At 42.0% G+C, this 144,179-nt stretch overlaps 1 long non-coding RNA gene across 1 annotated transcript; it reads left to right on the top strand.

Annotated features, from left to right (window-relative positions):
* Window positions 1-57,024: 57,024 nt before the first annotated feature.
* On the top strand, window positions 57,025-59,617 carry LOC123622665. Its single transcript, XR_006729574.1, has 3 exons — window positions 57,025-57,052; window positions 58,157-58,339; window positions 59,535-59,617. It is a non-coding gene; the product is annotated as an uncharacterized LOC123622665 (long non-coding RNA).
* The last annotated feature ends 84,562 nt before the right edge of the window (window positions 59,618-144,179 follow it).

The following is a 144,179-nucleotide window of genomic DNA, read 5'->3' as shown; positions in this document are numbered from 1 at the left end:
TATAGGTTCTTAAAATTGAGAAATTAGAAAGTCACTTAAGATGACCATATAATTTATTGTTCAAATATCGAGGAGTGAGAGTGAGAGAGGGAGTTCTTAATGATTATGTCGGGATGGCAGATATAAACAGGAAATCATCTGGGAACGCCAGGATGAATACTTACCTTGATCAGACCTCATGTTTGAGGGAAGTGAGTTTTTGGCTTGCAAAGATATCTGGAATTCCTTTCACAACCCATGGTCCTCAGATACACATGAGGGTCAGGTCAATGCCAGTCTTGCTCGTACCTTGGCGCCATGTAGGATTGACATGGCCAGCCAGTGGGGGTTTGTCTGGGGGCCATCAGTTTGGGGGGTCCCTTCTGATCTTTCCATTTCTAGAAATTTCAGCAACATGGCTGCTTGCCAACCAGCATACAGAACTTTAGTACATTCCAGAATGTTTGTTGCAAGTCCAAATATTAATATGTCAGAGGTCACTTCCTAGGTATCTGCAGGTATTTTGCCTGGACATACCCAAAAGCCTATTTCCCTCAAGCCCCTCAACTGCCTTTTTCTCTGGGTGGTTCTAACGCTGAGCTGGATCTGAAAATCAGACTCCCAACTCCATTTTCTCAGATACACTCCCTACGTGGAGTTCCTTGGACTAGAATTAGCTTTATTCAAGGTCCAAACATCATAAATTGGGCAAAGACATTCATTTAAGCCAATGGTTCTTGACTAGGAGTGATTTCTCTCCTGGCCACTTGGCAGTATCTGAAGACATTTTTGATCATGATGACTTGGGTGGGTGGGAGGATGCTACTGCCACCGCATGGATAGAGGCCAGGATTGCTGCTAAACTGCAAGGCACAGAATTGCCCTTCACCTGCCCCCTAACAGCTGTCCTGTGCAAAATGTCAGAAGTGTCCAGGTCGAGAGACTTTGCTTTAAGTCAATGAATAAACACTGGAAAGGGGAATAAAATGACCATGCGATGGTCCTCATATTCCTCACTGCTTCCCCCACATGAGTAAATTCCTTAACACACACTATCTCCTTTATAAAATGAATCAATGAGTGAGGGTATGTTTGTTATATAGTCTTACAACTTAAGAACTAGAGGCCTGATTTTTCCTATGTTGGTTTTAACCGAGTAATTCTGACTTCTGTGTATCGTACAACTTTGCAAGTTGTTGCTGTGACTTTGAGCAAAACTCAATATTACTCCTACTCCTAATTCTTCTAGTACTACTACTAAACAATAACAATTTATTGAATATTTATTACATCCCAGGTACTATGCTATGTAGTAAATACTCAATAAGCACTTATCACATCTTATTTCATTTAACCTCCCAACAATCTTATGGGCTGGGTATTATTTATTACTATTGAACTTTACTCATGAAGAAACTGAGGGTTATTAAGGTTAAGAGACTTCCCCAAGATCATCAATTTAATAATTGACCACACACACACAAAAAGACTTGAATCCAGGTCTGTTTGCCCCCAGAACATGTAGACTTAGGTGCTATAACTTACTGCCTCCCTTACAGCAATTCCATTAACAGTTTCTATGTCTTTGAAGTTACTAATAAGCAGAAAGGAGAGTGGAGGGAAGTTTCATGAAAAAGAATGATCAGATTTAGAAGTTGGCTCACTGTGATGCCAGGACTTCTTTTCCCAGTCCAGCTCGTCCTTGAAGGTGCTGATATTTATGCCACAGAATGAAGAGCCCTTGTGGTAGATTGTAGAAATGTCCACATTTATGTATCTGCTTCCATAAGGAGGTAGAATCTACTTCTCCACTCCATTAAACAGGACCAGGCTTGTGACTTTCTTTGGCCAACAGAATGCAACAAACATGACCTTGTATGAGTTCTGAGCCTAGGCCTCTGCTTTTGTGCTCCTGGAACCTACCAGCACCACGTGAACAAGCCTGGGCTGGCCTGGTAGATGGTGAGAAACATGTGGTCATTGTACTGACCACCAGTCATCCCACAGAAGCAGAGCCACCTAACTGACCAGCAGCTAATCACAATGTATGAGGAATCCCAACCAAGATTGGTGGAAGAACTTCCCAGCTGAGCCCAGCTCAAATTGTTCACCCACAGAATTATTGCTTTAAGCCAAGTTTCAGAGTAATTTGTTACATGGCAGAAGGTAACTGACATAGCCCTCTTTTAGTGTGTGTATGTAATCTTCAGGCTGTCAGACCTAGGAGCAAAGTATCTCAACCTTTTAGGATAAAATATCACAGAAATCTTTGCATATGTGTCCTAGGGGTTTGGGGAGAGCAGAAGGCCAATCCAGGATATGGTGGTTTTGAAAAATGGTTCCAAAATTCTTTGACACTCTTCCAATTGAAATGGGAAAGTATGCCTGCTACTTTTGAATCTGAGAGCTGCAATTGTTTGATTGATAGAATATGGTGGAAGTTACACTGTGTCAGTTTCTGGGCCCAGACCTGGTAGTCTCTTGGAACATTCATCCTTGGAACCTAGCCACCATATTATGAGGAAGCCTAAGTAGCCCATGGAGTGGCCCATGCGATAAGAGCTATGTGTAGAGCTATGTGACTCTCAGCCTTGACTGAGCTCCCAGCTGGCAGCCTTGCGAGTGACCCATCTCAGAAGTGTATTTTCTAGACCCAGTCATGGTGCCCAGCTGACGTCTCTAGGAGCAGGGATGGGCCTTCCCTGAGGAGCCCTGCTCAAATGTGTATTTATAAATTAAATACAGATACTCATTGACTTATGATGGGGTTAAGTTACGTCTTGACAAACCCACTGTAAGTGGGAAATATTGTAGGTTGAAAATGCATTTAATCTGCATCTTGCTTAGCCTAGCCTACCTTACATGTGCTCAGAACATTTACATTAGCCTACAGTTGGGCGAAATCATCTAACACAAAGCCCATTTTATACTAAAGTATTGACTCTCTCATGTACTTTACTAAGTACTGTACTGAAAGTGAATAACAGAATGACTGTATGAGTACCTGAAGGATGGTTTTTACTGAATGTAAATCACTTTAATATCACTGTAAAGTCAAACAATTATAAGTGGACCCATCATAAGTTTAGGACTTTCTATAAATAATTGCCATTATTGTAATCTACCAATTTTGGGGATGGTTTGTTATGCACAATTAGGTAACTGGAGGCATCCTGAGGACACAGGGTCCTCCACAAATGTGGTGGTGAGTGCTTTGCACTGGGGACATGGGGGCGGGGGATGGGTAACTTCAGTTTAGAGACATGCCCCACTTTTCTGATGGTTATGCAGGCAAAATTAGGAGCTTGTTGTACGTGTACAGAGTCCCAGTCTAGTTCCTAGTTCCCCTACCCACAGCTGAGGGGAATGTGTTTCCCCACAGTCTGAGGGACTCCCCTACCTTGTGACGTCAGAGCATCAGAAAGACCCTCGCTCTTCCCCAAAATGCCCAACATGTTCTCAACTCAGGGACTCTACCTCTGCTCCTTTCTCTACCATGAATTAGGTTCTTCAAGATTTCCTCCAGGCCTGCTTCCTCACCTCCTAGAGGTCTTTGCTTGGAAACCCTCAGAGATGCCTTCCCAGGTGCTGCTTATAAAACAGAAGCCTCACTCTGCCCCAGCGTCCCTGCTCCTGGCCTGCTCTTGCTTCTCATAGCACTTATTGTCCTCTGTCACCACGTATGGACTCATTTATGTTTGTGTTTACCTGCAGGAGTGAAGCAGTGCAAGGGTAGGGGACGTGTTCTCTTCGCTGCTGTAACCCCAGGGTCTAGAACAGCACCTGCCACACAGCAGGTGCCAAACAAGCAGCTGTGGAGTGAATGGGGAGAAGGAAGAGAGTTGAGACACTGCTTGATTCTGACCTTTTAAGGAGTTTTGCTTATGAGATTTCATGTCATCTTCTCAACCTTGAGAGACAGGCATTCTTCCCATTTTACAGATGAGGAAACTCTGGCACTACTAACAGGAGAGATGATTTGTACAATATCAGACAAGTATGTGGCAGAATCTGGGTCCTAACCCAGGTTTTCTGAGTCTACAGCTTAAACTCCTTCTACCATGCTGTGGTTCTTTCCTCTTTTTGGCCTCAATATTCCTACGAGGACCTGATAAGGATATTTTTCACACACACCCATACCCACACCCCCCCCACCTGCACAGATGCACACACACTCATACCTGCACACACTCATACACACAATGGTTGCATATCATTCCGGAACTCACAGACCCCCGATGCCTGATGTAAGAACCATTTTCCCACATCATAAAAAGGAAAGGCACCTGGTTCTTGTAGACTTTTGTGCCTTTTCTTCAACTCCATTGGGTTATTAACTAATTACTCCTTGTGAAGTCCTTGAGAAATACCAAGCACTTGTTCAATGCTAAAGCTGCTTATTAGTGAAGCTTTGATTTTAGAGAGCAGCCAGGGAGTCCTGAATAAGCAAATGACGGTTTTGGAGGAGGCTGGCAGCTGACAGCATGCTGTGGTGTGTGCAATCAAACCCCACACAGCTCTCAAAGGTGCTCCAGCTCGCTGCTTGCTACGTCTGTCCTTACGGGGAGTTCACACATTTCCAGAGACAAGGATTTATTACTAATTGATTGCTTTTCTGAAGCCCTCTGTTACATTTTTCAGTGTTTATTTACCTTTCTTCAGTCCCCTCCCCAAACCAACCCCTTCACTCACAGATGTCTACCTCTCCTTAGGAGAAATAGAGGCTCTACCTGAATTTCATTCCTGAACTCCCAAATGCTTCCCTTACATACTGTCTATTCCTCCTGACCTCACTTTTTGGGGGAAGTGTCCCCCTTCCAGAGCTGGATTCAAGGGCACATAACTTGTGCTTTCACACAGAGCCCCACACTCAGGAAGGCCCCTCATTTGGCTTGATGCTCTGGTGTCATTACCTCAAAAGTCTTAATAATTTTCAAATAAGGGGCCCTCCATTTTCATTTTGCACTGGACCCCACAAATTACGTAGCCAGTTCTTCCCACTTTCAACTGAATTTTTGATGAGAATTCTTCCGGTTGTATCTGCACATGCTGCCTCAAAGACCTCACTCCATCGATACCCTGTTTTTTCAGTTCTTCCCGCAATATCGACTGAATCTTTCAGTCGACACTATGCTCATCCCAAAGAAATGGACAAATTTCCTTTGATCAATGTGATGACTCTCAGTTGTACGTTTTGGGTTGCAGGGACAGAAACTGAATTCAAACTAGCTTAAGGGAAAGAAAATTTATTGTATTACATAAACAGATTGTGGAAGAGACAGGAGTGGAGCTGGCTACAGGGATGTGATGACTTCTTCATTTTCATCTCTACTTGTGTCCCCCTGCTAGTTTTATTCTTCCAGTTCAGTTTTTCTGTGTGATAGAAACTTGTCTGTAGGTCGTGCCAGATGAAATTCCTGCAGCTTATCATCAAAGAGAAAAGGGGTCACTGTCATCTGGTTTGAATAAATACAAAATCTTAGGAAACATTCCAATTGGCTCGGGTGGATCATGAGTTTATTCTTGGACCAATCACTGCTGCTCAGGGAATGGGGTATTGTGATTGGCTGTTGCTACCTGAATCTCATTATTGGAATTCTGGGAGAGTAGTTCCCTATGGAAAGTTATTATAATGGGAAGACAGAGCAATCAATGTCTACCCAGACCCTTTCTACCCAGCACCTCCTTTCTCTTTCTCTTAATGGTCAATGCCATTGCAAAGGCATCTATTTGAAAAGTAGTCTACATTTACTCACCTGATTTCTTCACCTGCCATCACCCTGTAAACATTTTCAAGGTTTCTCCTAAACTGACCTTGTCAAGATCACCATTGGTTTCCCTGTGGTCAAATCTATAGTTCAATTTTTAATGAACTGTTATTTCACTTCCTTGTATTTTTCACTTGGTTATTCTTTCTTAGGAAATCTCTGCTTCCTAGTAAAACATTTTTTTTCTGGGCTTTGTTCTCCTTGTCTTTCATACCAGCTCCTCCAAGTATCTTCTATTGGTCTCAGTTTCCCTATTTCTGAACTTGTCTCCTGATCTGGTTCTTTAACATGTCCCATGAATCTGCCTTTGACAGTTCCTCTTACCCCTGGCATATCATGCCTACTAGTACTGTCCACATGTTGCAGATGCAGTCATCCAGGAGAGAAATCATGATGAATTGGGTCTGGAACAAGATGTTGGCTATTAATAAGAGAATAGTGAGAAGGATTCCAAAGATTATTAAAGAGTTAGTCTCATCTGGACTTGGTGATAGGTTGTAAACAGAGAGAAAGAGAGAGGGAGATGCTGAAAATATCTTTCAAATTTCTGGCTTGGGACTAGGTGGTAGATGGTGCCATTCACAAAATGAGGGTAATGAGTGTGCAGGTGATCACATGTATACGCTTACAAGTCCCTGGCCTACCTGGGTGTACATACACATACATGTATAGTGCATGCTTATGTGAATGTGCTTGCCTTTGTGTGAGGACTTTTGAGCATTTAGAGGTATAGAGAGCATGTTGTGCGAGCCAAGGTATGTATGTGTTAGTGGATGGTGTAGGGGAATGAGGACATTCCATTGTGTCCACAGGCATAGAGGCCTCCAGTCCCATCAGCTGCATATTGTGGTGCCTATAATTCTGAGAAATAGCTCCTGGACAGTAAGGAACAATGGATTCTACTAATTTATCACCTGTCTGCTCCTCACATTGTGCCTGCTTTAAGAAGCCACACAGCGAGAAGTTTGCTTAATTAAATTCCACTACAACTTTTAAAAAGGGGCTAATTGTAGTTGTTAGAAACATCTACCACACACTGGCTGATAGAAGCAGACAGGATGAAAGGTTTAACCTTTTCTGTAATCCTCCTTACCTGCCCTGGATCTGAACTTTTTATCAGTCTGGGGAAATGGGCTTATGGTGTGCTCAGTATTGATTCCTGCCTTCTTGTTGATTTGCAGCTCTGGAGGAGGGCCGAGCCTGCCACTGGAGCCCAGGAATTCTGGTTTTCAGGCAACATCAGGGCAGATGAGGGCTTTCTGGCTCTGGACACAGGAAGAAGGTGAGGACAAAGTCAAGGAAGGTAGGGGCATATGGAAGCTGTTTTGTACCCATCACTCTCTCTTTTTTGGTACTTAATCTATTTTAGGGAAAGACAAAACAACTTCCTTTGTTATCTACATTTTCCTTCAATTTTTATCTTCAGTTTCCTCATATACAACATAATGCTAATAATGATACCTACTATACTGGGATAACGTGACAATTAGAAGTAACAGACACAAAGCACCTAAGCCCAGGGCATACCACCTGTTGCTCACCACCAGCGACTGGTCGTAGTGGTGTGGTAGCAGCAACTGCAGTAGCTGTGTGGTGACTGCCACTAACAGTAGTTACCCCTGAGTAGGGGTATAGCAGAGAGAAAGCAGGCTCCAGGGTCTGACTTCAAACTACCTCCCGCCTTGCTAACTGTTTGGCCTTGGGCAAATTATCTAACCTACCTGAGTTTGAGACTTTTCATTTCCAAGAAAGACGTAATAATAACACCTACCTACAGGTTTGCTGTGAAGGTTCAATGAGTGAATGTATGCAAAGCATTTAGCACAGTGACTGACACTCAGGGAGCTCTAAGCGTCCACAGTGGGAGTGGACGTCACAGCAGTGGTGGTGGCCGTGTGGGAGGCAGGTGTCACACAGTGGCTGTGAGTCGAGTCAGGGCTCAAATTCCAGATCCTTCTTAGTGGTGTGACCTTGGGCATGTCAATGAACCTTTCTGACCCTCATTTTCATTGTATGTCAAACAGGAAAAAAATAGAAGCCAACTTATAGGATATTAGAAGAATTAAATGAGGTAATAAGCGCACGGGCAACTTCAGCTATTATTATAATCATTGTCAATATCACAGATTACGCCACTCACGATGTCCATGTACGACCATGGCCCACTTCACAGTGGACCTCTGGGTCGATCCTCCTGTGCCCAGCCTGCCTGCCGTCTCTCTTTGGACTCAGGCACAGACTCCCAGTTTGCTTGGTGATGAAAAGCTATTGAGCGGTTGGCCCCTGTCAGAACTCCTCATTCTTTCCAGTAGGCAAACCCTGAACGAGGGTGACAGACCAAACTGCAAGTTGCTAAAGGAATTTCAGCCTAAGTGCAAATCTCCTAAACATGAGGCTCGGCGGTCAAGTGCCCAGGTATCACGCGACCATGTGATCATGTGTCTTTTGTTCAGAGGCTTGGTGGTAATGTGGCCTGTTAATCAGAAGATCTGACCTTGACGGGATGCTGGGGGTACCGCGGCCTGTCAATCGAGACTTGCAGTGGGCCCCAGGAATCTTGATAAGGGAGTAAGCTTTCCAAAAGGGGCGTGGTGGATGGCAAAGGAGTTCAGGGGAGCAGATTCAGAGCCGCATTGGATGGTAAGGACGCCAGTAGTCCCATGTGACTATTAAGCACTTGAAATTTGGCTAGTCCAAATGACATGTGCTGAAAGTATAAGACACACACTGGATTTTGAAGACTTACCATGAAAAAAGATAAAATAGCTCATTCATAATTTTTATATTGATTATATCTTGACATGATACTATTTTGGATATATTGGGTTAAATAAAGTATACTATTAAAATTAATTTCACCTGTTTCTTTTCACATTATAAAAATGTACTAGAAAATTTAAAGTTACGTATGTGGCCTACATTAGATTTCTGTTGGACAGGGCTGTTCTAGAGAATTCGAGCAGGTGGTAGTCACTGTCAGTCCCAGAAGTACTTACTGGGTTCTTCTAGGGTGCAGGGATGAGGCTGCAGACACCAGGGGTGGAGGCTACTGAGATCAAGGTTGATCTCGGATTGCTGGAGATACCAGGAGATACCTCCTGCTCAAACACAGGGCCCCAAGACAGAGGCCTTGCCCCCTTCCCACTTGACTCCATCCTAACTTGCCTCTGGACACCGTCATCTCTTGCCTGGGTGGCTCTCACTGCCTCCTCCTAACTGGTCTCCCAGCATCCCTCCAAGAATCTATTTTTCTGTTACTCCTACCAGCAGAGGGATTTTCTAAGTACCCAATTTCACTAAAAGGAACTCACTTGAATCCCTTTCATGGCTCCCAGTGATTTTGGAATTAAATCTGGCCCGGAAGGTCCTGCCAGTTCTGCTCTCCTGCCTCACCTTCTTTCATTCTCTGCTTCACTTGGGTTGTTCCAGCCTCATGAGACTTCATTCACTTCCTGAAAAGTGCCTGTTACTCTCCCGCCTCAGGGCCTTTGTACATGCCGTTTCATCTGCCTGCAGTCTTCTTGCCTCAACACCTCACCTGGGTGGCACCTTCTCATGCTCTAGGTCTCAGCTTGACATCACCTCCTCTGAGAAACCTTCTTCATCCTCACCTCTGATACAAAGCCCTTGTTTCCCTCTGAATACCATGTTCTTTGTGTCGTCCCATTATCTCCGTTTGATACGCATGTGATTACTGATTGAATCGTTCAGTCCATCACTAGGCTGTAAGCTGCATGTGACAGGTCCATGTTTGTGTTGTAACTCACAGCGCAGACGCTGTCATATGGGAGACACTCAGGAAACATTTGCAAAAAGGAGAATAAGTAAATGGAGGTCTGTTATCTTAACCAGGACCCTTCACGATGATGACTTGATGGAGAAGGACTGAGGCTGTGAGATGGGGTGAGAAGGACCAGCAACTCCAAGGCGGGGAAGAAGAAAGACACAGAGGCTGGGGGAGCAAGCGGGGCCCACCCTGAGCCCGGCAGGGGCAGCTTGGCTCTGGCTTATCTCAGGGAGAAACTTCAAAGCTCTTCAAAGGAAGCGAGTTAAGATGTGTCGGTCCCTGGAGGTGTCACTGGCCCTTGGAAGGCCTCCGCCAGGGTTTGATGAAGCACCTTCTGTGGCAGGTCTCGTAATTAACTGTGGCCATGCAGTGTGTTCATGCAGATGTAAATCATCTGGCAGATACTTTGGGGCTTATCTACTAATGAAAACTCCTTGGCATTTCTGTAAGCATATTATGGTCAATTACAATTAATTCAGTTTGCATCGACTGCCTTTTTCCTTATGCAAAGATTGTGCAAATCGAGTGTGTGAGCCAAGGGCTCCGAGGCCTGTAAAATCCATAACGGGTAGCTTTCAGGGATGGGGAGGAAAGAATAAAATCATGGGCTGTTTGAAATTTAAATCAGAGCAAGGCTGGTCAATAGAAGCAGGCTCGCTGTGCTTGCACTAGTTGGGCTGGGCATGCGAGGGGACTGGGGGCATTTTCCTGCTGCCCAAGGTTACAGGGTCCCAGACTGTACCTCTCCCCATGAGTTTCCTCTTTGGGCTCCACCTCCGTGTTCCTGGCTACAGCCTCTCCCAGGCCCCAGGGGTATGATTTCCTGTCTGAGGACTCATAGCTGCGTGACTCATGAGGACATACTACCACGGCTTGAAGAGAGATGAGGCTTTCTCTTTGTTTCTTTCCCACAGATTGGAGAACAAAGTTGGGAGAGTAGTGCTGTTAAATTAAGTTTTTAAAATTTCAATTTCTGGACCAGCTGGCATCTGTTGACTATTAACTATGTGCCAAGAATGGTGCCTAGTGCTTGATGCATGTTTTCTTAGCACGTCTCTGTGTGTCACCCAAGCCCAGGAGGCAGGTCTTTGCACGTCATAAATTTTATAGAGGGGGCTCAGAGAGGTAAAGCGGCCTGTCTGTGACATACACCTAATGAAAGTTTAGGCTGAGTCTAGGTTTTAAAGCCCCATCTTATATGGTCACTTGGATGGCTGAATTGGATAGAAAGTGACACTCGGTCTTTATTGGGTTTGTCATCAAACTCAGCTGCAGTCAGGGTCTGAAGAAGAGAATTGTTGAGTCTGTGCCATGTCACCTTTCCTGAAGGGAAGCAGAGAGCACGGGGCTTCCTGTGCAAGTCAGAGAGGCTGGCTGCGCTGTGCTAGGCAGGGAGATGACATCGTGTGGACCTCTGGACACAGGAGTGTTGGGGACTTCCTTCAGAGGTCCCTCTCCTCCTGAAAGGCTACGCCCAGCCCAGACACCCCGAGAGGACCTCAGGGGCTGCTGGGACAATATCGGGTTACAGTAGGATGTGGATGCAGCTCTGTACGTGGTTTCTTGTTCCAATCTCATTCTCACCACTGAAGTGCCCGACTTCCAATGGCCAGCCCCCTCATTTCTTTACTTAGAGGTTTTCTCTGGCCATTAGAGTCCACTTGGTCCAGCTCTGTGGAAGCCAGAAGCACCATGGAATCAGTTTCTTCAGGAGCAGCCCCCAACCAAGGAGCAGTGGAACATGATGTCTAAACACCCAGCTCTGCCACCCCCCCAGCCGGGTGACTGAGGTGCGTGTGCTGCGGTGGCCCCAGGGTGCCCTGGCAGGATTGTACCCCAGTTGCAGGTGGCAGTAACTATTTGATAAGACACAGTTTATTGGCCGTTTTCCCTTCCCTGTCTCATTTCTCCACTCCCTGATTGGGATTTCCTGAGATCACCCTCTAAATAAAACAATTGCCCTTGAATCTTATCTCAGAGTCTGCTTCTTGGGAGACCAAACTAGGACAACTCTTAACTTTAGGCCTGAGCTGTACTAAACCAAGGGCCACTGCCTAGGCATTAGGAGTATTATAAACCACCACACCCAGAGGGCTCAAGCCCATGGCCAGAGATAAGAGCTTGGAGGGATCTCTCTCTCCTAGCAGACTGGGCTCCCTGCTTTTCCCAAAGTGTCCTTTCAGGCGTTTGCCTGTAAATTTCAAAAGACCCACCCTCTATTAGGTGAATTTAGCATGAATAGAGCTGAGTGTATTTAACTACTCCCCTACTGGTGGATGTTCAGATTGTTCCCAGTCTACGATGGCTTCAGTTTTGGGTGCTTCCTCCTTTGAGCATGGGCTGTCCCCCTGAGAGTCAATTCTCCAAATTAAGGACTCTGTTTTGCAATAATGCTCTTGTGAATCCCAAACCAGCCACAAAGCTGGTTATAAAATGAGGACATTATGAAAACCAGATAGGATTGCTGGGGAATTCCAGACAATGCAACACGACTCCTCCAAAGTCCCTGGAGAACTAGAACCAGACTCTGAAGAGGTGGGTTGGGACAGGACACTGGAGAGAGAAGGGGAAAAGAGAGGGCAGGAGGCAGGAGGGCTGAGGAAGAGGAGTCTCTTTTGGTCCCAGGCTCTTGAGGGTTCTGACTGCTAATTTATCATAAGACCACAGAAAATTGATCCCTCCTGCTCCATCCAGATGTTGCTTTCTTGAGTTCTGGCCTTGCCCCCATAGCTCTCACCACATCAAGGAGAGGGATAGCAATAAAAAAAAATTCTTTTGCTTTAGTAGGATTGAAATCCCCTCTGTTGTCTTCTTCTGCACCGTCTCAGTCGGGGAGCTTGGTCTGGGAATCATATATTATTGGGTTGAGCCATATGAACATAACAATTTTGTAGGTCAAAAATAGTCACATACCTTCAGTTTCATGTGGTTTATCTGAGTAAATTTGGAGCAACTCAAATTTACCTTTTAGGTGATGGGGTTAAGCAGTTTAAGGATTTTGTCTGTGGCTCTTCAAAACTCCAGGGTAGGAATTTGGATGCTAATTGGGGTTAAGATTGGAGTTAAGTTGGTTAGAGGTGGGGTTGGGAATAGAGTTGACAAATGTGGATTCTTTCCCTCTCCAATCTTTTATCCATGGACGCCATCACTAATAAAGTACTGATGTTTACTAAGCCCAGGTGTGAATGCAGGACACTTCTCAGTACATGACTTAAAGCAGCCACCACCTGTCGATCTGAGCCAGTGCTAAGGATGGAGCCCGCAGACATCTGTTATGAGGAGGTGAGGCCCAGAGCTTGATCTGGTGAAAGGATAGATTTAAGGTGATGTTTAGGTTTGGTTAAGAATGATGGCTAGTTTTGAGTTTGTTTTAGTCTTGACTTTTGCTTAGAACAGAGTTTAATTTTAGATTTCAGGTAAGAATGGTTTAGTGCTAAATTTAGTTTGTTAATTTACAGGTAGAGTTAGGCTGGATTCAGAATTGAGGTTCAGATTTGTGTTTTGTTTCACCTGGAAGTTCAAAATTAGGTTGGATAGGTTAAGAGAATTTAGTATTCAGCCATTTTAGCTGCCACCATTTTAACTTCCTGTGTGGTGTCAAGAATAGCAGCAATAGTTCAAAAAACATGATATATAGATAACATCTATGCTTGTATGTAGACAGATAAGCAACTTTGCTCAGTTACTTAGCAATTCTGAGATTCATTTTTAGCGTTTGGAAAGAGCAATATTAATGGTACCACAGTGTTTGGTTTTTTAAAAAAATGAAACTTTACATAAAGTGTTTAGCCAGCATTTGTTAGACAATAGGCACTCAGTAAATAATAAGTCCCTTTACCTCATTTGTACTCTATTGTTCAATAAAACTGATGACAATGGTAGTTACAATTTATTATGCATTCACTGTTAAGAGAGGAATGATTTTAAGCCTTTGACACATCATACAGTCATGTGTTGCATAATGTCATTTTGGTCAATGACAGACTGTGTGTCAATTGATGGTCCTAGAAGATTATAATAGAGTTGAAAAATTCCTATCACCTAGTGACGTCATAGCTGTTGTAAGGTCATAGCGCAATGCATTATTCAGGTGTTTATGGTGATGCTGGTGTAAACAAACCTATTGCACTGTCAGTCGTATAAAATCATAGCACTTACAATTATGTACAGTACATAATACTTCATAATGATAATAAACAACAATGTTACTCATTTGCGTTTTTACTAACTTGTGCTTTTTATCATTATTTTAGAGTGTACTTCTGCTTATTAAAAAAAAATGTTAATTGTAAAATACCCTCTGGCAGGTCCTTCAGGAGGTATTCCAAAATAAGGCACTGTTATCATAGCAGATGACAGCTCCATGCATGTTATTGCCCCTGAAGACCTTCCAGTGGGACAAGATATGGAGGTGGAAAGCAATGACATTGATGACCCTGACCCTGTGTAGACCTAGGTTAATGTGTGTGTTTGTGTCTTAGCTTTTAACAAAAAGTTTAAAAATTGAAAAAAATAAAAAAGTTTTTTTCAGAAAATAAAAATTTCCTTTATTAAGACACTCTTTAATTTGTCAACAAAAGAAGAACAATAATTTAGTCATTTAATTACAAAATAGCTCAGGTGTTTTTTTTTTATTTATTTTTATTTCAGGATATTATGAGGGTACAAACATTTTTGTTTGGGTCTTTGCCTCACCCAAGCAAAGATAAAAGGCATGCCCTTCCCCTCTACAATGCTCACTGCGTCCATTAGTTGTGAGTTTACCACCCCCTGACCCCCTAATCCCTGGAGAATATTACTACTGTGTGAGCACCCTAGCATTGATCAGTTAGTGCCAATTTGATGGTGAGTACATGTGGAGCCTATTCTTCCGATCTTGTGATACCTCACTTCGGATAATGGGCTCAAGCTCAATCCAGGAAAATGTAAGAGGTGCTAGATCACTGTCATTTCTTATAATTGAGTAATATTCCATTGTGTACATATACCAAATTTTAATAATCCACTCATGAATTGACTGGCACTTGGGTTGTTTCCACATTCTTGCAATAGTGAACTGTGCTGCCGTAAACATTCGGGTGCAGATGTTCTTATTATAGAATGTCTTTTGTTCTTTTGGGTAGATGCCTAATAGCGCTGTTGCTGGATTGAATGGTATTTCTATTTTAAGCTCTTTGAGGTATCTCCAAATTCTTTTCCACAGACGTTGCACTAATTTGCAGTCCCACCAGCAGTGTAAGAGTGTTCCTGTCTCTCCACATCCTTGCCAGCATTTGTTGTTTTGGGATTTTTTGATAGAGGCCAGTCTCACTGGGGTTGGCTGATATCTCATTGTGGTTTTGATTTGTATTTCTCTAATGATTAGAGATGTTGAGCATTTTTTATATGTTTACTGGAAAAAACCTTACACAATAAAGATATAAAGCAAGAAAATATTTTTTGTACAGTTATATGATGTGTTTGTGTTTTAAGCTAAGCTAAGTGATTAACTCAAGAAGGTGAAACCAAAGTAAATCTCATCTGGTTAATTACAGTAAAACTGCTGAAAATCAAAACCAAAGAGAAAAATCTTTAGTTTTGATTTTCAGCAGTTTTACTGTAATAAACCAGATGTGAAGCTCTGACTTGGGGAAGGGGGGGCAAGGGCAATATACATAACCTAAACATTTGTACCCCCATAATATGTTGAAATAAAAAAAAAAAGAGAAAAATCTTAAAAGCAACCAGTGGAAGAAAAATACATTACCTTTGAAGATGCAAGAATAAGACTTAAAGCTGACTTCCTAACAGACATTATGCAAATCAGAATACAATGGAACAATAACTTTAACACATTCAAAAAGATAACTGCCAACCTAGAATTTTGTACCCAGAAAAAATTCTTCAGAAGTGAAGGTGAAATAAATACATTTCACACAAATGAAACCTGAAATCATTTGTCCCAGTAGACTTGTACCAGGGGAAATGACAAAGGTAAATGATCCCAGATTAAAATATGGAAATTATGAAATAATGAAGAGCCACAGAAGGAGTAAATATGTGGGCTTATCTAAGTGAATATGGACTGTAAAAAGCAATGGTAATAATATTTTGTCATTGTAACATTAGAGCAAAAGTAGACAAAGATATAAATGGAGTTGAAGGATCCTCGTAATATCTGGGAAGTAGTAAAATTATTATACTAACTTGTATAAGACTTTAGTAATTTAAGGATACTTTAATCTTTGGGTAACTTGTAAAATAAGAGTAAAGGAATATATAGATAACAATGTAATTAAGGGGAAAATGAAATAATAAAAAAAATTGATTAATTTCAAAGAAGGTAATAAAGGAGAGAAAAAGGAACATAGGAAAGAAAGATGGGGAAGTTGAAGACAAATAGTAAAATAGTAGATTTAAATGCAAATATATCAGTAGTTTTATTAAATGTATATGACCTAAATTCTGCAATTAAAAGAAATTTCAATTTTTTTTTATAAAAGCATATGCTGCTTATAAATGTTAGCTTTAAATATAAGGGAACATGCAATTTGAATGTAAAAGGATGCAATAACTAACCAAAAAATAACTGGAGTAATTATTTTTATATGAAACAAAGCCTATTTCAAGAAAAGTAGTATTACTAGAGATAAAGGTAGATATGACATAAAGATGAAAGGGTTAATCAACCACGAAGATGAAAACTATTCTAAATTCATATTACCTAATTAACATAGTTTCAAAACATATGAAATAGGTAAATTCACAACCATATTGGCTTACTTTAATATAATTTTCTCAGAGCTGAGAGAACAATCAGATAAAAAATCAATAAGGAAAGAGAAGATTTGGTTATATACAATTTACATAAATTAGCCTCATTTACTTAATTGAATAAACCCAGCTGACTTAATTGAATACTAATAAAATATTTTCTAATATCTTCCATGGACTATTAACTAAAATTGATTATATTTTGGGACAGACATCAAGATTCACCAAATTTGAAGCGTAAAAACTGTTCGGTATATGTCCTCTGACAAGCAAGGAAATTAGAAATACTTAAATATTTGGAAATTAAACAATTCATTTTTAAATAACCTGTGAATCAAAGAATAAATTATAGTGAAAATTAGGTAGTATTTTGGAATGTGTCATAATAAAATCAAGACATAAAAACATTTGTAATGTAGCTAATGGTGTGTTAGGAGGAAATGTATAGGCTCATATCCTTATATGAGTAAGGAAGTAAAGCTAGAAATTAATGATTCAAGTATTCATCTCAAGAAGTCAGAAAAACCAAATTAAACCCAACAATTATGTAATAAAGTAATAAAAGCAAAAATCAGTAAACTAGGGAACAAATATATAATATAGACAACTAAAAAACATGATGTTGATTCTCTGAAAGACTAAATATCTAGCAGGAGTAATCAGACAAGAATTAGAGAAGGCACAAATTATAACATAATGGGAAAAGAAGTATTAATAGATACTCTATAAATATAGAGGATATAATATAAAACTTTATGTGAATACATTAAAAAATGCAGATAAATTATGAAACTTCCAAGAAAACCTAATGATTTATCAAAATTAACCCGAGAAGAGACTATCTGAATAGTCATATATTCATAAGATTATTTAAACTGAAAGTTTTCTCCCTGAAATTGGTAATGACCCGAGTATGGCCACACTTGCCATTTCTAGTCAAAATTGTATTGTAGCTATTACTCAATGCAGTAAGTCAAGTAAAAGAAATAAAAAAAATGAAGATTGAATAAAAAGAAATAAAACTATCATTTTGGAGATGACTTGAATGTATATGTAGAAAATTTATAAATATATTATAAATAGGTGAATTTTTTATGGTTGCTGAATTAAAAAGTCAATATAAAAATCAATATACTCCAATTATTATGAACAAATAGAAACATTTAAAAAATTGATGTTATTTAAAATGTCATCAAACCCCTCAAATACCTAGGAATAAATCAAAAGTGGTGCAAGACTTATGCACAATAAACCATTAAACATTATTGAGAAAAATTAAAGAAGATATAAATAAACTGAGGGATATAACATGTTTATACATTGAAAGATTCAATATTGTAAAGGTACCAACTCTCTTCAAATCATCAAAGAGTTCAATGTGATCCCGTTCAAAATCTCAGCAGACTTTTGTGTACATCTACATGTACATGTGAATGCGTGTGTGTGTGCGTGTGTGTGTCATGGGTTTTATACCACAAAAATGATGATTATGGGAATTGATGGATATGTTAATTTGATTGTGGTAATCATTTCACAATATATAAAAACATGAAAATATCATGTTTTACCATAAATGTATATAATTTTTATTTGGCAATTATACCTCTATATGGCTGGAAAAAAGAGAAAGATATTACTTTCAAAGATCAGTAATTAATACAGTGTGGTATTGGCACAAGACAAAATATGTATGGAACAAATAGAGAACTAGAAATAGATCCAGAGATGTATGCTCACTTGATTTATGACAATGGTGACACTGCATTGCAGTGCAGAAAGTTTGTCCCTTCAATAAATCATATTGGGTCAATTGAATATTCACATGGGAAAAAAGGAATCTGGAGCTGTATCTCACATCATGGACAAAAACAAATTCCAGATTCATTATAGTTCTAAAAGTATGAGGTAAAAACAAGAAAACTTTGTAAAGATAAATTTGGGAATATTTTCATGACCTCAGGGTAGTTCAATATTTCTTAGGAAAAACATATTACCCATAAAAGAAATGTTATTAAATTGGTCTGAATTAAAATTAAGGATTTGCATTTATCAAAACACACCATCAAGAAAGAAAAAATGCAAGCAACAGAATGGGAGATATTTAAAATACATTTATTTGACAAGGGGATCTTATTCACAATATTTAGAAAGCATTTCTACAAATCAATGAATAAAAGATAGACAACCCAACTGGAAATGGGTGTAAAACTTTAATAGGCCCTTCATAAAAGAATGTCCAAATAGCCAATGAGCATATGAAAAGATGTTTAACCTCACTAGTAGTTACTAAAATGCAAATTGAAGTAACAATACTATATACTGTGTTGGCAAGGATGTATTTGGAACTCTCATATTTTTGTCTTATGCAATGAATCCCTCAATCATAATACTGAGTGAATTAAGACAGACACAAAAATTTCTTTCATATGAAATTTTAAAACAGGTAAAACTAATTGATGGTGGAATATATAAAAATGGCTATTCATTACATTGAGCTTGAGAGGGAACACAAACAAGCTTCTGGAGTGCTAACTATATTTTGTTTCTTGATCTGGATAGTAATTGCATGGATTTATGTACATTTTTTGCATGATCTATGCATATTTTTACATGCTTGTTAACCTATATTAAATGTTCATTTAAAATAAAATCACTACTAAATAAAGAACTTTAGACAGTTGTGGGGAGGGAACTCCCTCAGCTTTGCAAGGCTCAGGCCATGGCCTAGTATGTGTAACCCAGGGGACATTCAGCAGTGTACCTGGGGAGGGACAATCTTATCTGCATACTTGTCAACACTTTTCCATTATAGCAAAGCTCATATGACTTGTGTATAAAATTCTGAAGATAGCACTCTTGGAAATTTGACAAGGTCCAACTGCCTGTTTTTCCCAAGGGAGCAGCATTATTTGGGTGCATGAGAGAGGGATGAGGAGGTGGGAATGTGGGAATTCTGCTTGCCAATCTAGACCAGTGTTTCTCCAACTTTAGCAAGCAGCACGATCACCTGGGGGGAGTTTGGTAAGACACAGATGGTGTGGACCCCTCCCAAAGTTTCTGGTTCAGCGGGTCTGGGATGGGCCCCCAAATTTTGCATTTCTGCACATTCCCAGGTGATGCTGATAAGAACGCTGCCGGCACCATATGTTGAGATTCACCGATCTCACCGGTGAGCACTTTACCAGGGCAGCAAGGTGTTGTGGTTGGTGGTGGGGTGGTGGAAACTGTATTGTATGGGTCAGAGACATTCAGACATGAGGCCCAAATTTCATTGCTCACAGAAGGTTCTACAGAAAGACTTTCCTGTTCCAGAACTGGATTTCATGAGTTTATTACATGAGTTTTTAAAAGAGAGTTCAATTGTAATACATCAAGGTCTTGTTCTTACACACAGCAAGTCAATATGGGCAGAGGAGACTTTCTCAAGTGAACATCCTTCCCCACACATGATCTCATTAGGACATTGACATTTTAAATACTTCAGCTTGTAAACCCAGGTCCATGTGTGCAGGTGACCTAATCTATGTCTCTGGTGATCATTGGCACCCATAATAAAACAAATGTGACCTGATTTCTATTTATGTTTTTTTTAAAAAAACCCTGACTTTGTACTTGGCATCAGCACCCACATGAGAGGCAGGGAGTGCAGGGGAAATGGACAGGGAACAAAGAGGCAGCAGATACAGCTGCCTGCTTCCCTGTCATGAGGTTTACTTCACAGTGCACCATGTGTCTCAAGAAGACCAGCTGAATGTAACATTTTCCATTCCCAAATGGCTCTTGCTTTGCACATGTATTTCAAAGGCTTGGAGTTGTTTGCAGAACACTGCCCCAACCACGGGACTTCCCATCCTGCAGCTGGAGAGTCTTATATGCAGAAGGGCCTGGGACTTTCCAAGTGTGGAATGTCATGTCTTTAGCAGCTCTCCTCTCTCGGCTTGCCTTGCCATGAGCCATCCCGAGCTGAAGTCCAGCCATAGTAGCTTCACCTGCTTAGCCTGGACACTGCCACCATCTTTGGCACCCCAGAGCTCCCAGGTCTAGTCACTTACTTTGGCTGTATAGCCTGCTAAAGAATTACTTTCTCTTGTTCCTACTTTCATCTACAGTCGCCAAAAAGGTCCCCTTTCCCATAGACTTGCTCTCTGTTGGTCCTTATCAGTTATGATAATCCACGTTGGAGGATGGCAGCAGAGGCTGTTGGTGCCCTGACTACATCCTCACCTAAGTGTGCTCTAACTGACTTCCAGCTGCCAATACATCCATCCCTGTGCCTGAGTCCCCCACTCTGACCCAGAACCCCAAAATGTTGCTCTGCCCATTTGCATAGCAGGCCAGATGCTCTGGGAAGAGCCCTTAATCCATGACTCTCAAGCATTGATATATAAATGCCCCAGATCCTTTGCTCCTAAGGCGAGATAATTTGCTGCTAGGGTGCGATAATTCTGGTGTGCTTTGCACTATCTCCTAGAATTTCCCCATGGTACCTGGCTTAAAAACGTGTCACATATTGGCCTCCTTCCAGGAATTTTGTATATTCAACAGCTGTTTATTGAGTTCCTACTGTTTGCCAGGAACTGTGCTAGATTCAGGATATAAATGATAAGTAAAACAGACATGGCTTTTGCAGTGTAATGGGAGAAACAGACACTAAATAATCACACAAACATGTATAATTTCAAAATTGTGGGAAGTGCCATTGGGACCCAGACCAGGTGTATGATGGAGGAACTAAGGAACCTACGTACAAGACACAGTGGCTGGGAAGTCCTCACTGAGGAGGTGACTTTGAACCCTAAGCCTGAAGAATGAGAAAGAGGCAGCCCTGTGAGGAGCTGGGGAATAAAACATGCAAAGATGTTGTAACAGGAGAGAACTTCGGATGTTCTGGGAATGGAAGGGGGATTTTACAGAAGACGGGACGGTGGTTCTCAATTAAGTTGGAGGCAGGTAGTATCAGGTTATCCATGGCATCGTGGAGTGCCTGGGTGGGTCAGCATGTGTGGGCATGTGCATCTGTGTTTGTATGCATTTGAGTGCTGTAACATATGTGTGGCTCTTTCTCTCTGTGGCTGTGTTCACCTGAGGATATGGCAATGAATGGGATGTGTCTGCATCTTGACTGTGTGCATCCATGTGGCTTCGCCTCTGTGTGCATGGGTTGTGTGTGTCTCGGAGCCTTTGTATTGATATTTTCAAATACATTCTTTGCATTTGTCTATACGTATGGAAAACCAAGCATCACATGCATTCACCATTAAATTGGTATTAATTGATAACACTTATGTGCACATATGGTAGCAACACTCATCAGGTGTCAGGCAGGTGGGAGGGGGGAGGGGGGATGGGTATATTCACACCTAATGGGTGTGGTGTGCACTGTCTAGGGGTTGGACACGCTTGTAGCTCTGACTCAGGTGGAGCAAAGGCAATATATGCAACCTAAACATTTATACCCCCGTAATATTCTGAAATTAAAAATAAAGAAAAAATATTTTGACAGTGGTGATATCTGGGTCTGTGGGTCTGATTACTTATGAGCGTGTCTGTGAATATATATGGATGAATGTGTCATTGTGCATGAAAGCATGCGTGCTGATGTGTGTATTTGTGTGTGAATATGTTTGTATTGTGCTATTGTATATGTGAATTAGCAGGTGCCTCTGTGTGTGTTTTATGTGTATGTGATCGTGTGGGCATCTGTGTCTCTGTGTGAAGCTCAGGAAATTTTCTTGCCCTCAACCAGACCACAAAAACTTGGAATTTTTATAGCTCACATTTGCTAGCAAGATGCAAACTTTATTTGCTGTTACAGTTATTGCTGGTTTTACTTTATATTTTCAATATTCCCTGCCTTTTAAAATCTGAATTCTAAATACTTTATGTGAATGTGTGAATATGTGCGCATGTGTTTAATTCTCTTGGTTTCAGTAAGTCAGCTTCAGTTTGGCCAAAATCCTTACCCTTGTCTTTATGAGTTAATATCTTTATTTAGAAATAAGCTTCAGACCTGGAGCACAGAGGTTTCCTTAGGCAGCTTTTTTTTTTTTTCTCAGTTAATATCCCAGATGTAAGATGATCTAGCAGTCTGAGTATCGGTAAGTCAAACACAATGAGGCCATCCTGAGCCCCACGGATGTTCTCGTAGACTGATGTTGTCAGAGAAATGGAGACAGAAACTCTCAGGGAAAGACAATGAGCAGCTAGAACTTGGGCTGTTACTTCCTCAGGGAGCAAGTGGGCCAGTCCTTTGAGTGGACTTTCCTTCAACTGGCAGCACACCAGAAAAGATTCTTGCATAGTCACAGCCACAGGGTCTGGCATGACTGTTATTCCCCATGCAGTATCTCATATTTGGTGCCTATTTGTTCTTCCAACTAGAACTGCAGCATGTGATAAGGCCTTATACAGATCATCTGTTCTAGTCCACTCTACAAACTCTTCTCTCGTATGTGGCCATTCAGCTCCTTCAACACCTCTATGGTAGATTCATCTTGTTGATGGACTCAATCAATGGCCTCCCTGTATCCATGGACTTTGCACTCTAACTTTGTAGTTCCCTCCCACTTTGTCTGTGGGCTAGGCCATGCGACTTGCATCCTCTTTCTTGCTTTTCTGTGATTGCCTTAAGAACAAACCCACGTTAGCCTGCTGGAGGATGTGAGACCACGTGGAGAAGAGCCGAGTTGCCCCAGCCAATACCATCTTAGACTCGTCACCGTGCAGCAAACCTGCAGGCTGGGGATAGACACATGGTATAAGCACAGCCAGGATCAACCCAGCCAACCCACAAACTCAAAAGTAATGGTAAGTGGTTCTTGTTTTAAGCCACTCGGTTTAGAGATGGTTTGTGACACAGCTACAGCTAACTGATACAATCCCCAACGGTAGGGTGCCCGTTACTGCTGGAGGAAGTCCATTGCATTGTGTGTCTTTTCTGATTGCCACCAGGTGGAGCGGGGATCTGCCTTCTTACAACTTCTGACTATGCCCTGTGGGTGTCCGTGGGAAAAGCCCATTTCTTCTTCCACAATGACCTTCAAGTATTTGATGATAATGATTACACCAGATGACCACAGCAGCCTTCAAACTACATTCTCCACACAGTAGAAGTGATCCTTTTTAAACAAACTGGATTATGTTATAGCTTGCTAAAAACCTTTCCATAGTTTCTCATTACTCTTAGATTGAAATCCAAGCTCCTTTCTGTTGCTCTGCACCAGCCTGACCTCGTCCCAGAGCACTCCTGCCTTGGCTCCTGCTGCTGTCATCGCAGAGGCTGTCTTTATGTTTCCTGACAGTGCTAAGCTTTGTCTCCCTTGATGGCCTTTTCTCATTCTATTCCCCTTGCCTAGGAATAAATACACGCTGACTCCTACATCTTCTCTTCTCTGAGCCAAACATCATCAGCGTCTGCTGTTATTCTTCAGTTGATGTGGATTTGGGCCTCTCGCTATTCTGATCACCTGCTCTAGTGTCTTATTGCCCCATTTGGAGAATGACCCCCAGAAGTGATCACACTTCTTGGGCAGGATCACAGCAGGGAAGTTGCCTTGTTCTCTCTGGAAGCAGTCTACTCTTACCCAAGGGAGAGTGCCCACCAAGATAGAAAGGACTATGCACATTCCTTTCTCATGGGTTGGCTAGGTGGGAAGGATGAGAAATGCGTGGAACACAGATTACCTGGCTTCCCCCAGGTAAATGGCAAAGGTCTTGTAGCCTCCTGGTGTCTCAGAGGTTGATGTGTACACAGATTGACAGGGCAGGCAGGAAGGGTCACTAAGAATTTGTCAATGGTTGCCCTTGAGACTTGCCCTAGAGGTTAGCTGTGATCTAGAGAAGGTTGAAGGAGGCTATTGTGTGTCTGTCAGCACAGAGAGGCCAAAGCCCTTCTCAGCTCCCCGGCTCCATGTGAACCTCTTATCTTCCATCTCATCCTGAGATTAGTTTAGCTGCAGGACCCAGGTAAATACACAAAGTCTAGTAATAGACTAGCAAAAGGCAAGTAACAGTAATTATAATTATGGAGCATAGACTCTCAAACAGGTTCTTTCTAAGCACTTAGTTTGGTTTATCTAACTGAATCCTCAACACAACCCTTTTAGGTAGAACTAGACAGAACTAGTTGTGTCCTAACCAACTGCACAGCAGAATCACCAGAGGATTTTGTTGAAAAATTGAAAAACAAAAGCGAGGTAAGAAAAGATTATCTGGCTCTATTCAATATCTTCTAAGTCAGGATCTCTTGGTGTGGGGCCAGATAATTTGTTTAGAAATGGCTCTTTGTAAGCTCCCCGGCAATTAACCTGGCATCTATGGGCTGGCATTTAGGAACTAATAGGTTATGTCAGTGTTTCCCATAGTGTGCCTCTCAAGATGACTATAGGTAGCATACAGAGTATTTCTCTTAAAAATTAGATTTTAATAATTACATATTTGTTTTAAATACATGTGGGAGAAAAAGGTAGCATATTGAAGCTGTGTTTTTGTAGGTATTATTGAGTAAAGGCCAAAAGTGGATATTTAAGTTTTAAAAAAAGTAAGTTGATTTAGAGAAAATTAAGTAATGAAACAAGTATACTGATAAGGTTAACACGCAAAGGCAGCAAACGAATGGCCAAAGTGTAGGATACTGTGAACAAGAAAACCCGAGATCCCTGCGACTCAGCGATTCTTTGATTCTACACTGTGGCTCTGGGTAAAGATGCAACTTTGCACTTGAATTTGTTTGTATGAACACTTTACTAGTTGTTTTCAAACTTTTAGTAGCAAAACTCTTTTTTCAAGTGAAATCTCTCACCTCTCTACTCCCCAAGCTGTTTCACCCCAAGCTTTCCCCTGGTCCCAGCTCCTGAAACCTGATTTAGGATAATCCCAGCTCTTGCTTGTCTTGGGCAAGGGAAGAGGGGCAAGGGCCAGCATTTGTGCAACTTTGCCATTTCAAGTGCCCTCGATAGTCCTTCAGCTCGCTATGTCCACAAACCCAGGTTTGCATTCTGGAAATTGAAATCAAATGAAGACAACATTGTGGAGAGACAGGAATTCGAGTTAAGGTAGGGATAGAATGGTCCCAGAAGTGTTTATTCTCTTTCTGGTAGCAACTTGCCTTCCTTTCTTCCAACTTTAGTCATGCATTTCTATTAATACTTCCACGTTTATCAGCTATGAGATTTCCTCAACTTCCCTAATCTCAGTATGGTTTCATCTTTAAATGGAAATTATCATGGCAGCCAGCTCCTGTGAGCTGTGTGTATTAAATAAGATATGTTTACAATGTTCTTAGTTTAGGGTCTGGCATATAGTTAAGTGTTGGGTAAGTACTAGCTATTATCTCTAAAGTCATTTTGGCATCAAAGATAAATGCACATTAATTGTTCAACATCTAGTAAATATAATTTAAAGCATGTAAAACATAATTGATTGTCTACTTCATGCATTGCTTTGAGTGTTTCATTTTTGGAAACATGAAATACTACATGAGACCTTCAATAGATTTAACAGTGTTCTTACCTTTCTTAACCTTATTTGCCTCACAACGCACTTAGTTCTTCTATCATGAATTCTCTGACCACAGGACATTTTCAGGAAGCCAATCTTAGCACTTGGGGGGAAGCTTCCTATAAAATTCATCACATTTATTGAGCACTTTGCACTTCTCTCCTGAAGCTTTCTCACCACTTTATCTCATTGGAGCAGAATATTCCTGTGAAGTGGGTAGGGCAGAACTTATTCCCATTTTACAGATGATTAAACTGAGTAAACTTTGGGACTATGTTCTCTGGAAGCAAAGTGAACTCACAATGGGCCAAACACATTGAGAAGTGTCTTGTAGAAAATGGAGAAGAAAACTGAGACAAATTCATGCTTTGCCTCAGTTCCCCGTATCTTTCATGTTAAATTACCCTGTTTCACTTTACTGCTGCAGACTTGGCTTTGCTAGTGCAGACCTGACCTGGATCTGTCCAAGCTTTTGCATAGAGCAATGACCTTAATGTATTTGCAGACTCTACATGCTGTCCACTAAAGGCCACCCGGCAAATGCAAATGCAGCAAATGGAAAATGCATTTTAGGCACAGGTCAAAAACTGTCCCAGCAAGAAAAATAACAGCAATGATGGGGACGTTGGCTGTCCAGATACCTTCTGAAAGTCTTTTTGAATTAAAAGCAGAGTGTTTGACAATTTCATGATTTTCCATCTGAAAATGAAATCTTCCATGGGGTGGAGGGAGCAATCTAGGTCACTGACTTGCCCTGCCAGAATCTCACCGACAAAAAGGTATCAGTTGACTGAGTGGAAGTGACAGAGACCTTGGGAGAGGTGACAGAGTGAGAAGTTAAAAACTGGGCATCGTCAGATGACAGGAAGGTGGATTTCAAACAATGGAAAAAAAGAAAAGAAAAAAAGTTGGCTCAGATTTATAGGGTGGGGCTTCCAAGAGCAGGGTGACAGTGGCTGGAAATCTCCCCCAAGTGCAATTCTGCCTGTGTAAAGTTTTCCAGTGATGAATATCACGGAGAGGCAACTGGAGAAACGCATGCCGTGAGCCAGGGAGCTCTGTGATGAACACCAGCGCACAGGAGGCACCGGAGAGATGGAAAGAAGGGCTTGGGATCAAGAACAAAATAGAGAGGGTGGTAGGGAACAAGAAGACCGTGTCATGGAGCGCAGAGCTCACCAGGAGCCAAGGTTAAAATGTGTTGAGGAAAGAAAAACAAACAAGCTTCTAAAAGTCGTCTGTGGCAGTGGATCTATGAAGGGATAAAGTGGTTTTATGGGGGAACTAGAAAGAGAATTTAAACCTGAACTGTGTGGAAAGGACTTTAATGAGGGAAAAGAGGTGTAGATTTCACAACAGGAAGAAGAACTAGGGGAGAGACTCCCACCTCTCTAAGTGATCTCACCTCTCTCGGGCTCCACAGGTTCTGACAGAATTGATGGAGGAGAGGCAAGAGTGGCAGAAGATGGGAGACAAACATCACCCCAAATTTCAACAGAGGAGGAGCCTGGCTTCCCTGAACCACTAGGCGCTGATCCAAAAGGAGATTCTGGAATGTATCATTACAGGAGTTTTTTTGTGAACAGATGGAGAAGGAAAGAATGCTCATCGGTGCTCAGCACGTGTTTGCCCAGAAGTCCTATCAGGTCGATCTCATTCCTCCTTTTACCCCACTCCATGCTGACTCATTGCTAGGCTCTGGGAGGTCAGTAGACACCTGATAAATGTCACCTAAAACCTCTTGGGACAAGATGGGTAAATATGGATTAGAAGACAAATAGCAATAATAACAATAATTGTAGTTAACCCTTATTGAGTATTTACTATATGTCAGGCACTGCCAGGTCTTCGGTATTCTTGGAACTGTCAGTCACGACACAGGCTGATGTCACCTGGGAGAGAGGTCTCTGGTGGTGAGTTCTAGCATTGTGTCCTTGATCCCGTTCTGATCGACACACTGATTCCTTCATCGGAGGAGGGTACACAGAACACACGAATGGCATAAATCTGGGAGGAAGGGGAACAAACACACTGGGGGACAATCAGAAATGAACAAAGAATTTGACAGGCAGAAGCGGTGAACTGAATCTGCTACAGCAGACAGCATTCAGCTAACAAAGTCCTCCTGTTCCAGTGTAGAATAAGGGAGATATGACGAAGCAATTACTCGGATGAAGAGGGTTGTGATTTCAGAAGATGGCATAGTTTGAGTCAAAAATGGGAAATCCTCCTGGCAAAAATTGTTAATGAGATTTCAGGCCACGTTAATGGAAGTGTAGTATCTGCAGTGCGGCGGTGATAGTTCTCTGCTGGGCTCTAATCTCTCCTTAGCTAGAGTATTGTGTTTGGGTTTTAGTGACATTCCAAATAGGGGTGAGGTTATCTGTTCACATCACTTCTCTGGTCTCAGTTCTGTATCATGGTTTCCTCTCACACTTAAAAATCATATCAAAATTCCTTTCCTTGACCTGCAAGGCACTTCTTAATCTGTCCCCTCCCATTCCTCATCTGCTACCTCATTTCCTACTACTTCACCCATTTCCTTCTGTTGCTAATCTTCCAACAGCTAAGTGTGTTTTCCCCGAAAGGCTTTTTCACTTCCTATCTCCCCTACCTAAACACATCCCCCTCCCAGAAAGTTACTTGGCTTGGTCCTTCCCTTAGTGCAGGTCTCTGCTCAATGCTACCTTCTCAAAAACAGCCATTCCTGACCCTTTTGTCAAAAGAATAACTGTTACTCTCTCTCTTCATGTTTCACCAAAATGCATAGCACCGCCTGATGGTACTGTATGTGTTTATGTGTCTGTTATTATGTGGCCCCGTCATTAGAACATAGGCTATGGGAGGGGAGGGACTTAACTGCTTTGGTGACAGCCTAGCACAGTGCCCAGTGTAGTGAAGGCTCATAGTAGGTGCTCAATGAAAAATCACTGAATGATGAATGAATAATGAAATGAATGAGTGCATGAATGAATGAACATCCTGTACAACTCACATTTCATAGAACACATTTTGGCAAATGTGTGAAGTTTTGCTGTTGTCTACTCTGGAAATAAGGCAGAAGAAAAAGTGGAAAAATGGCAAAGATTTGGGGGATATTTCTGAATTTGTATTCCTTGTTCATGGCGATCGTTCCCAATCCCCTTTCTTAGATATTCCTAAAATTCCCCCCTCTTAGGAATTTTCTCTCACTCAGAACCTAGAACTAAGTCTTGCCCTTATCTGTGGGACACTTCTGGGATGAATCTCTCATGTTCCTGCAGCTCTTCTGTGCCCTGACCCCAGAAGGCCCCTTGTCCTCTAATCTGGTTCTCTCCATTCTTTGGGGGATTTTCAGGAGTGAATTCACTAGCTGGTTGTCCTTTGGGAGAAGTGACTGATTATTGTATATCCACCCTTACATAATAAGTCTCCCAGTTTTATGATCATAATAAGTTCCTTAAATACATATTTAAAAAATACAATCATTCATAGGAAATTAGGGGGTCTCTGTGTATGTGTATGTGTGTGTGTGTGTGTCCCCATCCCAAGTATTTAACACAAAGCCTGGACTATAGCAAGAATTAAGAATGTATTTGCAGATTTTAAGGCTAGTTGGAGAAGCCTTGTTGGTTAAAAAGGTGATTCAAGTACACAGAGGTTTCCCAGAGGCACTCACTCACAAACGGTCTTCCTTCCAGAGGCATCCATTTATTCACTTATCCATTCATTTAACAGATATTTTCTGAACCCCCACTACGTGCTTTCATGCCCTGGCCTTAGCATGTCCTTCCTTGTGCCCTGCCTTCCACCTTTTCTTCACACCAGCTTAGCAAGAAAGGGGCAATTCTTGAAGAATCACATTATATTTTACTCATTGTTCCATTGAACACTGCTCAGAGAAGGTGTAATTGAGAATGATACATGTGCTCACTATTAAATTGGAACTAACCAATGAGCACACATGTACATAGAGGGAAGCAAAACGCCGTGGAAATCAAGCAGGGAGGAGGGGGAGGAGGGGACAGGTGAAAACCTACCCCATGTGTGCAATGAACAATATCTGGGTGATGTGCACACTTACAACCACGAGTCAAGCATTATAAAAGGGATCCATATAACTGAAAATATTTGTACCCTCATAACTTTGAAATAAAATAAACGATATAAAAGGTATAACTGGACTTAGTAATTACCAAGAATCTTCTTTCTAGCTCCCTGTCCTTACCCCTGGTTTCAATCTGGTTGATGAGTATTTCTTGTCAATCACGAGATAAACCACTCCCATGGTGCTCTTGGCACTCAGGGTTGGAGTCGAGTGCTCGAGTTAGACTGATGGATTTAAATCCTGGTTTGGTGATTCACTTTCTTTCTTTCTCCATGCCTTCATGTGTAAGAAGTAGGACGATGTTAGGGAAATTGAAGGGTGATGACATAAAGGAAGTGCCTGAGAAGCTAAGTGTAGCAATTGGTGTGGCTCCTTCCTCTGCGGAACAAGATAATATCACCTGGGGGTTGATCAGCTGCAGGTGGGAGATGGTTTCTGATAGAAAAAATATTAATATCTTCAATATATATACTTTCTCGTGGTCCTAAATATAAAGGCAAATGAAAGGTATCCAGAACTCTTTCTCCACCATCAAAACCCATATGATCTGCTAATATTTTTAACCAGGTGTGTGTGTGTGTGTGTGTAGAGGAGGGGGAGGGTACTTTCCTCATTCTTCAAGGTCTTTATCCAATTAATCCAGAAGGTATGTTGGTTCTGTATAGCAGGAACTTGCTGGAAACCAAGCCTCAGGGTTGGCAAGTATTCCTACATACTCAGAAATTGTTTCCTTCCTTGCTCCCTCCCTGCCTCTCTCCCTGTCATCCTTCCTTCCCCCCTTCCTTCCTTCCTTCCTTCCTTCCTTCCTTCCTTCTGTCATTATTTAATCCACAGTAAATGGATGACAACTTGGCAGCAGGCACTGTGCTCTCCTCCTTGGGCTCCCATGTGTGTATGTGCAGCTCACGGATCCTCTAATGCGGTACACACAGGACTGCTGCCTTGTTCCATGTGAGCATGTCCCTTGCCATAACCCCCAGCTCAGCACCCTACCTTTCCAGATGTGCAACCCTACTTTGAATTCTATCCTCCGGGCACGAGGAACCATTGCGGATTTTAAGCAGAGGACTGATTTCAGTCTAATAGATGGGGAAGGAAATGGGACTGAAACAGGAGGCAGGGTGACAGAGGGGTCCAAATTTCTAATCCTAGTTCTTTCCTTTTACAGACTTGTAGCCTTGGAGAAGTCTCTTCACCTTACGACTCTCAGTTTCTTTACCTTTAAAATGGGGATAATAAACCAAATCTCACCAGATGACTACCTGAATTCAAAGAGCAAACACACAAGAAGGTGATTGTGGTGCTTGGCATAGATGAGGTATTCAATAATGGTTTCATAGCACCTTCCTTTTGTAACACTTTATATACTTTTTTTTTTAGGATGAAATGTGAGAATCGGGCCTCACTGTGGTTCAGATAAGAGCAAAGTGGCTTTATTGCAAGTAACTTTCTGAATAGACAGAACCAGTAATTTTCTCAGGGTCTATGATCCTTGATTATGAGTTTCAATTTAATTTACTTTTGGTTGGGGGAGTGTCTGATCAAGGCATAGAATCCTGTTGTTCATTTAGCATTAAAAATCCTCGAGGAGGGCGCTGCCAGCCTTGGGAGAGGAGGCATGGGAGCAGCTGAAGCGCAAGGAGAAGCTGGGTGCACTGAACCCAGCAATGTCACCGTCACAAATTCTAGCCGAAGCCCTGTTCTTGGCTTGGTCCCACCTGCCCATCTATAATTAAGGTCATGTCTACAGTTATACAGATTATAAGGAAAGAGAAGACGATGTCATCAAGTCATAATTTCCAGAATCAAAGCTCCTTTTTTTTTTTCCCATCTTTTTTTTTTTTTTTTCCTCCCTATTTTGGATTTGGCAGCAGGTTTCCTAAAAAGTAGGCCATGGTGTCCTCTTCTACAGTTCATTACAAGCTGCCAAGGCCTTGACTCTGGTTTTGCCAGGCAGAGGGAAGGGAGTGTTTCCTAGATGCACACCTCCAGCCAGGAGGCAAACATTTGCCATGGAAGAAGTTTTTTTTGTGTGTTTTTTTTTTTTTTATTATTTCTGTCTAAACAAGGGGTTGTAATAAATAAGGAATCATTTGCAAATGTTTGCATATCCAGCCCAATTTTATTTTTAATTCTCCAGTGCATGCATGTGTGCTGAGGCATTCTTGACGTAGGAAATTGCTACAGATGTCAAGTTGGAAAAGACCTTTTATTTTGGGGTCTTGGGATTTGAAGAATGCATTGGAACTGTCATTCTCAGCCCTTTTGTTACAGAGTTCATCAAAGGAGAACACTGGAGAGAGAAAGAGCAAATGCAAAGTCTTTCATCTAGGCTGTGACTCTGTTGTTTACATTATTTTCATAAAAATAACCACGGACCTGACCTGGCAGTCTGTGGACACAGAGTGTTTCCTTGACAGAGGCCACTGCGGTTAAGAGAGAGAACCACGGGATGGCCAAAGAGTGGGTCAAGGAAGTGGACAATCAGTCACACCAGGGGACGAAGTGCCGAGCAGACATCTCACCGATGGGTTGTGACTCTTCTGGTCTGGATGCTACGCTTGCTATGTATTCCTGACATCATTTGGGTAAAGACTCAGACTTACAGGTTATAAAGCAAGTTTTGAGAGATATTAACATATGGATGATAAATAGGTAATCCCTGAACTGTGGAGGTTTCCTGTACTAAATTACGAATCTAGCCCATGAATTGTATATGGACTTTCTCTCCCATGTCCCCTGTGGTTGGTTAGTTGTGGCTGCCTGAAGGAGATCTTTTCGGGATGGAGAGGACAGGAATGGCTTGTGTATTGTGTGCCTGACCTTCTAATCCAAAGTGCAGGTTGGCCTGCATCTTCTCTTGTGGGGTCCCCACTCCAGCCAGAGGATGGCGTTTCCACTGCTGCCTTCTCAACACCATCTGCTTCTTCTCCTCCTCTTCTTCTTCCTCTATGTCTTTCTCCTCCTTCCCCTCCTTTTCTTTCTTTCTTATCTTAGAAGGGAAACCTCACTACATGCCAAACACCTGTTAGGTCTTTTTATATATATTATCTTATTTAATTGTCAAGCAACTCTCATAATTAAAATCCCAGTTTTAGAGATCAGAGAACAGAAGCACAGAAAGACCTGTCAAGGTGACACAGTGTCAGAGCCAGGAGGAGGACCCAGGACTCTCTGGAGATGAAGCTCCTGCTGTCCTCCATGATGTCCACAGCCCTGTGGCTGTCCCCTCCTTACCCCTGAGGCTGTCAGCAGTGTCTTTTTGTTCTTGGGTGCCCTGGCTAATCATGAAAGATTGAGTTGACTAATGAGAACCGTGGGAGTGGAGGTTTCTTTCTTTCTTTTTTTTCTTAGAAAAAATTTCCCCTTTTGTGTCCTCTTTGCTTCTCTATAAACAGTCCTGTGAAAGGTACAGTTTTGACCAAATTAGCCCTCTGGTGGGAGCTTCCAAGAAGAATATTCTGGAGCAGCATCTGAGCAAATGACAATCCCCTGGTCAGCACAGCTGGATCATGACGTTAACCAGAACCACCAGGGCTCGAATTCCCAAAACCTAATCCTTGGGGATGGTTGGTGGGGGCGGGCGGGGTGTGTCTGGGACAGAGTCGACGTTTGTGCTGATCTCTTCCAGGCATTGCTGGTGGGGCAGAGGGCTGCCTTTACTGAAGCTCACTCAGCATCAGGGTATGTTTCGGGCCAGGGTGGGCAGCTGAGGACTCCGCTTGCTAGGAGGGACAAGGGCAGATTGGCTGAGCTGGGTTCTGTAAAGGCCTCACACAAGAGTGGTCTTATCAGCCCCGATCATGCCTTGGCACATGGCCCTGCCCCTCTTGCCTGGCAGCTTGGTTTCCAGCTGCCTCCGGTGGAACTAAGTTACCCAGTGAGTCTTCTCCGAGGGTGGAGAGAACACACTGTGAACTCCGTTCCAGCATTAAGATTTGTAAGGGGCACTAACCAGCACCTGCGGCATGAGCTGTGGGACAAATACAGACGCACGTGCCCGTGACCAGCTCTGCTTACTCAGCTGGCAGGACATCAAGGTTCCTTGCCAGAGGTTAGCGTTAAAGCACTGCAGTACAAGGGGGCAAAGAGGATGTTAAGTAACTTGTTGAGATGTGCTTGTTGGAAGCTTGTCGTTTATTTGCTTGTTTGTATGTTTGATGATTCTTTGTTTTGATTTTTAGCCACAAATCAATGATTCTTTTGCCAATACTCTAGCTCTAAGAAGGTAGACTAACAGAAAAGAAAATGTTTAGATGCCAGTTTCCTGAGATAAATACCTATTTCGACGATCCTTAATCTTAGATGTATACTGGAATTACCTAGAGAGCTTTAAATAATATTGGTGCCAGGGGTAAGGTAATATCTTACCATATCCATATCAGAATGGGTACTATTAAAAAGTCCAAAAACAATAGATGCTGGCATGGATACAGAGAGAAAGGAACACTTATACGCTGTTGATGGGACTGCAAATTGGTACAACCTCTATGAAAAACAGTATGGAGATTTCTCAAAGAACTAAAAGTAGACTTACCAATTGATCCAGCAATCCCACCACTGGGTATCACATCTACCCAAAGGAAAAGAAGTCATTTTATCAAAAAGATACCTACACTTCAATGTTTATTTCAGCACAATTTGCAATTGCAAGGATGTGGAATCAACCCCAGTGCCCATCAGTTCATGAGTAGATGAACATAATGTAGTATATAGATGCCATGGAGTACTATTCAGCCATAAAAAGGAATGAATTAATGTCTTTTGCAGCAATTTGGATGGAACTGGAGATCATTATTCTAAGTGAAGTATCTTAAGAATGGAAAAACAAACACCACATGTACTTTGTAATAATTTTGAGCTAATTAATGGGCACACATGGCACAGACAGAAGTAAAAATCATTGGAAATTAAGCAGGGGGCAGGGGGGGAGAAGGGGAGGTGTAAAAACTTACCTAACAGGTACAGTGGACACTATTTGGATGCTGGGCACACTTATAGTCCTGACTTAAGCATTATAAAAGCTATCCATGTAACGAAAACATTTGTACTCTCTTACTATTTTGAAATAATAAAAAAAAATTTTAAAAGATACAATGAAAGAAAATTTGAGGGGGTAAAGAAATATTAGAAAAGTTCTATTTGGCAAATACTAGCAAAAAAAGAAAGAAAACAACTAGACATATACTATTTTTTCAAAAAATTTCAAGGATGCTTTTTCTAATTATAAAATTTATTCTTACTTTTCTAATTATAAAATTTATATATATGTATTTTTGAAAATTAAGGAAACATACAATATAAAACAAATTACATGGTTCTGGTAATATTACTACCAAGAGGTACCACTATACTATTATTTGTTATGTTCTTCAGTGTTTCTCTATGCTATTTATCTATACAAAACAGGATTGTGTTGGGTGCATGTATATATGTTTACACATACATATATGTATACATATGGGTATTTGTATGTACATACCTGTGCATACTATGTATATATGTAATCATACATTAGTTCATTTTTTTTAACTGAAGTTTTAGATGTATATAGAAAGAAAGACCCATGGAACAGCATAGAAAACATAGGCATTTGAAGTCTTAGCATTTTTACTTATTTTTGTAAGTTTTATTATGCTATTTTTATTATGATTTTCAAAATATCCTGAATTTGCAATTTTGATTTCCTACTCAACCTAGTCATTACTTTGGAGAGGTTTTGTATATTTTATATTCTGTGTTTTCTCCTAAAAGATTTTACATTTTGCCTTTCATATTTAGGTCAGATTTTCAAGTGGCTATTTTCTTGGTTCACATTCTAGAAGTAAATCCCTGGTTTTCCTCTGCTGTGGTCAGAGAATAGGCTTTAAGAGACTTTTCCTCTTTGGAATGTTTTGAGGTTTTCATCAAGGCCTAATTATGTAATCATATTTTTGTAAATGTTCTAGGGCTCTGGAAAAGGAGATTTTTTTTTTTTTTTGGTTTGGTTTTAAAGTACAACATACTAACACTTGCTGTTGTCAGACTTTTCTAATTTGTGTAAATCTGATAGTTGTAAAACAATATTTCATTGTGGTTTGTTTCACATTTCTCTAATTGCTTAAGAAACTGATCATCTTTTCATATGTTTTTTAGCCATTCTTGCTTTCTCTTCCATGAATTTCTTTGCTTTTTTCCTTTTGATTTGTCCCTTACTGATTTATAAGAATTTATTGTATAATCTAGTTTTTTTCCTATTATACACATGAGACATAACTTCTGCATGTCTGTAGCTTCTCATTTCTTTTTGTTTATGTTGTCTTTTTTTATACAAAGCCTTTTATTTTTATTTAATAAGTTTGTCTATCTTTTCTTTCATGTTTTATGCACTTAATCTTTTGCTTAAGGAAATCTTCTCTTCTGTTAAATTATAAAGATATTTTCCTCTTGAAGGTTTTACAATTTTGCTTCTTACCGTTAGATTTGTAATCCCTATAGAATTTATGCTTGTATATGGTGTGAGGTCATTCTTAGTCATTCTTTTTTTTTTTTTTTTTTTTTCAATTTTGATGGCCGGTTGCAATATCATTAGACAATCCTTCTTTCTCTAATTTTTTTATTGCTAACATATATTGGTGTACCTGTCTTGGAGCTTTTTACTCAGTTCTGCAGGTCAGTTTATCTTTGCCTATACTGACAGATATAGGCCACACTCTTAGTCACTGTGACTTCATAATAATTTCAGATAAATGATAGAGCAAACCACCCATCCTTATTCAAAATTGTCTTGACTGATTTTGGCTCTTTACTCTTCTGTATGAATTTTAGCATCAGATTATCAGTGGCCATGGAAAGCCCTGTTATGATTTTTATTGGAAATGTGTATTTATATACAAATTTAGAAGTTATTACCTTCTTTATAATATTGAGTTTTTAAATTCAATGGCACGGTGTATTGATATCTATGTTTAGAATTATGTTCTTCCATATAATTTTATAATTTTCTTTATAAATTCTTGCCTTATTGCATTTTCTTTGTTGCATTTATTCTTAGATAGCTTATAATTTGTGTTGCTCTTAAGAATGAGATTTTAAATTTTATTATAGTTTCCAATGTTTATGGGAATGATATTAACTTTAATACACTGCTCTTGTATCTGCCAATAAGGCTAAATATTTTTTAGTAGTTCTAACAATTTTTAATATTGTCTTTTATTTTCAATGTTGTCTATATGACTAACAGCAATGTTTATTTCTTTCTAATCCTTTGTACCTTTTCTTGTCTGCCTGCATTGACTAGGACCTTCTATATAATGCTGAGTAGGTGCAATGATAACAGTATTCTTTTTTATTTGTCCCGACTTTAAATAGAATGCACCATTCCATATGACATGTGCTGAACCTTTTAGCTAGATGTGCTGTATATGTTGTATCAGGAAGTTTGCTAAGACAATTTTTTTCAAATCAAGAAAGGTTATTAAATTTTATCAAATGCTTTGTTGACATTTTTTGAGATGCTTATATGCTGATATGATTTCTACATTAATATGTTAATAAGGTGAATTTCATTAATAGATTTTTCTAACATTTAATCATACTGGCATTCCTGGTGTAAATCTAAATTGGTCATTTTACACACACACACACACACACACACACACACACACACATATACACACTCTGTTGCATTCAGTTTGCTAATGTTTTAATTAAGAGGGTACTGTATAATCCACTGCTTGTATTTTTAAAATCTAGAAGTGAACCTAGGGGGCATTGTGCTATGTGAAATAAGCCAGGCAGAGAAAGACAAATACTACATGATCTCACTTATATACGTAATCTAAAAAATTTGAATTCATGGGAGCAGATAGTAGAATGATGTTTGCCAGGGACAGAAGATAGAGAGTGGGGGATGGACAGACATTGGTCAAGGGTATGCAGGATGAATAAGTTCTGGAGATCTATTGTATGGCCTGGTGACTATAGTTAATAATAATGTATTATATACTTGAAAATTTCTAAGAGAGTAGATCTTACATGTTCTTACCAAAAAAATAATAAATATTTGAAGTGATGGATATGTTAGTTATCTTTATTTAACCATTTTATAATGTATGTGTATCATGTTAACACATCATGTTATACACTGTAAATCTATACAATTATTATTTGTCAATTATACCTTAATAAAGCTGGGTGAAAAAAAAAGAAAAAATTCTAGAAGTTACTTTTTTTTTCAACATTTCCTCCCCTTTTTTTCAATATCATTAATCATTTTTTATCTCTTTTAGATAATAAGCTATTGCTTCTTAATTTCCCTACTTGTGATGCCTGACGGCTATCCATAGTTGTGGTCCATTTTTCCATGTGGTTTGTGAACTTGTCTTCAGAAATGATTGATAGTTCTGTCAGAATCTACCAGGTCTGTCCAGTGGAAGCTTCTTTTCTGAATCTTCATGCCAATGCCTGAGTTTTTTTCTGGTACCCCTTTGGAGTCTAAATACTCTTTGAGGGTTTTAGCTTTATATACATTGCGAATTCCACCCCTGCCTCGTATGGACCTTGAATCGTATATTCCTTTCCTGTGGACAGAGAAACCCCATAGCTCCTGACATCTGTATCTGACTCTGAAAGCTCCCTGACCTGTTGCAGCATCAGCTCACATGTTTCCATCCTTTATCTCAGAATCTTGGGATATATTTTTCTTCGTTCAAGAGCTTCTACACATTTTTTTTTGGAAAAAAATTAATATCTTGTATTTTATCCAGGGTTTCCATCAGTTTTTTATAGGAGAGAGTACCTTTTCAGAACATTTATCATTTTTCCAGAAGCTTCAAATCTCTTCATTTTATTTTTAACTTTTATAATCCTGTTGTCTATCTCTGCAGTTTCTCCTGATCTTAAATTATCTTTGTGTCTGACTATAGTAGTATTATAAATGCAATGTCCTTTTGATTCTTCTGTTGAAAAGAACTGTTTTTTGAAATTCTTTTTTTTTTTTTTGGCTTGTCTTTTAGTTATTTAACCTGATTCTTCTGAATGGCCATCATTTTTTGAATTAAATTATCTTTTCTTAGATTCGGTGTCTTTTCGCTCTTTGAGAAATTTTTTGGAGCAGTGCTTCTCAACGTGTTGACTACAGGCTACCAGCATCAGAATCATCTTGACTCTTTCTTACAGTTGAAATTCCTTGCCCTTCCTCTCATTCAACTTAATCAAGACAGGATTCTAGAATCCGTATTTTAAAGAAAAATTCTATACAATTGGAGAATTGCTATTAAAGAAAAAAGATCAATCTTGTCCAGCATTAGCTCCTAATCAAGTAAGATTTGATACAATTTTCTCATATACATTCCCACATGTTTTTACACAATCTTTTAGCCTGAAAATCAGACATGAAAATGTCTGAGTTTGTTCTCAATTCCAGTTCCTGACTCTGACATCCAGAAGTGTCCGGTGAGTCAGGAAGTGGATCTGGTGGTGGCACAGAAGGGGACATCCAATGTCCCCCCCATGTTTGACATGGTGTGTGGAAGTTGGCTAGAGTAGGGCTGCTCTCTCTGGTGTCACACACCGGTGGGTACTCTACACCTGGTGGCAGATGGGGCTGGGAGGCGTGTGGGACCTTTAGATGCCATGGTGGAAACAAAATGCCGCTGACTTCTAGTGAGAAGGACCCCAAATGAGGTGCCCCCACTGTACTTTGGCTTCCTCGTCTGCAGCTCAACCCCACGAGTGGCTTTCTGTTGGGGTCCTCTCTCTCTCCCTAGACAGACTGCCGTCCTGTCTCCCCTCCCATCTAGATGGAGTATTCCTGGGCTGGTCCCGGCTTTGGTCCCTGCTTATGGTCTTTTGGGCATTTCAGTGGGACTCTGAGAAGGCAGAGGCTTTATCAGATGCCTTTAGGTATGTTAACGAGTTTCTAGATAGATTTTCTTTGTTGTTTCATAGCAAGGCATGAGGATAAGCTACAAAAATTTTCACTGTGAAGTTGAGTGACTTTATAGTTCAGTCTGACAACAATTATGAAGTTTGCTCTTACTTCCCCATATTTATGGCCTCTCAAGTATTAGCAAGTCCAAAGTGTGTGGTCCTATAAATGTCAGCGAAGTATAACTCGACATATAGAACAATTTAAATTTTTTTTAAAAAGAGATCCAGTTAGTAAATATGTACTTATTTTCTAGGTAAAATAGTAAATTATATTATTCTAGGATCCAATGAAAAATTTTCAAGTTGTTTCATTTACACTGAAATGGAGGATATTAGAGTTTCAAAAGACTGTGAAGAAAATGTTATCCATAGACGGGTCAAAAAATAAATATTGCAGCTATTTTAATTTCCCAAAGATTTCTGTATTTTTACTTCTTCTTTTCTCATGGCATCAACATTTCTGAACCTTTCGCTGCTAGCTGTTGAAAACCCATTTGGCCTTTCAGCTTGAATCACAAACCCCAGTCTCGAACTTCCTTGAGGCTGCAACTTGAGCACCTGCAAATGTGGCCAACTTCAAGCCAGAGTGAAAATGTTTTTTTCTTTCATCCCTTTTGACAGCATCCCAAGTAACACCACTGCAAGAGGGGAAATGTCAAATTGAGGTGAACGCCCGGCTTGGGCTTGGGTTTGATCTCTGAGCCACGGTCCCTGGTATGAATAGGGAAACTTGGAAAGGAGCAGGGACACCTCAGCCATTTCTAAAAAAGGAAAATGATAACAACCTTGGGAGGGCCAGCCATAGAAAACAGCCCCGCGGGTACATGTCAGAGCGGTCAATCTGCTTCTGCTTAGGGGGTGTTGCAGGCCTGGCTGGAGGGTCGGCCTGCTCCGTGCCTTGTGTGCCTGTGAAAGAGAAAGTGGGTGGAAACTGGAGAAGGCTCAGTCCTCAGTGTTTGCTTAAGGAGAGAATGGCCTCCCAGAGAAACAGCGACAGGGCCAGGGTTCTGCAGGCGAGGATCCCACGGAGCAGCGTTGGCTGAGATTCATCCACTGTGGTCGGGCAGCTCCTCTCTCTGTCCAGGGTCTTTGGTTCACTTGCCTGACTGTGGCGGTTCCTCGAGACCACCCAAGGCTCACCAGGCTTGCACCCTCCTCCTCGCGGTTCCATGTTGCTGCCTTTGTGCTTTCCGACTGGGATGTTTGTGAGCGCTTGAGACAGGGATTACCATGCCCTTTAGAGAAAGGAAGAAAATTAGGTTTCATTGAGTAAACCCTGAAGCACAAAGCTTGTACATCTGAGTATGGATTAAAATCTAGGTCTGATTGATGCTAAATAGCACGACTCTGGGCAAATCACTGACTCCAGTCCTTACTTTTCTCTCTGACGTGGGTTCTATTCTTAAGGCCAATGACATTCGTTCATTCATTTATTCATTCAACAAATATTTACTGTGCACTAACTCTGTCAGAAACTCTTCCAGGTGCTACAAAGATAGCAATGCATGTCCCTACCTTGGTGGCACTTATCATTTGGTGAGGGAAGACAGACAACAAACACAATGAATGTCATGTGCAGTATTTCAGAGGGTGAGAGGTGCTAAGTGGGAGGTGGGTTGGGATGGAGGGGTAGAGTGTGCTGGGGCGAGGTGTAAAATTTCTAGCTGGGTTTTGTGAGGGGAAGCCTCATGGATAAAGTGATACCTGAGCAAGGAGATGGGAGAGAGAGAGCCACATGGATAATTAGGGGAAAGCATTCCAGGCTGGGTAAGTGCGCATCAAGTCTCTGAAGTGTGAGTGTGTCTGCCACATGCAAGGAAAGCAGGAAGGCACTGTGGCTGAATGAGAGGGTGCCTTCGTCCATTTCGGCTACTATAACAAAATGCCACAAGGTGCCAGCAGATCAGGTGTCTGGTGAGGGCCCACTTTCTAATTCATAGCTGATGCCTTCTAGCTGTGTCCTCCCATGGTGGGAAGGGCAAGACAGCTCTCTGGGGTCCCTTTTGTCTAAGCGCACCAATCTCATTTGTGAGGTCTCTTCTCTCATGACCTAATTAGCAGAGGGAGAGGATAAGGACATGATGCTATAGAGGTAATGGTAGGGTGCCTGAGAGTGGGGAGGTTGTCAGGCAACAGAGATCTGGAGGCCTTTGTAAGAGGTGATATACATAAAGACGCTTTTTGGTGGGTAAAGGGTTGTCCAAACGCATGTGCAATAATGCCAGCAAAGCACAACACCTGTTCTGGCATTTTGGTTCTAAAATGAGTTTTCCCTGCAGATTTTAGTGTCTCATTCTTACTTCTGAAATCTTGGCTGACGTAGAGCCATAGTTCTCAAATGGGAAGCCATGATTTGTGGGGATAATCTGCCCCCTTGCAGGCATGCTATTAAATTCCTGATTAACACATAACATTCCTTTTCACGCAACTGAGTTTGTGGCTATTCCGGCTATGTGTGGATTTTTGAGTGGGGTTGTGAGGGGTGCGGTGTCTTATGATTATAAGAGCTAGGAATTGTAGCTTAATGCCAAGCCGGTGTCAAAGAAAGAACAAATTCTCCTGAGACGCATGAGAAGGGCCCCTAGTGAGGATGTAAGTGAGGAAGGTCAGAATGGTGAACCGAGGGCTCGAGCAGCATCGAGGTAATGAAGGAAGAGCAAATGTGTAATACAGTAACTGCGGGTGCTTTTACAGACACTGCAAGACATTGTTAGAATGTAGCAGTGATCGTGCTGTTGTTACCGCTGACTTGTTAAAATCTGCTATTCAGAGATTGTAATTCTGCTAAGCATGCTGCTAAAATTCCAAATATTCAAAAGTGTGATACAAAAACATATAAAAAAAAAGGAGGCTGGGAACCACTATTTTAGAACTTAGAGAATTATACAACTGTATCTGCTGTACTACTGGTGGGAGGACCACTTTTGGCCAACTACGAGGTTTAGGTGCATACGCTGAATTGTCGGTTTGAGTCTTGCATTAAGTGGGTTGTTTCCATGTGACATTAGTCAAAGTGCTCTTGGGCATTTGATTTATAAAACACTCTGTCTTTCATTATTCCATTTATCCTCACAAAACAAACTCCTGTGGGGTAAATAGTATGAGGCCGTCACTTTCATATTATGAATGAGAAAAATGAGAAAACAGGGAAATTAGCATGACTTACCCGAGGTCACGCTACTGTTTAGGGGCAGCAGAGATGGGATGTGAGTTCAAAGGATCAACAAATCCATCCTTACATTCTGCTCTAGACTGACTTGTAAATGATTACAACATCATAGGGAAAGACAATTGGGCCAAATCAATTATTTGTTGTTGTGTAGACAAATAGCATTCCAATGAGCAGACACTTTCCATTTTAACCAATTATTTTGGGTGGTGTGTAAAAAGAGCCCAACACCTATGTGGTGACCCAAAGCAGCTCTCAAAATATGTTCCCTTCATGTAGCTGAGCTACCAACTGAGTGTGCAGCCGGGTTTCGTGGCTGTCAGGACACTGGTAACCTGTGTTCCCTGATCCAGCAGCAGGCTGGATTCCACAGGCCTGGGCAGGTAGGAATGGGTAGGTTAAGAGTTGTGGTCAGTATAAATCCATTATCTGGAATTTTCTTAAGTAAGGGCCATTGTCAATTCAGCCTTACATTTTAATTTTCCTAACTATATTGACCTCTGACAGGGTCATGCGCTTTATTGTTTCAGAAATCTTCTACCACTGTCCATTCTCTAGAGCAGTTTTGTTCAATAGAACTTTCTAGAATGAGGAAAATGTTCTGTATCTGCACAGTCTAATGTGGTAGCCACTAGACATATGTGGCTACTGAGTGGCTGAAATGTGGCTGGTGAAACTAAGGAACTGATTGTTAAAGTTATTGAATTCTAATTAATTTAAATTTAAGTAGCCGTGTGTGGCTGGTGGCTACCATATTGGGCATTGCAACTCTAGCAATGCTGTGGTTCCTGTCTCTCATTCCCACAGCTGCTGGTGGCACTGGCAGCTGAGAGCCCTCAACAGGGGCCTTCTCTGGAATTTGCTCTCAGCCAAAGAAATTTTCCTGGCCCAGGATCACGCCATTTTCTGAGGCAGCCCATGTCCAGTGACTGGTCAGTGCGGGGTAGAAGGATCTGGCCCCTTAGTCCCATTTGAGACAGTGCTGAAGGGCTGTCCTACCTCCAGAACCCCTTATGGGACTGGCGAAGGCTTCTGTTGCAACTGTATCACAGTTCGATTTCTCCCCTGCCCCATTTTCTGCCTGTACCCCTCACAGATGTCAACCCAAGAGCACTCCCCAGTAAAGTACCTGCATGTGGATGTCTGTCTCAGAGTCGGCTTCTTGGGAGCCTGATCTATGACACATCCCCAGTTCTGCACATCTCAGAAATAAACTTTTAAAAAAACAAAGCAAACACATTGTGATTTTTTAATAGCTTGCATTTTACGTCAGCCTGGCCCCATGTCACACTGGGAAGATTAAGCAAAGTATCTGAATGAGGAATATGCTTCTGCAAGAAGTTCTCTGTCGGTGGAGTCAGTGGAGGGAAACACTTTATGAATGACACCACGGTCTGAATTTTGTCATCATCGCTGTCTTTTACCCGCCCCCCCCCCGCTAATTTCCTAATTTCTTTCCTTCATCCGACACACACTTGACTGTGCATCTTTTATGTTCTAGGTCTGAGTACAGTGAGATGACAAGTGCAACATTGTTCTTGTCCTCAGTGGCTTTCTTGCACGGTGGCAGAGTGAGCTGTCCGGGCATTAGACAATCCAGCACCCAAAGGGCCACAGGCACCACAGGACGTTGAGAAAACACAGCAGAAGGAGGGACCATTTCCTGCAGGGGTTAGGAAACTATGACTGTCAGGCTAGTTTTCCTACAGCTCCTGAGCAAAAAGTGTTTTCTAAATTTCATATTGTTGAAAAATACTCAAAAGTAAAATAATATTTCATAGCACATGACAATTTTATGAAATTGAAATTTCAGTGTCCATATATAAAGTCTTTTGGCCCACAGCCACACCCACTTGTCTACATACTGTCTGTCGTGGCTTTCACAGGACAGCAGCAGAGTTGAGTAGTTGCAACGGAGACTGTATGTGGCCTGCAGAGCCTAAAATCTTTACTCCATAGCCCGTTACAGGAGAAAGTTGCTGACCCCTTGGTTAGTGCAGTCAAGAAGGCCTTCCTGTACAGAGTTGCCTTTGAACCATGTTTTAAAGCACGAAAAGGAGTTAGCCAGGCAGGAAAGGACCAGAAAAAGGTCACCCTGGCGGAAGACACAGCTTGTGAAAAGGCAGAGAGGCAGGAAGGGAACAGTGTGTGTAAAAAATAATTTCACTGTGTTTGGGACATTGTGTTTGGAGGGAGGTTATTTATGTCAGTAGGAACCAAGTACGAAAAACTTGATTTTCATGCTGAGAAATTTGTTCTGTATTCCCTAGAGAATCAGGAGTCATTGGAGGGTTTGAAGCAGAGGAGTTGTCTGGCCCGTTTGAGTTCTAAGGAGATCATGCTGGTAGCCCCAGTGGAGGAAGTGGTGGAGGAGGTGAGACCCGCACAGGGAGTACTTCAGCAGTGAAGACATACCAAGAGCTTGACATAAGGCGGCCGCGGTGGGAATTCCAGCCAGTGTCCATGTGAGCTCAAGACCCCAGTGTGCGAAGATCCTGTCGGGGGTTCGTCTTGACAGACCGGAGGGGGTGAAGCTGGGACACGGGGTGGGAAGAGGTTAGGAAAGGAAGGAGTGAATCAGAGGCGGAGGTTGTGTGTGGACAGGAAGCTGGCCGGGCAGCAGCAGCAGCAGCAGCAGTCGAAGGCCGCGGCGTGGGGGACGGCTGGGGGCTTTGGGGTTACACGAGGGGAAGTGGCTCCTGCCAAGGAGGGACTCTGGACACAATGGGGCCCTGGGAAGCGAGGAGCTGGGGGCAGGGTGGGCACAGGATGGTGACGGGGAGAGCAGTGCGATGATAATAGCAGTAATAACAGGCGGAGGTCAGGGGGGGCTTCCTGCGAGACTGGCCAGCCGAGGGAGGGGGTGGTGTCTGTCTCACTCCCATCCCCGGCCGCGGGGAGAGAAAAGCAAGCTTTGTTTGGTAGAAGCAGAGGTCAGCGGCTGCCAGAGGGGGAAGGAAGGTGGAGGCCGAGGTGGGATATTTTCCGAACACAGGAACCAAGGTAAATATGGGAAACGGAATCTTTAATTCTATCTAAGCTCAAACAAAAGAGCACCAGAGCTACTTCGGTGGAATTCCAGGGGTCCCTTCCACTGGCATTACGGGGAGCCCTCCCTGGCCTGGGGTCTCTCCTCTAAGCCTGTTCCGAGAATGAACTGAGGTCTGAAGGGGGCCTCTGTCCTGAGAGCTCAGGGGGCCCCACTGGCTCCCTGGCCAAATTTGCGCCTCCATTTTGGAAGAAAGACGTGGGGGAAAGTATTCACCACTTTGGTGATGATGACACAGACGCCTGGGGCAAGTCAGTCAGAGCCCGCAAAAAGCCAGAACTGCACTTTAAGCCACCACAAGCAGTAGGGGTCACTCAGGTGACAGTGTCTAGGGATCAGAAGCCTGGCACACAGGTCGTCCTGAGCAGGAGCTGGCAGTGAGGGTGACATGGGCGGGGGGAGGTCTGAGCCCTCCCTACCCTTCTCTAGCCGTGGGAAGCAGGAATATTCTAACTAACTGGTAATAGATAATGTTATCTCATTGAGTCCTCCCTGGCAACAGCTTTCTTCAGTCAAACAAATATTAGCCCCATCGTACAGATGGAGTAACTGTACCAGGAGAGGCAGGGCAGCTTACCCAAGCCACAGGGGAAAGCGGGGAAGGCCAGATTCAAGGGAAGTGACAGAGCTTAAGAGACCCTTCTTGTCACTGGAGGAGCATGGGGAGCTGGGGGGACATCTTCCAGGGGGCATCTCTGTGGACCGTGGATCACAACTTCTCCATGTGCCCTTCTCCTGGCTCTGTCCTTCTCATCCTTCGTGTGTCCTCCCAGGGTGGTCTTCCCTGACCACTCGCACCAAAGGACATCCCAACACCCGTTCGGTTCTTTCAAGGCACTGATTACAATTGTGTTTATTCATTACCACCCCCGTCCCCGTGCTTGGCCTGTTTTCTCCAGTAGAATGTGAATTTTGTGTAGTCAAGGGCTGTGTCTATACTGTCCATCCTCATATCCCAGAACCAAGTAAAGTGCTTGATGCACACTTTGACTGATGAATATTCTGTTGAATGAATGACCATCTCAGCTTCCCAGGGATGGGCCCGACCAGAAGGCTGGGGCTCCTCAGGAGGGCCAGGTGGACAGCGCCCCTGTCCCTTTTGTATGCTCATTTGAAGGGCAGTGGGGTAGAAATGACAGCTGGACCTGTGGAGAAGAAAATGCCCCACTTTTCTATTTCCTGTATTTCCACATGGAGGAGCGTAACTGCAGATGGGGCGGTGCGGGTGCGAGGGAAACGGACCAGCTCCTACAGCAGCGATGAGAGACAGCGCGGGATGAAGGAAGGAGATGTTTGTTGCAAGTTATTAACCATGAGGGACATCAGCTCTACAGACTTGGCCTCCTTTTTTCCTCACAGCGATGGTCCAAGGTAAGGGACCCTGCTGGCTTTTCTGTCTTACAAGTGTTGAAATAGAGGCTCAAAGAGGGTAGATAATAGTCCAACACTATTCAGACAAGTGGTGGAGGTGGCATTACAGGATCTTGAGACAGACTGCCTGGGGTCATGTTTCTGCTCTGTCACTTACTAGGTGTGTGATTTTAGGAAGACTGCTCGACTTTTCTGTGCCTTAGTTTCCTCATTTAAATAAAATAGGAGAATATTGGTGCCTACCTTATAGGGCTGTGTGAGGACTAAATAGGTCAATACTATTCAGGTAAAGAATCCAGAACAGTCCCTGGCACTGTTATATATTGTTTTATCATCATCATCATTATCATCATTTTATTGGTCTTAATACCTCCTACTTGCGCCTTTCAACTTGTGATGGTTAATTTTATATATCTACTTGGCTGGGCTAAGGGATGCCCAGATAGCTGGTAAAACATTATTTCCGGGTATCTCTGTGAGGATATTTCTGGAAGAGATCAGCATCTGAATAGAGTAGACTGAGTAACGAAGATCACCCTCACCACTGTGGGTGGGCTCCATCCAGTTCACTGACGGCTTGAAGAGAATAAAAAGGCAGAGGAAGAGTGAAACTTCTCTCTGCTTGAACCGGAACCTCATCTTCTCCTACCCTCAGGCCTTGATGCTCCCAGTTCTTGAGCCTTTGCATTTGGACTAGGACTTGCCTCATTGGCTCTCCTGGTTCTCAGGCCTCCAGGTAGCAGATTGTGGAGCTTCTCAGCCTCCTAATTGCATGTGCCAATCCCTCATAATAAATCTCTTTCTATACATTTTTGTATATTCTATTGGCTCAGTTTTCTTGGAGAACCCTGACTAATAGACTCCTCCTAGGCTGACACTGTGAACAGGTTGCAAGTGACTAGGAAGGGGAACAATCTAGGAGGATCTGAGCAAAGGTTCCAACTTGGGGGAGCCCTGGCAGCAGTGAGAAATAGGTCGTATCTGGTTCTTATGACAATTATCTCTTTCCTGCACTGCTTCTTCCAAAGGCTAAGAGGTTCCATTTCAGGTTTCCTGAGCTTTTGCACAGTAACGTGACCTTTCTTTCCTTTCATCTTTCACTTCTGGTGGAAAGGGAGAGTAATGAGATGAAGACTTATTAGGAAATGAACACGTCAAAGTAACACGGTTCGGCTATTTGAGATAGAACATCAACGAGAGTCTTGGGGATGCTGCTAAGGATCATGAAAGGCCGGGCTGGAGTCAGGTCCTCAGCTCAGACACAAGAATTTCAGGCTGATCTTTTAGCAGCATTGAAGATCCTTCTCAAGGTATAAGAGGAGACAGAGGGAGCTGTGTGAGCAAGGGGACTCCTAGGCACTCATCTGAAAGGTGTCTTTGAAAAAATAGCCCTTTATACCAACTTCAGGCACGATGGGTTTTCGTGACCATCAACACAGCACTGTTTTTCTATCTGTTAATGGACCGGATCTGCACATTTCTATTTTGGGTGTAACTCAGGGATTGCACAGTGAGCTAATGATTATTGTGAGGGTGGGATACATTTCTTTGCTTTTGCCCCAAAGAAGAGGATGTTGTTAGGAGTCTATCACTGCAAGGTCTCTCTGTTCTAGGATGCCCAGTCCTTTCTTTATTTTGACCCTCACTGGGGCTGGGCCCCCCCACATCAGAAGTGTGGACAGAGCTGGGTCCTACTAGGCTGCAAGCATCGTGACTAAAGGAGTCATGGTTCCAGGTCTGGCCAAAGAGTTATCTGAGAAGTACGTCCTGGCTTTCTCAGCTGGCTTTAGACTCTGCACTTCCCCATGCTCAGGACCTAAACTCATCTTTTCTGGAGAACTCAGCTGGGCAAGTGCTGAGAGAACTCTAGTCTTTCTACGAGCCTCCCTGGCCTCTCCCAGAACCCTCAAAAGCCCAGATTCTGAGTTCTGCTGTAATCCGTCAGTGCAGAGAAGAAAGTGTGTGTTTTGTTTAGGAAGAAGCACACCCTACATGGACACACACATCTGCTGGGAATTTGGGGGGATTTGCTCTTATCATCCTAGAAAGTCGGCAATGGAAAATGTGTCTGCCCACTGATGGCAGAACACAGGTGAGTTCCGTAGAAAATAGAACGGAATGAGGTTCTGAACTTGACAACTAATCAGTCCATATCCTGGGTGTAGGCCCTGATCTCTCTGTGAAAATATCTTCCTCCCCTGATTTCCTCTCTCTCTGCCAAGGTCATATGAGAAACAAAGAATTTGTTTGTTTGTTTAATAACTGACTTGCTAAAAAGCACCCTTGTAAAGAATTTATACTCAGTTAAGATAAATGACAAGAGATTCTCAGTGCTAACTTTGAGTTTGGGGTCTGATCTGAAAGCTAATTACTTTCTGTTGCTTCTTGTTTTCCTTAAAACCGTAAGTGTATCAGTGGTTTAACCTAACTAGGAATCTCTATAGAGCTGATGACAAAAAAGGCAGGAATGGATATTTATTGAATGGTTACTATGTGCCCAGCACTTTCTCATCTAACAGCTACTGATGGCTGCCATCCACTAAGTGTTTAAGTGGGGCCAGCATTGCCCTGTGCACTGCATAGCCAGGGCTTCTATAATGCAACACCTGATATATATGTTCCTAAAAGTCGCCATACTGTGCAAAACTGTGCAATAAAAACATAGAGTTTGTGGGAACAATGGGGGTGAGGTATAAAACTCAAAAACTTTATTAGTTTTTGAGAAAAGAACTCAATAAAATGGTAGCATAATTTTACATGTACATATGTAAATATGGCAATTTACCTTTAAAAAGACCTGAGGATTACTCATGAGAGTGAGCATTGGGTTGCAGCTTATGAGTCATTATGAAGGAGAGCGTGGCTCATAACACACTGGGGCAGCTGAGGGGGCGGGTAGATGTTTGAAGTGTGTACATATGTGTGTTTTGTGTCTTCCTCTACAGCTCCGTTTGGAGGGGTGCAGTTTTTTGTATTCACCTGGTGTTTCTTGTGGATGAAATCGAATAGAAGCAGACATAGAATTCGCATTATGCTCAAATTGTTCCCTAATATATCAGTCGCTTTGGAACAAATCTCATTGTCAAAACAAACATGAGAGCAGGACTGATGGCGCTTGCGTTATCTGTTCAAAGCCACAACCACTCAATAGGCCAGTGCCATTTTTAATCCTCATTATTGACAAATTCTCAGTCACCGTTTACTTATACTTAAGTAAGTTTTCCAGGATCACAGACATGAAGTGGCAAAGTTTGGATCTTACATAATCTTTGAACTTTAGATACAGTTTATGACGTGGTCTTGTCTCTGGGTCAGGCGAGGAGAATAATTATTCAATGAATCTTCTTTATTCCAGTTCCCATCTTATAGGCAATAATTCTTATGTGTTAGTTGTGGAACCTTTACAACAAGCCCAAGTATTTTTTCAAATTTTCTGGTGCAGGGAATCCAGGCTGAAGAGAGGGTAAGTTTAAGGTCATGCCTATATTAGGTGGTTGTATTATGTTCCTAGGGCTGCCGCAACAAATTGCCGTATGGTTGGTGGCTTAAAACAAGAGAAATTTGTTTTCTCACAATTTGGGAGGTCATAAATTTGAAATCAAGGGGTCTTCAGGACTATGCTCCCTATGAAGGCTTTATGGGAGAAGCTTTCTTTGCCTCTTCCAGCTTCAAGCGTCTTCAGGCATTCCTTGGCTTGTGGAAACATCCTCCCAATCTCTGCCTTTATCTTCACATGACCTTCTTGCCTGGACCTCTGTTCTCAAATCTTCCTCTTCTTTCTCTTGTGAAATGAGCTCATCTCCAGATTTTTAACTCAACTACATCTGCAAAGACCCTATTTTCAAATAAGGTCACATTCACGGTGTTGGGGGTTAGCATATATTTTGGGTTGGCCATATATTTTGGGGGACACCATTCAACCCAGCACAGTAGTACAACAGGCGTTTGTACCCTGGTCCTTTAAAAGGAAGCACATTGCTCTTTCTGCTAGCCCATAAAGCCACTAAGCTTTTGAAGTTCAGAGAATCATACACTAGCCCCAAAGATACAGTAAGATTTTAAAATACTGAAGCTGATAACTTCTGCCCTTGGCAGAACCTAGTTTTGTGTCCTTCTGCCAAATTGCCTCCCTGCACCCTTGGGGAATATCTACAGAGAGGATCACTTTAGTATCTGAGTGGGAATCTTTTTGGGAAGGGGACCTACAGGCTCTGAGATATCTAGGTGCTAGGAAGTGCTTCGTGTTGTAGGTAGATACACCTGGAGCCTGAAGATGTGCTTGGAGAATGGAATTCAAGTCTTTCTGAAGCAGACTTTCTCCCTGGACTCAAGGACGAAACTCTTAGAGCCTGTAGGCAGGCCACCAAATCACCTAGGTCAGTGCTTCTCCAACTTTAATGTATGGGAGAGTCACCTGGAATGTTTGTTAAAACACGAATTCCTGGACTTCACCTGCAGAGATTCGCATTCAGCAGGTCTGGGCTAAGGCATGAGATTTTGCATTTCTAACAATGTTCCAGGTGTTGCTGCTTCTGCTGGTTGACAGACCACAGTTTGAGCAGCACTGATTTAGGCAGATTGTGCAAAAAGCCACGTGGGCCAGTCTTTGTATGTGTCATAGTCAAAGGTAGTACAAAAAAGAGAAGCTCAAAGTATTTAAAAGAAATGCTCATTTGGACTCCTGCTTCTCAAGGAACATTAAAAAGGATCGAGTTTATAAGCTGGAGCAAGAGTTCTCAGAAACCTTTCTGTGCTTTCCAAATTCTCTCCACCTCTGTGGCAGAGAAGGTACTTTTCATGCAAGCCCTGAATCCTTCCCCACTGAGCGCTGGTCTGCTCTCTTTTTCTGCCTCTTCCCCTCTCAAATCCTCTGACTCTGATTCTCAAAATCCTAGAATGTGAGCTGTTAAAGGGAAAGTTCCCCCAGAGGGAGAGGTGAAGGGTGGAGCTGGCAAGGCAGATAACACTCCCAAGTTGATAAATCTTGTCTCTCTCAAGCCTATTAATATTTCACATCTAAACTCTAAAGGGAAACCTCACTGATCCAAAGTGACCTGCAACCACTCAAGAGATGTTTCTTTTTTAAATAATTTAACTTTTTATGGTAGAAAAACAGGGGCAAATGTGTCTTGAGTAGCTCCATTAACCTATAATCTTCCCTACAATGACACTGAAATGGGAAGTGTTATTACTTTAAAAAGTCTACTTGAGACAAACTTGTTGATAATATTATTGGAATCTCTCTGTACAGCCTGATTTTTGGTCTTAACCAGAAATAGGACTATCAAATTCTTCCACTATAATTGCACTTTCATCAAGTTCTCTTTGTACAATTAGAACCATTTGCCTTACGCAACAGGCTGCTATGTTGTTTGGAGCATAAATGTTTAGGGATGCTAAAGAAGATGTATTTACACTTATCCATTTTCATCTATCATTGATGTGAGGCAGCAATCTATAAATATTATTTTTTAAAGCAGCAAAGCCCTTTTCCCCAAAGTACATCTTAAACAAAACTCCAATATATAAAATATGAGCTGCTTGAACCTAAAGGAGATGGGTCTGGTCCAGTCTTTCTCAACCAGGCTGTGCAAAAGTAAAGAGATAAATAAATAAAACAAAATAAAACCCACAGGTCACAATGTGAGTAAATATTTTCTAAGCTATCCTTAGGATGGTACTTAGCCAATGCATTAGGGCACTAGGGGTCTTCTGGAACCTGGGTTGAGAAGGACTGTGAGGCCAGTGAGTTGGTGGAAAAGAGGTACTTTCAACAAATTAGCCTTATTTTGCCTCCTTCACACAATGGTTACTCCCAAATGCATATGGTTAATTGAGATTGTGAGCCCTACTTAGCTACTGATTAAAGGACTGCTCCATCCAATCTATGTACAGTAATGATCTCAGCTATAGGTAAAAGTGGACAGGGGAGAAAATAATCAGGTCAAAAATATTCATAAGGTATGCACAGAGTAATAATAAAGGTATTTTTCTGATGTTTCTTATCTCTTCCCACCTCTTTTTCCCTATCCCCTATCCTTTGATGGGATTAACTGGATGTACATTGTTGATCTGTTGATCCCTGTTTGCCTACCACTACCCATGCTTGACCAAAAAAAAAAAAAAAAAAAATCCCTACAAGTTACAGCATAAATGAATGAAAATGAATGAATTCATCTATATTAACTTAGCTCATCAGTTAGAAAAGAGGATGAGAACAGAGTAACTACTGAAAAGAAAGTAACTTGTAATATTAATGGTTGCTTATATTTAAGAAACTCTTTATTCCAGGCATCATTTAATGGATTTTCATCGCTCTATCTTGTTTAATCCTTATTTAAGCTTTGTATTCTCATTATGCCCATTTTATAGATCAAGAGACAGAGACATTAAGCCACTTGCCTACATATCCTTTGCTAGCTGAGCTCTCTCTGTGAAATTTTAGAGGAAAGATAAATGCTAACAGCAACCTGTGATTTTTACAATAGGATTACATAGAAGAAACTTGTTTTAAAACTATTCTCTGAAACAGAGCTAGGGAGAAACACTGAAATGAGGAAACTGGTCCTAGGGAGAGAGCATGGAGTGGGAATTGGAGATGGTGCCTCAGAACCCACTGCACTGGAAGTTAGAGCCCAGAGGATAGCGCCTTGTCTGGCCTGCTCTCTGCTGCATCCCTAGCAGCTAGGATGGTTCCTTGGTGCACAGTAACTAATGAATAAAGAAACTAATGCATGAGGGAGTGACTAGTCCATGTGAGGGGGTATTACAGACTGATTGGAGAGACAAACATGAGAACAAATAATTTTGGAGTGATATCATACATGATGACATAGCTATACCCCAAACTCCTAAGGAAGCACAAGAGAAGGATGGATGAATCCTGTCTGAGGGGACCAAGAAAAGCGTCACAGAGAGCAGATGTCATCACATAGGACCTTCAGCCCATCTCTGTGTTGGCAGTGCACAGGAATTGATCACATAACTGCATCCCTGACTGATGGAGAAAGGCTAAAAAGAGATGCATCGTGTTATGAAACGCTCCAGTTCCCAATCTGAGGGTCAAGATTGGTCTAATTTAAGAAACATGATCTGGATGACACAGATATGGCACTTTGCTATTGGATGAATAATTGAGAGAATGAATAGTATGTTCATTTTAGGTCATGAGGTCAGGTGGGTTATGAGTGATCTAATGGGTCGCTTGCTTCTTTTTGCTGATCCATTAAGGCAGTGTTGTTACTGGATTTTCCAGTGGAGAGGGGAATCCAGTGGCAGGAAGAAGATGGCTCAAGCCATGCCTGCTTTGTTCCGCAGGGCAAATATTGTGCCTGGCCTTACCCAGTGATGCTAATATGCACCCTTGTCTTGTGGATCACATCCAAGATTAGGAGTCCCTGCTTTTTGCATGGAGATGGCTGAAGGTTTAGTTGAGCTTTACATATGAAAAGAATAGGCATTTTTAAATTCCCAAATATAAAATTTCATTGAAAAGTCCCATGTACTTTTTTCCATGCCTGGAAGCCCGCTTCTCGAGGAGTCTGGGGACCCCTCTGGGTAGGGATTATTGGGTGAGAGGATAGGAATCGCAAATGCAAATGAGCTCTTTTCCTCAGATAGCTACTATCAGACTGAAAGCACATTAAAATTAAGTTAAATTTAAAAATAAAAACATCAAAGTAACCCCAAATATAAAACCATTAAGAACAATGTTTCAAGAAATTGCAGGAATGAAACCAAAAGGAAGCAAAACAGTAATGCCCACAAAACAAAACAGCTGTAAATGTTAGCCCCAGGGAAAGACTGAGAGCAAAAATTATATATATTCTATGTGTATTCTATAGAACATATAGAGTCTATGTTATGCATATATTAGTCTATATGTATAATATAGACTATATGTATATACAGTATATACACATACATACACATATGTATACACACACATGCTCAAGTAGACTAGAACACACACTAGACTTCCCTTGCACCTGTCTGTGTCTCTCTGCCCAAAGACTTTATCTGATCATGCACAGAGCAGCCTGAGGTTACTGAAGTTCACCTCCCAGGAGCTCTATAAACAGTGATGAGCAAGAGTTCTTGGAAAAATATTCAGCTTCTCACCTCTTTGTGCGACAACTTTGAGGCCTATTTGACACATTTTTTCAGTGGGTCCCCAGTAGGTTTCAGTCCCAGATGCCCACAGGGGTAACCAAGCTTGTTAGTCCACCTTTTTACCAGTTTCCCCCCCCTTCCACACTTTTCCACCAAGCTTCCTAGGATCCAAAATAACCAACTCCAACCCAAATCCTCAGGAGCTGCTTTTGGGGGAATTCAAACTAAGACAATATACCACAGACAGTCCCCACACATACCTTCCAAATTTGGCAAATATCCATTTAGGCATTTTTTAAAAAAAATCACTGCAGTTCAGAGAGATTCTTCTATTTATTTGTCTAGATATAGCCTTCATATTTATATACATGTTACGAGATTTAATTGAAAATCATTTCTATGCTCAGTTCCTATTTTCAGTTATTTATAACTTTCAGGAGACTTTGAGTCCAATAGATTTTTAGTCACTTTCTGTGAAATCTCACTTTTTTTTCTCTTTTAAATTTTATTTGGCGTAAGACTCTGCCTGTCCCATATGGTGAGTGCACGTGAAGTCCCTTGGTGGAAAGTGATTCTTTTTATTTGAGTTGTTTTCTCGAAAATTTATTGTCAGAACATTTTTTGGAGTGCGTGTAATTCCTCTAGGGGGTTAAATGTGGGTGGTGAGCTGTGTAGAGAGACACTACTTGTGGCCCATCCTGGGCAGTGATATTCTCTTATATATTTAGTCTGGCTTTGAGTACATAGTAGATGCTAAACAAATGCTAATTAATAATAACCTAATAGAAGATGGATTTAGGGCAAACAAATATAATGCATAATGACATCCTAGATTTTTCAAATAACATTCATCACGTTTATTTTAGTCTTCTCAAACTGAAGCCAATATTTCAAGTCAGTTCTGTAGAAAAGAGGAGGTTAGGTTAGGTTTTTTTTTTTTTTCCCCTAGAATATTCCATTCTGGAGATGCCTGCGTTCCTGGGCCGAGGTAAGGTAGGTGTGTGCAACGGGGATATACAGGAGGGGGTGTAAGTTTCCTCTATAACCAGGGGATCCTTTTTTCTTCCCCACAGAAGACACCCTCTGGGATTTAGTGCACCATCCAGGAAATTATGTCATCCCAAGAGAAGATAAAGGTTTTATTTAATTAACAGCACAGTTGAAACTACAGACTCCCCTGTTTATAACCTGGATCGGGGCCAAGATCGGGGTCAAAAAGAAGGTGAATGTCATATCAACACCTTCTTCCCCTCAGCAACTCTTGTATTCCTCATTTGTCCCTACTCTTCCAGACAGACCCCTTAAAGATGGTTAGTTCATGTCCTGGACACACTCTCCTCCTGCCTTTCTTCCTGATTCTAGACCTGTCCTGTCTTGCAGCCACTGAGCCTCCAAGATGAATGAATGAACACGGTGTGGGATATACATACAATAGAATATTGCTCAGTCTTGAAAAAGAAGAAAATCCCACTGTAGGTGACAACAGAGGTAAATCTGGAGGGCATTATGCTAAGTGAAATAAGCCAGTCATGGAAAGATAAATACTGCGTGATGCCACTTATATGAGGTACGTAAAATAGTCAAAACACAGAGAAACAGGGTAGAATCGGCTGGAGGGAGGGGAAAATGAGGAGTTGCTATTCAATGGGTGTAAAACTACACTTTGAAAGATGAGTAAGTTCTAGAGATTTGCTGTGCAACACTGTATCGGCAGTTAACACTGCACTGTACACTTAACATTTTATTAAGAAGGTACATCTCTTGTGAAGTGTTCTTGTACAATAAAAATAAAAATAATAATTAAAAAAAAAGACACATTTAGGTTTCCAATACCACAGAGTTGTCTGAGCTTCAATTCATTTCTCTGGAAACAGGGACGATGCCAACTCAGTGTCATTTTAAGAGCTAAATGTGCTAATGTTTATGGGATGTCTGGCACATCAATGGCAGTAAATGAGTATCAATTTTATGCCCATTAGAAGCGTGTGCATAGCTTAGGGATGAGTAAAGGCCTTAGAACCAAACGCCTGAGTCTAGATTCTATCTTTGCTACTTGCTGGTTGTGTGGTTTGGGGGAAGTCATTTAATCTCTCTCCCCACCCCCTCTGTGCCTCAGTTTCCCATCAGTTAAATGGGTGTAATAATGATGTCTAATATACAGGATTCTTGTGAGAATTAGATGAGGCAGTACAAGTAAAGGGCTAGATAGATGTTTGCCATATTATTGCTGTTATTATTAGTTTCTTAGGGAAATAAGTAGCCCTTTCTCATTTTCCCTTTCAGTTCCATTATTCTATGATTCTTTCTTCCTAGGTGGGAAAGATGGGTTCTCATTGCTACACTTACTAAAGGAAAATGCTGATCTCCCAAAATAGCTATTGAGCAGTAATTTTCAAAATACATAGTAAACCCAAGCTATACATGAAAGGCTCCTAAAGTAGGTCATTGCCACGAGCTGCTAAAAGAGGGTGCCGCTGGGGTGATTTATGTCTGGGGGGATTATTAATTAAACAAAAGAGGGTCTGTGTTTTTGAAAAATGCCTCTGCCACAGAAGAACCGTGCATGAAGAGACGTAAAGGAATAGATGTGATTAGAGTGTATCTCTATCTATCTATCTGTGTATTCAAAAGATCATGCATTAAACAGATTTTTTTTTTTTCCTGTATTTAGTGCTTTGGAACTTTATGCGGATCTCTGTGTTGAGCTTGGACTACTTTGGCAAGCTTGGTGCTTTAAAGGCAATGATTTGTACACATGAAATCGCTGTATCAACAAGGAATCTGCTCTCGTTTCTAAGGAGGAGCTGATGAAGATATCGGTTTAGTGCGTGTGATACGTGTGTGCCAGTTGTAGGTGTGTTTCTTTAACGGTGTGCCACCACTGGGTATTTTTCCTCATAGCCTTTCTTTTCAGGAACTTGAAGGACAGGAACTTAGAGGTATATCCTTCAGCAGGTGGAAGTCTCTTGTAAGAATGTTAGAGTTTGAATAAATATCCTTAAGCCTCTGCCTTCATCCTCCCCTCCTCTTCCTCACCGTAGCAGACTCTTCTTTGACATCACATTCTCAGGTTTCCTTTTTTCTGACTTCATTACCCCTATACATTATCCTACTTAATTTTGTCCTCTATTTAATGAAAATATTTTTATTTTTTTTTTCTGGTTATAAAAATAAGGCATAATTGTAAAAATTTAAATAATACAAACATGTAAAAAAATCAAATCTAACAGCAAAAAGCACCATTAACATTCTGGGATATAACTTTCCAGATTTTTCCTGTGCACACAGGCACACACCCACACACACGAAACATTTTGTAACCGGCTTATATCACTTTGTGGTACAGTCTATTTGCTTTTAAATATAGCTCTAATGAATTTGTTTTAGAAGCTGCATAGTATTTTTGGAAAATAATAATTGATTTACAAGTCCTATAGGTAGACCTTCAGGTGTTTTCCAATTTTGCTATTACAAACAACCCTGAAGGGAACATCCATGTATGTACATCTTTACACAATTGCCTGATCACTTCCCTAGAATGAAGTCCTAGAAATTTAATGGCTAGAGTCAGGAGTAGGAACATTTAGTTTTGATACCTATTGGGAAATTGCCCTCCAGAAAGATTATTCAAGGTAAAATTCTCACAATTGTTTTAAAGTGCACATTTCCCACATCCTCAACAACAGGACATAGTATTGATCTTTTTACTCTTTGACAATTTGATAAGCACAAAAAGACATGTCAATGTGTAAATTTGCATTTCTTTGACTATAGCTGCAGTTGAGCATCTTTTTCCTCCATGTATTGCCCTCCTATATACCTTTTGTGAATTGCTTGTTCATGTTCCTTCCCATGTTTCCCATTGGAATGTTCATTTTAAAATTGATTGGTATGATCCCAACTGATTATGAATATTGACCATCTTTAATGTCATATACCTTGTAAATATCTCCCAAATATTTATTTAATATTTTATCTTTGATTATAGTGTCTTTGTCCATAGAAGTTATTGTTTTAATGAATGAATTTGTTAATTTTTTTCCTTTCAGATTTTTGGCTTGGATGACAGGCTAATGATGGCCATCTTGACCCTGTGATGATAAAATTAAATATATATAAATCTGATATTTCATATAGAGGGCAAATAAAAAGTCTGTGTTCATGAATAAAGTGTGAAGGAGAAGCAGCTTGATTATAGCAGCTGGGAAGATGCTCCGTGGCTTGGGGTGACAGCATCATGCACCCATGTGATTGTCAGAGCAATTGTGACTGTTAAGGAAAGTACTTTCTACCTGGGGATGTATTAACGAGGGCTAGAGGCTGGAGGAGGAAGGTAAGAGTTCACTTCCATTCTGGTGGTTTGGGACATCTCTGACTCCCAATGTGTTGAAGAATCTAAAAAATTAGGTCATGTGAGACTTGATTGAAAGACACAGAAGGGCTTTTCCAGAAGGAAATGATTCTTTGGGAATCACTTTTAATTTTTTGAAAAATTCCTATGTGGAACACAGATTGAATTGATTTTAAATTTCCCCCAAATACAATCAGTAGTTATAAGACGTAGAGAGATAGGTTTCTATTCAATGTAAGGTAGACCTTTCTAACATCCAGAGGTGCCATAGGCTGGGTTTGGTGGTGTTAGTCCTTTGTCATTGGGTGTATTTAAGCAAAGGTTGAATTTTATCTAAGGTTATTTAAGTCTTTATCATCTTTCACCTAGACTGGTGAAAAAGCCTTTTAATGGAACTCCAGAGTTTATCCCACTTTAAATCCATCCTCTGCACACTTATCAGACAAATACATTTAAAAAACAAAACTGCTCCTCCCACTTGTCTCCTTGAAAGCATTGAATGGCTTTCCATTCATTTCAGTCAAAGCATCTTAATCACTTCCCCAAAGCCTCCTGTGAGCTCCTGAGGGTCTTCCCTCACCTTCCTGGTTCACTGTTCAGTTTCCTGCAACAATAGACCATCTGCAGTTCATCCCACACACCTTGTAATTTCTTACCTTGGTGCTTTTGTTGATCTTGCCTCTCATGGGGATGCACTGCTTTGTTTATTTACCTGGCTAACTGCTATTTTTCATTTAAACCTTGGCTCAAGTTCCATCTTATCTAGGAATTTCTCATTAATTCCTACTCCTCAATTAAAAGAGCATATTAGTATTAGCACCTCTAGGGCGGGATATAATTTATAAAGGATATTCTATATGCCTATTGTTTTGTTATGCCTGATAAAAACAATAGTGGAAGACAATGCATCCATTCAACATCTATTTGTTGAGAACCTACTAGATGCTATGTGCTGTGTGAAGTGCATTTCATATTTTTCTTGATTCTCCCAACAGTCCTATGAAGTGGTTATTGTTGTTGTGCACATTCTACAGGTGAGGAGACACAGGTTTAGTGAAAATAAGGAACTTGCTCAGTTGGGACCACTCAATTAGTAAGTGGTAGATACAGGATTCAAATCCAAGACTCTCTTTAACCTACTTCTGCTCTGTCTGTCTGTTGTCTTTCTTTGGCATTTCCTCTGACAACTCTGTAGCACATCTGTCTTAGTGTCTGCTCTTTAGGGGATGTGAACTGGCACAACTGGTGCCAATGGTGCACAACACAGTGAGTGGTAAGAGGAATATTTGAGCCTGGATCACTCATGGCCAAGCTGTCAAGGAGGTACACATGTCATGTGGAATAAGGGTTGGGGGAGGGAATAGTCCCTGATGTTCCAGTCACTCCCAGTCTTATTGGTGGCAACCTGGGAACACATTCTGTGGAGTGGACCACTTTTGCTGGTATCATCATAGGTCAGGCATCCGAAAGGTTTGAAAGGAATGGTGTCTACAAAGGCATGGAGAGGAAGAAGCATCCCAGAGGGTAGAGTTTTGAGTGGAAGGAGAAGTGGCTGGGAATATGTGTAGGATTATGGAAAATGATCAGAAAAGGAAGGAAAAGGACTAAAAAATCAGAGATGAGGATGTCTGGGATAGAGGAATATGGATGGATGCAAGGCAGTGAGAGCAACTTTGAAGCTTTTTGTGTCATGTGTTAATGTTTACAGTTGTTGAAACATTCACCATGAAATAAACTTTAAGCCACACGTAGACAAAATGACTTGACTTGTTGGCATTAGCCAGTCTTCGTCACTGGCCATCCCAGCACTGGCATTCATGTGAATGAGGGGTCGGGGTGGCACATGTGGAAGCTACACATGGGTTTGAAGTATGGGCTCCCAGTGACAAAGGCTGACCTGGCTACTGCTACTTCTAAATGCCCAGGCTATCAGCAATGGAGGTCAGGCACTGAGGACATACTATGTCACTATTTCTCATGGAGCCCAAAAGGCCACTTGGTGCAAGAGTGTTTCCATAACCATGTGGCCCTCTGGTCATGTCACATACCGCACCATTCAGAAACAGTAACTATATTGCGCTTCTTCCATCCTAGAAGAGACCAAGTTTATTCTCACAAGGACAGATACTTACTCTAGGTATGGGTTTGCCTTTGTTGCCTACAGAGCCTCGGCCAACATCATTATCTTGGACATTTGGGAATGTCTGATCCACAGGCATGATGTTATATTCTCAGTGAAACAGACTTAGGAAGGTTTCCTAACTTGCTCAAGTTTGTACATCCAGGAAATTGGAGAATTACAATTTAAACTCAAATCTTGAATTGCCAAAACCCATTCTTGCTCTAGCCTAGCAGGGTCAGTGTAGTTTTCTGCAGAAGGTACACTGACTTAGGTTTGTGGGACTTGGTTTGGCCACTGTAGAACCAAAACTGAACCCAGGGACCCTCATAAATACTCCTTCTGAGACACAGGGGCACCTTGGGAAAAGTCTCCATGGACGTTTGGCTCAAAGCAAAACAAAACAATTAACAAACATCCCCTCTCACTACATCATGTATCCTAAATTTCAAATGTGGTGTTGATGGCTTTTTTTCCCCTTTCAATTGCCCCATAGAGGTTTGTCTTTAAGTTTTAGGCCAGAGAGTGGGGGATGATATGGAAACATCTGTACCAGAGTCAGGCTTGGTCTGGCTACCAAGCTTCTGATCTCCTCTTTCGGGCCCAATCCTCATCTGAGAAGAGAAAAGAAGTTGTAGTTTAAACAGGATCAAGGGCATGTGTGTGTGTGTGTGTGTGTGTGTGTGTGTGTAAGTGGGAGGGGTTCCATCAACAAATCTCACCTGTCGTCCTTTCTTCCTAACCTCTGATGCCGATGTTTTGGAAACAGCCTTCTGTCCTGGACCCTCTTGGATCACCTGCCTTGAGCTGCTTTACCTAGTGACAGGCTTGTGTTAGAATCCTTTCAGTGGTGACAGGAACCCAGCTTCAAGTGTCGCAGGATTTATCAGTGCATATAAGTAAATCTTCAACTAGATTTAGAAGCAGTTAGAATGAGAGTCTTGAATGTCACCAGCAATCCTTTAAGATTGGCTTCTTCCACTTGGCTGGAATTACAGTTGTTGGCAGTTCTCAGACCTCACAACCTATATCTTCATTTTCTCCAGTTTCTGTTTGAAAAATATCAAAGACAAGTGCTGATGGGGTAGGCTTGGCTAGGTGCTCACATTGGACCCAGGAGGTGTGGCCAGGCAGGTGGAGCAGGTTAATTATGCTCTCCCTGCGACGCAAGGGTGGGAGTGTGGGGAGGAGCAGTTCCCCAAAAGGAGGACGGTGCTGTCATCCCAGCGGAAGGAATCCTGGACATACAAAGCAATGACACCCTCAATGGTGACCTGCCATGAGTAAGCCAAATCAACAATGCTATGAGCTCCTTACTAAGATGATTATATATTTTTTTCTTTTCGAGGAAATGTTAATTTTGCAGCAGAGTGAAAGATGTCTTGCTCACATTTGTACTTTCCGCATTAACACAGAACCTTAAACAGAAGAAAGAAATAGGAAGAGAAGAACCAAGACACATGATAGATTTCTGTATTGGGATAATGACACAGTCTAGCCATCAGCTCTTCACTGGACAACTTCAGGTGTTCCCTGGTTGCGCTTACTTTCCCTGGCACACTCCAGAAAAGGCAAATCAGCTTTTGAACATGCTCCTTTACCTTACAGGTCTCTGAAGCTGCCTGTGCATGGCATCATGGGTAAAATTTGGGTTAAAGATAATTGTAAATATAGTATTGATATTAACTGATGTTTTCCCAACATTGCAATAATGCTTGTTTTGTTTGTTGGAGAGTTTATTACTTTTTGATCAATAAAATGTGAGATTTGTGGGTGAAATTAGCATAGTGAATAACAATTAGGCAAAAAATCAATGGCATTCAGACAAATACGGGGCTTGAAAAAGTCCCATAGGCATACCAACCTTCACACACACACACACACACACACACACACACACACTTTAAAAACTGTAATGCATCTCATTTACAATTCCAAAGCAGGGGGTGGGGGTGGGAGGTATATATGGCTCCTGTGAACTAGAAAGGAATAGGTACAGAGAAGCCATATGCATATTCTGTTTTTAGGAAACTCAAGATCTTTATATTCTGAAAAACCTGGAACATCAATATCCATTAATTCCATTTGCACTGTCTTTATTTTTAGTTTAATTAAGAGTCATTGAATCCCTCTTATTTATCAGTTCTCTGTTGGGTGCTGTGGGTAAAAGGTGGAGCAGGTAGCACTCTGGTCCTCCTATAGTCTCACTTTTATTTTTTTTCTTCCTTCAACATTATTTCAAGAGTGGCCAGAGCAAAGCATTTACATACTATATCATTGAATCATAGCCAACTAAATTAAGAGAGACCCCAGCAATCATATGAACTAATTGACTCCTAAGAATAGGAGAGAAATCCCGGAAACTACAGTTGGTCCTCAAGCCTTTACTTGAATACTTCTAATGATGGGGAACTCATTACCTACCAAAGCAGCCCATTATAAAGTGGTACAGCTCTGATGGCTAGAATGTGCTTCCTCACACTGTAGGGAAACCCATTTTCCCACAACATTCTCTCTTTGGTCTTGGTTGTACCTCCGGAGTCAGAAAGAACACAGACGAGAAGGAAGAAACCTATGATTCATTTATCACCTTTTAAGGTTATAGGCCATTTCAGATACATTCTTCTTTAGGAAAAATGATCAATAACAACTATTACATCAGTTTTTGAACACCACTGTGTTCCAGGCACTGGGGTAAGCACTTTGTGTGCATGCATTAGCTTATTCACTCTTAAAACAAACTTATAATTTCTATCACTAATCCCATATTACAGAGGGATGGACATGTTTGAAGCTCTGACTCGGGGGTAAGGGGGGGGTAAGGGCAATATATGTAACCTAAACTTTTGTACCCCCATAATATGCTGAAATAAAAAAAACCTGATGAATTTAATTCATATATCCCCAAAACTATTAGAGCCAGGATTTGAACCCAGAAAGTCTTAATCCAGAGCCTGTTCTCACAAATACTATGTTCTATGAGCTTGTTGCCCTTAGCACAAGAATTAAATATACATACAAAACTGAAATAATTGTCAGGATCTGTATGTACACTGAGGTGTCTGGTTTTCCTCTGGCTGTTGGATATGGAGTGGACAGCCTTGGAGGGAACTTCTTAGTTCCCTTCCCTTCTGCTAGGTAGACAGAAGAAGATAAGAGTTTGGAAAATGGGAAGAAGGATTTCCATTTATTTTACAGATTTATTTTTCTCTGGAGCTCAGAGAGACGCACATCATGCTTAAGGCTCTGTGTACCCTGTATGATGTCAGAGGGAGACCCCCACATTTCTGTGAAAGTTTTCCACCGGAAGCTTCAGCCATCTCTGACTCTTTGTTGAAAGCTGGCAACCTATCTGCAAAGGAGAACCCTCGGATCCAGTATTCCTATTCCTAGAATCAGTGTTGTCTGAATGGAGGACATTTCCAAGCTTCCTCAAGAAACACAACACGTGGACTGTGTGCTCCTGGAAGGTAGTAGGCATGTTTCTTCTTGTCTCCTGAGCCTCTGGCAAATGCGGTTCGGAGGAGGTACTAAGTTTATATTTGTTGGATTAAGTACAATGATTGGAATATAATGCAGTTCTCAGCTCTTCCATTTTGTGGTGTGTTTAAATATTCCCTGAGAACATTGGTAAAGTATATTTACAGCGTTGCTCAGTCTCCCCGTGGACTCTGACATCTGTGTATTGTGGTATTTGAGGATTCCATGGGGTTCATTGCCATGTCTGAGAATCCTAGCTATATATCATCCTATCTGATAATTCCTTATGGAATATCTCTGTAGCTGAGAATTTCCTTCCACTGCATGCCTGTTCAGAAATCAATGTTTAGAATAATGGTCCTGCTTGGCTCTGAATTGGGCTGGTTAATAACCATTGCTGAGGAAATCAATCAAATCTATGATATCTTATTACTTACACTAATTTAATCACAGGGAACAGATCACTGTTCCAGTTCAAAGGGCAAAAAGTGTGTGTGTGTGTGTGTGTGTGTGTGTGTGAGCGAGAGAGAGAGAGAGAGAGAGAGAGTGTAGGAGAGCAGAGGGTACCTTAAGCAAAGAAGGTAGTGAAACCCTAGAGGGAATGACCTTATTACTATAAATCTCAACAACACATTATTATAGGCAATATTCAGTTGAACTTTAATTTGTACCTAAAAGCACGACCCTTTTATTCCAATTTTAGTCTGAGACTATTTTGTGTTTTGAATAATCTTTGAGATCAGAGAAGGCAATTGCTAATTCCCTAATCACACAAATTAACTGAGCATGATTTTTAGTCAAATTGCTCACATGTGATTACTGCAGCCAACCTGGCTGGCTCAGTCCTAGGCAAATGGCTAGATTACAAATGGGCAGGATAGAGACTGGGAATGTGTGGGGTCAATAATGGTTCAGTCTCTCCACATCCATCACTTAGTCTGTGTCAACCTCTTGTACTCTCTCCCCTCATGTTTCCATCCACCCTGATCCCAAATGCCCCAGCTTCCATGAAGCTCTTCCTTCTACGACCTTCACACTCTTTCTGTGCCTCTGGAGTGGGCACTAGTTATCTGGTGTATTCCATGTCTCCTTCTATTGGGCAATGCCCCTTTCCTGTTCTGTTGGGGTTCTGGTGGAGTTTTAACCAAGGACCCTGCTCCTTTGTCCCAGACTGGCCAGCAGAGGAGCCCACTCTCTTAGATACAGAGATTGGTCCAGGAGGAGGAGACACTCTTGAGATTGCAAATGGCCAAGACCAAGGAGCTGCAGCTTTTATCCTGGCATCCTTCCTGCTTTTGCATGACTCTGTCTTAGTCCTTTGCTCCTGTTCTGTGAAGTTTCCTCTTCCCTGTTCACTGGCTCTAACACAGAGATGACAAATTTTTTCTCAGGACCCAAGCCCTATTGATTGGCAGTGGCTGCTGCTCAAGAGCTGTGTTAAGAAAGAACCCAGGATGATACATAGGGCCAAGGTCATGTGGAGGGTCAGCAGAAAATGAGATCTGTGATCCATTAGTTATGTCTTACATGGGCACAGGAGTGGTTGTAAACAAGCCAGGTGTTTGCCATCCTTTATCTAGTGACATATGCTATTTCTTGTCAGTGATTGGTGGGAGTCCTGAATTTAGACAATACCCCATTTCTATCACTTGTCACATTTGTCACCAGGAAAGCCACCGTGACTGCTTCATGAACCAGGTCAACTGGACTTTTGCCCTTCAGATTTTAACATTAATTCTTTGGATCCTCGAAAACTGAATGAAGTCAGCTGGCAGAATAAGTGATGTTAAAGAGCATAAATCCAAGTGGGGCAGGAACATAAAGAGTGGAAGGAGAGATCAACCAAAGCCATTCTGATCAATTCAAGGGGTGTGCAGCACTCCCACTCGGGTGGAGAGGCCCAAGACTGTATGCTCAGAGCAGCAGCCCATGAAGCACACTCATGTAGCTTTCTAATTCAATTTTCAATTGATTAATTTGGTGGCATTATGGTCTATTGGGGTCTATTGTATGATCATACATGGCCAGGGACCACACATGTCTTCTTTGCTATTGCATCTCCTGTGCCTAGTACACAGTAAGTGCTTGATAATGCTGTGTTGAATGAGGGAATGAATAAATCAGCAAATTATTGCACAAACCCTCTAGCTCATATCAGAAGTCAAAATTGATAGAATTGATAATTATGGGATACATTCAGTTTTGATACTTGGAATGTGGAGTTGATAGAATTTGGTGGTGGATAGGATGGTGGGAGAAAGGGAGGAGAATAAAGAAAAGAAACCTCCCAGATTTACAGCTGGAGCAATGAGTGGCTGGTGGTGACATTCACCATGATGCTCTTCTGAAGCACCTGTGCTGGCCCTGCCTGAAGGACTTCCCATGCTCTATTTTTATTGGCTGGTTATTTGTCTATCTTTCTCCCAACTCAAGTGGTGCACTGAGGGCAGCATTATTCCTATCTTGTTTACTATTGCATCTCCAGAACCTAGCACAGTGCTGGCACATAGTAGGTCTGCAACAAATACTAAGAACATGTGTGGGTTGGCAGCACATATCCATTGATGATGACAAACCAACTAATCAGTACATACGATGACAGTACATTTCTCTTTATTGTGACAGGGGCATGTGTTACCCCAAAGCAACCTCTAGCCATATATAATGGGGATAAGAGTGAAGAACTTGCTTCACACAGCTCAGAACTGCTCTCTGGTCTAGCAGAGACCTGTCAATCTTACCGTGGTATTGAAATGCAAGTTTTGTATGAGCTTCAATTACTGAAAGTCTATATGGAGTTTATGAGGCTTAACCCATAGCTGGTTCCTGTTCACAGTCAAAGGCCAATGAATGGTCAATAAAAGCTGAAAACAGCTCTTCATTATTCCTGATGGATTTCTCTGTAAGATGACAGAGTGTAACAATGATCAATAGTGGAATAGCCATTCCTGAAGGCCCCCTGTGCCAGATATAATAACACTGATATCAAGGAGGGCAGCATGAAATTTGTTGGTATGTTGACCTGTGGTTTTAGGCAAACAGAGGAAAGCTCCTCTTGAAAGTAGGGTAGACTATGTTTGAATCCTTCCAATAGAACCTGGCACATGGTCGGGGCTCAATGAATGTGCCTGTGATAATCATCTTGGAAGAGCTGGTGTAAGAGGAACATATTGAGTTGGTTAAGGGGAATGTATTGGTGAGGACTGGAGCCCATGAATCAGATTAGTTATCACCACATCCTCCTCCTGCCTAGGACGAAAATGGGTGGAAAAGGCATTTTCGACTTATTGAATAATGAGGGTAGCACCCTTTTTTTTTGGCATTTGCTAAAGAGATTCTCAGTGCCTCCTTGTCTGACCCTGGGAGAGTCAGAATTGAAAGCTTATATGAGGATGCTGTTACGTTTTGGTCAGAGGATGAGAGGAGATGAGCTACACTATGCCAGGAGGACACCAGTGTCCTCTGATGTACAAATTCATTAATTCATTAGTGCCTCTAAGATTTTCTACATGCACTAGGGATTGGGGAGTGAGTAAACAATAGCCCATTAACAGATGTGACAGGTCTCCTCTCTGCTGGGTAATTGTGCGCTGCTCACAATCCTAACAGCAAAGTTGGGGTCATTTAGAGAGTGACTCTTAGTCCTAGCTGCACATTAGAATCAACTGGGAATCTTGAAAGGACCCATGTGAGAGTCCCATCGGGGAACAAGAGCTCTGTGGGGAGAACTGGACATCAGTTATTCTTAAGCTTCTTAGGTGGTCGTAATGCATAGCTGGAGTTGAAAACCACTGATTAAACTCAGTAAGGCAATGGTGAAATGCATCAGACACTTTTATTTTCCAACTCTATTGAGGTCTCATTGACAAATACAAATTGTATATATTTACTGTGTTTAATGTGATGTTTTGATATATGTATACATTGTAACATAATTACCATGGCCAAGTTGATTAACATAGCTATCACCTCACATAGCCACCATTTTTTGTGTATGTGTGTGGTGAGATCTCTCTTAGCAAATTTCAAATACACAATATGGGATAATTAACTATGGTCAACGTGCTGTACATTAGATTTCCAGAACTTATTATTTTGCATAACTGAAACTCTGTACCCTTTGACCAACATCTTCCCATTTCCCCCAAGCCCTAGCCCCTGGCAACTCTGCTTCTACGAGTTAGACATTTTTAGAATCCACATAATAAGTGAGATCATGCAGTATTTTTTCTTTCGGTGCCTGGCTTATTTCACTTAGCATAATGTCCTCCAGTTCCATCCATGTAGTATCACTTTTTTTTTGATAAATAAAACCTGTTTGATTTGATGACTAACTGGGCAGTGAAATTTTTTAAACTGGATTTAGAGCATCTTTGGAATTAGATATTGTTAATTAAATAATAGGTAGCTGGACTTTGGGATAGTTAATTTCATTTCTGTCTATATCCTGGCAAGGGAACAACATAAAAAATTAACTTATCCCTTGTCCAGACACTGGTTGCAATCATTTCCTTGAATTTTCAAACTTTGAAGAAGGAAGATTAGCATATGACAATTCATAGTTTTCTACAGATCTATTGAGAGTGCCTCCAAGTAGGTAATCTCTCATGGAGTTCCACCCCAGGCAGACAGAGGGAAGGCTGTCCTTGGGCGTGGGAACAAGTAAGAAAAGTTGAACTTAGGAGTCCAAGCTTCAGAAGGCAATGGGAAGTGTAGCTTACAAAGTCTCTGCCTCTTCTGGATTGAAAGGAGAAATGGTGAATGGGAGGCAATGGGCCATGCTGGTTGGTTCAGAAGGAGGTTCAGAAAAGGAAGAGATCTTGTTGCATTCAGACTCAGGGGTTAACTATTTAGATGGACATCTGTAAGGGAAAACCACCATGGACTGTTGGTCACTCTGACTTGATGCTGTGGACAGCCATCAAGTTGTCCTACAGGGCTTTGCTGTGGGATGCGGATGACTCATTGTCCTATAACTGGGTACAAAAGGGGAGCCATATACAAAAGATGCTCAAAGTAGCACAATGAAGGGCTGATATAATTTCCTTGCTAAAGAGAGAAATAAAATTTTCCTAGCCATTTGGAGACCACAATGGTTTTTTTTTGTTGTTGTTGTTTTTGTTTTTTTTTTTGAAGCAGAGTCTCTCTCTGTTGTCCTGGGTAGAGTGCAGTGGCATCATCATAGCTCACTGCAACCTCAAACTCCTGGGCTCAAGTGATCCTTCTACCTTAGCCTCCTGAATAGCTTGGACTACTGGCATGTACCACATCTCCTGGCTAATTTTTCTGTTTTCAGTAGGGATGAGGTCTCATTCTTGCTCAGACTGGTTTCCAACTTCTGAGCTCAAGTGATCCTTCAGCCTCAGCCTCCCACAGTGCTAGGATTATAGGTGTGAGCCACTGTATCTGGCCCACAATTTTTTTTAAGGGCCTACTGAATCTAAGAGAATATATTTTTCTTTTTTTGCTACTGGTTTTAGACTTAATATTCTTATTAATAGGTATGATGAAAATTGGACTTGTTTCATTAAGTAATCAACTGAACTGTAATAAAGAGATAGTGCCAAGTAAGTGTTATTCAGTAAAGGAAAGGATTATATTTCTGTTAAGACCATGAGCCTGTTTTCTGTGATCTTGCATATGTGGGTGGCTGGGGTTAGGCCTTTCTTAGGCCTATCAGAATGGGTCAGTTCACTACCCTCACATGACTGATGAGTCCACTGAGACTTGGTGAGTAGCCAGAGACAGATTAAATAACGTGGAAATGGGGCCAGTTCCTTTTCCCTGGAGGACTCTTTGCAGGGAAGACAAGTGAAGGTGGGATCGTGCTGCTAAGTAGAACCTCCATGACGACATGGGATGATGACTGTCTTCAGCATGAAGAGAGAGAGAGAAACTAAAGGGTTTTCAATATCTATTCTCTGTACCATGGCTCCTGAGACCCTCCACTACTGCTGCCCTCTCTACACTGTGTCTCTTTGTCTGGGTGGATGGAGTGACAGAAGGCAGATCTGTGGAGCACAAATGCAGTCATGAAGGTGGGAGCCAGAGAGTGTCCAGAGGGGTGTCCACTAGTGGCTTGATGGCCTGTGTGTATTTGGATGGAAGCCAGAGAGCCATCTAAGTGCTCCCCAAGGGAGCCAGGCTGCCTGGGCTCACATATCTGCTCTGCCATTTACTGGCCATGTAGTCTTGATTCTCAGTTTCCCTGTGTATATAATGGGGTGGTGATAACAGTACTCAACCTCATGGGCTATTTTGAGAGTGAAATGAGATATTACTTGAAGGTACTTAGAATAGGTCCAGGCACATGGTAAGTGTTCTACACAAGTTAATTGTTATCATGAGCTTTTAGGAGATTCAACAGCTATTTCTTCCTAAAGTAGATGGTCATTCATTCATTCATTCATTCAGCACATATTTGCTGAGTATGATTGTGTGTCAGGTCTCATGCCAGGTATCCACAAATTAGTTATAAATGGCCTCTCTTTCAAGGACTTGGGAGGACTGCTTGGTTGTTTATTCCAAGAATACTCTGAGGGGTAGTGGATTGCTTTAGATTGCAATAATTACAGAATCTCTGCTAGAAGAACTGAGCTGGATCTCTGAGATGATTTCATTCAATTCTATCATTTTGCAAAGGAAATCCCCTAAAATCAGAGAGGACAGAGGTCTCCTTACTCTCCACCCAGTTCTATTTCTTTCTCAGCAAAAAGGTCTTCTCTCCACTAATAGTCAGTAATTTCCTCTCCACTCATAGTCCGTTGGAATTCTGCCTGATCCATTTAAATAGGATTCATATCCTAAGAACTTTGTACCAAATGTAAAGTCTAACATACTTAAACTACAGTAAAAGATTTCATCAATAGTTGCCAGACTATAACAGGGGGCATACTGAAACATTCTTTTCATACTATACAAAATAAATTTATATTTTGCTTTATAATTTATGTAAAGTTGGAGTCCCTTATATAATAGCAATCATCACCGTCCTCACCATCATCATCATCTTGGTCATCATCATGGATCATCATCATCACTGTGATCACTACCACTGTCATCATTATATCACGATGGGTAACACTGCGCTAGACCAGTGGTTCTTAAAGTGTGATCCTGCACCTGCAGCATTTGCATCGCCTGGCCATGTGTTAGACATGCAAACTCTTAGAGCCTCTTCTAGACCTAATAAATCAGAAACTCAAGTTATGCCCAGGAATTTGCACTTTAACAAGCCCTCCAGGTGATCCGAGTTTGAGAACCATTGTACTTGCCTTATCTCATTTATTGCTCAGAATAACCCTCTGTGATAAGTACGATTATGACCTTTATTTTGAGAAAACTGAGACATAGTGAGGTTGAGTGACTTTCCCAAGATCACACAGCTTATATATAAGTGGTGTAGCTAGACCCTGGATTGCATTTATTTTGTTTCATCCAGATACACTTTCAGGGAAGTCAATATCTGTGTCTCTGCTTATCCTAACAAACTGCCTGAACTACAAAAAGAAGACAGTAATAAATCCTTTAACAACCTCTCGCCACCTATGTCATGGAATTGCAATTTATTTGTACTCTACCTCCTTTAGTCCATAAGTAGTGCGTGGGGCTGGAGGTGATGTTGTGGCTTCAAATCTTTCCTCATCTTCCCTTGAAGTAAAGCCTAAGATGATTTCCTGGGCAGAGTCTGTGGCCAGTGAGGTCCATGGCAGAAAGAAAAGGAGTGGGAAGAGAGGAATGAGGCTGGGACCAGCTGCAAAATAGTTACTGAGTAGGGAAAGGGGGAGTGAAGAAGAAATAAGGCCAAATGAAGCAATTAAGTTAAGAAGCAGGAGCCACTAATCTATGAAACAAATACCATGATATCATTTGTACTGATGAGCAAATGAAGACCAGGGGAGGCTGTGTGACACATGCGGTTCCACTAACTGGGAAACAGATGATCTGGGGGTTGACATTGGTATATTTGACTCTAAGTCCAGTGCTTATGTCACTATAGTGCAACTGGAGCAGTAGAATATGAAAACTAGCCATATTAGGTTATGAAGAAACACCAGTGGGCAGAGTTCTCTGTCTTGGGGTTCATAGTGACTTCCAGGGGATTAATGAACCCAGTGAAACTGAATGCAAAATTATGATGTTGTGGGGTGTGTGTGTGTGTGTGTGTGTGTGTGTGTGTAATGTGTATAGTATATACACACACACATTTATTATAAGGAATTGGAAGGAATTGGCTGTTGTGATTACAGAGGCCGAGAAGTCTCATGATCTTCCATCTCCCAGCTGCAAACCCAGAAGAGCTGCTGGTGCAGTTTCAGTCTGAGTCTGGGCCCTGACAACCAGCTAAACTGGTGCTGTAAGTTCCAGTCCAAGTCCAGAGGTCTGAGAACCAGGTGAGCTGGCGGGGTGAATTCCAGTCTGAATGCTGCAGGAGACCAAGGTCCCAGCTCAAGCACAATTGGGCCAAGAGAGGGAATTATCCCTCACACCCTTTTTGTTCTATTCAGGCCTCCAATGGGTTGGATGAGGCTCAATCACATTGGGGAGGGCGATTTGCTTTACTCAGTCTACCAATTTAAATGTTAATCTCATCCAGAAACACCGTCGCAGACATTCCTCAAAATAGTATTTAACTAAATATCTGGGCACTATATAGCCCAGTTGAGTTGACACATAAAATTAGCCGTGTTGTGTGTGTGTGGGGGGGTGTGTGGGTGTGTGTGTATGGGAATGACTTTTCTATTCTTATATTCTTATTCCTAGTATAGGTTCTGGGCTCTGTGGCAGACTGCATTTTGCAAAGATGGCTGTGTGTTCTTACTCTCTCCTCCTCCCTCTTCTTACAGCGTAACTGACATTCCTTCCACTGAGAAGTGAGGCCTGTGTTCCTTTCCATTGAATTTGGACATGGGTTTGTGATAGCTCCAACCAATAGATCATGCAGCACATAATATGCTGTGATTTCCAAGGCTGGGTCATAAAAAGAATACACCTCCTTCCCTCCCCCTACCAGCCACAGTGCTGTGAGGAAGCTTAACCAGCCCATGTGGAGTGACCGCCACAGAGAAGTGGAGGTGTTCCTGGCTGCCAGCCAACATCCACTGTCAGCCCTGTGAGGGAGGCTTCAGACTGTCCCAGCCCCCGGCCTTCCAGTCTGAGACCCCAGATATTGTGCGGCAAGCTCAAGCCATACTTGCCGGGCCATTTGGATTCTGACCTGCAGAATCCGAGAGCACAATGAATGGTTGTTTTATGTCATTAAGTTTTGGGGTGATTTGTTACACAGCCTTAATAACTGGATCACCACTGCCAATATTTTCTCTACCCTGTTGTCTAGATGTTTTTCCTAAAATGTTATTTCACCCCTCAGAACACAACCCTTCGATGGATCCCTGTTGGTCGCAAGGTGCAGTTTTGTCAAAAGCAGCTCTCTGCCTATTTTCCCACTCTCAGAACTTGTGCTTCATCTGCCCCTGACACTAAAAACTGTCTAGACTTAAGGAGCTGCTACAGGTCCCCTGAAGCCATTAGCTCCTCAAACCCAGGTCTGAGCAATCGTAGGCTTGCCCAGGAAGGGTTTTTCACAGGTTCACAGCAAAAAAGGTGAAAAAGTGGAGTTTATGTGCTAAGATTTTCTTATAAGTGAATCTATTAAGTTTTTAGAACCATCTCTACCCTCACCCTTTTTTTCTTACTAAAATTTTTATCCCTTTTTTTTGGTGCTAAAAGTGTCCTTTCTTTAATGAAATAATGAGAGTAGCTTGTTTGTTGTTTCTGCCACTGCTGTTTTGTTGTTAAAGTCCTTACTAGGCAAAATAAAAAGTTGGTCACTAAATGCTAGTCCCCCAATTCTTTAAAAAAAATTTCTGGCACTGGAAATAAAAACCTGAGAACCACTGACCTACATAATGAAGTCCAAACCACTTAGCATGGCATTAAATAATTGATGCTATATTAGTTGAATCCTATTCTAATTGTATTAGAATAGTATCACCCACACTGTGATTCAACACTGTGCCCCTCAGGTAAGTTATGGACTTCTGAGAAAACTAGACACTTGGCGGAGCATTATTTCTTTGGGAAATGTGTTTTAAGACACAAGCCGTTGATGTAGGTTAATTTTCAAACACAGTCTACTTTGAAGTTAGGCGCTGCTAGTTCATAAACAATGAACACAAACCCTACATCCACTCAGACATACACGCTGTGTGCACGCTCACCTCACACACGCAGCTATCCCCACACTCACACGAACCTCACACACCCACGTGGAAGGAAAGTGCATGCACACGCAGACACATACACACACACGGCAGCTGGAGAGATATAGAGCTCAAGCAAGTGGTCCAGGGAGGTCACCAAGCTTAGCTGTGCCTCCTAGTCCCATCCAATCATATGGTGCTCTGTCGGTCTCTGCATATCCGCTTCTGAGAACTATTTTCCCCACAGTCCTTGAAATAAAATTGTGGCCTGACATTTGAGAAAGGGCCAGTATGGGCCCTGCTCACATAAGTCATCCATGTCTTTGACATCGTCCTTTGGACTTGTCCAGAACAGCCCAGGGCCAGGGCAAGGCTACAGCTCAGGGGCCCTCTGCTGGCGAAAGCATTTGCACTTTTTTTCTGCACGTGCAGCCACCTGGTCTTGCATTAGTTAATCAGTCGCCTGCCACCTAGCTGGGATAATAGTTCACTTTGGGTTTGTTGACCTCTGTCTCTTCCAGTTGCCTTGTGTTTGGTGATTCAAAGAGTGATAAATAAGCACAGGATTTATAATCACAGCATGCATGATTAGGAACACTTTGTGAACATTTCAATTCAATTTGCATCTAGGTCTGGCTAACCTGAGGGGCAGGCATGTTAATCTTCACACAATACAGATTGATTACGGGCTTCTCAAATTTTTCTTCCTTCAGATGACAAACCCCAGCAGCCTGAAATTTGTCATTTTAAGATAGCACCCAAGGAGCACAACTAACCGACTTCAGGAAAAAAAAAAAAAAATAACTTGGAATAAATACATTACTACCGTGCAGAGCAGGAATGTAAAATTACACCCCAAGGAAAGGCACCACCTATAACCTACTGTCCTCCTGAGATATCTCAGTGCCACTATTAAGTTTATTGATGAGGGTTGGGAGGTCTTGGCAGCAATGCTGGCCCATCACTCTACCCAGCCCTGTTGTTTAATGGGATCGGTGGACATTGACCAGAACAGATGATAAATTTGAGAGCGGCTTTACCAGCATAAGAGTTGGGACTGGGGAAGCAGGTGGAGATGTTTTCCCTTGGCCTCGTAATCCTTTATGTGTCTTCCCTCTGGTGAGGTTTTATTACTCAAAGTGCATGGGATCCACTGCTCACACTTGGAAATGTCTAGGAATCTGGGGATGCCTTTGTGACCTCCATGGAAAACCTTAGGAATTTCATCCTGGTATGCAGGTCTCTCTGCTCTGGCCCATGCTTAACAATGGCACTGCAAAGGTAGGCATGCCATAGAGGTGTTTATTATATGATGAAGTTACTTGTATTTTTCAAGGGCAGAAATTAGACTTCATGTACCTCCAACATTAACTGGCACCTTTTATGGTGCGTAGCAGGTGCCTAGGAGATGTTTATTAAATGGATGGGGTTTTGGACTGTTCGGGTGGTGATGAATTCCTGGCCTTTGGTTGAGCAAAAGTGGCAGAGGATGTTTTATTCCAAGAAGAGGGACCTGGATAGCCTTTGTAATTTTTTTTTTCTATTTGCTCTTCCCCATCACATGCACTTATTACCCTTCATCTGGTCTGTTAGGACAGATTCTTGACTGTTCTCCCAATTCATTGGAGCTCACATCTTGCCTTTCTGATTTTCATAAGATAAAATTTACGCTGTCCTGGGTGTGATTGTCCTATGGCATTTGGAGCCATTCTTAAAGTGCAACACGGGATTACTTTATCATAAGCATTTACCAATGAGTGCGATCTAGTGGTCATGGGCCCTCAGTCCCTTTTAATGCCTCTAGAGAAAGGTAATATTCAAGAAGTATTGCTGGCTTCAAGGATTTGTGATCTACCTCTTCTTCCAAATATTCTCATTTTTTTTTTAACAAGCCAGGGAAATAGAGCGCTGGATACTTTAACATTGTGTTGGTTCCCTTTAAATCTGTCTCCACTGAAGGGCCTTTTGATAGTATATATTGAGGTTCTGATAAGAAACAGATCTATTAAGCTTATAGTTAAGTCCATTTTAATGATGCTATAAAATGGTGTTTATTATAGCATACATCATATCCTTTATAAATACTTCTGGGAGGAATTTTATCTGGTTTCATTGCTATGAAAGGTTGGCTAATTAGCAAAATGTAGAACCTTTACCTTTATGAGCTACATAAACTGTCATATATGTTTAGTGTGTGTGTGTGTGTGTGTAGATGTATGTGCATGTGCATGTGCTTCTTTGAGAAAATTCCCCAAACAATGAAAAAAAAAAAAAGAGAGAGAGATTTTCCTTGGAAGAACTTCTATCCATCCTTGAAGACCTATCTGCTAGGGAGTTAGAAACTCCTACCTCTGGGCCCCCAGGCCACTTAATTCTTTAAAGTCATTGATTGCACTGTGTTGGGATTTTTGTGTCCATGGCTGTCACTCTTACTCACCTGCAAGCTTATAAAAGACAAAGAAAAGTCCTTCTGTGTAGCCCCCGAATCTCACACACCCAAGGTGCATTGTCACTTAGAAGTCTTATTTAAGTCTGTAAATCTTCACTGACTTATGGACCCTCAAGTGTGCTTTGTCTATGTGTAATTTTATGATAGAGTGTTGGAAGAGGGACTGGAACTTTTGGACAAAGATGGGTTCATCTCTTCCTGAAGACCTTGTAATTCTATTTCCTCTTTCTAGTGAGGTGTGTGTGTGTGTGTGTGTGTGTGTGTGTGTGTGTGTGTGTGTGTGTGTGTGTGAGTGAGAGAGAGAGAGAGAGAGAGAAAGAGAGAGAGAGAGAGAAAGAAAGAGAGACAGAGATAGGGAATTTATTGATTTATCAAGACATAACTTCAGTTACTGAATGGGAAGAAGATCAAGAGTCTTTTGACTTGTAAGTAAGATTTAACCCACAAATTTAAAATGCTTCTGCTTCAAGAACAAGTTGCTCTTTTGTATTCTTTTCTTAATACATCAGTGACCAGGTCATTCTCATTTTTGGATTTTGAAGCAGGTCTGTTAGAGATAAAAACCTTTCTACTCCATGAGGTTTGCTTTCTAAAACACAGATGTTTAAGAATTTTTTTTCTGATTTGGTTTTAATTTCATCCTTTCTTTAACCACTTCCTTTTTCATTCATAGGAGCAATACAAAGTTCAGACACATTCTGAGGTTGAGTTTTGGTGACTTTAGCAGAAAGTCAGCAGAAAGCTGTCAATTTCCTTTTCTTCAGATGGGTGATGTAGGGTAATGATGTACATGGTTTCCAGTCCTTGCTCTGGACCTGTGATGCTCCACCATAGAGTGGACCTTTAATGCTCCAAGACCATGGAAGCTCATCCAGCTTCGTGGCTCATTTTTAATTTTTTTTTTTTTGTAGAGACAAGGTCTTGCTATGCTGCCCAGGCTGGTCTTCAGCTCCTGGCTTCCCTAAGCTTCCCAAAAGCTATTCTGGGCTTATTCTTTTCCATATAAATTTTAGAATAAGCTTGCTTGTCTCTCTCTCTCTCTCTCTCTCACACACACACACACACACACACACACAGCCCCCATCATAGGGGTACAGGCATACCTTGTTTTATTGCACTTTGCAGGTATTGTGTTTTTACCAACTGAAGGCTTATGGAAACCTTGTGCCCCACAAATCTATTAGCCCCATTTTTTCCAACAGCATATGCTCACTTCATTAGCATTTTTAGCTATAAAGTATTTTTCATTTTTATCGATAATATTGATATAATATAATTATATAATATGTAATAACAATATGATAATATATAATTATAATAATTAATATAATATATTAATATAATATTTGTATATATATTTGGGGTATGTATTTTTGGTACATGCATATGGTACATTTTGATACATGCATATAATATGTAATGATAAAATCAGGGTAATTGGGTAATCCATCATCTCAAACATTTATATTTTATTTAAGTTGGGAACATTTCAGTACTTCTCTTCTAGCTATTTTGAACTGTACAATACATTATTGTTAACCATAGTCACCTTACTGAACTATCAGACATTAGATCTCATTCTTTCTAGTTGTATTTTTTTACCTATTAACTAACTTCTCTTCATTTCTCCTCCCACTCCCCTCCCCAGCCTAAAGTAATTTTTAACTAAGGTATATACATTTTTTTAAGACATAATGCTATTGCAAACTTAATAGACACTACAGTATAGTATAAACATAACTTTTATATGTAGTGGGAAACAAAAAAATTATGTTACTTGATTTATTGCAATATTCATTTTATTGCAATGGTCTGGAACTGAATCCTCCATATCTCCAAGTTATGCTTGTATTTTGATACAAATTACATTAAAGTGATAGATCAATTTGGGGATAATTGATATCTTTACTATGTGGTGCATTCCCATCCATGAGCATAGTATGTTTATATGCTTATCTAGGTCTTATTTAATTTCATTAATCACATTTTATAATTTCAGCATGGCTTAAGTTTATATATCTGAGTATTTAATTTCTTTGGAGTGATTATAAATGATATTATTTTAAATTTTGGTTTCCACATATTCATTGTCAGCATTAGAAATAAGATTGATTTTTATGTGTCGATCCCTTATCTTGTGACCTTGCTGAACTCATTTATTAGTTCTAGAATTTTTTTTGTAGATTACTTGGGATTTTCTATGTGGACAATCATGTCATCTATAAATAGAGACAAATTTATTTCTTCCTTTTCCAATCTGTATTTCTTTTATTTCATCCTCTTGTCTTATTGTAATGGCTAGAACTTGTAGCACTATGTTGAATAAGAATGGTGAGAGTGGACATCCTTGCCTTGCTCTTGATCTGAGGGGAAAAACATTTAATCTTTTACTGTTAAGTATGATGTTACCTGTAGGATTTTTTTTTCTTTGCAGATGCTCTTTATCAAGAAGAGATCGTTCTGCTCAATTCCTAACTTGTGGAGAGATTTACTAGTATTTTGCTGAGGATGTTTACATCTTAATTCATGAGAGATACTAGTTTTACTTTTTTTGTACCTACCTTTTCTGATTTTGATATCAAGATAATATTGGCCTCAAAGTGTGTTAGGGAGTGTTCCCTCTTCTTTCATTTTTCTAGAAGAGATTGGGTAAAATTGGTATAAATCCTCCTTTAAATTTTTGATAAATTTCCCTAGTGACACCATCAGGACCTGGGGATTTTTTTTTTAGAGCATTTCAATTACAAATCCAATTGCTTTAATGGTTATCTATTATTTCAGATTATCTATTTATTCTTGGGTGCATTTGGGCAGCTTGAGAAATTGGTCTATTTCTTCTTAGTTTTTAAATTTATGAACATAAATTTGTTCTTAGTATTCTCTTATTATTAAGTTTTGAGAGCTTTCTTTAGTCATCCTTTAAAGGTAAGACTCCTGGTAACAAGTTCTTGCAGTGTTCTTTCATCTTTTCATCTTTCTTATTTCTCCTTATTCCCGAGGGTAGTTTCACTGGATATCAAATTCACAGTTGACAGTTCTTTTCTTCAATATTTGAAAAATGTTGTGACACTTCTTTTGGCCTTCATGGTTTCACATGAGAAATCTGCTATTATTTGAATTGGTGCTCCCTTATATGTAATGCATCATTTTTTTCCAATTGCTTTTAAGATTTATTCTTTGTACCTATTTTTTCAGAAGTTTAACTATGATGTGCCTTGCCATGTATTTCTTTAGGTCTATCCTTTATCCTATTGGGGGTTAGCTCAGCTTCTTTAATATTATGTCATTCACCCAATTTGGAAAGTTTTCAGCCATTGTTTCTCTGCATACTTTTTCAGCTCCATAGTCGTCTTCTTTTTCTTTTAGAACTCTGATAATATAACTGATAGATCTTTTGTATTGTCCCACAGGTCTCTGTTTTTTCCTATTTTCTTTCTTTTGCTCAAATTAGGTAAATTCTATTTCTTTAAGTTTACAGATTTTTGTCTTCTGTCATCTCCACTTGATATTTATGACTGTAGATATTTAGCGTGAAGTGTGGTGCACTTTGGTAGTGCAGAAACTGAAGAATTGAAGTGGCCAAATTCACTGTCTTCCAACTCTAGAAGTGAGATATAAATGGAGAGAGAGCTTCTGCTAGCTTTCAGGTGCACAGAGCCTTTAGAGATGTCAATACGGATTTTAAAAGCTACTGGCATCAAGAGAGGCTGATCCAGGAAATGCTAAATATGGCTTGTGAGATCTAGAAGCTGAATATTGTTACTAAAGGACAAACTATACTGGAATGTACCTCTAAGCACATTACTCATCTATTTCTATTCTTTTTACTTAATAATTTGAAGCCTCAACCATGTTTTTAGGGTGAATGCTATTTACACATCATTTCCCATTTCTATTACAGTTCTATTTCTGGGGCAAAGAAGTTACATAATAGGATGACAGAAGAACTAGCAGCCACTAGGAAGGCCAGAACTTCCCTCAGATGAAAAACAAATGAGCTGATATTTGGATGGCTGGGCTGGAAGGGGAATGGAGCACAGATATGTTTTGGGCAAATTTATGAAGATGTTTGATGGAGGGAATGGAAGATGGATTTGATCAATCACTCAAGCCTTGGCAGATTATTTAATTATTTTAAATTATTTTAATTATGCTGATAATTATTTTAAATATGCTGTACATAAAGCTTCTCTGACCAGAAAGCCATCTTTGAAGGACTATTATATGAGAACATGAGACCTTAAGTTGAAGTGGAAAATACAACATTTGAGTTTACTTTCAACAATTGAAAAAAAAATGCAGACTAATGTTGATATTTCCAACATTACAGAAGTGTGTAAGATTAAATAACAATGAACTTATCTTCTACTTTCAATTCCCATGTTGCCAATCTATTGTCACATAACCTTTTGTGGATCTTTTCTCAGCCTATTAATTTTATGTGATCACCAGTATGAATCAGTATTTCAGTTCCTGATGATTCATGGCCTATCTGCCTTACAATCCCTAAAGCTATCTTCTCTACTTATCCAGAGAGAAGAAAATACATAATTATTACGCTTTATAGGCAAATATATAGTGGGGAAAAAACAGAACTCCTATAAATATGTATACCAAGAAATGCATACCTATATGCTATAGACAGGTAATACCTGAAAAATGAAACAGAATATTTGCAAAGATGTTGAGATATCAGATTATTACATGGATGTACCAATCTTTAGATCAGACCTTTTTATCTGAGAAATACTACCACTGAGAATTTATCCTAAGTAAACAATCTCAAAGTAGAAAACATAATTTCATGTCTCAAGAAATTTATTGTGGATTATTAACAATAGCAAAAGAAAAGCTATATCATAAATTTCCAGTAGAAATGGAATGTTGATGCCAAGTGTGATGCAGTCACTCAATGACATATTAGCAAATGATAGTAAGCACCTATCTTAGTCCATTTGTGCCTTTATAACAAAATATCACAGACTGAGTCATTTGTAAAGAACAGAAATTTATTTGTTCACAGTTCTGGAGGCTGGAAAGTCCAAGATGAAGGCACTGGCAGGTTTGGTTGTCTGGTGAGGGCTGCTTTCTGCTTCCTTGATGGCACCTGATTGCTGCATCCCCTGGAGGAGAGGAACACCGTGTCCTCACATGGATGAAGGCAGAAAAGCAAGTGGATGAATTCCCTCTGGCAAGCTCTTTTACAAGGATACACAATCCTACTCACAAGGGAGGAGGCCTCTTGGCCTAATCACCTCTTAAAAGCCCCACCTGTTAATTCTATCACATTGGCAACACCCGAATTTTGAGATAAACACAGTCAATTCATAGCAGAGCACTTTGGAGTCAGATAGACCTGGGTTCACATTTTGACTCCTGTAGTACCTGGGCAAGTTACAAAATTGTTAAGTACATTTCCGTTTATATTATATAAAAGAGGGCTAATTATCTCTGCTTCATGGAGTCCTTGTAAAAAACAAATAAAATAAAGCATATAAAACAGATAGTTTACAATACTTGAAAGACAGTAAGCATTTAGAATAGGTGTCTGCAAACTAGAGCTCTCAACCTGCTACTTGTTTTTGTAAATAAAGCTTTGTTGGAAAACAGCCATGCCCATTTGTTACCTATTGTCTATAGCCGCTTTTAAGCTATAACAGCAGAGTGGAGAATTTGTTACAGAGACCACATGGGCTACAAAGCCCAAAACATTTATTAAATGGCCTTTAAAGAAAAAGTTTGTCAATGTTTGATTTAGTATATAGTAATTATTTCACACTATGAAGGCTATTTTGTAAACAATAGCAAAATCAGAAATAATTATATTTTATATTTAATGAAAAAAATAATATAAATTTGTACCCATATTTTATAGTTAAAACTATGTCAACTTTACAACTACTTTTAGAGAAGAAATTCAAAGGACGAGAAAAATAAAACTGATCCATTAGATTTGGGGAAATTTAAGAAATTTTTCTCTCCCAAATTTCTTGTATTTAAAAAAATTAGTTGTGCAATAATAATTACCATCTAAAAATCATGTCACCTCTTAAAAAGTTCTAGAATTCAAGTTCTCTCTGGGTGTGGTTATAGGTGTATCTAGGGAAATATTCTACAGGTGGTTAGGAAATCTCCTGCTTGTGTAGTTGTTCTTGAAGTTCAGGCATGTACTAATCAAAGGATAAAATTAAGTTTCTTCTTTTCTTCCCTTTCAGCTCCTTCAGGCCAAAGTATTTCTGGCTGCAGGGTTTAGGCTTATTAGAAATGCAGAATGAGTGTCTAATAGTAGGTTTTTTTAATAGAACCATCTTAGCTGTCAAAAATTTATATCAGCACATTGATTAGTTGCTGAAGACTTGCAGAGCTTGTATTTCTGGTGGGATTAGGACTATCTGACTATAGTTAGTGGTTTTATTCCTCTTGTATTGCATGTACTTTAAGTTTGCTGCTTTCCCTCTCTTGCTCTTTTTCTATATTATATATATTAATATATATGTTTTACATTTATATATCATATATGTTACATATACATATATATTTTTGAAGGGAGTTTTTAGGCATCTTTATAATTAGGCTACTACTTCCATTTCCTTTTGATTTTTTCCATATTATATTTTATATAAAAATAAAATATCTCATTGATTCAATGCTAAATTTGTCTTAAACCTACTTTCTTTTTCTTCTCATTACCATGGCTCTAGTTTTAGACATAATTTTTGATCTTTTCTGCTCAAACTATCCTCTTTTCAGCCACTAGAGTGTTCTTTATAGAAAAATTTGATGGTTATTTCTTCAAATATATTTTACACCCCATTTTCTCTCCCCTGTCTCTCTTGGAATCCAGTTATACATGTGTTGGACTGCTTCATATTATCCCACAGGTCACTGAAGCCCTGATAATTTTTTCAATCTTTTTTCCTCTTTTTTTCTTCAAATTCGATAATTTCTATGAATTTGTCTTTAAGTTTACTGACCCTAACTTTTCATTTCAGATGACTCTTCTGTTCTTAGATTTTTATTTCATCCTTTTTTATATTTTTCATTTTCTTCCTCTGATGATATTCTTCATGTTCCCTCAATTTCCTTTAAGTTTTTTAATATGTTTGTAATAACTGCGCTAAAATCCTTTTCTGCTAATTTCAGCATCTTACTTGGGGGTCTCATTGTTTTTATTACTGTCCAGTTTTCCTGTTTCTTCACATATCTGGTGATTTTTAGTATATGCTGAATATCATGGATGACTCATTGTCAGGGGGTTGACTAATGTCTTCCTTAAAAGAAGGATGAGTTTTTGTTCTGGGAGGTAGTTAATGGATGGTTGCCTCTCCTTGACTTCTTTGAGTCTGTCTTTTAGGCTTTGTGAAGTGGGCCCAGAGTAGCCTTTACTCTAGATGAGAGTTGGCAAACTTTCTGTGAAGGGTCAGATAGAAAATATCTTGGGCTCTGTGGGGCCACATATGGTACCTGTCACATATTCCCACTTGCCGGGAGTTCATGACTCTCCCAACAAATCAGGTCCCAGGCAGGAACATCACAAGAGATTGGAAATAAAGGAGAGAGAGACAAAGTATAGATTAAAATCAGGGGTCCTTCAGCATTCCCATGAGCCAGGAGGCCACCAGTGGAGTCCCGCATCAATATTTATTCTTTCAGCAAACAATTATTATCAGTCACCAATTTACATGTATATATCATGAGTTTAAGTTCCGAGGTCTCCCAAAGTAACAATAAACTAGAGCATATAATCCAAATGGGAACAAAGAGACCAGTACTTCTTTCTACTTTTCTAGTTCCTCATTCACTGAAACATGAACTCAGGAGAGAGATAGGAACATTGCCTCAGGCTTAGAATAGCAAACTGCTCTTATCTGCTGTGCTGACATCCTTTCATCATTCTCTCTGCCTTCAGATTACAAGCCCAGGTCTGTTTGCAGACATCCAAGCTGTGGCCCTTAGGCTTCAAGGTGGGGTCCATTTGCAGACATCCCTGATTGGTGGAATGTCTCCCTCAAGGTTGAGCAGCTTTTGCTCAGTGAACTGACATGTCCATAGGTTGCTCTTTGGCAAAGTCGTGTCCCACACTTGGGGTTCTCATGTCTCAATCCTAACCCTCAACACCTACTCATTTTATTTTACAACTCTTTGAAAATGTAAAATCCATCCTTAGCTTGTGGGCCATACAAAAACAGACCATGGCCTGTGGTGTTTATGGTGTCTCAGTAAAATGTCTGGGTTATTAATGAGGGCTCTGTACTTGAACTAGACTGAAATACCATCTAGTTCTAACATTTTTGTTCCACTTAACTCATTGGCAGCCATATTCTGCTGGGTCTCATGGAGCCTTGTCTTTTCAGCTGAACCCTTAGCCAAGGACCTGCAGTAAACCTCTACTCAGACTTCTGGAGCTCCCTCATTTTATTACCACGTCCCACACATTCTGACTGGTTTGATAGCCCTGAACTTCAGTGTCTGCCTCCCCACTCAGTAGGACTGTCCTACTCCACTGGAGCTTGCTACCTCCACGTGCCACCGTTAGGAAATTGTCCACAGCAGGGATCAGAGATAGATTCAGGGCTTCCCTCAGATGTTTCTCTTACCTACTGTCCAATGCCTGAAAAAAACTGCTTCATCTGTGCCTCAGTTTTATGCTTATTTATGGCAAAGGACAAGTCTTGTACTGATAAATTTGTCATTGGCTGGAGATGGAAATCCTACAGTGGTATTTTAAAAAAAATCTGACTATATTATTCTCATGCTTCAAGTCCTTAAATAATTTCTTTCATGCAATGGATAAAAAATACACACTCTTAAACTTTGTGTCTGAGACTCTTCACAATATGTTGTATGTTTACCTCTTTTGCTATGAACCCTGTGCTTCAGCCATACTGAGCTTTATTTATTTATTTATTTTTTTGAGACAGGGTCTCGCTCTGTCACCTGGGCTATGGTGCAGTAGCATCATCATAGCTCACTGCAACCTTAAACTCCTGGGCTCAGGCCATCCTCCTGCCTCAGCCTCCCAAGTAGCTGGGACCACAGATGAGCACCACCACACCTGGCTAATTTTTTCTATTTTTAGTAGAGATGGGGTCTTGCTTTTGGTCAGGCTGGTCTTGAATTCCTGACCTCAAGCGATCCTCCCACCTTGGCCTCCCAGAGCATATTGAACTTTTAACCAATGCTCAAACATATCACTTATGCTTCCATGAATGTGTTCTGCCTGTAATGTCTCGGTAGTATCCTTTATTCATTCTCAGCCTGAGAGAATCCGAAGTTCATGCCACAGCTTTTGAGATTTCTACCTGACCGGATCCCCTAGGTGAGTCAGCTGGTAAATCTACATGTTTACACACCAATTTGTATATCCATTAAAATGCTTCTCATTTATGTTTTAATTATTTGCTTCATGTCTTTCAGGTTGCAAATTCATATTCTCTCTGGTCAGTAGGCACATTGGCTGATGCCGTCCAGGTGTAAGACCACAGAATGTGGTGGGGACTGCTCACCTGGACCATGAGTTCTTGTCTAGAGGGAGCTGTGGCTGTCAGCTTGCACTGATTGTTGCTGTACGAGAATATAGACCCAGCGCTGCCAGATCTTCTAATTTTTCAAGAGATGCTGTAAGATATGATTTTTATATGTAATCTTCTTATGTTTAAGTGTTCACACACAAAAAAGCACAGTAAAGGCCAAACAAAATTTCTGTGGGCTGAATATGTCCCTCAGGCTGCAAGTTTTTAACCTCTGTCCTGAAAAATGCTTTGGAGTAAAAGTTTCAATGTGACAACTCAGCAGACAAATTACATTTTTGGATCAGATGCAGTATTTTTCGCTACCAGATATACTGAACACCCTACATGCCATTTTTTGGATGTTACATTAAGTCCACGCTGATCAGGATTTTTCATTTGTGTCACATGTGATCTGTAGATCTGTCACACTGTCTGTTTGGGAGTTCCCACAGGTTTGGAATTTGAAGGGGCCTGAGCATCCATTCTCAGAGCCTGTGCTGGCTGTGCCTTTTCTATAACATCCTGGATAGCGGGCTGTCCAGCCAGGGAGAGTGCACACCCAGGGCTGTCCAGCCATGGTGAATGCACACCCAATACAGAAGAGCTCAGTCCCCTGTAATGCCATTGAGTTCTTTATCAAGAACTTCACTTACCTAAAAGTTTTTCATTATATGAAACAAATTCGATTTCCCTGTTAAGTATTCTTTTTGACCCTTTGGAATTCTACAGCAGTATCTAATTCCTCTTTTGTTTGCTGGTGCTAATTATTTCAATAAAGCTACCCAAATCTTCTGATCCTGAGTCTTAGGAACTCCCTGCAAAACAGCAACAGTTCCTTTTGTTATTTTCCTTTGCCATGGTTTCCAGATGCTTCATCTACCCCAGACGGTTTCTGGGTGTTAGCAACAGGGAGCATACTGCTCCAGGGCTTTGTGGTTGGCACAGGGTGCTGGTGTCAAAGGAGTAGACAGCCACATCACTGTAGATGCTGTAAATGCAGCCCAAGGCTGAGTAGTGCCCACCGTCCTCCTTATGTGCTTGTCCTACAGTAAGCCTGCTATTGACTTATGTTCCTCAGCTGTTTCACCCATGTTTTTCTTTAGCCGTGTTTTCTTGTCCTGTACTTTCGCAGCCGGCTTACTGAGTTTGGGGCAGGAATGTACATATCTTTCATCTTGTTTTACTATATTAGATCCATTCTTCCAATCCATTTAAGTATTCTTGTCAATTTTAACTTATTTGTTCATTCATTCATTTAACAAATGTGTATCAAGCACCCATTCATATGCCAAGTACCAGAAATACAATGGTGAATATACTTGGAGATTAATTCTAGTTATTTACCATATTTACTGCCACTTCAAACTTTGTATCATCTGTAAATGTGATGAGCATATATCAATGTGACAAAATGACCAAATAAGATTGCGTCCCAGACATAGAAGGATGTTTGATTTGAAAGTGTCTCTTAATCTAATTCACTACATTAACACATTATAAAAGGAGAAAAAAGGATTTTATAATAAAAATAAATGTAGAAATGGAATTTGATAAAGTGAGTCACATTTTCCTTTGTGTTAATATTTTAAAAACATCCTTTAGGTGAATCAGGGAAATAATTCCTTAATCTGATATGGCAGGGGTCCCCAACCTTTTTGGCACCAGGGGCGGGTTTCATGGAAGATGGATGTGGCCGGCATGGGGGGTGGGGGGGTGTGGGGGGTAGGGGGAGGCAGAGCTCAGGCCGTGATGCAAGCAATGGGGAGTGGCTGTAAATACAGATGAAGCTTGGCTCACCTGCCTCTCACCTCCTGCTGTGTGCCCCCCTGTGCCCCCCATTCCTAAGTTTCATGGAAGACAATTTTTCCACAGAGCCAGGGTTGAGGGAAGTGGGGTACTGGATTGGTGGCGGGGTGGGAAGGGTGGGAGGTAGAGCTCTGTAGCCTGGTCCCTAACAGGTCATGGACCAGGAGTTGGGGACCACAGTGATGAAGGATATCTTCTGAAAGATGACAGCAAACATAATTAGTATAATAAACAAAGAAGTGTTTTATTAAGGCTAAGAACAAGGTATGGAAGTCTATCATCACCATTTTTGTCCAATGCTACATTGGAAACTTCCACCAACACAATTATACATTCTAAAGTAATAATAGCTATGAAAATTGAAAAGCAAAAAAACAAAAGGTCATTATTTTTAAAACAATATGATTGTTCATATAGAAACTCTTAGAGAATCTACTTATAGTCACTACAACTGGTAAGAGAGATCAACAAGATTGTTGTATATAAAATGCATATATTTAAAAAGTTCATATACATCATGAACAATTAGAAAATGTAATATAAGCTACATAGTATTTGTAATAGCAGTAATATGATATGTTATACTTTAGGGAAAAATTATAGCTCTTTACTGAAGGTTATAAAAGAAAATCTGAGAGAGAGATTTATCATGTTCATGGAGAGTAAGAGCCACAGTGTGAAGATGTCAGTTTCGAAGAACTCCAGTTCTATGGGGAAAGCATTGCTGCTGAAGCACACGTATTGGGTGACGGCTGAGGTCAGCCAAATACAGCATCATGGTCTGAAGAAATCAGCAGTTGAGCCCTTACACACTAAGATGCTATGACGTAGTGAGCATAGACCACCCAAGTTTGGTGGATGAAGAGGATGGAGTTAGTGTACACGTAAAATTCTACTTCCAGTAGAAAAATTAAGGCACTGAAAATAATCTCATTTATGTGGACTGTGTAAATGTGATGGAGTGAAAAATACAGGCTGCTATTCTGTGGCCCTACTCTGTATAGTCAGCATCCTGATTGGAAACGGATGGCGTCCTCAGATGGGGGTTGTAGGGGAGAGTTTAAAGAACTCTTTATAGGAACGTGCACAGGGTTAGGGGAGACCAAAAGTGGGTCTGAAGTCACTGGGGATGGTGATAGTTGGGAGTTGTTGTGATCCTTAGGTGGAAGAGGTGGGGGTAAGGTGCTGTTAGTGGACAGCAGAGAGGGAGCTATAGCTTAGGGGAGTCAAGAGACTGCAGATGTGGCTTTGGGAGAGGAATACAGCCACTGCTAAAAATGGCCCGGCAGAGAGGGGTCTTGGGGAATAAATATCACAACCTTGCTCTTTTCCCACGCTATTGTCTTAGAATCCGATGGCTGCAGCAAAGTCCCCTTAGCTACTTCTGCATTCCCCAGAATTCCCCAGCCCTTCCAGTTGTGGTCACCAACCCAAGAACACAGCCAGAAAAAGCCCCAGCTAGTTGGGAACTTATCCCAACCTGACTAAGAGGTCCATGGGTGCTCCAGGACATAGCAGATGGAGCCTGACTTTTGTTGTTTTTTTTGTTGTTTGATTGTTTTACCATAAACCTAAGTACTAGTGTGTCTAACGAGGCCCCTGAATTCCAGCCTGGCCCCCATACCTGCCCACTGGGTCCAGTCCAGGATCCTCTTAAAGTGGTCCTCAGAGTAGCCTTCAATGGACTTTAAAGGAATAAAAGGAGGTTCCATGGACAGAAAAGTTGGGGAGATGCTACATGCCTTCTTCCCTTCTGAGGAATAAAAATGTTAATCTATACATTAAAGGCTCTGAAAAGTCTTAAAATTGCCAGAAAGAAAAAAAATGCCTACTTTTATTAAACCCACATTTTACAAATTTATTTGCTTATCCATTCATTCCCCCTTGCCTTTAGGAAAAACTCACAATAGGCTGGGTTGTCAGGCACGCTGTAAGCTCTCAGTAACTGTTGGTGGCTGTTGGCTGCTGAAAGTCCATTGTGAACCCTAAAGTTTTTAGGAATAGGAGCTCCATAGGCTACCTTTGGGGAATCTGTCCCCTAAAATTGGTCCTTACATCTGTGAGCGTCTGTGGACAGCTGCCCAGTGGCAGCTCTTTCCTGAGCACCCCTTATGAGCCAGCCCCACGAGGGCTGCTGCAGCCAGGCACAGAAGGCACGAGGCAAGCTTGAGGCAATGACTTTGCGGTGGTTTCCATGGATGCCACCCAGACCCTAGGCCCCAGGGGCACACACGCATTTGCATCTGCTTTTCCACTCGGCTTGCTTTTTCAGGCCCAAAGCTAGAGTCTGGGGATTCCCATCTGGGATCTGCCGTTAATGGGTTATGTGAACTTGGGGCAGTTACTTAACCTTTGGGGTCCTGTTTCCTCAGCTGTAAAATGAAGGGGTTGCATTGGGTGGTCCCAGTGGGAGCCTTCCAGCTCTGCCACTCTGAATTTTGTAAGCACAAAATTGTGTGTCCCCTCTCTCAATGCCTCAGTGTCCTTGTCTTGGCAACAAGAGGAGTGTGAGCCTCAGGAAAAGTGGGGTAGTCCACAGCATGGATGGATGCGGGACCGAGTGAGCCGGAGTTCAGTTCCTGCCTGCACTTGCACCTTGCTTCTTTCTGAAGCTGAAGTCTGCGTCTTGTCAAACAGCTGGAAGCAGCACACACAAACAAAAGCAAAGGTCCAAGCAGGACGCTGGCCAGGGGGAAGCCAGACCCGTGAGCAGTTGTTATAAAATGAAGTATCAAAAGGCTGCCAGGAAACGTGAAAGAGTAAGGCCTGGTTTAAATCCTGGCACCAGCCGCTTAACCTCACTTGATCTCAGTTTCTTAATCCTTAACTCCCAGCTTGCTGGGTCATCCTGAGGATTAAATGAGAAGCAAAGCTGTGGAATCAGACAACCTAGGTTGATGGCCCTATTGGCAACTCACTCACTGTGACCTTGAGTCAGTTCCTTACCCACTCTGGGCCTGTGATTCACCTCCAAGGGTTTTGTGAGGATCAAAGGAGAACACAAAGTCAAGTGTCTCGCTCATTGCGAGCATCCTATAGACATCAGCAATATTATTGTAGCACAGGTTGAGTATCCCTTGCCCCAAATGCTTGGGAGCAGAAATGTTTCAGATTTCAGATTTTTTTTTTTTTTTTAGATTTTTGGAATATATTCGTGATACTTAATGCTTCAATGAGCATTTCCTTTGAGTAGTTGGTGGGCCCTCAAAAAGCTATGGATTTTGAAGCATTTTGGACTTTGAATTTTCAGATTTGGAATGCTTAACTACTGTTGCTATTTTTGGTTGCAGTAAACTCTCAGTGAGTATGGATTCTCTCTGTCCATATTTATTCTGTTCTGTCCTTTTCCAGATTCATAGAATATTAGCCATCATTGTCCAGTTTTTTATGTGTAACAGCTTTTTTTTTTTTTTTGCCAGATGCAGAAAGGTCTTGACATAAACAAAAACCAAAAAAACACAACCAGATTTCTTGAGTTATTTAAAAGTTTTCTTTATAAACAAGCCCATGTCTTGAATCATCCATGGTGCCCTTTAGCAAGATATTTATTTGCATATGTTTTTTAGTTGCCGTAGGTAAACCAGGAAGGGAGAGCCGAGGTCAAGGAATTTCCTCCTGTGAGTCTAAGCCCAAGGCACAGAGGGCTGCACCTCCTGGAAGGCAGTGGGGGGACCTCCGAGTCCTGGGGGCAGGGGGTGGGTGACTGCACACTCTTCTGCCCCAGCTAGCAGGTGCGCCCCGCCCCTGTCTCTCGGCAACGACCTGCCAAGTAACTATTGACACATTGTGTGGAAATAAAAGCAGTGGGTGAGGAGCTGCAGTTTCTAATGGCAGCGTGGGTAGTGGGGGCGGGCCGGCCCCAGCGAAGTGACAGCTGTGGTACCCAACATTGTCAGCGCAGATGCTGATGGCCTCTGTTCCCCACGCCTGCCCACATTTGTGCACCCTGTCACTGCAGGGTGACAAGCCCAAACACAGGGAGCCTCCCTTTCTTATGCTAATGCTCCGTAATGACAGCTTCCCCAGCCCACCAGGTGTGACAGCCACCACAGGCAGCCTCCACCCCCACTGCTGGGGTTCCCACCCCAGGTCCAGGGCCTGACTCGAGATGGAGTCAGCAGGACAGACAACCCTTCTGCCAGCCAGGAAGGTGTCAGGCCCACCAGTTGCTGACCCTTGGTAGCCTAGATCTCGACTCGTTCCTACTCGCCGTGGCATCTTGCCGCTGTCCTCTCTCTCTTCATCTCTGTCTTCCATCCTCTGCCTGCTGCGTAACCACAACATCTCCTTTACGTTCTTCCTAAAACCTTCCTCGTTTCTGGCCTTTCCCTGTGCTGCTCCCTCTGCCTGAGGCCTTGACCCTTGCTCTTTCCTCCCCTGACTCATCCTTGTCCTTCAGGACTCTGCTGGTGCTGCTGCCTTCCCTGGACCAGCCCCTGCCTCCCAGCTCACATCCATAGCCCCATGTTTGCTCCTTAACAACACGGTTTATTTCCTAGACAATATTGATTTCAATCTTTTAATTATCTTGTCTGCTAATGTATTCACTTGCTTATTTGTCTGTTTCACTAGAATATAAACTCCATAAAGACAGGGACCTTGTCTGTCATGTTCAAGGCTCCATCTCCAGGGCTTAGCCCCAATGCCTGGGACATAGTAGCTACTCAATAAACGCAAGTTGAATTAATAAATGAAAGAAGATATGCATGCATGAAAATGCTCCCATATGTGGCTCACCAAACAATCATTTTCAAATGCCTCATGGGCACACAGAGTCATAGAAAAGCTGAGCGGTGACTCCAGTGTCCTCCTATAAGAGCAGGTGGCAACGTTGCTGCCCACGCTCTCTCTGTGCAACCCTGGGCTTCTTTTGCTTTCTTAAATCTTATCTGTCTGATCCTTCTGCCCTGTTCTCTGCCAACTGTGGTTACAGCCAGTTAAATGTTTAACATCTTCTCCCCCTAGCTAGTCCAGCCTGAGGGCTAGGGGTAAAAATCATTTAAAAATGTTGTTTTCTTTCTGAAAACTTGTAAGGATCTCTCTTTATCTTTGAAGTTTAGGAATTTTACAAGATACCTGGAGTGTATGTCTTTTTTCATTCGTTCTGCCTGAGGCTCCTCGAGCCCTTTCAGTCTGAAGACTAAAGCAGCATGTGCACCAATTCACAGTTTTCTTCTGTTGTTTGGTTATTACTTTCCTCCCCTCTGTTTTCCTTTGGCTTTCCTACTAATTACTTAAGTCCCTGGATTCTCCCCTGAGTCTCTTATTCGTTCACCCTTGAATCTTCTTTTAAAACTTTAATTCTTATGCATTTATGTATTTATGTTTGCACTGATTTGTAAGATGTTTTCTTCTCAGGGATTTTTTTAAACATTAGCTCAGATCTCAGGAATGACTCTTACTTCTTCAAATCTTCTATTAAATTTTTAAATCCTACCAACAATTTTCCCCCAGAAACCCTGCTTGTCTTGCTTCATTCACAACTCTTCGAGAGGGAATGTTAGTTACTTTTCTATAAATTTTTTCTTTGTTTTTTCCTTACTTATTCCAATTTTTCTGCCTCAACAGGAGCCATCTGTTCCAATTTTTCAGCTCAGTCTCCTCTCCCAAGTTGCTGAGTCTCTTTACGAGGATTGGATGTTTGTTTGCCCTCTGGGGGTGTCGGTGCCTGCATATCTGGAACAGCGGTGTGGATCGCGGATCCGGAGGCTCTTGTTCTGGCAGGTTTGTGCTCTGCTCTCCTCAGCCCCAATCTCACCCTCTCTCTGTAATTCGCTGTCTCCTCCATAGAACCTCAAACCCTAAGTATGCTCAAATCTCCCTGGATTCCATCCTCCAGCCAATTCAGCTGTTTTGAGTCATCCCCATAGGAAATGTGGAGCCACCTTCCCAGGATGCCCAGTGGAAGAGCGAATGCAACGGGCAGTGGGTGAATCCTTTCATTCTCAGCCTTCTCTGCTGGGATACCTAGGGACCCCCAGCTGTCCCCTTGCTGTCCCCGAGGGTGCGGAGGTCATCTCAGGTGCTCTCTTTGGTGGTCATTGAATTTCTCCAGCTGCAGCTTTGTTCTTCTCCACCGCTGCCCTCTCATGGATGACACCACCCATGTCTGCTCAGGCTCCATCACGTGTCACGGGACCTGCCTCGGCTGGCCTTGCTCTTCCCTCCACCCTGAGGTACAGCTCCCTTTGAGTCCTGCCTCAGAACGAGTCTAGTCCTCATTTGTTATGCTCTGGCAATCTATAGTGGGCGCCATCTCTTGGAGCTGGCTGCCTTGGGGTGCTCTACTCAAAAGTAGCTCTTTTGTTGGTGTTGACCAGCCATCCCCAGAAAAATTCCCAAAAATGATTTCCTCCAGCAATGCATTTTATTGATCTTTTTCTAGGCTGCTTATCTATTTCAGCAGTGAGAACTGGCTGGGGCAGGGGGAGAAAAGCCATGGGTGCAGGGAAGATCTACGGGGAGGAGATGACCAGGGAGTGGGGAGGAGATGACCAGGGAGTGGACGGGACGAGGAGGGCTCAGGTTGCCAATCCTTCCAGGAGTCTTTACATTTTGAAAAAGAATATCTTCTCCGTTCAAATAATGTCAGGCCAAGTGTCCAGTAAAGACAAGATGGCGGTCTCTAGAGCCACCATGCAGCAGGCTTTCCTCTCACTCTTGCCAGAAGGCCAACCTTACTGATGCCTGCTCCACAGCCCAGGAATCCAGGCCATGGGGTTAGGGAGCTCCTGAGAAATGCAGATCAAATGGCAAGAAGCAGAGTTAACTTTCCTGTTGCTTTATGGTTTCCTGGAAAGCTACACAAATAAAGATATCTATGTGTCTGATTTGAATTTAGTTGTCTACTTTCTTCCATTGGAAATTGCATTTAGGCATCTGAAAGCCATGGAATGCGTAATATTCTACGGAGATGGCCTCTTTTTTTTGGTCTTGTAATTGGAATCAAGTACTTCTTTGTTACTCAGTAAACTTTTAGTAGCAAAAATAACATTAATATGACACGTTAGACAGGAGTTTTACTGAGAGATCGGTGACAAGAACTGGCTCCTGAAAGACAAATAATCTTCATTTCACATGGCAACCTAATGACAGATGAGGACAGATGGTGACAACCCTCAACCTGCAGTTCTGCTTAAATCAATCAGTCAATCAATCAATCAGCGACTATTTATTGATCTCCTATTTTGGCTGAAAACACAGACCTTGGAATCAAATGCTTGAATTCAAAACCCAAGTTTTCCATGTGCCGGTGACTTTTCCTTGGGAGAGTTCCCAAACCTGTCTGAGCCTCAATTTCTTCCTCTAAATAATGAAGAAAATAATTATATTTAACCCAATAGGTGGTTGTGGGGACCAGATGAGGTGGAAGGAGTGGATAAGTGTCAGTGACTACTGTTGTTGTTTTTGATGTTACTGTTGCGGTTGCTACTGTTGCTATGGCTGTTGTCATTTCTGGGTGTCCCAGGTTTTGTACAGGCTTTTCTTCAGGGGGATTTTATGATGTTCCCCAGAAATAGGTAAGATGGGCTTTAAAGAAATGTACAAGATGGGGTCCGAGGTCTGCCAAGCTTATCCTGGGGACTTGGCATTGATAGTTTTCTGGTTACCAAGGGAAGCACATCAGCCTGGACCTGTGAGGACTCTGGGGGACAAAAGGTGAGAAGAGAACAATGTGAGTAGAAGGCAGATGACAAGAAGACACAGGACGTCAGGAGAGAGGGAGAGGAGGCATGGAGGGGATGAACTTTATTGTGAAAAAAGTGAAATTCGGCCAGCATTTATTCATTCCTTCATTCCTTCAACAAGTCAACATTTATAGAGTGCCTACTGTGTTCCAGGCACTCTCCTAGGTGCTGGGATACTGCAATGACTAAGAGATGGGAAGTCAGTATCTTCATGAATCTTACATCCCACATGGATGGAAGGAGGAAGGCAATAAAATATCAAATAAATAATTTCAGGTAAGAGTAAATGCTTTAAAGAAGATTAAGCTGGGTGAGTTGCTAGAGGTTGGCCTCTTTCAGGTCATGTGGTCAGAAGGACCTTTTTGATTACTAAAGAGAGGCCCGCCTTGTTTGGGGTTGGGGGCAGTTCTTAGCCAGTACTGGAATTTCATTCCTCATGGTGGATCTAACTGGCCTCTTCACAAGCTCCTCTCCTTGTCACAGGAGATGGGTGGCCCTTCCTATGGATGGATTTGGGAGCAGGACCTGGGTATGCACAGCTTGGCCATTTTCCTCTCTTATTCTGCTATGCTTCTTCACTCTCTGTGTTTCAGAAGGGCAGAAGCCCATGTTGGGGGCATCTGTAGTGGTTCTGCACATCCTTTCTAATTCTGGGCTTCAGAATTCCGTACCAGTCTCAGGGTTTCTCAAAGTGTGGTCCATGGATCAGCGGCATCAATATCCTCTGGGCACTTGTTAGAAATGCAAATTCTCAGGCCACATCCGAGAACTCCTGAATCAGATGCTTTGGGGGTGGGGCCCAGAAATCCGTGGTGTCTGAACAAAGGCTTCAGGTGATTCTGATGTATGTTCAGGTTCAAAGCCATTGCTCAAGTGCAGTTTCACTTTCTCTAACATGCAGTGTTGCAGGTGTTGAAAAGCTTTGCCCTTCGAATCTTCCTGAAATAGACAGCAAAGAGCTAGAACTTGAATGTCAAAAGCTTTTGCAGTCCTTTTGTCTGTCTCAGAGTTCTCCTTCAACCTTAGCACTAATGACATTTGCGGCTGGTTAATTCTTTGTTGTGGGGATTGGTCTTGTGTATTGTAGGATGTTTATCAGCATCCCTGGCGTGTACTCACTGTGTGCTAGTATCTCCACCCTATCCTCAGGTGTGACAACCAAAGTGTCTCCAGACATTACCAAATATCCCCTTGGATGCAAAATTGTCCCTGTTGAGGACGATTGGTCTACCTGCATTGGTTGAGAGTATAACTCATTGTCTGTTTTCAGTGACCACAAAGTCAGTGAACCTTTTTTTTTTTTTTAATTTTTTTTTTTTTTTTGAGACAGAGTCTCACTCTGTTGCCTGGGCTAGAGTGCCGTGGCATCAGCCTAGCTCACAGCAACCTCAAACTCTTGGGCTCAAGAGATCCTCCTGCTTCAGCCTCCCGAGTAACTGGGACTACAGGCATGCATGCCCGGCTAATTTTTTCTATATATATATATTTAGCTGTCCAAATCATTTCTTTCTATTTTTAGTAGAGACAGGTCTCGCTCTTGCTCAGGCTGGATCAGTGAACCTTCTTAAAGGAAGAACAGTACTCACATCACAGATTCTTGGGAGGGTTAAATGTAAAAATTTGAAAAGCATTTAGTACAGTATGTGGCTTATCAAAATTATCACACGAGTTAGGTATTCTTCTTATTATTTCAAGCATTATTGTAACTGAATAAAATATAGACAATGAAAGATCTATACAAGTTGTTTATATTGTTATTAGTTTATTATCCTCCTTATCTCTTGAAATGCCTATACAGAAGTTAATTGTTGTTGCTAATTTATTATTGCTTCTTCATCTCATGAAAGACCTGAAATCGCCTTTGCTTTATACATGGCACTCCTGGATCTTCTCTCTGTTAGGAGAAAGAATCACAAAGACCTTTCTTCTTGTCAGTATTGCCTTACTACATATTCCTTCCAATTAGAAAAATGCAGCAAATGTGTTCTTCAACCACTCAGCTCTTTTCCCCACTCTCCTTGAGGGATGCTCGACCACATTTAAATAGGCTGTTTTCTCAGCCCTCCGAGTCTTGCCACTTTCTCAACACAACCTGCTTGCTCTTTGCTTACCCTCACCCTGTCCCCTGAACGTTGTGATCCACAGATGCACATAGAGACTCTTTTAAAATAAACTTTTCATAATGTGCCAGGATTGACAGCTGCTGCCCACGGCCTTAGTGCTGTAACAGCAAACATCTGAATAAAGAGGGGAAAAGTCAGTAAACCCTCCGGATGTTTTGTTGATGTTTTGCCACGCATTAGAAGTTGTGCAACATCTGGATGACAACCTAGTATGCTGGCTTTCTGTTGGGCTGCTTGGGTATGGTGTAGACGCAGACTTTATCTTAACATGGTCGAAATTCAGAATTTCAAATGCAATCCAAATCTTTTGGAGCCCGAATCCGTTCACCCTTGGCAAAACGTGAGTATGTGTTTTTAAAGCAATAAGACTTGGAAAGTTTATTAAAAAGTCTCAAACGGCATTTGGACATCAAATAACTCCCCAAACCCAATGTTTTTGTGATTTAAATGAATCAGAAACATATGGATTAAATTTCCTTTAAATTGCTCTCAAGATTAAAAATCAAGGGGAAAAAGTGCTCAGGGCCGAATGTGTTTCGGGTTTTCCAGGACAAAGTTTGGTTGAAACTGAGCTGCTGCTGGGGCACCCGCTCCTCAAACTGGTTGAAGGAACAGAGTTTTATTTACGGGGCATGTATTTTCAGTGTGCCAAGCAACCGCACAGACCAGCAAACACACTCGTAATAACAAACATCAACAATTAAAATGTCTGCTAATTTGCAGTTAGCCAAAAACAAACAGCATACTTCAAAGTCAAACGAAAGATGTCTCTTTTTAAAGTTCCCCTGCAGGATCTGAAAGTGATTAAAAGAGAAATTACGTCTGAAAAAGCTGTTTCAAGCATTATTTAAAAGTGGGCAGAGATGGCCCTTCTCACAGCCAAGGCACCTCAAACAGCAACCCAGGTCCGGGCCTGTCATTCCTGGGCTCAGGCACCAGCTTAAATTCGACTCCTAGGGCTCTAAACGAAGGCAAAGGAAGCCAGCCTGGCGGATACCATGTGGATGAGCGTGGAAGCTTAGTTCCCCACAGGAGGGACCTTTATTTGATTTCTACTTCTCTTACCGTTTTCTCCTTTTGCCAACCAAAGAGCAGAAATCAGTTTGATCTTACTGGTGACCAAAATATATCCTAAAATATAAAACATGTGTTTTAATCTGATTGCCTCTTTCATATCAATTTTTTTTTTGGTCAAATTATTTGACCTTCTATTTCTGCTTCTTCAGATTAAAATAACAGACCTTTTTTTCCCCCTAAGTTCACCATTCTTGTCTTTGACCAGCCCCCGGAAGCAAAGAGATCTTTGGACGAAAGAGCACAGTCTGACCTTGCTTGCTTGATCTAGTTGGCTCTCCTGCAGAAATTTTCCACACCACCTCCTCTCTACCTCCTGTTCCCCCCTTCCCTGGTATTAATTTCATGGCTTATATTTAGGAATTTTTATTACAGTTACGGGTTGTATTTATTATCCCCTTTTATCAAGGTTCACATCAGATCTCCGAAACTGTTATACATTTCAGAGAGCCATTTATTCGTTCCACAAATATTTATTAAGCTCATACTATGTGCCAGGTACATATTTACTGAAGATGGATCTGTAAACAGGATAATTCAGAGTAGATGAGTACATAAATGGATAAATAAGATAATTGGAGATAGTGCCAGGGGTTACTGAGAATATAAAACACGTTGATGTGATGAGAATATCAGTGAATACCTGAGTGTGTGGAGGGGCAGGGAGAGAGGGAGAGAGAGAACTTAAGATGGCATGGTCAGGAAGAGGCTCTCTAAGCGGGTTATATTTGATTGGAGCCCTGCATGGGGAGAAGTAGTGAGCCTTGTGAAAAGTTGGGACGATTGCTCCTGGTGGAGGGGACAGCAAGAACAAAGACCTTGAGGCAGGAGCTAACGTGGTCCATTGAAGCAGCAGCATGAAGACTGCATGCCTTGAGTCTCTGGTGTGGGTGACAGACAGAATGAGATGAGATTAGAGAGGTAGGCAGGTGCCACTTGTGAGTCACAGCACAGCTTTGCATGGTATTGTGAGGTGGGGAAGTTTTCAGTCTAGACAAGCGTGATCTATGTGCATTTAGAAATGTCATGTTGACTCGTATTTGTTGAATGGACAGCAGGGATCAAGAGTTTGGAACAAAAGGGACCTGTTGATTCTATTTTATGCCCCATCCTCAGTCTCCCCTCTTGCTGAGACATTTTGAACACCACTGATGTCTGTTTTGTTTTTTCTCCATCCACAGGTGGGAAATTGAATTCTGTTGGCTAGCATCTAAAGGGGTGTAAACTCTTTCTAAAACCATCCTCAGCTTCTGGGAATTGGGATAATGGTACTTTATTGACTTTTTCATGAGTCTTAGGACTTTGTGTTATGTAGGCAAGGTTTAATACATACTGCTAGTTGAACCGACTCATGCTATGTTCCAAATGCAATAAAACAATCTCAGAAATCTTATCAGAGTTGGATTCTGATCCCGTGAGGCACTTTTCAATCTTTGAAATGGGTATAATCACAGAATTTGTGGGAGTTTTGTAAGCATCAAAGTCAGTACAGAGTGGAGAGCAGTTAACACTGCACCTGGGACAAAATGAAGGGTTCCTTGATATATATTAGCTACTATTGTTACCTCCAAAAGATTAAAATAATCTTTGAAATAACCTAGTCATGACAAAGGTAACACAATGGAGACTGTAGTGTGTGAGCTAATATCTTTTGTTACTATTGCTGCAACAATCTTTAATGTTACTGAATAGAATTTTGTATTTTGAGAACAATATTCCATTACCAAATAGAGTTTATTAGAAATTCAAGGGCAATATTAATATATAAATGCTGTAAATATAGCACATTACAGCTCTCTTTCTAACAATGCTGATCTTGGGTTACCTGTAGACATCTTACCCATAGAGCACCTATTGGAGGCCATTATAATTATTCCCCTGAAAGATTAAGAACTACTTCAGACTAGGGTTTCTAGCTTTTAATAACATTAAGAGAATAAAAATTCTCATATGCACACTTAAAAATAATAAAAGCATTTAATAAAATTTGCAAAGTTAACGTTGGCTATTTCTTGGTGGTAGGATCCTGTGGTATTGCTTGAATCAATTATAGTCGCTATCTATGACTTTTGTAATCAGAAAAATGCTTCAATTTTGTTCTTTGTATTAGTTTCCCAGCTGCTGTAACCAACTGCCACAACCTTGGCAGCTCAAAACAACAGACATTTCTCCTCTCACAGTTCTGGAGGCCAGAAGTCTGAAATCAAGGTATTGGCAGGACCCTGCTTTCTCTGGAGGCTCTGGGGAAGGATCCTGCCTTGCCTCTTCTGGCTGCTGGTGGCTGCCAGCACTCTTTGGCTTGTGGCTGCATCACTTCAATTTCTGCCTCTGTCTTCACACCATCATCCCCTTGTGTCTCATCTCCCTTTGCCTGTCTCTTATAACACTACTTGTGGTGGCAGTTGGTATCCAGCAGGCTAATCCAGGATAATCTCTTCTCAAAAATCCTTGATTTAGTCACATCTGCAAAAGCTTTATCACAAAGGATAACTTTCATAGGTTCTATGGTTTAGGATATGGATGTATCTTTGGAAGCCATTGTCAGACTATCTTCTTGTAAAGAAAAAAAAATACATGTAAGAACATTCTTTAAATAAGATGTTTTAAAAAAAATTGCCAAGCCAAAGCCAAGGAGACACTTAATAGTGACACATCTATTAATATTTACTGGAGGCAATCATATAAAAATGAGGTACACAGTCAATGAGTGTTTATTTTATTTGAAAAATTCTGGACAAGGAGATAAAATAGGAAATAGGTTTTTGGACAAAAGGAGGTAGGTTATTGTGGCTTTCAGAGGACTTTTTTCCTAGGAAAAAAGTAACTGGAAAGATATTAGTATTCAATATAGAAATGACTAGACTAGATAAAAAATTAGCTTATGAAAGGCAATAAATTTCCTACATGTCCTCAAAAACTAGCCATTATTAAATATAGCAGTAAAGTGCATTCTAATCATAAGAGCAGCGTCAACATCCACAACCAACACCTGCCAAAAAATGTTAATTTGGCATTTAGTGACATTCTCTTTTTATCACAGTAGTATGCCCCTAGTCACTTAGGAGACTCTAGAATAAACTTATAGGAAGACAAAGTCACCATTTTTACCTGCCCCTCTACGATGGTTTTTATAGAGGAAGGGTCTGTGCTAGGGACTAAGTGGAAAGTCGGTCCCTATTTTGGTGTCGGAGGGGACGAGTGAACTGAGAGTGAGGCTAGTTCAAGGCAGCCGTTAAATGGCAGTTGATTGATTGGCGTATTTTACATTAAGGTGTGAATGACTGATCATAGATACCACAGCCTAATAGCTTAAATGTCCTTCCTTTCCTCTTTCTACACTAAGGAATATATCTTTTCCTCAAACAAACCTCCAACTGGCGATATTTAACATTTAGGGGGTGGAGGAGACTTTTTTGTCGAGAAAACATCACTGCTCCTTGTCTTGTGCTCTCCAAAAAGCAGAGCTGGCCCAGCCTCCACCACCTCCTCCTCTCCTATACTTTATAGACAGTAACTCTATTCTATCTCAGTCTTCAGCTTTTCTTGGGGTTCTGCATGAAGAGCCTTTTTAGCCAATGTTCTCTGGGTTTGTGTCCATTTTGCTTCTTTTCAGACCTGCTCCTGTTTTCTTTTAGTGATACAGCAGGGAACGGGAGCAAGGAGGAAGTTGTTCTCGATTTGTTTCTAATTCTTTATGATCTAGGACGATGGCATGTGAATTACCAGGCTTGGGAAAGCCATTCAAGGTGAGGAGCATGGATCATGGACCACAGGGCAGCATCAGCCCTCAGGATTTAACAGAAAAAAAAAGAGCAGCCAATGAAGGTCATTGGTCTTGAGGAGCACATAACCCTCACTATATTATTTACTTTTAGTTTTTATTTCTTTTTTTTAAAATTTACTAAGATAACGTTTATGCATGGTGAAATTTATAGATAGGGCATGCGCAATTCACTAAGTATCATTTGATAGATGATACATGTATGTTTATATTTATATTCCCATGTAACTACCATTCTGATCAAGGTAAAGAACTTTTCCATCGCCCCAGAAAATTCCTTCAGCCCCTCTCCAGTGAATTTCTACCTCCAGTCCGCCCAGTGGGCAACCGCTGTTCTGCTTGCTGTCATTATAGGTCAGTTGCTCTGTTCCCAAACTTCACACCAATGGAGTTACATGGTAGGTACTTTTTATATCTGCCTTCTTTTATTAAAAGTAATATTTTTGAGGTTCAGCCATCCTGTCTACATTTCGTATTTGTTTAACATGTAACAACATGATAAGAAGGAATGTGAAAGAAAATCAAGGAAAAAACCTAAACTCATCGGGAGGTTGGAAGACAAACCATGGAACCTAATTTGGTGAGCATCGTATGAAGAGTTAGAGACACTTGGTTAACGAACGATGTGCATGATTTTCATTTTCATCTTCACGAACCAGAACTTGTGGAGGTAGCTGCAGTATCGATGTGCCTTCACGTGACCTATAATGCCGTGGCCCTGGGCGTATTTTAAAAGCTCCACTTCTAAGTGACGTAACTCAGGTTGAGAACCTCTGCCCTGTGATGCGTTTGAGGTTGGCGATACAGATTTATTGTTTGTTCAGCAGGTTGCAATTCCTACCTGCTTCTCGTGCTATGAGAATCTCACCATGAGTTTAGTATTTATAAATCACATTTTCATGCACCACACCTTTTAAATGCAAGGTGACGATTCCGTCTATTTCTTGTCTGAAGAAACAGTAATCTGTTTCAGGGCTGGAGGAAAAATGGGCTTTTTTGGTCCCCTCACTGAGGACAATTCCTAAAGGCACACTGCAGGTCATTTTATCTTTAGATGATTTTCACTGCATTGGTCAGAATAGGAGCAACCATACTGGGATAACAAATTAATTTTAAAATTAATAAAATATACTTCTCGGGTAAGTAGCATGTGCAGTATAGTTCCACAAATCATTCAGATTCCGGCCGACAGTTTGAGGTATCTGGAGCCACTGGCCTCTGGAGTGGCCACAGAAAGGCGGAAGAGGACAGGATATTTTTAAGGACCAGACCTGGGCGTGGTTCATATCAGCTCTCAAGCTTTGCTGCACCTTAGAGTCATCAGGGGAGCTTTTAAAAATGTTAATATCCTGGCATACTCCACGCCAATTAAATTAGAATTTCTGCAGCTGAGAGCCATGCATCAGTATGTTGTAAACTCCCCTAAGTGACTCCAGTGTGGAGGTAAATGGAAGACTCACTGGCTTATCTCACTTCTGCCCATGCGTCATGGGCCAGACCAAGTTTCACACCCCGGACCGAACACCACAGGACCCTGGGAAATGTAGTATTCCTGTGTGCCCAGGAGGAGGGCATTGAAAGAGGGGTTGGCAAACATCTATCCTCGTGTCTGCCACACTCATTTTTTTATGTCAACTTAAGAATTTACCCCCTCCCTACATATACAGGCCATCCAACTCTAATAATATAAACCTGGCCTGGAGCAGTGGTGGTGGGATGGGGGGGAGAAATGGGCTGTATCGACATTTCAGAGATACTTGCTTTTCACTCTGGTCCCACTTGCATTTGAAGCAGGACTCCTAGTGAATGATTCTAACCAAGGGATGGATGAGACCAGGTCTAATTGTTTTAAGTTGGATGAGCTACGATGTAGGGCGAGTGTGGATGGGAGCAGGCCAGTCAGGAGGTCTCTGAGGTCACCCAGGATGAGGCAGTGGTGGCTTGATTCAAGTGATACAAATGGAGATGTGTTTGGGAGGAATTTAGGAGACTGAAACAATGAGATCACAGACCCCAAACATGAATTGCCCAGTGTGGGTGGGTGAGAGGCATCCATCAGGACTCGTGTGTTTCTGGCACAATCAACCGGATATATACTGGTGGAGTTATGGGGACAGACATTTGATCCAAGTGTGAGCAAGAATGAAGTGAAGAGACGGAGACAATGTGTGCATAGATACCACTTTTAAGAAATACATTTCAAGGCTGGGCGCGGTGGCTCACGCCTGTGATCCTAGCCCTCTGGGAGGCCGAGGCAGGTGGATCGCTCGAGGTCAGGAGTTCGAGACCAGCCTGAGCGAGACCCCGTCTCTACTAAAAATAGAAAGAAATTATCTGGACAACTAAAAATATATATAGAAAAAATTAGCCAGGCATGGTGGCGCATGTCTGCAGTCCCAGCTACTCGGGAGGCTGAGGCAGGAGGATCGCTTAAGCCCAGGAGTTTGAGGTTGCTGTGAGCTGGGCTGACGCCATGGCACTCACTCTAGCCCGGGCAACAAAGTGCTACTCTGTCTCAAAAAAAAAAAAAAAAAAAAAAGAAATATATTTCAGAACAAGGGATAGAGGGAGAACTGGGGAATTGTCCAGCCATCAATAACACAATACTTGCTTCCCACTTGATTTCTGCTCTTTGTATATATAGTTCCTTGGGCTGCCAGTCAGAGGGGAGAAGGTGGATGTCAATATTAGGGCACGATTGTCTCCCTTTACATGTGGCTTAGCCTTCTGTATGCACACCAGCTTGGCTTAAAATCCGTATCAAACCAAACATCCAGTTGAGGAATAGAAAGTTCAGTGTACTCAGTAGAAGAGAGATTAAGAACCAAATTCTACTTTTGACTGTGTTGGCTTAGTCCTGGCTAAAATGTTGTGGCTCAGGAAAATTCTCTTATAAACCCCATAAGGGTCTAATAAAATGTCATGGGAGTCAAAATGTTGAATGGAAATTTGGAAATACTGACCCAGCGAGTGGCCTACTTATTTATTTAAAACCCTCCTCCCCACATACCCTGGCCCCACCACTGATTAAAAATGCCTGGGTCTTTCTTCTCTATGTTTACTCAATAACCTGGTATACAGTAGGTATTCAATAATTACTTTTGACCATTGAATGAATGGCTTGTGGCCCGAATCAGAAACGACCTTTGCCCTCTCTCTTCCCTGCTATGGCTGTTTCTTAGGGTTCTCTGAGTGGCCTGCAGACAGCTCCAGGCAAGCATGTTCTCCAACTGGCTCCATACTCCCAATCTCCCAAAGAGCACATTTTCTCTAATAGTTTTTTTTTTTTTAAATTGAGATATAATTCATATACCATAATTATGTGAACCTTCTAAAGTATACAATTCAGTGGTTTTGGTATATTTGCAAGGTTATGCAACCATCTAATTCCACTATCCAATTCCAAAGCATTTTCATCACCCCAAGAAGAACCCCGAATTCATGAACAGTCAATCCCGATTCCCATCACCTCTCAGGTGGCAGCCACTCATCTCCTTTCTGTGTCTACTGATTTGCCTCTTCCGAACTCTTCGTGTAAATGAGTTCATGCACTATGTGGCCTTTTGTGTCTGGTCCCTTTCCCTTAGCTTAATGTTTTCAAGGCTCATCCATGCTATAGCATGTATTGGTACTTTATTCCTTTTATGACTGAAGGATGTTCTATTGTATGGCTACAAAACATTTGGTTTATCCATTTATCAGTTCATGGACCTGTGGGATGTTTTCACATTTTGGCTATTGTACATAACACTGCACTGTTCTCATAGGTTTAGAGTAGTTAAAAAGAGTTAACAGGTACCTCTCAGTTTGTAGAAGGCTCAGAGGACAGCTGGGTGAGGTCTGGTCGCAAACAGTACCAGAGTCACCTTGCCTTTTGATTTCCTTTATAAACTTACAGATGTGTTGCTTCTATGTAGAAAGTCTTATCAGTGCGACAAAATCTCACTTAAAATATAGCGAAATTTTCTTTTTAATCAACTCGTAGCTAAAAGGAAAACTAGAACAAATTCAATCAGACTACAGCTCATTTTGTGGACAGCTGCAATAAAAATTTCTGGATTTCCGGGTTTCCCTCAGCAGGGACAGGTGGGTAGGAATCTGCCCAACTCTAGTGGGAGGATTTGTTCTTTTTTAAGCAGGATACAGGAAGAGGGAAGAAAAAAATTGTTGATTGCACAAGTGACTTAAAATGGCATTTCAATTCCCCCATTCAATCCAGTTTCTAGTTTCCACTGACTCCCTAAAGCAAGTTATTCTGATAATACAAAAGGTTCCCCATGCTGAGCTGATAAATTTTTGGATGGATTTCTCTTGCACCCAAATTATTAATGTTTAGGTCTTTCCAACCCTGGACACACTTTCCCCTTTGCAAACTCAAATTCTTGTCTTGTCTCTCTCTCTCTCCCTCTTCTGCAAAATATGAAGAGGTTTTCTTCTTCAGCCAGTGCAGCATTCTGTGGGGTTTGATCTCAGTCATTCTACCTTTTCTCTTCTTGAGGCTGCAGCCTTCCTGCTGATCCAGGAGGCATGCCCTGTTAGCCACGTGTAGAGACTGGCTGTTGGATTTCAAGTCGGATGGTTGAAGCCAAAAGTGTAAAGTTTCTGGGCATGCATCCGTTTTGCACATTCCTTGTCTGAGGGTGCAAAATTGCACAAGCAAACTGAGCTGCCCACAACTGGCTAATTGCAGAGGCAATCATCGCCCCGGCTCCTTCCAAATGAGCAGGGAGCAGCTAATTGTGCTCACAATTGGCTGATTGAGCTCACAGTCAGTAAATTGCTGCTGCAACTGTTTGTGCATACAATTTTGCACCTGGGAGTAATTGTGGGCGACAGGGTCTAACACACTTTGAAAGAACATTAAACAGTACAACATCTGAGAAATACAACACCGTCCAGCCTGCTTGGGGAATTTGAGCTGGGTAGGGGAGACATACTTCTTAAATTGGAGCTGGGGTATCTCAGACCCTGAAGCAAAGCTCCAGGGTACGTGTTGCAGATTGTAGCTCTGGTCGTACCACATCGTATATCTCTTACCTCACACGCAAAGCCCGCTGGTAAACCTGCAAAACCTCTCAGCCTCAGGAGGGGTGTACTACTTCGAACGTGAGTTCTGAACTCAGGCTGCCTTGGTCCGAATTTGAGCTCTTCCAATTTCTTGCTGGGTAACCTTGGCAAGCATTGGTTTTTCTCATCTGTAAAATGATGATGAAGAAAAACGTAGCCATGTCACAGGATTGCTGCATGGAAATGAGATAATGCCTGCAAAGTGTGGGCACATAATATTTACTCAACGAATGTTACTATTTTTTTTTTAACTCATAGTATAGGTCAAAATTTGATCAATACTTTTACACTCTATGGAGTGCCTTGCACCTGATTTTTAAGATGACTGTTAATACACTAGTGACAGCATTAAAGAGATTTTTGTTTTCTCCTTACCAGCTATAGGTCTGTGGCCAACTTGCTTAATTTGTCTAAACCACAGTTTAACAATCTGCAAAACGGGGGTAGAAATGTTATCTACCTGATAGGGCTGTTGTGCACATTAAATAAGGCAGCCTATGTGAAGGGGTTGTCACCTTATAGCCACTCTGTAAATGTTGTAATTACTATTATTGTTGTTATAAAGACCCTTGTGAGCAGGTGGCACCAGGCTTGGCACATTGGGTACTTTGAGCTAACTAATACTGTGTAACCCCTGTCCGCAGTGTGACCTGCCTCTATTCACTGCCCTGATAAAATGAACCCTTTCAGATAGCAGGGAGGTGTGTGAGCTCTATAGAAAATTGTCATACCTGGGCCCTTCCCAAATCTGAGTGAGGAGAGCTACAGGGCCCCAGTCCTTGCGCTTGTCTTGCCCTGGCTCGTTTCTTGGTCCCTGATAGAGACAATTTTATAGGGTTCTTACTCTCAGCAAGAAAAAAGAGATAAGGACAAGCTTTGGCAGGATCCGGAAATTAATCCAGGGGAGGCAGACATCGTGTCTCTAAATGTAATTGAATCTTCCTGGAGTCTGGTGGGGGCTGGGGCTGGAGCATGGACCTTCTGACTTTTAAGTCTGTGGGGAGGTGTAGGGGGAGAGTGGGCTGCTCCGGGCCAGCCAGATGCTCATGCACTTTTTTCCACCAGTGGACCCGACCTCCTTCCCTTTTCTCTGTAGGGCGGCCACCACTTATCCTGTCCCTTTGGGTGTTTCTGGCCCCTGCTACAGCTACAGTGTATGGAGCACGCTGCCCCTTCCTTGCTGTCCGAGAACACGAGTACCCAGGACTCTTCGTGGTCAATGGGCATTACTGCTGATCGCCACAGGGCGAAGACAGGGACAAGTGGCAGATTTTGAAATCCCAGAGTTCTCACCAGCGTTACTCCTTGTTACCAACTCTTATACCATGGGGTGCTAGTTTGCTAGGGCTGCCATGACAGCATACCACAGATTGGGTGGACTGAACAACAGAAATGTATTTCTTACAGTTCTGGAGGGTCGAAGTCCAAGATCAAGGCACTGGCAGGTTTGGTCTCTCCTGAGCATGCAGACGGCCACTTTCTTGCTGTGTTCTCACGTGGTCTTTTCTCTGTGTGCACCCATTCCTGGTGTCTCCCCATGTGTCCAAATTTCCTCTTCTTATAAGGACACCAGTCATATTGGATTAGGGCCCATCCTAAAGATCTCATTTTAATTTTATCATCTCTATAAAAACCTTATCTTGGAATGCAGTTACACTCTGAGGTCCTGGGGGTTAGGACTTCAACATACGAATTTCTGGGGGGACACAATTTATCCCCTAACATATGGGATTCTTAAAATTCCCAAGAAATATTCTCTCCTTAGGAGTGAAACTTAATGGACCCAGAGCCCAACTCAACCTTTGATTAATCGCATGACCTTGGACAAGGCAGACAACTAAGCTTCATGACTGGGGTGACATGTCACAATTTGCCCAGGACTGTCCTGTTTACCTCTGTCATCCCAACGTAATTACAAGAGCACCTCTGTCCATTCTTAAGTGTATCCTGGTTTGGATGGATGATAAACGGTGTGGTCACTATTCATTAGCTTCGGTTGTCAAGATGAAGTGAGTGACAACTAAGTCACGAGATGCTAGGAGTTTACGGGGGTGCTGGAGAAGTACCTACCACACTATCTGTGCTTAGTCCACATGGATGTCCTTACACTCTTTTCACTCATGACACACCTGACACCAAATGGGTGGTTCTTTTTTTCCACATCAACAACCAGTTCTCCAACTTCCCAGACAACAGTCGGGTGTCCTTTAATTGAATTCATTTCTGTTACCAACTACCTGGAGTTTCCCAGATCCCAGAGGTTAAAGGCTCAGTTCCATAAGACTGCCCCCACTTCAGACGCCAGTCCTAAGTCCCAGGTTGTCATCCATACTTCTGACCAACTGATTATAAATCATGAGTTCCCGCCACCCCTTCCTCAGTTTCAGTAATTTGCTAGAATGGCCCACGGAACTCAGGAAAACAATTTATTTACTACTGCTGGTTTATCATAAAGAATACAGCTTAGGAACAGAAAAATGGAAGTGACACACAGGGCAGGATACGGAGGAGGTGCTTGGAGCTTCCATGCCCTTTCTGGGTGCACCTGCCTATCCAACATCCTCCTGTGGTCACTAGCCACAAGGAAGCCCAGTCACTTAGGGGTTTGGGAGAGTTTCATACATAGGGCATGATTGATTAAATGATCAGCCATTGACGATTAGCTCAATCACCAGCTTTTCTCCTCTCCCCAGAAGTCTGGCAGTGGGGCTGAGAGTTTCCACCCTCTAGTTACATAGCTGTTTCTTCCATCTTGAAACTATCCAGGGGCCACTAGAAGTCCCCTTATTAAAGCCAGGTATGGTTGCAAGGGGCTTGTTGGGAATAACAAAGGACACTGCTGTCACATCTATCAGGAAATCCCAAGTTGGTTTTGTGTGTGTGTGTGTGTGTGTGTGTGTGTGTGTGTGTGTGTCAGGAACCTAGGACAGAGACCAAATATATATTTCTTATTATTACTTGTCCTTCTTGCTTGCAACTTTCCATTTCCCATTTCCCTCGGTCAGGCAGGCTCAATTTTTATGAGGAAACCTCTGCCCAGACACAGCCTGGAGATTATATCAGGGTATACTGGTTATCTTGGACCAGTGGTCACCTGGGCCCACCTGTGCTACATGAAACTGGCATTTTAAGGGCCCCCAGGTTGGATCAGAGCCAACTTAATGGGCTCTTTCCACCCTAGAAAATTGTTCACTTTTACCACCAATAGCTGGTGGTGCACCTGAGTCAATTAGGGCTCCTTGTCTGCAAGCAACAGAAATAGACTCTGGATTAAGTAAAACGAAGCACAGAAATTATAAAGGTAGTTCATAAACTCAAAGGAAAAACTAAACCCGCCTTAGGAAGGAAAGGGACCAGAATTGTTCCTATAATCTTTGGTTCAGGGATGTATGTAAGCTGACATTTTTTTTTTTTTTAGTGGGGAAATTTTTTGAAAAATACACACACAGAAATAACAAATTATGCTTTAATTTCCCTTCTACCTACCATTAACCACAATTATCATTCATTTTGCTATATTTGCTTCTGGTAGAGTTTTTCATTTTATTATTTTTTGTTTTTGTTTATTATTTTTGCTCTTGTTTTTGGTTTGCTAAATAAATGAAACAAAACCCACTTGACTCCTTCTCAGCCTCCAGTCCATTTGCCTCCCTACAGTCCAGAGGTGAAGGCCACCGTGCGCTATGCACCCTCCAGGCCTTCTGATTCACGTGCATCTCCACGACCAGGGCGGTGGGTGGCCTCTGCCTCGGCCCCTCTGTTGGCATCACTTATGTCCCTGAGTCACATGCCTGGGAGAGACTTGTATCACATGCTTACTCTCAGGCCCTTTTATGACTTTCATGGACCTTGGGCGATTTTGTCTTTGCAGGTCCCATTCTCTATAAAAAATTTAAAAATTATATTTTATGGTTGGGTTGGTATAAAGATAAATTTCATTCAGAATGGGTTATATTCATTTTTTTCTTCTGATTTTCACAGAAATCAAAATATTTCCATGTGTCTCTAAAAGCATCGTGGGCCCCAGGCCCAGGCACGGGTGCCTTTGTGCCTAGTGGAGAAGTTGGCCGTGCCCACTGTTGGGGCCACTCAAGGAAGAGGCCAGGCCTGTGATGGCATTCTCAGTGGACTCATGGGAAGGGCTGCTTCCTAGACGTAGTGACACTGAATGGATAAAACCAGATTTGCACTGCAAGCCCTTCAGGGTTTTACAGTAGCCAGAGTCCAGGGCACGGATGCAGACACAGCCCTGCTGTGCTGCAGGCCCAAGCCTTCCCTGTGAAGTTCCTCCATGTCCATCCCTCAAGCAGCCTCCCGCCTGGGCTAACTCCTGGAGAGGCTCATCTTCCACCTGAAACTCTCCAAACTCCATGGGCACCTGGGGTTGCTCCAAGAATTCATCCCTGGAGTTCCTGCGGTAGAAGGTAGAATCCCCTCCTCCCTGTTCACCTCTGTGGGTCTCCTCCCTTCCTCATTTACAAATCAAGGACCTCTGTGTGCTGTTTTCCAAGCACTCTGGTAGCTTTCTCAGAGTTCAGAGATGGACGAGACCATGGCTGTATCCTGAAGGATATCTCGGTCCCGAGTGGAAACAGACACCCTGTTGGTGCACATGCAGTACAGTGTGGTGAGTGTGGGGGGTGGGGACAGCTGGGAGCAGCTGGGGGCCATCCCTGGTTCTCCCTGTAGCAAGGAAGGCATTCACCCTGCTGTTCCTTCTGGCTGGCCCTGACTCGACTCACCTGTGGAAGGCCATTTCCCTGGGACTCAGTCCGTATCCCCTGACTTCTTGTTCATCAAGCAATAAATCATATCTCATCAATTCTATGGTGCAAATGTTTTAAAAGCCATTTAACGTATCTGAAAATGGGTTATGATCGATTGCCTCTTACAAACACTGGTTGCTGGGTGGCAGTTGTGACATAGTTGCCATTGCCTGCCCATGCATGGACCTGGTCTGAAACTCTTTGTTGATACTTGCTGATCAGATCAAGAGGATGCCTCCAAGTAGCTTGCAGAGTGGGGGCTTGGCCACCTAGAAGAATGTCCTAGAGACTGTAGCTGTTAACCAGTGATGTTGCATATAATTTTTATGTATGCCAAGAGTGATAAAAATAAATCTAAAAGAACTTTTTAATTATTAGAAAATAAAATTTCTAAGGCATAAGGAAATACTATGTCTTGATTTAATTTGTAGCATTTTTTTCCTTAATAGTGCATAAAACGATGATGTCTTTAATCAACAGCAACTTAGATTTCATGAAATAAGTTGTATCTACAAGCCACACCACAGGGGATCCATGAGGACAGAGACCACCGTATTTTCAACACACCTCATTGTGCTGGTCTGAAATAGATGCTCAATGTATATACACTGATTGTCTGGTATTGTTATTTAAAATGATATGTACACAGCATGAGGGGAGGAATAGCAGTATACCATTAATAGACCTAGAATATTTTCCTATTTCTCATGCTGACTTTAGCGTGAATATCACATGGCATTTTCTTTAGAGCAGGGATCAGCAAATTTTTCCTGTAAAGGGTAAGATAGTAAATATTTTAGGCTTTGTGGGGTATACAGTCTGCTGCCAGCACTCAACTCTGCTGTTTTTGTGTGAAAGTAGCTATAGACAATATGCAAACAAACACGTGTGGCTATGTTCCAACAAAACTTTATTTACAAAAGTAGGCATGTGGCAGGAGTTGGTCCATGGACCACAGTCTGCCAACGACTCTAAAGCAGTGGTTTTCAGACTTCAGTGTGTATAATAATGACCCAATGAACTTGTTAAATTTTATATTCCTAAGCCCACCTCCCTCTTCTAATAGACATGGTGAGCTTCTTTTTGAGCGATACTTCTATAAAGTCTTAAAGAATTATTCTTAGAAGCTACCTGCAATTTGTCTAGAAACTGTCCCTAGAGTATGGGTAAGATCCTGAACAAATAGAATTCGTAATCTCTTGATGCCTTGTCAAGACATCAAGATGATGTCTTTTCCCCTTTATTCCTATGGTGATGTCATTTCTCCTTTACTTGTATGGTGTCTGGGGAGGCAGCCATATATTAGTAGGAATTAAATTAAATGGGAGGGCTAGACAATTCTTTTTAAGAAGACAGATATCTCATTACCCATCCAGGGTAAAGGACAAATAGTCAAAAATAAAATTATACCCCTTCAATTTCACAGTCAAGAGGAGATTCCTCTCTCTAATGGGCAACAGGAGCCCCGGTAGCCATGAATGAGCATAGGCTGGGACTGTGCCCAGAGAAGAAACCACTTCAGGCCAAGCTTTGTCCCCCCACGCCAGGGTCTGATGTGGTTGCCACATGTGCATAGCCGTGCAGACCCACATTGGTTGGGGTCAAATACACATTGGATTCAAAGAAACTCCAAGGTATCTCTTCAAGGAGCCTGTTAGCGTGGCTCTCTCTATGGGGTGACATTCTTTTTTAGAGAACGAAGTTCTCTTGGATTTGTTTGTTTATTTGTTTAAGCCTCAAGTAAATGGTTTTGAAATCCCTGGGTGAGGGTTTAATCTGGTTAATTGTCTTTAAATACCTCTTGCCTGAGGATGTAAACCTCTTCAGTACCACATGAGGTCAGGGTGATGCGGGGAATGGGAAATCATGTGATAATATAGTAATGACACCATTTATCTGCTGGGCACAGGGCTGAGACCTTCCGTACATTGACTCTGTCGGCTCTTACTGCAACCTTCAAGGTACGTTCTAAAATTACCCCCGTTCTTATAGAGGAGGACGAGTGGCTCTGGGTTTAGGTAGACCCAGAGCCATGATTTAAGCCCAGGCATTATGACTCTTCATCCTAAGCTCTTTACGTCCACTTGCTAAAACCTTTCACTGGGATAGCACAGCAAGGGAGTGGATACATGTAGATGTCCAAAGAGGAGGAAACAGAACTCTGGATCTGTCTTGTTTCAACTAAAGTCTGTGATCAGTGTTGGGTAAGGTTTTCACTGAACCTCACACCAAACTGACATTTACTTCCTTAGAAGATGCTGAGGGGAGTTTCTTAAGTTCCTTTTGGGAAGGCAACTGTATGGACTGAAGGGTGACCAAAGGGTTAGGCAGGACTGGTACTAGTGGAACTAAACTTCAGTTCCAAACATGGGACATAAAGCAGCCTTGTGAACAGAGACTTTGTCAGGGCTGTCCCTGCGCTGCGAAGATCTCTGATCAGGGTGGGCACTGCACAGCCCTGAAAGTCCACCGTACTCCACAGAATCCTTGTCTGCTATAGCTGTCTTCTCCTCCATCATACCTGCCTGGTAAAACTCAAACCCTGATCAAGTCTAATTCTCTTTCTCCACAACAGCACCAAAGCTGGTTGGAGGAAAACCCAGCCGTGCTGACAGGTGATGCACAGGTGATGTATGATTCCATTTATACAACAGTAGGGTAAAGGCAAAATTACAGATTCAAAACCAGATCAGTGGTTGCCAGGGGTTGGAGGTAGGGTCGTCCATAAAGGGGCATGAGGGAACTTTGGAGGGTGATGGAGCTGTTCTATATCTTGATTATGGAGGTTATGCAACTATGGATTATGTGTTTGTCAAATTTCATGGAACTGTACACTAAAAAAGGTAGATTTTACTGTATATGAATTGTATCTTATTAAACTTGGTTAAAATGAAGTTTCAAGTAGCAGCTTGAAATATGAGATGAAGGACCCTATCCTGAGCTGTAATCTGAAGGTCTTTAGTCGTGAAGGGCATTGACGTGTTTGGGAGGCAGACAAGAACATCGTGATGGGATGTGGGTCGGAGATAAGTTTGCCAATCACACCCCATCCCTGCATCTTGGAATCTCAGGCCCATGGAAGCAAGATGAAGTCTGTGCCTTGTGTGGGATGGTTGAGGCTTAGTCGGGGCGGATTCAGGAGCTGTGAGGGGCTGGGTTGACAGATGAATGATGGGAAAAAGTCCAGCTGAAGCATTCTGGGGGGAGGACAGAACCTGACCCTAGGTCCTGTGCAAGGGCCTGCATGTCTCAGTCTCCCCAGTATAAGATCTTAGCAATTGTCATGAGATAAGGGACAGGGCTGCATCAGTGATTCCTATAAAGCAGTGATTTAAGCAGGATTGCTCCCTGTTGGGACAATATTTCTACAGGCCAACAAAGCATGACTGTTTCTAACTAGAAAATGACTTTGGATCACAAACTACCTCCTGTATACACCATTCAGTGAACTTGCTTCATCTCTGTCAGTTAAATACTCCCAGTATTTCCTTCCCTGATATATGACAAGGATCTTGTTTCTCTTTCTTCCATGTGAAAGGAGAGAGTTTTTGGAAGCTGAGAGTGGCATTAGTGGGATTTGATGTTCACATCCCCAGATCCAAGCTCTTAATTGTTGTTCCCATTACTGCAGGGCTTCGGGCAAAACCTCTAACCTTGGTTTCCCCCAAATGCATAATCAGGAGAAGAGTCTTTACTTATTTATGATGGGCTCTGTTACTTGTATGAGAGATGTTCCAATGTAAGTGTTATTACAAGGTCCAATTTACTGTCCAGAAAGAAGCAATCCTGATAGAAATCTTTCATTTAATTAAAATTGATTTTAAAATTGCCTGATCAATAGTGAGTTAAAAATTCATCCTGGCTCAGTGGGAGGAGAGAGGTCTCTGAGCAGCCCTAACCGGAGCGGTTTTGGCGCAGGAGTGGAGCTGAGCCTGCTGGCCCTGCTTGACTGGCCATAGCCTGATGGTTTCCTCTGGGGTCCAGACAGCCATGCCCTCCCCGAGAGAGGGAGAACATGCAAAAGAATCAATTCTGATTTCTTGCCTTTTGGGAAGAACAGCCTTAAAAATGTAACTGGCCTTGCTAATTAAGCTTGAGCCATTTAATTTACTAGGAAACGATAAAAATATTTACTTATTCACTTTGGGGGAATGGATGGTGCATTTCTTTGAAAGCTGCCCCAGGTTTGGAGGGGCCTTTGCCAAGTATCCAGTTAACTCTAGCCAGAAAAATTGGAGCTGTCTTCCCATCCTTCCGAAGCCTCCACTCCCACGTGCAATCATTTGCTAAAATCTGTCAGCTCAATCTCTGCATCTTCGGCTCTTTTCCATCCCCATTGCTCCTGCCCGGGGTCAAACTGTCCTCACCTCTCACCTGGAATATTTAATAACTGTCTCACTGGTTTCCTTGGCTCCAGTTGTCCATCTGTCTAATCCATTCTCCATGCCCCTACGTGAGCAATCTCCTTAAAGCGTAGGTCAAGTTGGGTTACCACTGCTCAAAAATCTTTGATGATCCTCATTTTAATACGAAATTAAGTCCGAATGCCTTGGTGGACATTCCAAGACATCCTTAATCAGACCCCTTGCTAGCAAGTAACGTCCACTATGTGTTTCCCAATAGGCTTCTGACTGTCTTCCCTCCATCTATACTGTGCTACTCAGCACTCTGAGAACACATAGTACTCTTCTGGACCTCAATGATTATGCTCACACTATTTTCCCTGATTGAAACATGGATTCACTCATTTGACAAATATTCACTCAGACAATGCTCTGCACCTGGCCTTATGCAAGGCAAAGGTGAGAGTTAGGGGAAAATGATGTACCCAACAGTGTCCCTGCTCTCCTGGAGCTGACATTCCAATGGGAAGGTAAGTTATTAAAAAAGCCAACAGATGCAGCAATGACAAAATACAGATGGTGGTGTGTGTTACAACATAAATCAACCAATGGAGCCCCATGGTGAAGATGATGCAGGCTGGGGTGGTGGGGGATCCAACTAGGAAGTCAGGGATGGTCTTTCAGAGTGAGAGCTGTCTACGCCGAGACGTGAAGGATGAAGATGGGGAGGATGTGGGAGAAGCATGGGACAGACACAGAGATTCTGAGAAGCAGACGTGAGAGAGACTTTGGCACATGCTAGGAAAGCCAGTGCTCTTGGAGCATGGGGAGATCTGTTTGGGAAACTGTTGGGAGCTGAAGGTGGAATGTCAGTGCCAGATCACGCGTGGCTTTGTGGCCATGTAAGGGGTTTGAATTGTTTTCTGAGTGTGTTAGTTTCTTATGGCTGTTGTAACAAAGTACCATAAACCAGGTGCTTGAAAGGACAGAAATTTTTTGTCTCATAGTTCAGTAGCCTGAAATCAAGGCATCGGCAGGGCCATGCTCTCTCCAAAGTCTCTAAGGAGGATCTTTCCTTTTTCTCTTGCATTTTCCGGTGTCCCCGTGCATTTCTGAGCTTACCGTAGCATACGTATCTCCAATCTCTGCCTCCGCCTCTATGTGCTGTCTTCTCTGTGTGTCTGGGTCTGTGTCCAAATTTTCCTCTTCCTAGAAGGCCACCAGGCACATTGGCCTCAGGCCCACCCTAATCACCTCATCTCAACTTGATTAAATCTGCAGAGAACCTGTTTCCAAATAAGGTGATGTCACATTCTCAGGTACTGGGAGCTGGGACTTTAGCATATCTTTTTTGGAAAACGCAATGCAACCCATAACACCAAGTGATATGGGAAGGTTTTAAATGATTTAAGGAGTTGAGCAATATGGTCTATCTTACATAAAAAATAATCCCTTTGGTCTCTGTGGGGAAATGGAATGAAGGGGTCAGGGGGAAGCTGGAGACCAGTCCTCCAGGTGTGGGATGACGGGGGCATCTGAGCTGGAGATAAGCAGGAGTGTACAGGGGTTTTGGCACAGAACAGACAGGGCTAATCGCTTACATTCTCAAGGCAGTTTACATTCTGCATCCTCCACGCTGCCTTGTGAGTCATTCCTTTTCTTTGCACTCTCATATAGCCCTTGGCTTATCCTTTATTTGGCCTTAGTTTTGCCCTGTTTTAGAATTATGCATGGAGCAGGATTGTCAGGACTGGAGACACATGCTTTGTGGGATGGCTTTTGGCTAAACGAGGAGGAGGGATATACTTGCACACACTGCTGTATTGAAGAGGGATTGAATAGTTTAGAGATTTAGCAGAGAGCAACTCCCTGGGTCAGGCCCATGGAATGATAACTGAGCCTGTGGAGAGAGGGGACATAGGTGCTGCAGGCTACAGACCTGAAGGCGCTGGAGCTCCCCAGAAACCAGGGCACAAGTCCTGGTGATGGAGGGCTCAGGGCACACAGTGCCACTCAGAGGGGAAGTGAGAAGTGTTGGCCCTGCTATAGACTGAATGTGTATCCCATCAAAATCCATAATTGAAACCTAATCCCCAAAGTGGTGGTGTTAGGAGGTGGGCCTTCTGGAGGTGATTAGGTTGTAATGGTGGAGCCCTCCTGAATGGGATTAGTGCCCTTATAAGAGACCTCAGTGAGCTCATTTGTCACTTCTACCATGTGAGGACACAGCAGAAGAGGCCATCCATCTATCAGCTAGGAGGCAGGCCCTTACCACACATAGAATTTGCCAGCGCCTTGATCTTGGATTTCTGAGCCTCTAGAACAGTCAGAAATAAATTTCTGTTGTATACAAGCTTTCCCAGTTTGTGGTATTTGGTTATAGCAGCCCAAACAGACTAAGACAGCCCCTGTCTTGCTTACAGCATAGCCTGCCTGCAGGGGATCCAAGACAAAACAGATGCATTGGCATCACATGTGCTTGTGGCTTTGGGGTCACCAGGAAAAGGCAAATGTCTAATAGATCCCAGCACTCTTAAAGTGACGGTGGCCAGGGTGGTTGTGGTGAGACAGTATCCTCGGGCACAATCATGAAATCCTGCTGTGCAATCAGCACAGAAGGACAGGGGAGCTCAGCCTGGGAAATCACGTGAGAACCTCGCAGATGCCTGGAGAAGATCTGGGAGGGTCCAGCGGGTATTTGCTGTTTTCCATGTCTAGTCCATGAACCCCCTCCTGTGTTGGAGAAATTCCCTACTGTATGAGGCTTGAGGAAAGGCACAGCTTGCCTCTGACTGCAGGGCCACAAACGACAGGTCCTCACTGTCCCCACCTCTTTTGAGCTTGGGATCCGGGTGCACGATCTAGCCTCAGCCAGCCGGACATAGTGCTCCAGGACTTTGAATTGGGAGCTGCAGAAGCAAAGAAACAGTGACAGTGGGGAAACTACTATGGGGTTGGTGGTGACAGAAGAGCAGTGGCAGAAACACCCATTCCCAAGAGCAGCAGTGGCAGCATCATGGCACTTTGGTTTGGTATAGATAGAGGTTTGGGGCTGCGCTGGGGTCTGTGAGGTAGACTGAACAATGGCCCCCAAAAGATCTACACCAAATCCCTACTGCCTGAGGATATTTCCTTATGTGGCAAAATATGTGATAAAGTTAAGGATCTTGAGAAGAGCTTATCTTTTATTATCCATGTGGGCCCTAAATGCAATCCCATGCATCCTTCTAAGAGAGAGGCAGGGGATATTTTGAGAGAGACACATAGATGAGAAGCCAATGTGGCCAAGAGACAGAGGCTGGAGTGGGACAGCCACAAGCCAAGAAATGCCTGAAGTCACCAGAAGTTGGAAAAGGCTAGGAAAGGATTCTCCCCTAAAACTTTTTGAAAGGGTGTGACCTGTAATGCATCCTGATTTTGGACTTCTGACCTCCAGAACTACGAAAGAATACATTCCTCTTTTTTTAAGCCACCACGTTTGTGATAACTTGTTACAGCAGCCACAGGAAATGAACACAGCCCATATGGCCAACCTTCCTCATATTTGTTTTCTGGGCTCCGTGCTCCCTAATTCCTGGCAATTCTATGAGCCATCCTTTCAACAAATTTCTTTTTCTGCTTAAATCAGAGGCAGTTTCTGTTGCTTGCCATTAAAAACCCTGATTGTTAGAGTCAGTCTTTGTTGGGGGCAGGGAGGTGACAGTGTTCAGAGAGAAATAAATAATACCCCAGAACATGATATATCTTACACCCATTGGCCACTGAGCCCTGGAGAAGGCCATATCACACTGGCTGTAACACCACTGTCACCTGCACCAGCCACTGATGAAACATTCCATACACATCATATCAGGGAGGCCAGAAGTCCAGAATTTTGGGTAAGCTAACCCATTAGTAGGGGCATTAATATTCTCAGGTCTGGGAGAGAAATGAGGAAGGAAGCCATAGAGAGATTTTGATGGGGAAGGAGAACATATTGAAGGAAATCACCCAGTGTGGTTTTGGTCTTCTCAGAATGGTGAGCAGTTCTGTAGATGTGAGTGTTGTAGGTTTGCTACCGGGATGGCAAATGAGTGGCTTGCCCTTACCCGTGCCTATGGCAGGCATGACTAATCGATTCTTGCACTCCTCTCCTCACAATCTTCCTAAAATGGTAGGTGCTATTGCAAAGCAGAAGGGTTTGCTGGAAGCACATAGAAGGGAGAACAGTAAATGGGGGTAAAAAATTTATCATTAATATTCAGGTGTAGATGCACTATTATAGCTTTTATTATCTAAGATGCAGAAATATTTTATGCACAAATCTGTTAATTACAGTATTTTTCATAACAATGAGAAGTTGGTTGCACTGAAGTGCTCAACCATAGGGGACTAGTTAAACAAATTATGCCAAATCACTGTAGTATATACTAGAGTCACTTGAAATGATGCTTATTGTGTTTATACTGCTATGGGGGGAAGTGTACAGCAAATGTGTAAAAAGTGCAGGGCACAAGGTTTTTATATAGTATGATCTCACTTATACTTTGGAGATGAGCCTATAATCTATATATTATATATAATCTGTATATCTCACATACATTTGGGAGAAGGACATGCAAAGGTAGAGCCTAGGTCGTTTTTGAGTAATGGTAAAAATTATGGATAATTATTTTTTATTTCTTTTATTCTTGCATGTTTCCTAAATTCTCTAACAAAACAAAGGAAAAATAATAAATAAAATCTCGGCCGGGCACGGTGGCTCACGCCTGTAATCCTAGCACTCTGGGAGGCCGAGGCAGGTGGATCGTTTGAGCTCAGGAGTTCGAGACCAGCCTGAGCAAGAGCGAGACTCCATCTCTACTAAAAATAGAAAGAAATTAAACGGACAGTTAAAAATATATATAGAAAAATTAGCTGGGCATGGTGGCGCATGCCTGTAGTCCCACCTACTTGGGAGGCTGAGGCAGGAGGATCGCTTGAGCCCAGGAGTTTGAGGTTGCTGTGAGCTAGGCTGATGCCATGGCACTCTAGCCGGGGCAACAGAGTGAGACTCTGTCTCAAAAAAAAAAAAAATAAATAAAAATAAATAAATAAATAAATAAATAAATAAAATCTCATGAAACATTAACGTACTTGTTAAACACCTGATCTAATGTCAAGAGATCTTACATGGTGCTAAGGAATACAGAAGGCCACCATAAGGTGTGTCCAGGATTTACCTAGAAGGACCCTGTCACCCTGCTGAGGTACAGAAATAAACATATGCTGCAATAGAAAACAAGACAGTGCTGAAGAATAATTATGTAAGCAGTTCACTGAGCGTCAGCCCAGACACTGTTGTAACAAACTTACAGACGTCATCATCTGGCATGTTGGGGACGAACATTACCCCACTTTACAGATGTGATCATTGAGGTTGAGAACATTAAGTAACACAGCCAAGGTCATACAACTAGTAAGTGATAGAGTAGGTTTCTGACCCATGCTTGTTTAATATCAAAGTGTTCTTCATCAGTGCACTGCAATGCCTATGGACAGCTCTCTAGAGAAGAAGAAAGCTGAAGTTGGCCTTAAAGGAAGGTACGATTTATAGAGACACACAGGAACTACAACAGAGAATGGAACATAGTGGATACATAGCAGGTGCTTTCTGGACATGTATTGGGTTCTTCCCTGAACTAGATGCAGGGAGGGGTGAATTCGTTCAGTCAGTGCATGTTTACTGAGCTCCTGCCATCGGCTATAAGCTATATGCAAGAGAGTCACGGCCCCCTCTCTCATGGAACATGCAGGCCAGTGATGGATATTGACACTACACATTAAACAAACACACAAATCTATCAAGGGAAAGAAAGTTTCAGGTGAGGAAAGTGAAATGTCTATGAAAGTGTCAATAGCACACACACGCGTGCCAAGTGATGAACAGCAGAAAGAGTCTGGGAACTGGCGCTGGGTTCCTTGTTAAAGGCTGACTTTCAACTTGGCTAAGAACCTTTGCATTCCATTCACAAGCAACGCTCAGAATAAACCAAAGTATTGTCAACAGGAGCGGAACTTAGAGCTTGTTCCACTAGTCAGTTTGCTTTGCTTCACCTGAGTCTCTATTACCCAGTCTTTAAAATGGGGAGACTGCAGTATCTATGTTCTGGGCTTGTTGCATGAACAAAAGGAGCTATGACACATAAACAGTTTATCACAATGCCTGGCATACAGAAAGTGGCCAGCAATGTTGGCTATTATGATTGCTTTAGGGACCAAAGGGCAAAAAGAAAGACGAGCCAGACGATGGAGGTATTGTGACTTAGGAATCTATCTTTGCTGATATGAACATGAACTCATTACTGTTGGTCTTCGGTTCCTACCGGGATGATGAGTGATGGATCCATTCCCTCACACCTGGCGTTGTAGAGAGTGGGTATCCACTGAGAAGGATTTGTGCTGGTCATTATGCTTTCTCCTCCTCCTCATGTTATTATTATGTTTGCAAACCTTTATCGTATATTCTTCCTATATTCTCTGTCCTCTGGACCTTATAAGGTCAACCTCTATAGATGCTATCGCCTGGCTCCCTTTGCACGACCCTCCACCTGGGATTGGCCAGTGGAATCTTCCAGCAGGTGGTTGGAGGGCAGACGTAGAGAGAGGTCAGAGTATTTCTTCCCCACTCCCCCCGGGTGTCCCATTTCTGGCAGTAGATTCCCTCACTGTGACTATAGCTCTTACCTGGAGGTCCCTTCTCCAATAATACTATATACTCCTCTTATTCCTGCAGTGTAGGGATGGTAATGACTTTGCACGGCAAAGCCTTAGCACCTTTGTTTGTCCCCTGACCTCTGCTGATACCTCTTAAGAAGGCCCTTCATTAGAATACCTTAATTTTAACTATCAGGGATTATTCATAAAATATTTTTTTCTGCTAGGATCCTGAGTGATATTAAGCCCCTGAACCTGCTAGATTCTGGTGGTGCTGAGGACCCTCCCTCCCCTGGGAGTGCTGCGCCAGGCAATTGGTTTGCCAGATGGTGGGCAATGGGAAGGAGACCCCAGCGCTGACAGCCTTCTCTGACTCAGCACCCTGGACTGAGTTCTGGTCTTGTGTTCTGATGGGTCTATTCTCCTCTCGCTCACAGGTGGCCGAAGTAAAGTTGTTTGCAATGTGAAAGGAACATCGAGCTTCCTCAGGCCCAGGAAAATGCCAGCACTTATGGCTGTGTGGGGTTTGACTGGATACAAAAGAGGGAAAAGGGAGGGCTTTCTCTCTTCCCCCAGCATCTCCCACTCAGGAGTGATGGCATCCCTGCTGCTGGGCTTTCCAGAAAGGCTGAGCCACCTGAGAACTCCAAGTCATGTCTGATCAACTTCACCCCTTCCTGGGCAACCTTTGCTACCTCCTTCCTCTAAGAGCCACATAGAAAGTGGGATGGCATTTTCAAAGCAGTTTTATGTCCCTCTGTATGTGAAATGGCACACCTGAAATAAAGAGTGAAATGGAAGTGGATGCAGATGGGTTTGGTGTCCTCAGATCCAACAACTGGATGTGAGGCTCCACCATTGATGCTTTGCCAATATGCTCCACGGCGGCTTTGCTGGAGGACTCCTTCTCAGACCCAGGTGCTCTGTGTACTCAGAGTAGAATATGGGAAACTGTTCTTGACTGCCTGGCATGCTTGACTCTTCCCAGACTCCATCTTTCTGGCCACAGCCATGGTCCTGTGAAGCTCATTTCCCAGAACATGCAGATGAATCCTTGCACGGGCCCTTGATCCTAGCAAGGCAAATTAAAGTCCCTAAATTGATGTCGGAAAAGGGGCATGGGAAACGTCATTTATAATGGGACAGCATGAGAACAACACATGGAGGAAAGCTGACCTGAACAATGGAACAGGTGACTGTGTATGACCACGTTGTTCAAGTGCCTTGACACAGCTGCACCTGAACCCCTGGATTTTATTTTTCTTTCTTTCTCTTAAACCCTGAGCTTAACTTGTTTTTTATTTAGCTGGTGTGGGTTAACAATTCTGAGAGTGCTGACTGATGGAGTGTTCCTGCAAAAGCTCTAGGGCTAGTGGAGCCTGCATGGACTTAGGTAACAGTGAGTTAGCCCTGGCTCCACCCAGTTCATACCAGGATATGGTCTTTAGCTTGTATGACTCTTATCATGAAGGGCTTCCGCTGAGGAGAACTTGATCATCTTCCAAAATGAATCTTTGCAAATGAAGGCACACAGGCAACTGCATATTTATAAAAGTTCTTGCAGCCAGAGCAACAGTCCTTGCCCTTGCCTGACCCGGGCAGAGAGGCAATGGGAACTTCAATCCCCAAAGCATTCTTTTGCCTTTCAGGGCAATCAAGATCCTCGTTTGGCTTAGACAAGTACAAGGCCTGCCACAGCAGACATTCATAAACTTGTCTATAAGATTTGATCACAGCTAGGTCAATCAAACAAACCAACATATCTTGCATAGAAAAGACACTAGAAGGAAATGTAGCAAAGTTATTATATACAGTTTTTTTTTGTGACTAAGAATTGTTTTCATCACTCCCCTTATAATTTTTGTTATTTTCTAAATGTTCTAAAATGAACCAGTGTTATATTTATAACATAGAAAAATCCCTTTATGTATAAAACCAACATTTGTTAATTGGAAGAACAAGTGATGGTTTTCCACTGCCAAGAGGAGCATGTGAGAGCTCCCTGGAGGAAGCAGGGTGAGAAAGGAGGAGGTACCTGATCATGTTTTGCTCTCAGAGTTTGATCCGTTGGGAATGTTGTGTCAACGTCTCTGATCTGTGTCCCGAAGCCCTGTTCACTTCTCACCAGTAGAGGGACTTCAGGGGCAAATGGCCAGAGGCTGCCATGTGAATTAATAAAATCCTAAGTGTGTGTATTTGTATTACAAATTCCGTGCATGCAGGTGTGTGGGGTTGTTGGATGTCTCCCTGCGCCCGCTTTCCTGTTCTCCCTGGAGAAGGTGGGTCATTAACTGGGATTGTCTCTGTTCTCATGCACAATTTTTTTCTTTTTCCCTAGGGCAGGAAGAAGTGTCCGTAAGGGAGGGCATCAGGGCACACTCTGCGCTGGGGATGCTGTCAGAGGCCAGAGCAAAGCAGCTGAGATGACTCAGCCTCTGATAACACATCTCCTATCAGCCCATTTGCTTATCCTGCAGACCACCCCGGGACAGCGGTCCCGACTCCGGGACCCCATGAGACCCGGGGCAGATTCACTCAGCGCCCCCAAACCTCAGCCAGGTGCTCTCCTCCCCTCCCCCCCCACCACCACACCACATCATTCCTCACGGTGGGAAAGCAGTTTGTGTTTATTTAGATAAAGATATATTACTATAATAGAATTACTAATTATGTCCAACAACTTTTTCCTTAAACAAAACATTCCATAGTTGGGGCTGGAAACCATTAGTGTGAGGAGGAGGAGGCGGCGGGAGGAGGCAGAGGGAAGGCGTGTTTTTCTTTCCCCCTGATTTATGGTGGCGTGATAATCTTGGCCTGCTCGCAAGTTGCTCTTTCCTGTGGATAACTGGATTCCGCTTTGCCAGCTCTAATTTGAAGCAAATTTTGCTCTAACCAATCTCCTCCTCCACATTAATGTTTATTAAAAGTCAGCCACAGCACACACAGATGCCGCCGCGGCCCCCGCCCCCAGGGCCAACTCCAGGTTACCGAGGGAGGTGGGAGCCGGCCCTCTGCTTTGCCTTCCCAGAGCATGTGCAAACGGGGGCTAGCAAGGGAATCTGCGGTGTCCTAATGAAGTCTGCAGACAATGCTGATCTGGGAGTTGTTGGTATTGCAAATGTCACATGAGGACACCGCAAAGCTTAAGAGGCTTCAGTCTGAAATTCTTTGGGGGAATATGAGGAGAGGAGACTGATTACCGCGCACTTAACACATGAAGCATTGCAAACCATTGTAACCTTTCCTTTTATTCCCTGCCTAGGTCTTAACTGTCTCCACCGAGATCGTCCTTGCCATCTTTCCCTACTCCGTTAAGCCAACTGACTTGGATTGCGTTCCCCCAGAAGCAAACCCCGAGACAAGGATGTGAGTGCAATCGTTGATTTGGGAGGGGGGGGGGGTCCCAGGAAGCACTGTTAGCGGTGTGGGGAAGAGAGGAGGGAAGAGAAGGAAATTAATGCAGCCTCCATTGATGAGCAGATTCCTACTGTGGCAACAAGAGCTCAATCTCACTAGAAATCTCTGAGAGGCTGTGTAGTTCATGGGAGCACCTAGGTTCGGGGACTCTGAGGTATCCATCCACTAACTTCTGTCCCTCTCTGGTTGAGGGTTGTTCCTCCGGCATTAGTTCCTTGGCCCTCTTGGTCTGTCCTGCACATAAGAATCCTCCTACAGTGGGAAGATGGAATATATGTACTTTTCTCTAGTCCACTCACTAAGTACAATTAAAAATCCTGGAATAATATATATAACAAATATAATACTATTCTGAAAGGAGGAGAGAAGAAGGCAGACTGCCAGGACCTCAGCACTTGAGGAATGACATGATGTTGAATTCTCTTGACTTTCCATTCCGCCTCATACATCCTAGACACTGAAGAATCCAGAAACCTGGAAACACCAATAGGCACAGATCAAAAAAAAATAAATAAATAAAGCAGCAATGCTGAGATTATAGATATGTTAGAAATATATGACAAAGACTTTAAGGAATTCATGATAACAATACTTCACCGAGCAAATATAAATGTGTTAAAGACAAATTAAAAAAAAATAGAAAGCCTCATAAAAGTCATGGTGAAGAAATAAAAGACATAAAGAAAAACCACATGGAAATTTTTAAAACTGAAAAGTGAAATACCAAAATAAAAAGCTCAGTGTATGAGTGCAACAGCAGAATTATGGGAACAGAGGAAAGAATCTATTGGATATATAATATTAGAAAATGCTCAGTTTGAACAACAAAGACATAAGAGACTGAAACAAATGAACAGAGCCTCAGGGACTTGTGGGACGATAGCAAAACGTCTAATATTTATATTATTAGAGACCCAAATGAGAGGAGAAAGAGAACATGATTGAAAAAGTACTTGAATAAGTAGTGGCTGAAACTTCCCAAATTTGCCAAGAGACATAAACAGACTTAAGAAACAGAGTGAATCCCAAATAGGATAAGACCAAAGAAATCTGTGCCTAGATATATCTAAATTAAATCTCTGAAAACGAAAGACAAGGAAAAGTGTCTTAAAAGCAGCCAGAGAAAAACAACACCTTAACTATAAGGGAGAAACATTTTGAAAGACCATAGATTTCTCTTTTGAAAAACCATAGAGGCCAGAAGGAGTGACAGAGTGTTTTTCAAGTGCTGGGATAAAAGAACTGTCCACTCAGAATCCTATGTCTGGTGAAAACAACCTTCAGTAGTGAAGGGAAAATCAAGACATTCTCAGATGAAGAGAAACTAACATAATCTGTCACCGGTAGACCTAATCTAAAAGAAAGGCAAAAGGAATTTGTGGAAACAAACAGACAATAAAGGATAAAAGAAAAAAAAGTTCAAATATGTTAAAGTAAAAAATAAAAGTAAATACAATAGATTTTCCTCCTCATCTTTAATTTTCTAAATTACGTTTGTTGATTGGACAAAATAATACTAATATGGTGATCATATATAGAGAGAAAATATTCCAGATAATTATATTGTAAATGGAAGAGGACAAGAGAACATAAGAGGGATAAAGTTTCTTCAATTCACTTGAACTGGTAAATTATCAACGCCACTAGACTGTGATAAGATATGTATATGTAATATAATACCTGGAGAAATCACTTTAGCTATTCAAAAACACTATAATTAATTCACCTGTTCTGCTGAAACTCCCTCTCTCCCATCCTTAACTCCTGGAAATCTCTAATTTGTCCTCTGTTTATAAAAATGTCATCATTTCAAAAATGTTGTATAGATGGAATCATATATTAAGTAACCTTTTGGAGTAATTTTTACTGAGCAGACTTCCCAGACTTGATGCATATAACAATAGTTCATTCTTTTTTTTTATTATTATTACTGCACTAAACAGTATTCCATTGCACACATGCATCACGTTTAACCATTCACTCATAAAGGGCATCTGAGGTGATTCTAGTGTTTGACTATTACAAATAAAGTTTCAATGAACGTTCATATACAGGTTTTTTATGTACAGAATTTTTCAGGGAAGCAAAAGTGAGAGGTGGCACAAGAGAGAAGGTGCTTGAATAAAATTGCTCAACCCTAGATCTAGCTATACCTGAAGCCATCTACAGTCCCTTAAACTTCTTAATTGTGAGAAGGTTTATATCATTTGTTTTATGTTACTAACAAGTAGTATCAGGTATTAGTAGTCTGTCATTTTATATGTCTCTGCCCTGAAAACTACAAATGACTTTTTTTTTAGGAAAAAGCAGTTTGGTTTCTGGAGGCCAATGATGAATTTCAGCAACACCAGCCTATTACATCTAACAGGGGAGGGAGGTCCTATTACATTTTGTGTGCCATTATATACTTAGTTATACTTAGCTCTGGAAAATATTTGATACAAAGTAAATACTTACTATATATTTGGTTCCAGGCTGAATGTGCTATTGGGGTTCTGCAAAGTCTGTGGTGGCCAGTGGGGTCCAGGAAACCTGAGGTGACTCTATAGTGCTCTCTAGGACATAGAAGTCTGCTGATAGCTGTGATGCTCTGTACTGTGCTGGTCTTGGAGAGAGGGAGCCAGGTGATGGCCGTACCACCCAGGGAACCTTAGACCAGGTACGGGTCCCCATGGATTGCTATGTGGGATGTCAGTATTGGCCATCATTGGATTTGTCATTATTAAGAATTGACTTCTTTCAGGTAGAGACAAGCTGGTACTTGAATCTCTGTCCTTCTGGAGAAAACAAACAAACAAACACATTTTTGAGAAGCTCAGACTAATTGAAAGCAAATTTGCATTCTACTTCAACAGAAGCCAGTTTGGAGACCACAGTATCAATATTTAAAAGCTGGAGGCCATCAGTAAAGAGCTACAAAGATACAACTTTTTACTTGAGCATAGAATAGACACTCGCCAAGAGAGACTAAAGGAAGGTGCATCTCAATATTTAAAACAAGTTGATGAAAATAAATAATTGAATCACATCAAAATTAAAAACTTTGGTGCATCAAAGAACACTATCAACAGAGTGAAAAGGCAACCCATGGAATGGAAGAAAATATTTTCAAATCATATACCTGACAAGAAGTTAATATTGAGAATATATAGAGAGCCCCTACAACTCAACAACAACCTAATTAAAAAATAGGCAATGAACTTGAATAGACATTTCTGTAAAGAAGATACACAAATGACTAATAAGCACATGAAAAGATGCTCAGCATCATTAATTACTAAGGAAATGCAAATCAAAACCACAATGATAGCAGTTCACACTCATAAAGATGGCTATTTATCAAATAAACAGACAAAAAATGACAAGTGTTGCTGAGGATATGAAAAAGTCAGAATGCTTGCGCACTACTGGTGGGAATATAACATGTTGTGTATGGAAGTTCCCTAAAAAATTAAAAATAGAATTACCATGTAATCCAGAAATTCCACTGCTGAGTGTATATATATGTATAATACAAAGAACTGAAAGCAGAAACGTAAAAAGGTATTTGTACATCTATGTTCATAGCAGCATTATACACAATAGCCAAAAGATAGAAGACCACGTGTCCATCGTCAGATGAATGGATAAACAAAATGTGGTATGTCCATACAATGGACTATTATTTAGCCTTTAATAGGAAAGAAATTCTGACATATGCTATGGCATGGATGAAACTTGAAGACATCATGTTAAGTGAAATAATCCAGTCACAGAAGAATAAATATTGGATGATTCCACTTATATGAAGTATTTAGGGTGATCAAATTCACAGAGACAGAAAGAAGAATGTTGGTTGCTGGGGCTGCGAGGAAGAAGAGTTATTGTTTCATGCATACAGAGCTTCAATTTGGGAAGATGAAAATGTTCTGTGGATGGATGACGGTGACGGTTGCACAACAGTGTGAATGAGCCGTACACTTAAAAACGGTTAAAATGGTAACTTTTATGTTATTTATTTTACTACCACAAAAATGGATTTAAAAAGGCAAGTTGGTATTTCCAGAAAGCTACAGTCTTTACAAGATAAATCAGAATACATGCAAAATCAAGTAGTTGCCACAGTGACATCCTTCAAAATTCATCAGAAGATTGAAGAACAGCTTCAGGCAGCTCTAAAAGAGGCTTTGAAGATGAATCCCATCTTCAGGGAAGTCTAAGGCAAGAAGCAGAGGGACTGGAAGGGAGAGTGAGTAAACTTAGTAAACAGAAGAGAAGAATATTAGAAAACACTCAAGACAGTCTGGCCTCATCTCCGGGCAGGGGGACACCTGCGGGAGATGAGCACCTGGGCTGCGGCTCTAGAGGGGACATCAGGGATGGTGAAAGACTGAAATTCATCAGAAAACAGGAACCACCCACAGCATAAGTCAAGAGGAGTTGATTGATGTGGCCAAGCTAAATACTGATTAAAAAATTCCTGAACAATAAAGAAATGAAATTTACACTAAATTAACCAAAGAATATTGAACAACTGATGCACTTAAAGATCATATGAAAAGTCTTCAAACTGGTAAAGCTTTAGTGCAGTCAGAAAACACAAACAAACAAACAGAAACATAAAAAGGCAGAGGCAGCAGCTCCAGTGGAGACTTCAAGTTCTCTCAGAATTGCATCAGGAGGGGGAAAAAAGAATTTTCACCAAGTATCTGATTTAGAAATAATTTACCCTGTAAAGATAGAAAAGAATCCTTCAAAGGCAGATGACAAGATCAGCCATGCATGTGATGAGCTAGACACCTATAAAATACAACCCGAAATTCTTGCAGAAAAATTCAAAAAAATCCACTGGCTATTATCGAAGCCAGTTTATTTCCCATGAGAGGAAAGCTCATGATAATGAGTTGAGAGCTCTGTTGGCTGAAAGACACCTTCATAACTTAAGAGAATGCATCCCTGAGACAAAAAAAAAAATATGTATTGAAGAAGATTGTAAAGGTTTTGGAAAGTCTCCTTAAGTCCCCGATGTTGCAATTGGGGCATTTGTTAGAGGCCTGTGAGGCCACCGGGGACTTCTCTGGATGACCAGACCCCCAAGGAAGGGGGAGCAGCAGGTGCTGTGATGGGGTGGGGACCCAGGGTCCAGTGGCTGCTGTGGGCAGATGCCACCCTCCGAAGATCACGGCCCCAGGAGAAAGAGCCTTTGATCAGATCAACTCCATTCTGACACTGAAGCTCCTTTTCCAGAGCACAAGAGAGTTGTCCTCGTGCTCCTGAAGCCATCAGTGACCGATGACCTTCTTTTGGTGCAGCCGTCCTACCAGAGCAGAAGCTGCTGGTCCAAGCAGCTTTCACCTCATACCCTTGGCAGGTGTTAGATGTCCCAGAGAAACTTCTCAGGCAGCCCCTGAGAAGAGGATCCCCTGCCCTACCTTCTAGTCCAGAAGGCTTGGAAGAAACTGCCTAGGGGTCTTCCCCACTGAGGGACTCTGCTGGCCGCACACATTCTCCGCCAGCCACAAGAAAGGTCCCTGCACCAAACGCTGTCCACACAGCCTGAAAGCAGCAGTGAGTCAACCCCAAGCAGATGCCGTCTTCCAAAGAGCAGACCTCTGAAGGTCCAGAACCACAGCAAGATGCTTTTCTTCTCTCAACTAAGATAATTTTGATTTTTTTTTCTTTTAGTTTTACTGCCATTAAGTGACAAATCAGGACTTTTCCTCCCTTCAGGGTAGAGGCACCTGGCCCAAGAGGAACAAGCTCCACCGTTGTGGCCCAGCCGTGTCACGATTTGACCTTGGGCACCTGACTGCTCTCGGGCTCAGGTTCCTTTTACCACTGCCTCCTGGAAGAGCTGCCATGGGAATTCAGCGAGGTTCCTGGGCCTCCAGCTATCCTTCAGTCCAGAGCCCACTGCAGAAAGCATGGCCGGTACTTGGGGAGTCAAGAGTTCAGGCAGCATCTCTCCCTTCCTTGTCCTCCTCCTCCTCACCACCATCATCACTGTCTTCATTTCTTGTCCCCACTTCTCTCTCTCTGCACCTACTTGCTTCTTTGCTCATGTTTGACACATGCACTTAACAAATCCAGCCTCATCCCTCGGGTATTGCTGAATGTCTGTCCTGCCTATACCTGGGCCAAACCTACTTGTGGTCTTGTGAAGGCTAGAATCTGGATCCTGGTGCCTGGTGCCAAGTTCCTACCCAAATCCAACTGCTTCTAGATGTCTTCGTCCAAACTCTCATCATCTTTCCTGCAACTCTACCATAGCCTGCTGCCCTGCATCCCTGCCTGTCTCACTCCAAAGCAGTGAAGTGGGGCCAAACTTTTAGAGGAGATAAAGGAAATCATGACACCCTACTGCTCCGAGCCCTCCATGACTCCACATCACATGGAGACTCAAATCTAAATTCCTAACTAATGTCCAGAAGCCTGTGCACACCCTGGTCTTTGCTTGTCTCTACGTCTGCCCCTCTAATCTAGCTACTGACCTTCCTTCTGTTCCAGTAACATGCCTCAGGGCCTTTGCACAGGCTACTTCCTCTGTCTATATGTGTGGCTGCCTTCCTCTTCTCAGATATCACCCAGCTTATATTGAATGCTGTGAATTCCCTCCCTTCCTGTCTGTTCCCCAGCCCTATTTATGACTTCAGAGCACTCATCCTCTCTGAAGTCATTTCATTTCCACATTGTTCTAGTTTAACTCCTTTTAACTCCCCTTATACAACCCTCTAGGATGGGAATTGTTTGTTTTAGAAGAAAGACAAAATTCTTGCTGTGTTTCTGGATCATTTTAGTAGACTTATGAACAACAAAAATACTGCTCACTGTTTGCACTACTGTCTGGAATATAAGAAACAGAGAATTTATCTTATTCACTATTGATGCTGCCCTCCTATCTTGCATGTGACAGTCACTAACTAAGGATTTGGGTCATGGAAAAACAAACACAAGTAAGTCCAGCATGAAGACCTCCTGAGGTCTCAGATCTGTCCAAACATCAGAATATGGCTGTCCTGGGCCTCCCATGGCAGGCAGATTCTGCACACCTGTGAGTATCTCCTTGGAAGCTCACCTTGGATCCTAATGCTCCTTGCTGCCGCACATTCCCTGTGTGGGACCCTTGTGTGTGGGTTTCAGGCCAGCCTCTGTCTGGACATTCCATGCCGGTGAGTCCTAAGTCTGCACATTGGTGTGAGTCATGCAGAGAGCTGGTGAAGCCACGGCTGTGGGAAAAGCAGGAGGAGATCCTAAGGAAAGAGACAGGGTAGGGTGGCCACTAGCCTCCTCTACTGTGGTGCTGAGCAGCAACGGGCTGGGTGCTTTTGTGTTAAAGGGAAAGCCACCACACCTCAGGCACCCAGGCCATTTCATTGGCTTGGAGAGAAGAATGCAGCAACGTGCAAGCACTTACAATCAACCTTTATCTGGGTGTAGTAACTAATATTTGTTGGACGCTCGCTCGCAATGCATGCAGTGCCATATAAATGCCACACCACCTTCTAGTTGTAGCTTCCCTTATAGCCACTGTCTAAGACGGGCATTGCATTCAGAGATAAGGAAACTGAGGTTCTAACAAGCTCCAAGTCACATGATATAGAAGGGTGATTGACAGCTCAGAGTGCCTGGGAACTGTTCTCACTCCCAGCTGTATAACTTTGGGCATGTTACTTAACGCTCCAGTCCCTTGACTTTCTCATCTGTGAAATAGATGAGGGGCGCTGTGCAAGTTAAATTCAATGAATCCATGTAAAGAACTGAGCACACAGGGAGCCCTCCACAGAAGTTGCTGTTTTCATTATTCTGCTAGAAGTAAATGGCATACTTGGTGTTGAATCTGAGACCTCTGCCCTTCAATCCATTCACTCTACTCTTTTGATAACTGTTTTTGCTTAACTGTGTTTGGTTTGGTGATTGCTTCTAAATTTTCCCTTGATTTCTTGTTTTAGGGTCTGCTTATTAGGGGGGACCCTAACTATGGCATGGTCCATCTTCTCTGAGCTTAGCCAATGGAAGAACACACTTTCCTAATAGACCGAGTATGAAGGTGAGATAGTTTCGGAACTTCTGACAAACTCGGGTTAATTGCAGTAACAATATTTAAGTTCCTGTTTCCAGTGAGGCTGGCTATTCTTGGGGAAATTTGATTCAATTCCACAAACACTTCTCCTACTCATTAAGACACCTACCACCAAAAACATCTGGTCAATTAAATTTAAAACATTAGTCAAACTAGTTGTTGGCATTCTATGGTCAAACATCTGGACAAATGAAATTTTAATTGAATGTTTTGATATCATGTGGACTGAGTTTCAAAGCCAATCCCCAAATAGACGGTACATACCTTTACTTTCTATGCCAAATTGGGTGGGCTGGGTTTGCTATATCAATTCACTTTTTAAAAATTTACTAAATTCTAGTGTTATAGGTACAATGAATGTACATCTTGGATTTTCTACAATAGTCCTGATTTTTTAAAAAATTCCATTCTTTTGCTGACCAATGGACATGGCCCAGATTTTTGTTAGACAATATGGTCTGCATTTGCTTGGAGTTCTGAGTAGAATGCAGGAAGCCTACGTTGAAATTTTGGTTCTGGCTTCATTTACTTTGAAATATCCAGTGACACATCTAGCAACTTTTTACCCTAAGGTTTCCCTTTGATAAAATGAGGGAGTCACATTTGCATTTTGTACCATAAGGGGAAGCGAGTCTGTATAAACATATGATGTTTTATACATATGTGAGCACACTGTTTACATACATGTGTGAGGCACATGTGCACATGATATTATAATAAATCCTCATGAAACCTTGTTTGGCAGCCTCTGGTTTAGACGGATGACAACAATGTCTGGGGTTAGGGTGCTAGCGGTTCATACAGAGAAGTGTGCAATGTTGGAAAGAACTTGATGGTCAATGTCTCAAATTCAAATAGACCAATCCAATTTCTTTTGACATCTCTCTGTCTTTCTCCCTGAGAGCCCACACAAGCACTGTTTAAATTTCTCTTGACTTGTCTTGCTTCTTTGACCTGTCAAAAATCTTTTCCTGGCACAAGAAATCTCTGGCACAAGGTCATGTAATTGCTTGAAACAAACAAACAAACAAACAAAAACCACAAAAACCAAAAAACCTCAAAAACCACAAAAACAAAAAAAACCAAAAAACAAAACCCATCTCTGGACATCTGTTCTGCTGTGGCAGCCAAGAGCCGGGTCTGCGTGGTGCCAGCGTGGCAGCCGTGGCCGCATGTTGCAGTCAGAGCGTGTGCGGTGCCAGCGCTAATGATCCGGGCTTCCTGCAGAGGGCCGCTCTGCCAGCCTCCTAATTAGGATCTGCTCAGGGCGGCCTGGGCTGGGGCGATCCAGACTTTTCTGCTGCCCTCCTGTCCCCTCGGTTGTCTTCCTCCCATGCAGCAATTTAGCATTGTGAGCATTTTTTAGCCTGTGCCATTTAAAACAAAGGGGAAAGTAAAGCAGGCTTCTCCGGAGATGCGGGACAAAGAAGCCAACGGCGCCACAGACAGGAGAAGTCCTAGCCATCCTCCTTGGAAGGGTGCAGGTCTCATCGGTCAGGAGCCAGCTGAGGCCCAGAGAGGGGCCCAGAGGTCCAGCCCATGCTGTGGGAGCCTCATCCTGGGCTCTTGTTCCGTCCCCTGGTCTCCGGGGGTCAATAGCAGGAGGTGACCAACACCTTGCTGGGCAGGCCGGATGTGACAAATGCCCACTGATGGGCAGGCCTGGCATGTCAGGCAACAGGATGTTCCTCTAACAGCCAAAACTCACCCCTGGAGGAAGTTTGGAAAATCATGGAAGGTTCATGAATGTGTCAGCTTTTGGCTTTGGTTTGTCCCCTGGGGACAGAGGCTTTTAGACAAAGCGTATGGGCGTGTCCCATGCCGGAGCTTTGAAAGATAATAGGTGAGAATAGCCCTGGGCCACAGTCTGAACTTCTTGAATCATGGATCTAAGACTGGAAGCTACATTCGAGCAGGGATTGTGTTTGTCTTGTTTACTGTGAGGCCCCGTGGTTAGCCCAGAGCCTGCCACACAGTAGGTGTTCAACAAATGAGTTAGTTAATGAAAAGATCATCCTCATAGTGGCTACCTTCTAGGGATGTGGTGAGGATTAGTGAGATGGTGGTATCAGGGGCCCAGCACTGTGCCCGCACATGGTCACTATGGCCAGTGCAGCTAAGGTCAAGTACTAAGGTAGAGGGTGGCAAATGTTTTCTACAAAGGGCCAAATAGCACATATTTTAAACTTTGTAGGTCATGGAATCTCTGTTGCATTTATTGAACTGTTTTGTTCTGGTGTGAAAGCGACCGTTGGCAATATGTAAATAAATTGATGTTGTTGCATTCCAATAAAACTTTATAAAAACAGATTCTGGACTGAATTTGGCTTGTGGATTGTAGTTTGCTGACTTGTGCCCTAGAAAACAAGAGAGTTAAGGAATCTGTTCTCCACAGACAAGGCACAAATATGAATATGCCTGGGTTCAAGGGCAGTTCACATAGATCCATAAAAAGTAGCTTCAGCCCAGGTGAACCAGGTAAGTTCAAGTGCAACTAACGCAGTCCCTCACCCAGGAGACTGGTGGCAAGGGGGATGCACAGAGCATCTTTTGGGATCTCCCCCACAGCTCTTGAGTGCCTAGATGCTTGTGTCCGAATCAGGATCTACACGATCTACACAGACCTATTCTTGACTAATCCGCGTGGGTTTCTGCGAGCAGCAGCTTTCTGCACGTGTACAGGCAGCAGAGGATGGAGTAATTAGAAGCCTGTATTGATCCTTGAGGTTCCCTGACTGTATATTCATATTCGTGGTGATGTTTAAGGCATTAGTTTACTCTGGTGAAAACTGAAAGTTGGGAGGCTTTGAAATGAGATTAGACCCATGTGTATATCCTCAACCTGCCTAGTAGGTGCCAGGCATTGTGTCTAGTGGTGGAAATAAGGTTATGATCTTTTTCCTTTTCTCTCCTTTTTCTTTCTTTCTTTTCTTTCTTTCTTTCTTTCTCTTTTTTTTTTTTTAGAGATAGGGTCTCACGCTATTGCCCAGGCTGTAGTGCAGTAGCATCTCCATAGCTTACTGCATTACTGCAGCCTTGAACTCCTAGGCTTAAATGATCCTCCTGCCTCAGCCTCCCAAGTAGCTGGGACTATAGGCTTATGCCACCATGCTTGGTTAGTTTAATTTAATTCATTTTTTTAAATAGAGATAGAGTCTCCCTGTATTGCTCAGGCTGGTCTCAAACTCCTGGCCTCAAATGATCTTCTTGCCTTGGCCTTCCAAAGTGCTAAGATTATAAGCGTGAGCCACTGCACCCAGCCAGGATATGGATATGATTTTATCCCAGACTTGGAAGAGCTCTTGGTCTAATTGGGAAGATAGGCATGGGCAGGGAACCAACTGCAACACCATACAACTAGTGAGGTAGTAGGTGTTACTCATGTTCATAGGGCAGGGAGCGACCATCTGGGCTTGGGGTGAGAGTGTTCAGGGACTGTTTCCTAGGAGGTAAGGTTTGAGCCCGGTGATGGAGTATCACTATACTTATGTATACACACTGCCTTTATAATTTATTTTTGTCTCTGCAGGAAGGATGTACCCTGAAAAAATGTTGGGAGAACAGTTTTCCTTTGTGCTCCCACTGGGACTTTTTGAAGGTAAAGAAGAAAAAGACAGAGGAATGCCTTCGCTCTCAACCACACCGATGGCCTGGGTCTAGGCAGGCCTTGGAGTGAAGAGCCGGGGAGGTGAAACACTAAGGGTAGAAAGCAACTCTCCTCTTGCCCCACGACTTTTATGTTGACTTGTAAGTCCATTCTTCCATGGTGAAAAAGTGATTCAGATACCGAGCAAAATATGAACAGGATTTGAATTTCAGCCTTAAAAGTAGCTTAAATGCTCCACAGAAAATACTCCGTGATGGGGAAAAAGGATCTTGTGATTGAAGGTTTATATTTAGAAAATTTGTCCTTTTATAACCAAAGATAAGCGTAGTATTTTCCATGGTTTTGTAACCTCCGTCCCTTGGCTCTCCCTCAGGTTGTCTTAACTCACCATTATTGATAGGTATTTGAAACCCAAATGTCACCATGTCACTTTGGGCTTAACATATCTGGAGGGAGCCTGTTGTCTACAGGACAAAGCCCCATCCAAAGCCCTTTTTTCTGTTTCTCCTATAGCTCTAGCCACACCAAACTAATGATAATTGGCACCAAGGAATGATTCTATCATGGGTCACAGTCCTCTTGGCTATTTGTTTATGTGACTATTTGATCCCTGCCACAATCCTAGGAAGCTCAGTTAGCTCAATTTTATGGAGGAGGAAACTGAGATTCAGGGAGATGGAGTAACCTGACCAAGATCAAGCAAGTCGTCACAGAGTTTAACCAAAGGTCTGCCTGAATTCAATCTTTACGCCTTTTCTACAACGTTCCTCTGCCTAGAACATTCTTCATCTCATTTTTCTCCTAAAAAACCCAGCCCCTTTAGAGTTTAGTTTAAACATTTCCTTAACTATGACACCATTCTCTATTTTCCCGTAACTTCCTTGCTGACTTTCAGTATCATTTTTTTGTTGTTTTCTTGTAACCATCACACCAGTAGCACCATTACGTCTATTCCTTTGTCTTTCCCTGGTAGACTGGGCACATCCTGAAGGTTACTTCCATACGTAATCCATCTATATAGGCCCAGGCCCAGAATAGCGGGTGGGACTTGCAATATTTTGAGATGTGTGTGTTTGAACTATACCTCTCAAATACAGAAATAACAACCTTTAAAATGGTCTGCTAATGGAGACTGTGTGCTGAATGTAGAATGAAGGAATATTCTTCTCTTGTTATGCGGTCTGAGTGGTGGCTGGAGTCACTGGGGCTGGTTGTGCCAAACAGCATCTCAGAAATCTCTGAAGTCCATCCTGAACGCTTAAAATGAAGTAAAGTGGTTGGCTTTGTAAGTAATACAAGTCAATTGTGTTTGCAGCATCTAATGCAGGAACGGCATTAGATAGTTGAGATGGGGCCAGGGCCAAGAAGTGCTGAGTGGGCAGGAGGCCTGATTTCCAGCCTCCCTCTGCATCCATTTGTGATAATCTGGGACTGGCTCTCAACCAGTTACCGTCCTAACGAGACTCGCACAGACAGCCTCTGCCCCCAGCACAGACAGCCTGAATCAGGAGTTCACTTATACAGATGTTTAAAAACACCCCCACGTATATACATACACACTCACATTTTTTTCTGAATACACTTCTTATCTTTGTTACCAACACTCTCCTAACAGGCTGGCAAACATTCAGACCGAAACTGAAATATTAATATTTAGATGGGCTGGGGCACCTTAACTCCCAGGCAAAATGATTTTCAGCTGAAAGGCAGAAGGAAGCAGATGTTCTGCCTTGACCCGGTGACTCTGAGTCCTTGAAGAGAGAGAGCTTGGCTTTTGGCTCCAGGGTAGGGCAGGCGAGCTTCAGGCAGAGATTGAAATAACACACATAGTTGTTCTGCGTTTCACAGGGGAGTTGGTATCATCTCCCAGCAGGAAATTAAATGGTGTTCACTCTTAGGATAGTAATAATGAAGACACTAACAATAAAGATTAACAGTTATTGTCCCACCACAGTTGTTCTAAGCATTTATGGCATTATGTGATATAACCATCGTATATTCCAATACTAGAATCATCGATGATCTGAACGTATAGGTGCTTTCATTAGCTCTGTTTCACAGATGAAGAAGCTGAGGCTTAGAGAGGTTCATAATTTGCTAAAGATCACACAGTTAGTAACGAGCCCAGACTGAAACTGGGCTCATGTATCTTGCCCCCAGAGCCTGTGTTCTTAAAAAACTGTGTTTCACGGAATACTGAAGCTGCCTCAAGTCCATTTGAAAGAGATTCTGAGCAACTCTCTGAGAATGAACTCATTTCATGGAAACAGGATGGCAGGATCATCAAGGTTTGCCCCATGAAGCCCACAGCAGTAATGAATGGTGAAATTATTTGAGGACGCATCCTTGTGTTGGTGTTTTAGGTTTGTCTCCTGGCTTATTTTTCTATAATCGTGTACCAGGAACCTATGGAAATCACAATGATGACTGTGAATGGAAAGAATTGTTTCCCTAGAAAATGTCAGAGGCCCAGGGGATGCTTGCAGTGCTGCTGTGGGGCTCCCCTGAAAGCAGCTGGCAATAAAAGGACAGAGGGAGACATTTGTCCCCACTTCATAAGCTCTGGCCCCCATGGGACCCAGGATATCAGTGGTATACCGTGTGGAGCTCGGGTTGGATAGAAGGACCTGGGAAAGACATCCCATGTCTGCAGACGTGCTGCTTTGATGGAAGCATCGTCTCCGTGGGATGCGGCAGTCCCTTAGGATAGTGAAACAATTATATGCACTGGAGGGAGGGTGGGGGATAAAGCCAGAGAAGGGAAATACACGCACAGATATTAGTAGCTGATGGTACCATTTGCTTAGCACGTGGGGAAAACTTTCTTATGGGTTCTCCAAAAATGCTTTGGAGAAGGCTCTTCTTTCCAGGAGACTTGGGTTTTCTAATATTAGGTTACAGTGGTTCCGGTGAAATTTTCCTGTGTATTTCACTTGTCTCTTTTGGTAGACTGTAAAATTGTTCACAAGTTCTTTTCCTCCCTGCTTTCAAGCCCTAGCAATGTGAAGTTGCTGTTCTCCCACTGAGAAGGTGAAGTCAATTTTCTCTGTAATCTGGGCATGACTGGATGTTAGCAAATATGAGTGAGACTCAAGCAGAAACTTGAAACACTGGGTTCCCCAGAACACCAGTGTCCTTCGCCATGTTAATAGGTGTTCTGGGATCATTATTCAAGGCCAAGGTCTTACACTCAGGTTCCATATCTTAAAATTATCTACATGTAATAAACATTTGAGGACTAAAGATAATGCAAACAAAGGGTTCATGATGTTTAATATTGGGGCTTACTTTGTAGTGCTTGGAAACCCAAGACCATCCTGTATGAGCTTGAGCTAACCTGCTGAAGAATGAGAGACTTTGTAACAGAGAACCTGACGTGTCCTAGAGAGCAGCCTGCCCACAGCCAGACATGTGCATGAGGCCATCCTAGATCAACCAGCCCATGGACGGTCCTCAAGCTGAGCCTAGGCTGGAAGGATGGCCCAGCCAAACCACAGAATAATTTACAAAATTATTGTTTTTATGCTCTGGTTTCTCTTCATATTGTACCAATCTTTTGCCATTTACAAAATCATTGTTTTAAGACAGTAAATTTTGAAATGCTTTGTTACATAGCAAAAGTTAACTGATACATCTCATACAGCATCAAGGAAGGCAAGTGTTATACACTCCTTATTCAGATGAGGTAATTAAGCATCTCAGAGGATTAAGTGACTTTCCCAAGGTGCCAGAGCAGTTAGTGGCAGAATAATGATTACACCCAGGGCAGTTCACAGCAATCTAGCAAGCAGAGGAGAGTAGCTCATGCTCCTTCAAACACACTCCTTCAAACACATTATTCCAAGCCTTGTCTCAAAACTTATGTTGAGGGAAAAGTAGCCCCTCTTTCTAGATAAACCAATGTAAATATACTCTGCCAAGGTTGCTGTCTTCATAACTAAGACCATACTATTATCCTTTGGGAGTAACAGGAATGCTACTAATAACTATGCCCTGAATGTCTAAGCAAGCTGGATGTATGGTCACCCTACCCCTAACTAATGTGGAGGGAGTACTTTACAGGTTGCAAACCCCTTTTAGATAATTTATTTCATTTTACAAAAAATCCTGCATTGTAATTAGTCTCAACACCTCCACTTTACTCAAGGAGACTTTGATTGACAGAGAAGTGATGT

Source organism: Lemur catta, chromosome 17, assembly GCF_020740605.2.
Source record: "Lemur catta isolate mLemCat1 chromosome 17, mLemCat1.pri, whole genome shotgun sequence".
Lineage (NCBI taxonomy): Eukaryota > Metazoa > Chordata > Mammalia > Primates > Lemuridae > Lemur > Lemur catta.
Note: the sequence above shows the minus strand (reverse complement) of the source record. Positions and strands in the feature narration are given on the sequence as shown.